Below are 144179 nucleotides of genomic sequence, written 5' to 3'. Positions count from 1 at the left end.
TTCCAACCCTGACTATTCTGTGATTATGTGATCTCCAGCTGTCATCTCAACACAATGCTGGGACTCCTGAATTTACAGTGGAAAGTTGTGGCAAAGTATAATCTACATCAGGGCTGCAGAAGTACCTCCTGGTTGTTTGCAATGTGCTTTTCCTTATGTGTTTTAGGGCCAGAGTTGAAGCTTCTCCTTACTGTCAGGGTCTCAGTGCAGGGATGGATAGATCTCCCAGGACACATCTGCTTGACAGCTCACACACTATCTCTGCAGCACAAACATTGCTCTTCACATATTTTTCTTTTTCCTGCTGAAGCACAGGAAATTGGACCCACAGAACCAGCCTGGAAATGTGCAAAGCCTTGAGGTCTCCTTGTTCTAGACTTGTTATTAGAAGAACTGATGTGTTTAACAATGAAACTGGAAATTTGAAATAGAAACCAGAAAATTTGTAATCTGCTGCTTGCTATTGTGTCACTGAATACAGACAGAGATTGACTTGAAAAATTTTCCCAAAAAGGGAAAAACTACATTTATTTGTATAATGTAATTTACACAGTTAGCTTCTGGAATGAACAAGATGTTAAGTCAGAACAAGGAAAATGGTGAAAAGCAGTATTACACATTAAATTGGTATGTAACCTCTGTAGTGCTCAGGGACATTGAACTGCATGCTTAGATGAAGCATTTGAGATACAAATCTCTCTCTTGCTAAATTGATAACCTTGTATTTAATCAAAATTTTATACACACAATAGTGGCATTTCCAATAAAATGTGAATTCTTGGCTTTGTAAGAATGTGCTAGCCATATTTTCATTTCTAGCACTTCTTTATTAATCTATCTACTGAATTGCAAAGCTACAATCTTTCTAAAAGTTCTTGGTTGGAAAAATATCCCACCTCATCTATTTATCTGTAAATCAGTTGATGTTATTTAGGCAGTAATCTCAAAAGGCTTCCTATTTATATGAGGAGGCATTAGGCCATCTCTCAGGGTGTTTATGACTGCAAATCAAGTTAGTATCAACCTATTATTATACTCACATGTGACACATAGTGGGCTGCTGTATTGACAAATGAGTTTAGCCAACTAAAGCAAACATGAAGTTGCCCCATCACTGTTTGCTATGAACATATGGAATGCTGATTTCCCAGGGTGGGAGAAAATCCACTTGCAGAGATTTTTTTTTTTTTTCTCTGTTTACCAGACCCAAAAATACTAAAAGTACTTTCCAGGACATGACAGATTCTGGTCTCTCTTAAAGAAACTTCCAGTCTAATTTTAGGTGAGCATTAATGAGTAAGAGCAGGAAATTGGTGGGGAAATGATGAGGAATGTAGAAACAATAAGCAGAGACATGGTAAGCTCCATGTCCATGCTTAGTTTCAGTGCTGGATTTAAGTCCAGAATTGTCAGATAAAATATGTCATACAAGGAATAGTACTTTGGGGTTGTCCTATGCCCTTCCATAACGTTACCTGTGGAATAAGGAACTAGCAGGAAGTATTGGGAGCTTTTGCCAAAGGAGCGTGGGGATATTGACTGGCAATAATGATAGCACCTTCCAGTCATTTTTCATAACTTCATTTTTTCAAAGCAGAGCCTCCCTGAAATATAATCCTCCTTTCATTACCAAGCATTCATGATCTTCCATATTCTGCCATGCAAACAGCACAGCCTTTTATGTCCTCCCACAAGCTTACCCTTCATCTTCACTTCCTCCCAGACCACTCTTTGTCTTCTGCAACCACCCCTGGCGTTATGTCTCCTTTTGTGCTGCCCTCTTTCTTTTACACTCTAAGGTGCCTGGTATTTGCTTTCCCTATCCAAGAAAACTGCCTGCTATCCAAGGGGCTCAAGTCATCATGTTCCACAGTAGTGTGCTGCTCCTCCAGGTTTCAGGAGTGTTGGTGCAGTCAGAGAGCTCTCAGCATCCAGTGTGGTGAGGCCATGCTGGGGGGTACCACAGTCCTTTTCATATCAGTCCCACTGATATAAACAATACTTAGTTTAACCATCAATAGAAACAAGGGACTAATTACTATTCCTACTACTCCTCATTTCCTCTCTATCTAATTTCAGAACCTATTCTGTTATTTTAATGCTTCAATCACCTTTCATACTTTCACAGAGGAAGAACAACACATTGCTCACCCCTTGGCTAGTGCTGCCTGTCATTTCCACTTTCAGGTACCTCTACTCTTCTACCTTTCAAAGCCTTCAGCCTGTTCTCTGAGACTCTACCTAGTGAAGGGAGGAAGCAGGATGTTAACTTTCTTACTTCCATAGCTGAGAGTATATGGGTGAGAAACAGAACCTGCTAAGTGCTTATATAATTAAATGAAAGGTATGTTTACCCATTCACTGTGAAACCACTGACACTTATTAAAAACAAGTTGAAAGCAGGAGATGGTTCATCCTGCCTAAAGACCATACAGGTTCTGGTACCTCAGAGAACCCTGGCTGCCTCAGACAGGTCCCCCCTTATTGCTCAGAGTCCTTTAGGGGCCATCTGCCATGTGTGTCTGACCCAGGACCAGAACAGCAATGAGATCCTGGGGATTATGTATCTCACCAATGCAGGAGCAGGTTCTGACTGGTTTGGCTGGAAAGGACTCTTGAACCAAGTCAGTATGGACAGCCAGGTTATTATTTAGCTGGGTGGTATCGTGGAGCTGTGGGTGTGGGTGTGAGTTTGTGTTTGTCAGAGGGAGGTGAGAGTCGCCAGTGTACTCTGTGAAGGATTATATATAAAATACAGCCCATGCAGTCATGCTGCACATGCTGTACACATCACTGGCAGGAGTGGACGACCTAGAACACTGTGTCATAGCACAAATGCCTCTTCTAACAGGGTGTAAATAGCAGTCTTGCTTCCACAGATTTCCATGGATGCCAAGGACAGGGGTGTCCTTTGAGTGAACTCACAGATCGTGCACTCTCCTCTATCCAAGGCAAGCAAATATCCTCTGGGGAGAAAGAGAAGATCCAGAAACCCACTATGGCTTGGGCTATGTGGAAGAAGGCAAAAAATTAAGCCCTGGGTTTGAGTGTGAGAGGCCAGAGCAGAAGAGCAGGAGTTGGCTTTACCAAAGCAGACTGAAACGCCTCCAGCCTAGATCCAGGGAGCTTCCTCAGCATGAGGTTTGCATAGTCTCCTAGAACAACCTGTTCTGGTTCCAGCACTCCGGCTTCTGGTGCAGCACCACGTTCACACAAGCTGTGCACAGCCACAAGGCCTTGTCCCTGCTCTGCTGCTCTGGGATGCCTCCTGTATGGGCATTTCCTCTGGGACCGCTTGAGTCTCCTGTGTATTTTTAAAAGGCCAAAGATCATAGGATCTGGAGCACCAAAATGCATAAACAGCACTCAGTTCTTTAAACATTCAAAGCACTATATAAACATTAGTGAAGCCTCATAAGATGAGGTAGGTAAGCATTATCTCCCTCTCAAGGTGTGGTAAAGCAACTTGGCTGAGGCCAGAGGCTGAGTCACTGGCAGAGCAAGGTTTACCATCCACATCTTTTTGAAACGGTGTCTCCTGGGCTGGCTGGAGAGAGCAGCATGTGGTCAGGCAGTGCAGGCAGCCTGGCACCACCAGCAACCAGCATCCCCACTGCCACCATGGGGAAGCCAACTGTGCAGTTACCATAATCCCCACCCCAAGGTTACAGGGCGTGAGGACCTTGCAGTTCACCCCAACAACACAGCTCGGAAACCCTTGTGAATTGGATTTCATCGCTAGCCTGTCAAAGTTCAGGGTGTCCTCCCTCCCTGCTGGCTGTCCAACACCTCTGAACATCAGAACCTTCTTCAGGTTTTTCAATTCCGGCTTCTTAGTACTAACTTTCTGAAACCAAGGTCAGGAACATTCAGGAGCAGAAAGTGACCTCCTGAAAGGTCTGGTGTTCCCCAGTGGTGGCTCCTCAAGGCACCTGAGGAAACAGCAGCAGTGGGATACTGGGGGGAAACAGGGCAAACACAGTCACTCATGCACAGCAGGTGGTTTCTCGTGTCATTTACAAAAAACTCCCTGAAACTACACTCAACACAATCAATCTGACACTGAACATTCCAGATCAGAAACGGGTACATGTGCTACCCTTCAAGAGCGCTGAACACCACATAGCAACGCTACCAGCTCACTCAGGGATATCAGAGGGCTTTTATAAGTTCCCTTCCCGTCTCAGAGAGTATTTGCCGGTGGGGAAGGAGGAGAAAGCCGGCTCGAACGGCGCGGAGGGCAGGCAGGAGTGCGGACCTCAGGCCGGCGGGCAGCGGCCACGCTCGCCCGGCGCGACGCCGCAAGCACGGATCCCGGGCCGGGCCGGGCGGCGAAACCCCCCGCAGAACGTGACGTGCCGGTTTGAGGCTTTTTTTGTTTTGTTTTGTTGTTTTGTTTTTCAGGGCTGCCAGCCAGGCGAGGGGGGCCGGCAAGGGTGCGAGGGCAGGCGGCCCGTCAGCGGCAGCGCCTGTCGGGAGGGCGCAGGGTGGAGTCTCTTACTCACCCCCGGAGCCACCTCCAGCTTCGGCGAAACCTGTCGAGCAGTTTCCCCCGGTGGCAGGGCGGAGGGCAGGAGGGCGGCGGGAGGAGAGAGGGAGGGAGGAAACGCGCCGCCTCGGAACAGGTTTGTCCTTCTCTACCTGCTGACGTTCGGCCGCCCCAGATGATGGCTGGAAACAAAACCGCCCCGTCAGTGCGAAGGCAGCCTGGAAAAACTGGTCGTGTGAGGGGCGAGGGCAGCATTCCTGGCTGCCGCGCAGGGGACGGCTCATCACCGCGAGGTACCGCGCGGCTATAAAAGGGCCCCGCGCGGCCAGGCGCGGCAGAGGGGCGGCCGCGGCGCACGGCTGGCGCGGAGCGGCGGGGCGCCCGGCCCGGGCTGCCGCCGAGCTGCGGCCCCTCGGGAGAATGGCTGGTTTTGTTTAGTTCGTTCTTTTTAAACTTTTTTTTTTTTTTTGGTTGGTTGTTTTGGGGTTTTTGTTGTTGTTGTTGTTGTTTTTCTTTCCACTTTGTAACGAGAGCGTGTTGCCGTCCAGCTCTCCCAGCCGCAGCGCAAGGCCGGGGATGCTCGCGGGACGGTGGCCAGCAGTAAGTGGCGGCGCTGAGCGAGGAGTGCGGGCGGGCGTGCGGGGCCGGGCCGGGCCGGGCCGGGCGCTGTCGCCGCCCGCCCGCCAGCCCCGTGTGTTCTGTCTCGTCCCCAGGTCCGCCGCGGCGAAAGGAAGAGCCAAGCCCGGGGCAGGAGCGGGCGGGGAGCGCGCCCCCGCCCCGCTGCGCTCCCCGCGGACCCTCAGCCTCCTTGGTGCAGTGGTTCTTAACAGTTCAACAGTTCTCTAGCATAATTGTGAAATGTTTAGGACCACTTGACCAGCGAGGCCCGGGCATCGGCCGGCAGCGGCGGAGACCTGCAGCGCCCGCGGCGGAGCGAGCCGGAGCGGGGGAGCCGCGGGGCCGGCCCCGGGAGGAGGAGCCGGAGCCGGGGCCGGAGCCAGAACCGGAGCCGGGGGAACGGCCCGGCCCGGCCCGGCCCCGCAGCCCCTGGGACGGGTCCAGCCAGGGCCGGGCCCAGCGCCGCCGCCGGCCGCGGGTCCCGCTCCGGGGATGGCGGAATGAGCAAAGACAGGGCAAGTGCTTAAAAAAAAAAATTAATGTTATTGCATGTCCTGTGGGAACTGAGGAGTTTAATAACTTGAAGGGAGCAGGTAGGATAAATACTGCTGCTGCAGCTGCTGTGCTAGAGGCAGGCTGATACACTTACTGCATAACCATCTGTTCTTTATCTGCACCATACACTCAGATGCGGAGATTAAAAAAAAAAAATCAGATTGACTCTCTAGGCTGCATTCTCCAGAGGCTTCCCACCTTTCCACTTGTAATTAAATGCAAGATGTATTCAGTGATAGCACTTCTTTTGTCTTTGAGTGCCTTTTACTTAGGGCAGTGTGTAGCCTTTCTCTTGTGCTGTTAATCCTGTATTTTGCGTATATACACTTACTGCAGGCTGGACTTTCTGTCCTACCTTGGTTGAATTACTTCAGAGGATGTCTGCTTTTAGAACTGTAGCAGCAATGGTCTGGATTGAAGGTCTATGGACTTAATCAAATTGACCTAAGCGAAAATCCTGGATCTTTCAAGATACAGCTGAAGAATTTTGATTTTTTTAAAAGAGGTGGGGGAAAAAAGTCTGAAAACTGCAATTCTTCCAATAATTTATTTTTCTTACAGAAGTGTAGCTGTGTAAATGAGAGGTTCTTTTTACCTTGTGCTCATTCTTCTCACCCATACCCCAAGTATCAAATTGAAACTAGAAATGTAATAGGTTTCTTCTTATTTTTCTTAACTTGGATTTAAATAAAAAGGGCAATAGACTAATTCATAAAATGGAATTTTACTGCTTTAAATTTGACCAAGCAAACTTAGTGTCCTGCCTATGTGTATGTTTTAAACCTTTAAACCTAACAATTTGTATACACATATTCTCGCTGTCGCTTCTGTGGAATTCCCATGTCCACCAAAAATATGCATCTGGCGTGAACATGAGGTGCATTCTGCCCTCACTGAAGTCAAGAAGAGCTCTGATGTCTGCAGTTCAGCTGTGATCTTCAGGAGAAGAGCTTCCAAGAGTAGCTGGAAATACTTGAAGAGTAGGCAAGTCTGATACGCAAAAATGCTTCTTGGGTACAGCCTAGTAAAAGCGTGATTTTTACCTGCTGCTGTAGCTCAGAACAAGTTAGGCAAGGTTAATTACAGCATAATAGGGTTTAATTTAGCTGGGAATAAGGGTATGGTGGCTGCTAGCAGTGTTTCTCAAACTGCAAGGCTGGCCTCCTTAGGCAAGCTTACACAAGCCCAAGGCAAATGGAAAAACACACTTTGGGACTTGGCAAACGTAGAACCCCCGCATCTATTAATGATGAATCCTCATTTGCCAAGGTAAAATTTGAAATGCTCTCCCCAAAAAAAAGATTAATGACCTGTCCCACTTAAGGGTCTGATGATTCAATACCATTCTGTCTGGGTTCTAATATATGGTGCTCATTATCGCAGTGTCTGAGCACCTCCCAAATAGTTAAAAAGTAATACTAGTGTTCTGCACACACAGTTCTCATTAATTTCAGTGGGTGTTGTGGATATTTAAACAGAGCAGAGCCCTGAAGAGTTGAAAATGGACTTGCAAAACACTGTGAGATCCACAGCTGGCTTGAATCGGCACAGCCCTCTTAACTTCCATGGAGTTACACTGATTTACCCTAGCTGGGATTTGACCCAGAGTTTTTTCTCTCCTGCCTATCTGCAGTTGAAAAGTCTGATCCTTGCAGCTGGCTGTATCCAAGTTGTCCACTGGCTTCAGCAGGAATACTAGCTGTACAAAGTAGAATTTCTTGTTTTGAAGGAATCCTCTTCGCTCTTCTTAGTACAGTGCAACATGATTCAATTTTTTTCCTGTCTCTGAATGCAATGTGCCCCGAAAAAGTTTGGAAGAACTTGTTTGATGAAGGAAAGAGTTGTGTTTTTTTAAGGATGTTGTTAATCATGCAAACCTGTGGGGGAGGTTGTGCTTACACAAAGACAAGATCTCAGTGTCTTGTTCTGGGTTGTCCATGTCAAGACAAACCTCTCCTGATTGCTTGCACAAACCAATGTTTCATTGTAATCCATTGCTGAAATTGGGGAGTGCCACAACATTACTGAAATGTCTCTTCTACGTGTGTGTTACTCTGTGACATTTTTTAAGGTATGGTAGGTATCAGGTTGGCTTCTAACCATTGTTTTTCCTCTCTCAGACTGGGTGAACTCCTGATGACAGGTTTGTAGTTTTCATAATCTGGCAGTAAACCATGTGGATGAACAAACAAACAAACAAAAATGCCCAACAAATTCGCAATGAAAACCTCTGGGCAAGCAGCCCTTCCTTGTGATATTGTCTAAGCTAAGCAGAAGCCTGAGGGGATGAAGGGAGGAGACTTTTCTGCCAAACTTAGTAAAATGTTGCCCTGCAGTTGCAGAGCGTGCTCTTAGCTCTTACTATTAAAGTCCCAGACAATATTTCTGTTGCTTATCACTGAAATCTTGGCCTTTGGATAATAGCATTTAATTTTTTCACTCCCTTTTAAAATGAATAGCAAAGATATTATGACCAGACTGGAAGGATAGGTGGATTAAACCTTCTGGTTTTGGACTAACCTCTGGACTAAGGAGGTCATTCTTACTGTCTGCTCTACCCAAGAAGAGGAAGTAGAAGCACATTCCTCCCTCCCCACCCTTTTCTGTAGGCTGCTTAATGCTTTGGCAGCATCCAGGAGTTTCAGTGCACACACAGATACATTGGGTGGGATGCTGATTGGTCAGAGATTCAGGTAGCAACACCGAGTAAAGTATGCATTCAAATCAAATGCATATTTGAATTAAGAAAGAGCAACCCAGAACACACCTTTCTTGGTAATCTACTGAATAATGCCCTTCTGCACAGAAGCAATCTGACTGCTGGTGCTACTAGCTATTGAATAATGGAGCAATCAGAGCATCCTAGCACCATACTTAGGCATCATACCTGCATTCTTTAACAAGAAAAGTTGCATCTCTGAGCAAGGTAGTTGTATTCTTAGAACTCTTTAAAAGTAACAGTAAAGGTTTTACAACAGAAAAAGTTTTTACAACAGTAGAAGTTGTTTTATGAAAAACTAATTGCAAATAAACAGACTATATTTAGATATCAGTAGTAAGCATTCGGGGGCGAGGTCTGCTTAACTTCTGGGATTGGACTTGCAGTGTTGTTCACACGATAATTTTCATGCTGAGAGACCACACATCTACCACTTTCAAGTATAAAAAATTCTTAGGATTGATCTCACAATTTGCTTTATTGACCTGGAGGACACACTGGAAGCTTCCAATCCTCTAGGCATGAGTTAATGACCATTCTTTCAGCATGTATTAATAGGTGTATGATTTTCTATTTCTGTTTAGCTGTAACAGCTTGCCCCAACTCAGGTGCAAGTCTTGAAATTATTTCTCCCTGTGAGTAATTTTCTGCTCAAAACTGATGATGGAAAATGAAGATAATTTTTGAAAAATGTATTTTTGAAATACAGTTAATTGCCCATATCAACAGTAATAGCATTCCCATAAGATAAATGGGGTGACAAAGTCTGTGCTTGGTAACAATGAAGGCTTGAATTCTTTGTTAACTGGTTTGGTTTTGGTTCTTTTCTTTAACTAAAAACTGAAAACCTGTGATTGAGAATTTGCATTATGTCCACTTTAAGGGTATTTATGGTATCCAGCAATTTCTGAGAATAAAATTATTCAGTTGCTACAGTGTTTGTGAGAGTCCAGGGTGAGACAGGTTCTGCTGGGTTGGACACAGTTGGACTTAATGGCCTCGAAGTCTTTTCCAACCTGAACTATCCTGTGATGTTGTGAGGGCTGGTGATCATCTCACTAACAGAGACCAGTGATTTACATCTCCCTTTAGCTTACATGGCTTTGTGTCAGGTATTTTTTTTTCTTTTGGGTCTTAAATAGATTCAGCTCACAGACATGTTTTGTTGTTTTTTTTTTGTTTTTTTTGTTTTTTTTTTTTTTTTTTGGTTTTTGTGTTTTTTTTTTTTTTAATGGTATTTGGAAATACCTGTAAAGGAAATGGCTTTGGAGAACACTAATTTCTGCCAAGCATATTGGCAAGGTGTAATATCTACTGTTTGAGTTTGTTTTCTTCCCCTCCTTTTTTGGTGACATTTGAGTCCCGTGAGGTGGAGGTGTAGCTATTTGTAGCTGGAGTAGTGTTCTGCCAATTTACCTTTTATTGGACACTTGAATAATACTCACCTGGGAAAAAAAAAAAGTGAATAAAATTTCTAGTTGCCCAAACAAATTATTTAGTTGGTGCAGACAAATGGTTATTCTCAGGTGTGATTCAACTCATCATCTTAAGCTGGGTGACTAAACTAAGGGAGTCTCATTCTGCCCTGAAAGTACCTGTTTCTCTTTGTTTTCCAGAAATTGGGGCAGCATCATTAAATCAGTTACAAGACTGACATATTGGGGTCCATGGCAACTTAAACCCCCTGAGAATCTCTCCTCTGCCTTAGTCCAATATGAGCCCTGTAGGTGCTCTGCTCCATCAGTTATGTCCATCTAGATCCTCAGCTGCCTAGGTTTATGTGAATCACCTTTTTTCTTGCTTCTTGGAGTGCAGCGGGAAGCAATTTTTAGAACAACGGGCACTAAAATTAGAAATAATTCAGTGACACTTTTATAGTAGCCACATGCAGGAGTACTTGTTCCACAGTAGTTTAACCTTCACAGTATCATAAAACAGCTGTAGAGCTGGCTTTGGTGTCAAGATGAAATAAATTTATAATAATGTTTAGTTACCACATTTTGAGAGCCTTACACAGAGCTATTCCTGCCAGTAGCTTTTTTCCTGACTCCATAAGATAGCTGGACTGAGAAAGCTGGCATAAAAACAAAGCCCCAACTATTTTTTTTTTTTTTGTTTGGAGTGGGTTTTGTTTAATATTCTTTTTTTCCCTAGGTACTTTGTCCATAGTTGATCTGGCTTAATATCCAAAATGTAGTACGTTGGCTCTTTTTTCACTTCAGGCATTTTAAATCTGTTCTAGCAAATGTCATCTTTTCTGGGTTTTGCAGCACAGCCAACCTTATGAACCTGTTCAGTGTTGATGGTTCATTAATTGTTCTGATATTTTCATCCCAACTACCTTCTTAGCTTGTTGTGTTGGACGTTTTTCCCCAAAGGCTGAAGCTTCAGGATTTGTGTGATTTAAAGACAATGAAAATCTTTATTTAAGACAGTTCCTAGCTCCCATTGTGGCAGAAGAGTCTGAAATAGTAATCTGACGACACAGAAATGCTCAGAAACTGGTAAACAAATGGAATTAAAGCCATTTTTACTCTCGTGATTTTTGTTGAAGGGTGGGGATGAATGATTCATTATGTCCTTTTCTTTTCTTTCATTTTCCTAACACTTGGAATCGCCAATATTGCATTGTAATAAGCCTCTAAAGATGTTCTCTATTAATATTATGACATCCAAACAGAAAGCCAAATCTTTTCTCTTTCACATGGGCTTAAACCCAGAAAAAAAACAGTTATTTGTATACACTGATGGAACAGAATAAACGGAAAGAAGGTGCTAAAACTGCTACAGTAATCTGTGGATTTATCATGTCAGACAAAACCAGGGTTTCCCAATCCCAAATTTTGTCTTGCCCAGTCTGTGTTTTGCTGCTCTGTTACCAGGTCAGAAGACTTGTGGAGCTCAACTGGCACATGGAAAAATTAATTTTGGTGAGCAATTGAGAAGGACAGTTTAAATTCTAGCAGCAAGAGATATAAAAAGAGGTTCTCTTGATGACTCTGTTGCCTGAGGACAGAATTCGTAAGTACCTGGCTCCAGACAAAGGTGGATTTGTAGCAGGAATAAGTGTCTCTGTGCACCACAACATTTTTCTTTCCAATGTTTAGAGCTTCCTTCTGGATTTTTCTTCCCTGAAGATTAGCTTCCTCAGGAATATGATGAGTTTTGTGGAGCATGTTCCCTTTAATCTCCCCAATAAGATCCAAAAAGCGATTTAAAATTAGGAGGAGGTCAGACAGGATTTTTGTTTTAGTTTGATCCTTCTCCCCTCACTGCACCTGTATGTAAACTTGCCCCATTGGGCCATACTCTACTGTGCCACATTCACATGGCTTGGTGTGGACTCAGCAGAACTGTGCAGGTTTCTTTGGAACCTTTTTTGGCTTTGTACCTGAGCAGCACAGTGCCAAGTACTAAAGGCCAAAGTGGTGGCATGCCAGGCTCCCTCTAACCAGATTCAGATGCACAATCGTAAAAGGCTGTTTTGTGCTCATGTCAAATTAAAGAATAGTGTTTTATTGTTTTCATAGACTCAAAGTTTAAAAGGCCAGAAGAGGATAGTCACATGACACCAATTTTAGATGACATGTGTGAGAGGTCTATCTTCCCAGAAATCCCCAAAGGGAGGACAGAATCTCTTCTGTCATGAAGGGAGTGTAGAAGATCTGCTTATATCAAATGCATGTCAGGAGGCAGTGTGAATGCTTTCCATTGGGATAATCTAGTTCCTTCTCTTTCATAACACTGCTAATAGGATGCCCTTGGAATATTTACGGTTTAGGGTGGAACACATCTTTAACAAGGACATGTGGTCCAATTGAAAAAATGAGGCAATTTCCAGAGTCTCTAAAATAAACAGGAGATTCATCACATATAATAATGTTCACGTCTTTCCTCTCTATTTTTCTTTCCCTAGTAAATACAAACATATTTTTCCTGGCTCTTCTTATGCATTCCATTTGGTAATGAGGGTTTAAAGAAAAAAAACAGACTGACCACACTACTTTGAAGAGGACTGGATTTTAATGTTTGTGCAGACTGTGTATTAAGGACCTAATATTCCAGGAGAGACCAGCCTTCTGCAAAGTCATGCCTTTCCAGACTCCAAGACTAAACTAAGCTCCAAAATGAATATTTAGACTTAATTTTAAGTGGTCTAGAAAGCCAACATGGAAGAAACTGCATCTTTCAGCCTCCAGGAGCTGATGTCAGCATCCAGGAGCACAGGCATGTCCAGTGTTCATGGGCTGTCCAGTACCCATCACATCTGGGCTAGAGTCAGTCTGAACCATACAACTGTGACTTTAGATGCTATTTAGTGATGCTATAGTGATCAGAGGAAAGTGTTTCTATCACACAGCCTGTGGACATGGCTCCATCAACTTATTTATGATTACTACTTATTATTTATTGATCAGTAGAAACAAATCCAGAATGTTATCATAAAAATGTAAATTTTTTTAACAGAGAGAACTAGCCTGGTTTCAGGTGCTTTCTACTGAGACCACCTATCAGTAATCTTCTATGTACCACAAGGTCCAGAAAGAGCAAAGAGATTATAGTCAGATTTTTTATATAATGTCTCTTGAGAAACTTTCTAAATATAATGGTAATAATAATAAGTTGCTGCCCATCTTCCTTTAAGAGCTGACTTTTCAGCATTGTGAAAGAGATACCTTATGCTGCTGGTAGCAACTGCCCTGTCGTGGGACAGAAGTTCACTCAGAGAGAAGGGGAGACACCTGTGGGCTCTGTGTCCCTGTAGCTGCTTTGCCACATTCAGCTGTACCAGCAGTCATATAACTGAGGCAGTTAAGGGAAAAAAAAACAGACTATGAGCTGACCTAATTATAATGGTAAACCATCCACTCCTGTGGCTCTCCTTCTCATATGTGGGTTTTTAGTTAAATAAAAGGAAGTAGCAAAGGGCCGTTTGGTGGTGGCATGTGCTGTGTCACCCTATTTGTTCAAGCTGGAGAGAAGATGGACCCATTGAAGTCCCAGTGTTGTAGGCTCTAATCTGGATGCCTGAGATCTTTCATTTGAGTGCTTTCAATCATGACTTTTGGGTCACTGATGTTGATAAAATGGAAACTATCATCATATTTGCCAAGATAAATAAGCAGCATAACCAAAGACTTTACTGTTGTCACTATCCTGATATGTGTGAATGACTCCTGAATGTTTGGGAGTCTGGGGAGAGTATGTGCAACCTTGTGTAAACTGGGGTTGTTCCTGACTGTGTGCTGGAAATTGAGCAAGATCTATTAAGGAGCTGAAAATAATAGGTTACTGTGGGGCCAGGAGAGCTGCTGTGTTGCCAGAGCAGCTGAAAGCTCTTGCTGTTTGTGGAGCAGATAAATGGTGGCCTGCAGTGGGTGGGTGGGTCTCTTGCTGCAGGATTGGTGTGGGGAGGTGCTGGCCTAGCAAAGTAGCCAGGCAATGTCTTTGTTGTGCTGAACTCAGCTCGTGCTTGATAAGAGAGGTGAAAGGAAGGCAAGAAGGGGATGGATGCCCTGGTATGGGATTTAGGATGAATCTGTTAGGAAAGGAGTAGAAAAGAAAGTGTCTGTCTTAGGTATTCATTTATTTTGGCATCTTTTCCAACAAAGGTTTATCTCTCTGCCTCAGTGAGGCATCTTCCTCTGTGTGGGAATGCTAACTTTTTGCCCTTTGTCTTTGCTTGCTTTCTGTTTCTGTCTCTTTTCCCTCTTGTCTCCTTTCATCTTCATGCCTCTTCTTCCTGTGACTGCATTCCCCAAATCCTGTTCCACTCTAACCTCTTCCTCCATTCCCACCTGCCAGAAGGGTCACCAGAGGAGAAGGCAACCTTTGGTGCTCACATCTCTTGCTAGATTTTCCAAGTTAGACCCAGTTATGGTTTAGTTAGCAGAATCAGTGAACCAGGGAGATTGCCTCTCCCAGTTATTGTTTTAGTCTTTTGGAGATGTGTCTGAATTCTGTCCTTCCCCACTGGAAACAAACTTTTCCTTTGTTTGAATGATCAATTTGCATCTGTTATGTGATGGACTGTTTTGTCTCGATGTGTTTAGCAGAGCTGGCTGAAAGCTTCTCAGCTACGCAGCAAAAAAGAAAAAACAAAACAAAAAAAAAAATTGACACACTGCCCTATAAATAAGGATATTGGCCAGGTGTCTTCTGCAATAGGAAATACTGGGGAGGAGATTCTGCTTTGGTGTCTCTACAGTTTTGGTGGAAATGTGCCTGTATGAGGGCCAAAAAGATCTTCCCTTTTTCCACAGGAGGCTCCTTACCTTCTGGCCTGGTTTTCTACAGCTTTGGCAAAGGGAATAGAGGAGTGGAGCTCATGGTCATTTGGCCATGTCCAGTTGCCTGCTGCTCTAGAAAACTGCTTGCTTTGCCAGTGGCTGTAGCTGGTCCAGCTCTTCTTTTCCCCCATGTAGGTTGACTCTTAGCTAAGATGGCCCAGAGATAGATTGGTAAGGCTGTAGGAGCCTCATGTGTCAGTAGAGTATTTGTAGCCTGAAAATGTCTGGGTCAGAATGGGTACAGAGGGAGTGCTTTTCCAGTTTAGGGAACCATTTGTAGTTTGAACTGTCATATTTTGCAAGAACCTGTCATCACTTTTTGTGTCATAGGCTCTCCAGCAATGTTTTCCATGTGCAAGACTGGTTCTCTCACACCCCCCTTTCTGCCTTGTTTCACAGAAAACTGCATCGATTCTCCTTTTCTTTCTCAGGCTGTCAGCACCCTGACAGTGATTCAGGTCTTCACCCTTTCTATCCTAGGACAGAGAAAAGGCAATATACAGCAAAAAATTCAGTGACAAATATTAGTAACTAGAAAAAGAAGGTTTTTCTGAAGAAGATCAATCAATTGGTTAATTAATTAATCTGGCCACTTGATTTTAAAACTTGCTTTGTAAAGCATCTGCACACAGGAAGGGGTGGGGTGCGGTGGGGAGAGAAAGAACTATTGATGGTGTGCTGTTTATTTATTGTGCCATTGTGGATTGACAACTGGCTGAATGGCAGGTCCCAGAGAATTGTGATCAGTGGCACAGCATGTGCTGCTGTGTCCACTTCTGGATTCCTCAGTACGGGGGAGCCATGGAGCTCCTGGAGTGAATCCAATGGAGGGCAGTGGCAATGTTTAAAGGACTGGAGCATCTCGCTTATGAGGAAAGGCTGAGGGAGCTGGGCTTGTTTAGCTTCAAGAAGGAATGACTGAGAGAGGACCTCACCAGTGTATGTAAAGATCTGAAGGGAGGTATCAAGAAGATGTACCCAGGTTCTTTTTGGAACTGCTGAGCTATAGGATGAGGTGCAGTGGACAGAAATTGGAATGCAGGAATTCCCACCTGAACTTGAGAAATAACTTATTTACTGTGCGAGTGACTGAGCACTGGAACAGGTTTCTGAGAAAGGTCGTGGAATCTCCCTCACTGGAAATACTCAAAAGCTGTCTGGACACAATCCTGAGTTACCTGCTCCAAGGAACCCTGCCTGATCAGGGAGGTTGGACCAGCTGGCCTCCAGTGGCCGCTTCCAAGCCAAACCGTTCTGTGATTCTGCGAAATGTGCTTTTTGTGGGGACCTGTTCTAACTGCGTTCTCGCAGTGCCGCGCCGGCATTCCCGGGAGCCCCGGAGCGGCCGCGCCCCGCTCGGAGCGGCCCGGCCCGTTCCTGGCGGGGCAGCGCCACCTGCCGGCAGCGCCCCGCGCCGGCCGCGGGGACGGACGGACGGAGGGACGGATGGACGGAGGGATGGATGGAGGGACGGATGGATGGAGGGAGGGACGGATGGATGGATGGATGGACGGAGGGATGGATGGAGGGACGGATGGAGAGATGGATGGATGGACAGATGGATGGATGGACGAATGGAGGGATGGAGGGACAAATGGAGGGATGGATGGATGGACGGACAGATGGACGGAGGGATGGATGGACGGATGGATGGAGGGAGGGACAGATGGACGGAGGGACGGAGGGATGGAGGGACGGAGGGATGGAGGGACAGATGGATGGATGGACGAATGGAGGGATGGACAGAGGGATGGAGGGACAAATGGAGGGATGGATGGATGGACGGATGGGTGGACGGACAGATGGACGGAGGGATGGAGGGAGGGACGGAGGGACGGAGGGACGGAGGGATGGAGGGACAGATGGATGGATGGACGAATGGAGGGATGGATGGAGGGATGGATGGATGAATGGAGGGATGGACGGAGGGATGGATGGACGGATGGAGGGATGGATGGATGGATACTCGCTGGCATGTGTCTTTCCCCAGGGTTGGGAATCCAGCGCCTCCAGTGTAGTTCCCATTATCTTTCAATCCAAAACTTCCTGCCTGCAGCAAGTGGTATCTGCTCTGAGGAGCCACTCGGTTGATGAAATATAATCACCTGCCACGTTCTGCACCTCTCACTGGTAAACCAGCCTCTTTTTGGCTGAGAGATACAATTCTCTTTTCAAATAAATATATTTTAAAATCTGATTTGGGAAATCGAGTCTCTCTGCTTGATTAAAGGATTAATAAGGTGATTTGCTTTGGTTGGGGCCGTTAGAAAACTCAAGACTTGATGTGGTGTAGGAAATAAAACCAGCAATTTTCCAGTAAGTAAGCTCCATTAATGTGACCTCAGAAGAGATACAAGATGGGGCCACACCGAGCTCTCTGTAGCACATTTTTTGATTTTGTTGCTTCGGATATAATCTTCATTGAGAAGATAAAGGAGGAGAGGAAGTTTCACTTCCAGTCGATGCATGGCCAGCAAAGCTGAATCTTTCTGCTGCAGCTCCTTGGATATTCTCATGTTTGTTGTGATGCTGTTTTACCTTTGATGGAAATGTGGTTGTGTAGACGCTCGCTTCTAATGAGAGTCTTTTGTCACAAAGCAGACTGTCCCTGGGAATGCCTCTGTGCCCTGCTGAAGAGATGGGGATATATATGATTAAGGCCAAAAGTCAGCGCTGGTTTGTTCCCTTTTTCTTTGCCCTCCCCCTTGCATAAAGTGTCTCCTAGTTCCCATTTGCTCCCCAGGATTCTCACAGCTCCACGGGAGAGTTTCCCGGCCATCCAGAGTCACTCTGCTAATGTGAGGAGGAGGAAGAGGAGGACACTTGGTCAATACCAGTTCATGCCCCTTCAGCAAAGCCGTGGCACCCTGGAGTTGGGCAGCGCGGGGCCGCTTCCTTGTTTAAAGAACAGGTGATTTTCCTTGCTTCTCTCGCTGTTTGTGCGGACTGGGTAATGCAAACCTGTCACGGGACTGAGCAGAACAATCCTCTGAGCCCCACTTCTGCGGGAGCGTCGGTCACCACCAATCCCTCGCAGCCCACGCGATCCCTCTGCCAAAGCCACAAGGACACTGAGCCATAGCGCCCAGCTGCTGTCAAAAACTCTTTTTTCTTTGACATCTGTCCCTCGCCGAGGCGGAGTCGTGCGGGCATCTCCTCGGCTCCGCCGCAGGGCCGGAACGGGGCCGCTCTCCAGGGTGCTGAACCCCGCCCGCCGCCGCTCCGGCCCCGGGAGGCGCCGCGGGCTTCTCGTCCCGCTGGCAGCGCGGAAAGGGGACCAGCCTTTGTGCTCACCCCCTGTACTGCACAGCCCTGCCGGGGACTCCCCGGGAGCGTGTCCCGCACGGGGGCAAAAGCGGTTCTAAAGTGGCAGGCAGAGTACGGAAAAAGTAATCCTCACTCCTACCCTCTCCTTTAAAAACCACCCAACCAGACATTGAAAAGGAGGCAGCTGTGGGCTTTGGGATTTTTCGTTTTGTTTGTTTTTTGTTTGTTTCTTTGTTTCCACTCTTCCTACGTGCTGTGGCTGCTCAAACGGGTCGCCCTGATTCTTAAGATTTTCTAAAGCCTTCTGAGTTTACATTCTGTTAGAAAACTTTCTCACACAATTTTCTATAAACAACATATCATTTTGCATTCTTTCATAAGGGTGGAGAAACTTGATGTACTAGTGGTTTGTCCAATGTCTTTGGAGAGGTAGCCCATTCACTCTCCAATCCACTGTCACCTTTGGAAAAGTATAAAAGTTAGAGTCAGAGAATAAACCTTCTTCTTTACCTTACAAATAGGAGTAGCTCATGTTGTGCTTTCACATGTCCTATAACAACACAAATGCATCTGGGCAGAAGTCATTGGAATAGTATTAAAACCCCAAACCCCAAATCTACAGTGCAAGTAGGACACTACTAATGTGCCTGGGCAGGCTGTTTCACAGAGGAGATGGTAGCTAGGGCTGAGCATAACAAACACGTAGGCAAGCAAGTGAGGGTTAAACTGGCATGATTATGGTAACAAGAAATTAAACATGAGACCGTGGACAGTGTACTGTCTCTCTTTATGACTTGCAAATTAGAATGGAAATTAAAAAGCTTGAACACAGAGATATCCACACCTCCCAGACACGGACAACTGAGCAAAAAATTGTCTGTAACTGTCTTTCATTAAGTGGTGTCAGGCTTTCCTTCCCCTGACCTTCACCAGTTGTTTACAGGAGAGTTTTCCTTCTCCCATTGGAGAGCAGGGTCACGAAGAGGCAAGAGACCAAGGCAGAGCAGACCCGAGATCAGCTCTGAGCTGCCAAGCCCAGGCCAGGACAGTAGAGCCCTTACAGCAAGTTCTTTACCCTCCCTACAATGCAGGTTGTGACCTGGGGCTTACTAAAGGCCCTGCTTTGCTCCAGACTTGTGAGATCCACGTTGTGGCCTGCATTGCCCTAAATGCAGGTGGGACATAGTCCTGTCATGGCAGGGAGCTCCTTACTGTGGTGGGAACAGAAACAGGGTTCTGTAGGCTGGGCTGGGCCCTGCAGGACAACAGGTGTGGTGAGGAAGCTCTGTAAGGGTGAGCAGAGAGAGAGCAGAATTCCACAAAGAGGCACCCAAGCGCAGAGTTGGAAGGACAGCTAGGATGTAGCTGGCTAGCCCGACTCACCTCAGGGACAGAGAGGAAATCAGCCTCTGGGGGTGAATTTAACCACTCTTTGCCATATGTTCCCCCCTGCCCCTTCTGGTGCAGACATATCCCGCCTGCGGAGTCACTGCTGAGCTATTGCAGATCACCCCGGAGGTGGTACTGGTATCCTCCTAGCTGGTGACCGGGAGAGGCCCAGGGGCTTCTCCAAACCCCCTCCTCCCGGGCCCCAGGGGTGTCCCAGGCAGGGTCCGCCGGGCATCCCCAGCTCCTCCGGGCTAGCCGCGTCCCCACCTGCGTGCGAACACGCGCGGGGGAAGGCGGGGGGCTGTGTCTGCCTTTCACGCCGGTTTCACCGATACCATCCTTATTTTCTCCGCAGCCTGCAAGGGCTGAAGTTTCCCTTGATGGTCTCGGCTGCCCGCCCCGCAGATCAATTAAACCCAGAGCCGGCCTGATCAACATAAAGGGGAGGCCACACAGCAAACAAACACACCAACCCAAAACAAACGAGCGCCCCCGCGGCTCCCAGGGCTCCCCCGAGCAGCCCGCGGTGCAGAGCGGCCGGGAACGCCCCGAAACCTGCAGCGCCCCGGGGGAAGCAGCTCCCCTTTACCCGCAGGGAGCGGGGCCGGGCACCCCGGAGCCCCCCGGGGCTCCCCGAGAGGGACGGGGCCGGGGCAAGCCGCCTCCGGGCCGGCGGGGAACGGGTCCCGAGGGGTCCTGCTGCCCCCTGGAAATTCCGGGCTCCGCTTGGTTTGCCTCGAGGCCGGCTTTGAATCGGGCTGTGCCCGCCTCCCCGGCCACCCTCCCAGCCCGCTTCGCCATCGCTGTCTTTAAAGAACCACTCATTTTTCGTGTGTTCCTAATTATGTTTTATTTAGCTATTCATGAGTTATTTGGTGTTACACTGACTAGGGTTATTCCTGCTCTGCTCTCCTTTCTCTCCCTCCTCCTCTTCCCTTGCTTTGATGTACTCTTGCATATTATACAAACAAGATCAAAAGCTACTTTTACCACCTCCGCCCACCTCATACAATATTTGTTACGGGAGAAAGTGTGTTTCGGGTCAAAACGCTGGCTTGTTAGAGAGAGGTACTACCCAGCTGAAACCGGGGGGAGGGAGGGAGGGGAGAACGGGAAGGAGTGTGGGGGGCACAACATCAAGTACATGAACTTTAAAGTGAGCCCTATTACCACGTTATTTAAAGGTCTGATCGTGTCAGGTATAATACTGAAGAAAAATGTTATGTTGGACAAAATGCTTATATTTTCCTGCTGTATTAATGAGAAGCTTGCCCTAGGCTATTTCCCCATCTCAGAGGGCAGCAGATGCAGGAAGTCCTTGGGGAGTAGATCTTTGAAATTTCATCAGCATTCATGGGTGACCTAGCCTTTTCAAGCACAATGATAGACATGATAAATCATCTTTGCAACGAATTCTAATTATCCTTTATATGGCCAGGTTGCCTCTCAAAAAGCAGATATCTAACATTTTTCCATATTGCTTCCAGATTTCAGTGAGGGTGTCAAAAGTCTTGTGCCATCCTTCTTCCCTGCTGCTGACCATGTTATGTGACATCAGCCCTAAACCCCAGAGTGTGCTGAAGTCAAACTACTCTATTAAGTTACACGCTTGCTGTATTGAACTAAATTTAATTCCTTTCCTCTCTTAGCCAATGAAATTATGTGGTGCAGTGTAAGATAGGATTAGAAGTATATCATTATAGCAATTAATACTATAATGCCTCCATGATTAGTGTGCTACATTGAATTTCATGGATTTTTGCTCACTCTTGCCTAGATTTCCCTTGGGTCCTCTAGCCCAAACCATTGTATTCTTAGTAAATTAAATGTGAAATCACAGCAATATACTTAATAAATCCACTATCACCTGTATGGTGTATTAATAAAGGGCTCCAGTGCAACCTGTACAGCATCACCTTGCAGCCTGGGATGCACACACTGGGAAGGCTGTTTCCCTCAAGGTGGGAGCTGCCTGCCACGTCCTTCCTCTCCTACCCAACTTTCTCTCTGCTTGCAGAGCAGGCCCAGGGGAGCAGAACTGTGGGAGCCCAGCACTGCTTACCCCAAAGCAGGGCACAAGGGGGATGGATTTAGGCTTGTGGTTGGCAGGCAGAATGCCTTGCTCCATGGTTATTTGTGGAAGGGAATGCATTGCAATGCAGTAACCCCACACCGTGCTTGGGGACTCGGATGAAATCCCCCACCCAGGGAGGTTCAAGCCTGTTCCCACCTCCCCTGGGGGAAGAGGTGGGGGTCTTTAAAGGGAAGCCTGTTTGAAGTGGCCCTGATGGTAATGGGGTTATTTCAGAGGTACAGTAATGGCTGTCTGGTTATCTGCAGCCAGGGCTCTGTGGCAGGGAGATAAGATATTTATTAAGAGACCCGTTTTAATGCTCAGGGATCGCTTTCAGAGGGCCCAAGAAAAATGGTCTTTATCTAGTATATTATTATGTACAGTCACCCTGTTGATGTTTTACTTTAGTTTAGACACCATGAATACAAGGTAATAACTTTCCCTTCAGCTTGTTTATCGACAAGACACCTGAGGGCAGTGAGGTGGGGAGATATTTGCTTTAATAGGGGTGATTAAATGGAGACTCTCCAAGATTAGGGGAGAGGTAGGGGTTGCCTGACATTCAGGGTATATTTTAGACCCAGATCTTCCTAGGAACTTTGCCAAGAGTCAGGGAAGAGGGATTAACTGTGTTGGGGAAGGAAGTTACGGTGGGCTGTAGGTGGCATGAGGACAGGGAAGGCCTGGGCTGTCTTTGAGCATGGTGTGAGTGCTTAAATATGGTTGGTCTGAAAATGTGGGGGATGGAGACAGATGCCTCAGGTCTTCTCCAGAGCAGGCAACAAGCCTTTCTCACTTGGCTGAGTTTTTCTCTGCTGTTCAATGTTTCCAAGCCAAGGTGGGAAAGACTCCAGTGACTGGGAAATGACATTTCATGGTTCTGCCACATGCTGAACACTTAAACTGAGTGCCTGGGTGGAGACACTTTTTACATCCATACAACCATTTTGCTTGAATAGTTTTTTCTTCTGCACTCTTCTTCACCCACTTATTTGTACTCCCTTGTTCATGTGAGACCTTCCAAGCATGGGGATCTTCTGTGGCTGGGGAGCATCCCACTTGTGCAGGGGAGGGTGGTGGAAAACTTTGAATGCATAGTGGTGCACAGCAAGACAGGAGGCTGGGAAAGGGTTGGTGGAGGTTGAGAGGGTGAGTCTGGGCAAGGTGGCCCAGGGATTGGAGCCCCTGCAGACACCATTCCCAGATGGATTCAGGGACCAGCTAACACACTGGCATGTCTGTGCTCTGATAGCTGGACATCAGGAAGGAATGCAGTGAGGAGCCAAACAAATCCTTGTGCCTTTGCTGTAAGCATCTCACCACTCCCACCATCCTCTTCTCCCTGCCAGCACTGCTTTAGTGCCTGCCTGTTACATCTGTACACCCCCATCCTACAGAGACATCCATTAACCCACTTTCATCATCTAACACACAGAATCATCATGTGCTGGGAAGTGCAGAACAGACAACTGGGTAAATTCAGAATGAACTACGATGTTCTTTCATGGCCATAGAGACGTGACTTCTATCTTTTGTCTCTTCTCTCCCTCCCTCCCTCAATTCCTCCCCCATTCTTCATTTCTATCCCTACTTCCCTCCTTCCCCCCGATCCCCAGCAGCCGCCACTGTCCCGTAGCTCCCTCCCGACGTGTAGGGCTCGGCCGGGGCCAGGTTGCGGGGCAGGACCTCAGTCCTGCCCGGCCGCAGCCGCGGTGGGAGCAGCGGGCCCGGCCGCCCCACCCCCGCCCAGCAGCAGCCGGCGTCCGGGCGGGGCGGGCGGCGCGGATAAATAGATTATTCAACTCCGTTTCACTGCAGGCTAGATGGGATAATGCTTTTGTCAGGGGGGGATTATTTGTTTAGCGGCAAAATACGCGGGAAGGGATTAGCGTTTTGCCCGGAGCCCCCTCGCCGCTTCCATCCATCCCGCCCGCCCCGACGGGATGGGCCGCGCCTCGGCGGGGACCCCGAGCCCTGCCCGGCCCCCGGGCTGGCACACGCGGCGGAGGCGCGGCCGGACGGGCAGCGCAGGAGGGCTGCCCGATCCGGGAGCAGCCACCGGGCACCTGTGTCTCGGCCCCTCGATGAGGAGGAGCTCGCTCCCTCCTGCCGTCCGCACCCACTCCAAATACAATTAAGCGGTGGGGAGCAAAGAGAGAGACGCTTTTTGGAGGAGTGAAAGACCGCGTCCCTTCCGGAAAGTGCTTTACTCTGCTCCCTCAGGCTTTCCTTTTATTTTACCTTCCCCTATTTTTTTTTTCCCTTTATTTTCGTGCGTGTCTTTCTTCCCTCCTAAACTGACTTTCACTGGCAGGTTTTCCCTCCTTGCGCTCACCCCGGAGGAGGAGGAGAAGGAGGAGGGAAAAAACAACCCACCAACCCAGCCACACTAAACCCACCCAGCAGTGGATGGGGGGAGGCAGGAGGCTCGTAGTGCGGGTTCCTGGCCAGCGGGCGGTGGGAGCCCCCTCGCTCGGCGAGCTGATGGCCGGCGGAGGGGGAGCAGGGCGCTGCCGGCCCCGCGCACCCAGCGCAGCCGCGGCCCCGGCCGCGGCCCCGGCGCCTGCGGGGCGCTGAGGGCTCCGCGCCCGCGCTCGCTCGTCAGGCAAGGTGCGCTGAGAGGGGGATAAAACGGGAGGAGGGAGAGCGGCGGAGAGCAGCAGAGAGAGGCAGGGAGACTGGCGGGTCTGCCCGGCTGCTGGCTACCTCACCCCGGCGGCGCATCCTGGCATATGACGGAGTAACTCACCCGCGCCTGGCTTTTTTTTTCTTCTTCTTCTTTTTTTTTTTTTTTTTTTTTTTTTAAGGGGTGGGAGGTGTTTGCTATTTTATCCTTTTTTTTTCCCCCTCTGTGTGTGTATACAAATACATCGCCTCCGCTCAGGGAGCAGGATATTTCAAACCCCAAACTATGGCTTTTCAAAAATCGTCCGATGCCTCCAACACCACGAGGAAAAATCCCAGCCTCTTGGAGATAGGAGCCTTGTGCTTGGACTCGGAGATCATCTTCGGCTTCACCAGCCACCTCCTGCGGAGGAAAGCCAGGGTAAGGGGATCTTGAGGCGCTCCGGGGCTGCTGGGGCCCGGAAGGGGGTCGAGGGCCGGCTCACGGGAAGCGGGTGTCAAACTTGGCGGTGCGAAGTTGCGGGTGGAGGTGTCGGGCAGGTTTCAGCACCACGAACAGTCCTGGCGGCTCCGCGGAGCGGTGCGGAGGGGCGCGGGGAAACCGCGCTGCCGGACCCCTCCTGGGGCTTCCCCGTGAGAACCGCGGCACCTTATGTGACCCCGGTTTCAGATGGCGAGTGGTGGTACCGCGCCCCGCTATTTCTAGGGGGGGTTTGTACTTACTAAGAAAAGGAAATTGCTCAGCTCCGTGGCGCGGCTCATCCCAGCGTCGGCCGGGGAGCCCACCCCTTTACCCCCCGCCCCATCCAACCCGAACCTTGTAGCCTCGGGAGGGTTTTGCGGACGTTGTCTGGGCACAGGAAATTTCGGAGCAACTTCCCGGAGAGCAGCATTACCCCGAGCAGGCGGGAGAAGGGAGCAGGGGCGCGGTGCCCTGGTGCGTGTGTCTGTGCCAGTCCCGGTTTCTCACCAGCCCCGAGAGGGGCACATGGCAGCCCCCGGGTACCCGCCCGTGTCACCGCTTTACTCTCGCACCCCAACTTTTCCCGGGCTGCGGGCGGTCCGGGCAGGCGATCACAGTGCAGGGGAGCTTTCTCTGCCCGCGGTGCGGGGCGCGCCTCAAGGCTGTGCTTATCGCCCACGGCCCCAGCCCTGCCCCAGGACATGCACCCTTAGGGGTGGGGCCGGTAGGGCGCTTCACACACGTGCCGGGAGAGCCAGAAAAGTTAAAGAGGCGGCGTAAAGGTGCCTCATGGGGCGGGATTATCTTCTCCCCCCGTATGTATGTGTTTCCCCACTCTTTGTGCTCGGCGATGCCCACCTCACCACACACCTTAGGACCTTACCCCAGGCGCCACCAGCGCCCACTCGCGCGGTGGCGGGAAGGGGCCCAGGAGCGGCGTTGGCATCTCCGGGGCATTGGCATCTCCGGAGCGGCGTTGGCATCTCCGGGGCATTGGCATCTCCGGAGCGGCGTTGGCATCTCCGGCCCCGGCCCGGCTGCTCCGTCCCGGGCGGGACCGCGGGCGCGGCGGCGCCGGCAGGGGGCGCTCTGGTCACAGGGACGGCGGCGGCGCCGGGCCCGGGCGCGTCCCGGCCCCGTGACTGACAGCGGCGCGCTCCGCTCTCGGGAGGTGCGGAGAAACTAAAAAAAGGAGAGAACTGCTAAATATACGAGCCGGAGCGGCAGCCAAGTAGACAATTAGCTGCGAACGATAATTTCTCCATCTGTCAGGTCAATTTTCGCGTGTAGGAGCATCCCGTCGCGCCCGCCGAGCGGCGGTAGAGTCGGCCCCGCGGGGCCTGTGTCCCGCGGCCCCGCGGAGCGGGGGCGCCGTATCCCAGCCCGGGCAGGAGAGCGGCAGCCGCGGGCGGAGCGAGGGGAGCGGACCCCGGCCGGACCCTTGACCCCCGCTGGCAGCTGGTCCGCAGCGCCAGCGCCGCTTTTCTGTCCCCGCGCCCTGCCCTTTTCTCCGACTCCCGAGGAACTTAGAGTGTGAAGGGATCAGCGACTCACACTGATTTTGGCACTGTCCCGTAGTGTCACTATGAAATGGCATCTTTTTCCCCCCACCGGTATCCCAAACCTAAACCCGAACCCCAGCCCGCCCCGGCCGCGGCTCCCCCGCCCCACTTACCCCACCCCGCCCAGCCCAGCCCAACCCAGTCCAGTCCCTCCTCCCCTGGCCTCAGAGCACTTTTCCAGCTTTTTTTGCCGACGTGCTCCGGTGCTCTGGGTCCTTCCCTGTGCTGTCGTGGAGAGCTCACTCCTCCCTCTCCCATCCCAAACTTCGTTCCCGTCTCAGTATGGGAGGCAGCATCACCTAGAGCGGCAGTCCGGGCGGCGGGGACCCGGCGCGATCACTGTTGGCACCCCGACCCCCGCCCCGCTATGTGCGCCCCGGGCCGGCCGCGCCGCCGGGCACCGCGCCGCCCGCACTGACGGAGCGGGGCGCGGGGCTGGGGAGCATCCCCCGCTAGCATGATCGCGGCCGCCGGCAGGAAGGCTCTGGGACCTGATTCCCGGTCGCCGGGGGTAAGTTCCTACAACACTCATCTCCTCCCCGCGGCTGAGCTTTTCCTTGTTTTTTTCCCTTTTTTTTTGTTTTTTTTTTTTTTTTTTTTTTTTTCAATCTTCCTCACTTTTTTTTTTTTTTTTTTTTTTTTTTTTCCCCCTCGCGAGGAGGGTGGGAGCAGCGTTGCCTCCGCGTCCCGCGTTGCTGAGCTGTGCTGTCTCCGCAGGTGGCGGAGGGGAGCGGGGTGCGGGAGCTCTCCCCGCGGAAGAGGCCGCCGGCCGCCGCCGAGGAGGAGCGCTGCGCCAGCCGCCCGCCGCCCGAGGGAGCGGGAGCCGCCGCGGGGACCGAGCCGCGGCCGCTGGAGCGGGCGGCGGCCGGGGGCTGGTGCCGGAGCTGCCAGGCGCAGCTGGCCGAGCTGAGGAGGCAGGCGGCCCGGCTGGCTGCCGGCGGCTGCCCGCCCAACGCCCCGCCGGTAAGTGCAGCGCCAGCACCGCCGGGGGTCGCGGGGGGTGCGGGGCCGGAGCCTGGCCCCGGCCCGCGCGGGGTCACAGGTACATCCCCAAAGGATTTGGGAGGGGAGCGTGACGGCAAAGCCGGAGATTTCCAACCCGGGAGGGTTCTTCAAAAGTTCAAGGATTTCCCGTCCCGGGCTTTTATCGAAAAGCGAAACTGTGCGGCTGGACGCTCACCCGTTGCTACAGCCACCGGCTGCCAGAAACAGTTAAAAATGAACCGGGGGTTTGGCAGCAGGAGCGGAAGAGCCGGGAAGCGGCCGTGCAGGTGCCGTGCAGAGCCCGGGTGCTGGGGGCGCTCCCGTGTGCCCCCGCAGGACCGGGGCCGCCCAGCCCCGCTGACACCGCCCCGGGGATGCCGGCTCGGTGTCGCGACTGGGATCCAGCTTCGCTAAGAGAAGCTGCCGGTGACAGGCGTTCAGCTCCTCCTTCCGAGAAGCCGATAAAGTGCAGCTGAGAATCAAACACTTGTGTCTGTGGCGCTGGAGGAAACTTTGAGTGGGATGGATGATTTTGGAGTGGGCTGTGCTTTTGCCCTCTGGGTGCTTGAACGTGCCTGGCTGATGGGCTCACTCCTGTCCTTAATGTCCCTCGGGCAAGCACTGGCTGTGTCATTTTCCTCCAGTTTGTGCGGCACGGTGGCACTTAATACCTGGTAGGGAATGGAGAAAGTGCATGAGGATGCCAAGAGCTTCCCTCTTACACAGGTGCAGCTTTATTGGCATGTATTGTAGTTGTCTACACAGTTTTTTCCTTTCCATGTTTGTGGTTTTTTTTCCTATCAAAGGCTTTATTATCCTTGTTGCTTTTCCTTTGTCAGAGCAGGTAGAGCAAAGATTTTGAAAGGTGAAAAAATACGTTATTGATACAGAGTCTTGCCTAGACATCTGAAGAGATCCTGAGAATTAGCTGATAGGGCAAAATGCAACAGAAGACCCTGAGATTCTGTTTCAGGGCACACAAAACCTGTGCTGGGGTTTTGATAACATTTGGAAGTAATGTATTGTTTTCTAAACAATGCTTATCTGGATGTTTGCAAGAATGGGGGGGAGGGTCTGAAGAGGAAGCCAAACCCTACTGACCTTCGTTTTCATTCAAAGAGTTCCTGTATGATCTACAGAATTCCCATTGAATCTAAATATAGTTTTGTTTGGAAGTGCATTGTGGAGCAGTGTCCGAATGCACAGTGAGGTTTGCATTTTCAAGCCAGATCCAAAGCCTTTTGAAATCGACAGGAGTCTCTCTTTTGGCTTGCTGGGCTAGGAGTAGGCTCTTATTTCTGTGGTGTAAAAGGTCACATATCTTATCTCACTGGATTCAGGACTGTTGGACCTTTTGTTTTCTGGATTGCTGCAAATGGTGGAAATTTCCCTTGTGAAGTGCCTGAGGTAGGCTGCTTCAATGAGAAGCACAGAGACCCCTGTTCCCGTGTTGAGGTGGGCCTCTGCCATAAAGAATTGGGTCCTATCTGTGAACGGATCTCTGCCATGGGAAAAAAAATCCCAGTGTAGGAGAGTCAGGGGCCTCAGCCAGGTGTTCAGGTGAGGAGACCTGTGAGCAAAGGCCTGTTTGTGTGGTCTCCTTCCTGCGAGTCTCGGGGGACTTCCTTGATAAGCACTTGATGATGGGTAAATTAATCCCCCTTTTCTGCAGGGTTTCAAAGCGTGCCTAGGAACATAACAAAATAGGAGTCATCACAGTGTCAGAGCCTCGGCAGAGCTGAGCACCGAGTAACAGATACCTGGAGTTCACTCACTGTGCAGCATGCAGGAAGGCTTGATGGTTGAAATCTCTTGAAAACTGCATTCTCTGACACTTGTGAGACCTGGAGCCGAATTGCAAACTGAGATTCCCTCTAATCCTGGTGTGGTGAGCAGCTCCTCGGGAAGGAAGATGCAATAAACAACTGTCCTTACTGACTTGTGAGCGTGAAGTAGGTTAGTGGGAGATTATAGCAGGGGTTCGGCTACTCAGCTGCTGTGAATTGGCTTTGCAGTGGGAATCTGATGCAATATGCTGGCAGGGTGAGCAGTGTGTAATGTTTGTGCCAAAAAGGCAGCTTGCTCGATTCTCCCCCACTTCCCCCCCTCTTGTATAATTATATAACAAGACATCTGAAAAAGCAGCTCCTCTCTGTAAGGATTTCATGCCCATACAATGCAAGTCCAAAGTTTCCTACAAGCTCTTCTAATGCTCTGTCAAACTAAGCAACTACTGGATGAGTAAATACCAGAAGGCTACTGCTTGGAGCATGCTGCTCTCAAAGGATTTACCTCCTTTGCCATAATAATTAAGAGATCTTTCAGCACAGATTCAGAAAGGTTTCCACACCTGGTTGAAAACCCTTTGGAAAGGTGGGTGGGTGCCTCAGAGATGAAAGAAGGGCTAGTTTCCTGCTGTTGATATCTTTCCTGATGAAAGAGTGGAGGTGTATTATCATGCGTGGGGCAGCTGACAAGGGATTGAATTCACATTAGAATAGAAAACCGACGTACTGTTTGCAGGGATAACAAATCTAATTACTTGAGAGGGCTATGATTCATACAGTTTGTGTTGCTATCCTTTCAATTAGACCTATTTAAAATATATAAATAATTTAAAGTTTCAGTGCTCAGATGATGTGCATTGATTACAGAATACTGTTAGTTGTTTGTGTCTCTTCAAAGTCCTCCAAATCTCTGTGGACAGCTGATAAAAAATACACCTCCTTGCTTATGTTTAAACTCTTTAAACAGTCTCCCAAGATCAAGATTTACTGCATCCTACACTCTCAATTCCCTTCAGTTTACTGCTGCTGCCTTTACAGTTTTCTACCACAGTGAGGCTTGTGTGTGAATCAAAATGTGATTTTCATTAAGTGTGGATGGAGCCAAGTAAAGTTTAATCTGAAATTATCCCAGATTAACATTTTGGTATTGCAGTGTTGGCATCAGTTACTGGGTCATGTACTGAACTAATGTAGGAGGGAAAAACAAGGTATCTTGGTTTATCCCTAATTTAAAGTTTTGCAGGCTGTGTCTTTGGAGAATTGGTAATGGGATACAACATCTCCTACTGCCAGAGTTCTGGCTGCAGTGGAGAGCAGGTTGTTCTGCCTGGAAGTTGTTGCTGTTGGCAGCTGTGGGACAATCCATGGGAAATGAGTTGGTGGTCTGTGTTTCACTCCCAATTGGCAAATAGCCTTGTCACAAACCACAATTACCACTAATTGGCATCATTGTTGGCAGTTTCAGGAAGACACTGAGGACTGAATGTGATGTAGATTAAATTAGTAATAATATTTCTTAGCACCTAAATATTTAATTGTGTTTCACAAATGCTAATTAATCAATTTGTGTGATTGCCCCTGTTAGGTGAAACCCAAATATGCTGTCATTTCTGTAGAGGTGTATGTCAGACTGAGGTGTGTAACTCCACAAGGAAGTGGAGAGGCAGGGACTGTTCAATATGAGAGATGTGCTCCTGTAGCTGCATTTCTGGAGGTAAACTCTGTGCTGCCTCTGGCACAGGCAATACTCTTAAGGATCTAAAGCTACTGCAAAATGGTTTTAGCTAATCCCTTATGAGCAGAGGAAAAAAGCTTTCCTGGTGTTAGGAATACACACACACATCCACAGAAGGGATTTATACTGGTGTAAGTATTTTGGTTGTAGAAAAGTAATGTTTGTGCCCAGGTATACTGTGTGAGAAGAATTTTTTTATCTGTACTGAAAGGAGGCTAAGACCAGCAGAAGTTCACTTTGGAAGTGATTAGCTCTGATGATCATGTTTCTCCAGCCCAGGGATTAAGACACCACATTTCACTTGTCCCCATCCACCCTCACCCCAGACACCCCCAGTCTGAGCAGTTTATGCTGTCCCTGCTGCCAGTGCAGGCAGGTGCTAGAGGCAATTAAACAGGGAAGAAACATTAATTTTGTGTTATAGCTTGAGTTCAGGAAGTTCTTGCTGTCTTAGTTTTTAGGAGCTTCTTTTCTTCCCTGTTCTGTTGTTTTGTTTTGAATTTTTACCCCTGTTGCATTATCTGCACTGTGTGTTACACGGGCACACCACTGAATGGCTTCCAAGGGCCTGAAGGACAAAGAAGAGAGAATGTGGCTCTTTTGCTGGTGGAGTTGGCAATTTTTTGTTCCTCAATACCTAAAAAGTCCTGTATTCCCAGCTGCCCAGGTAAACTGCAGTTGGGCACAAAGGATCATGCTGCCAGTTCAGTGACCAGGACAAGGTTATGCCTTTGTTGCTGATGAACCATGAATCATTTGAGAGAGCTAAGCAAGCCCTAGCCTGCTGTGTCCTTGTCAGGGCTCAGTGTTACACCAGCCAGAGTTGGAGGAAGAGCTTTTCTGAGTGCTGGTGCTCTTGGAAAAAAGGGAAGATGACAGTGGCTTTAGACGTGCTGTTTACATGGATGTGTCTTAGCTGTGCAAATGCCAGGCAGTGCTGCTGGACTGAGCTCCCATCACTCCTCCTTCTGCTCAAAGTGATGGTCTCTTGGTGGCACACCTGTGTGTGCTACTGATTGCATCACCTGAAGGAGAGATACAGAACAGAGTTTTGGGATGGGCAGGCTCTTTCCCATGGGCTTCTCCTGTGTGCTAAATAACCCTCCCATGTTCCCACCAGCAGCAGAACTAGGGAAGGAGGGTCTGGTAGGATGGATGTTGAACTGTATTTGTTCTCTCCTCGTCCCAGATGACTTCATAAGAGGCAGCATCTTCTCTATAGCTGCACACACTGTTTGGATTACAGTAAGCTAGGGCTTGGACTTCTGGCTTCTGCCAAGCAATTAATAACATGTGGATACTGCCCAATTTCTCCCATAGTTTGTGGAAGTTGTAGGAACTTGTTCTGAGCCTTCCACCTTAATTTTAGATTATTTGACAGGTTCAAAAGCTGTTTAGAAGGGCTTGTAGTAAGGATAGAGAGAAGGACCATGCAGTAGTTCTTAGTGCTTTGGAAAACCAGGCTGAGAGGACAGGCATGGGATTGAGGTCTGTGGTCTTGATGTGTGAGAGTCAGGGATGCTTTGTAATTCCCCCCATGGTCACTGATGGCCTGGTATCAGCAGGAATTGAGGCAAGGAGAGCTCATGTGATCCCTGCTGCCCGTACCTGTCTCCTCACTGTGCACTGGTGGGTGCTCCAGGAGCCAGTGTAGGACCCTGGGAGAGGGCTCTGTGTCCTCAGTGTTTGCCTGCAGGGTCGTGCTTCCCTGAAAGAACAAGGATTCAGAGCATATGGGGGCTTCCTGCAACACTTGAGGTGCATGTGGAATTGATGTAAGCTTTTAGGAGCAGTTCCTGCCCATTGTTTTCTGTTAGTGTGTCAACCCTTAATTCTGGGGTAGCCCTTACTGTCTGGAATTTGGCTGTCACAATGGTGACACAGCTGAGTCTTGGCTAAGTTTGGGCTCCTCTGTTACTTAGGGGCTCTTTTATTTTGGGGGGAGGTCTCTGCATCTGGGTTAATATGGATAAGGGGAATTGAGTGGGAGAGATGTCTTTTAAAGATTGCTCTCTAGAGGAATCCAATTTTCATGGCTCTTCACAAGCATTAAGGCTCTTCTAAATGCACCTTAAAATGTTCTATACTTAACATTTCAAAAATGTGTAAGTGGAAAAGTAATGTCTTTGTTAATATATATGAAACTACGGGGCATTTTTTTAAAGATGCACATTTAATATTTAATTTTGTGAGAGGGACTCTTGCAGACACTTGGCTGTGGAGTGCTCCAGGCAGTGAGCTCAGATGTGGGTTTCAGGTACGTGTGCAGTCTAATGACAGGGTTAGTGGCAGCACTGTGTCAAATGTGTTGACACGAGCAGTCCCCTCCGTGGACTCGGCGCAGTCGTTCCCGGTGTGACAGGATGGGCTGCAGAAACTGATAGTTGTGACTTTGCTTTAGACACTTAGGATTTTCAACCATGCTCTTTTAAAATACAGGTGAGAGGGATTATCTTGCAGTTTGGATGCTGGAGGCAAGAGACCTTCTCTCTGGGGGATCTGAAGTGGGGAGTGGGGATTGCACAATTAGCTGGAGGTGCTGTGGTCTCCTGGGTAGCTGAGTGTAATTAGTGTTTCTCTGGCTCTCTCCCTGGCTAATTCCTTCAGCACCCTGCCCTATTAGGGGAAAGGGAGGAAACACATAAACCATTTCAAAATCCCAGGGGGTGGAAAAGAGCATCTGCTCCTAACATCTGAGGTTACTTTGAACCTGTTGAAATATGTAGTAGCTGCTTTATTGTTTTTGCCAAGAGTTTCCACCTACAGTGATCCCAGTCTCTGACTTGTTAACAGTGAGGTTGTTGAAGGCAGTAGTCATCCTCCTCCTCATCCCTGGCTGCTGCTGTGACCTGGCACTGCAGGGTATAGGAGTGGGGATGACTGCAACGACCAGGATTTTCTTTCTCTTTTTTTTTTCCCCTCCTCCATGACCAGGATTACCCACAACGTTCACAGTTGTTGCACGTGTCTCCTGCTGCTCGGGTACCCCAAAATAGCTGCACTCTTTGGGCCTGAGTTGTTCTTGCCACAGTGAAGATACTGATGTAGGAAAGAGCCAGTTATTCCCTGGGTTTTCAGCTGGCAGATTAATATTTTGTCACGAAAAGTGAGCAGAGATTTTGCTTCACCCTGGTTAGACAAGGAGAACCTCTCTGAAAGCGTCTACATGTCTTATGAAATATTTTTTCATGCCAATCTGTTGCCTTTCTCAACATTGGATTACCTTCAGGAACTAGTTCTATTTGGATATTGGTCACACTGAATAGGGCAGGCAGCTGTCCAGTTGGAAGTACTGTATCTGCTCTTTATTATTTACTGGAAATCAGTGGAATTCAACTTGTCTGGATTTGTCTCCTTCTCTGACTGCAGACCTGCAGCACTGGAATAACAATTTTGTATTTATGTGTCCAGTATTTCCCCAAGTGAAAGGCATCATTGGTAAGGTGGGAATCTTGTCTATTGCTGGCTGTGCTTGTGATTGGGACCTGTCTGGTCTTCTTTTCAAAGTGGCTACTAATCTTGTATAGTGACTTATGGGAGAAAACTTGGGCCTTACTTGAAGGAGAATCATACCTCCTGCTCTGTTAACAGGAATTGTCCCACTGCAGGGATGCAAAATCTGAATTAATCCCTGGATCTGTCACTGAGTTTGTGAATTTGGGCAAGCAGATTAATACCCATGGGCTTAATTTCTCCTTTGCTCAGCAAAGAGAAAATGCTTCCATCTTTTGTTCATTTGCAGTAAAAACTTTTTTTTGTGGTGGGGACTCTCTCTTGCTTTTATGGTATTAAGTATCATCAACTGCTGTAAGTAGAGCTGTTTCTCCTGTAATGTGCATAATCAGAATATATAGCACAGGGACACAGAAAATAGTGGACTCTGTGACTTCCAGCTGAATTTTCAGGTCAGGTGTTGGGGAGGGATTTCTGGAACTGCAACAGCAGAAAGAGCTAAAAAATCTGGAGACTTCAGGTAAAGTGTAAAGGTAGTAACAGGTAGCCCTGAAAATTTGCTAGCTCACCAGGAGAGGAGTGGTGAGGCTGTGGAAGAAGTCTGAAGGTCTGTGGTGTGTGTTCAGTTGGAGTTTCAGTAAGCAGCAGGTGTCAGATCAGCTCAGGGAGCAGGGGTTAGAGCTGTGCTGGTAGTACCTATAAAAGTTTTATCTGCATACTGCACGATGCCTCCCTGGATGGAACTGGAAAGCTGCCTTGTGGAAATGTGATGTGGCTTTGTTAACTGGGGGCTCTCAGTGGCTTCAGTCTCTCCTACTGCTGCTGAAGTTTTATGCCAAGGTGTACCAATTATTAGTTTTTCATTAAAATGTTTTAAATGGAAAGAAAGCTGAATTTTATAGATGAACTAAAGAGCAAAGCTTCAAATTATTATTGCTATCATTTGGAATATGCTGGGAATATGTCACTTAGCAGGAGTAATCTATTCTTTTCTAGGATATGCTAAAAGGGATGTAAATCTTTGGCATGTAGTTCTTTGGGCTGACTTTGCTTTGAAGCTGCTTGAGCTTTTAAGACATAGCTGGCAGATGTTCATTTTCATGTTGGACAAAAAATATTTAGTATAAATATATCCACCTATTTTAGGCAGCATAATGCCATTGTTGCATGATTGTTTTATCACCAAGAGTCTGACTGCTGTATAGTGAATCAGAGAAATCTCAGCTCTTGCTCACAAAAAGAGGCTTAGGTGAGTACTACCTCCTTCTTTGAGTCAAGTTTGAAAATTGTCCTTGATCAGCTTTCCTGGAATTTGCAAGCTGCTCAGAGTTTTGGCTGGGGCTGGGCTGCTATTGCCAAACATCAGTACCTGTGCAGGATTGACTGAAACACTGGACAGCTGTGGGAAGATGATCAATTTTTGTTTTGCTCTTAGCAAATCTTCCCCTGATGTTGCTGAGGGATTTTACACTGCTGGGTGAATGGGATGGGGGCCTTCTGTACAAAACTGAAATGTGATACTTCTGGCCAGGCTGGGCACTGACTTGGCTTTCAGCATGAACGGGGAAAGAGAACATTAGTCCTGGTTCTCACAGCATTCAAAAGGTTATGTTTAAATGTGTTTCCTGTTTTATTGCAACATACCATTTGTAACAATGTGGTTTGTGTTGCTGTCTGTGTGTATAAATTTATCAGTGCTGATTATACTGTAAGTGGTCAGTGTTTTGAACTCATTTGGGATGTTAAATATACCCAGTTTGTATTGTAGTCTGTATTTATTGCCTTTTGTTGTTCTCACTGTATTGTATGTTGTAGCATGTATTTACTCCTTTTGGCATTGCTGCTTTTCTCCTAGATCTCAGACTACAGCAGTTTCCTACAGCTTGCATATGGCTTTATCAAGTAAAAATTTATTTTTAGGGGTTGTCTGGTGCTTTTGCATGGCTTTTATGTGGCTCCTGAGGAATTCAGGAATGGTGTCTATGCCCAGGGTACCTCCCATGGCCTTCAGCAGAGTGGTGCTGCTGCTGAGTGTTTTGCAGGGGTGAGACTGCTGAAGTGGTTGAGATCAATGGCACAATGCCAGCCAGTCTCCAGAGACTCTGTGTAATGTGACAATCTTTACAATTGTCAGAAACCTGAGGAGCAACAAGTGGCTTGTATGATCAGGAAATCTGGCCATCCTTGTTTCAATTGCTGTACTCCTTTTGGGTCACCCATGGTGTTCTGTACTGCTGTGTGGCCCTGGGAAACCTGGTTCCAAGAGAACACTCATTAATGATGAGAGACAAATTTGCTCTTCAAAATTTGGCCTTCGAAGGATGGAAGTGAAGGACAAATATCTTTGCCACTGTCATTTCTGGGCAATACTTGGTGCTGTTTCTCTGGTCAGTGAGCAGAAGATGGAAGGGCTAATTTTTCCCAAATACCCTTTCTAGCAGATGTGCCTTAGACCTAGTATGACCTACAGGTACTGAAGAGCTTTTGTAAGACACCTTGAAAACTATGCTGTGGGTGAAACATGGGGCAGGATTTGGCCTATAACTATTTTGCCTGTAGCTTGAAATTCAAGGTTAAACCCAGAATCTGCAGTTAAAATGTTCAGGTGTTAGTTTAAAGTTACACAAGTTACACTGTGAGCTATTTGTCTTTCTCTGAAGATTTTGTTGCAAAGGCAGGCAAATACATTTGACATTCCTCCAACAAGCTCTCACAAGGGTAATTTTGTGTGGATGATTGAGTGGCATGGAAACACTGTAGGATACCATCCTTTTGTGGATTTTGTAAAGAGGAGATACAGTTGAAATAATTCATAATATGCACAGAATCTTAGCAGACTGCTGAGAAAGCTTCTTTCGGCAATTACCTGCAAGAATAAAGTAAAAAGCATTTATTATTGAAACTCACTTTTTAACATATTAAGAAATATTTCTTCTGATACTTCCAATTTTTTATTTGTGTGCTCCAAATGAGTGTAGAGTAAGACAAATGTGTTCAAGGAAGAAAAATATATGAGTTAATACATTAAGTTTACATATTTTTCGTTTGATGGATTTATGGTTTTTAATTACATCTTCATGTCTTGCATTGGGATCCCTGGGGGCCCTTTCTGAATTTCATGCTTGTACTCTTGTACACATGAGATGCTTTAACCTGCCACCTCGTGCAGCCTTACTGCTGCTTCACTGACCTCTGCTGAAGTTACTGGTTAGTCAAGTTTAAAATCTGAGACATCCACGAAGAGCCAGATGATTAGAAGAATATTTGTGTGATTGAGAGAGTTGCTCATGCTGACATCTTGTGAAACACAGACTATGAATGGGTTTCTCTGATTTTTGTGTGGAAGGTGGAGTTTGTGCTCAGCATTTGCTCAGTTGATCACGAGGAGCAGCACCTTGGCTGAGCCTTACTGGCTCCCTGAGGGCAGTCTGGCAGTGGGAAGCAGTCATGTCTTTGGTAAGAACCCTTTGGGGAGCCATAGCTGCTTTTAGGGAAGAGTATTTTCAGCAATACATCATCCTGAATGTACATCTCCCTGCTTCAGTCTCTGGTTACATGCGACACTGGATTTTAATTTCATAGCAGTTTGCATTGTGGTTCTTTTATTGACAGTGGAATCAATAACCTGTGTTAACAGGTGGAAAATGAAGCCTGTTTGCTTTGTGCAGTTTCAGTTGATTTACATGGGTGAATTGCAGAGGAAGCCAGACTGCAGAACTGGTCAATGTCTGTGTTCCAAATCCATCTCTCTCTGTTGGTATCATTACCTCCATCTGCTTTTCTCCAGCACGTCCTCTTCATTTTTCTGTTCAGTGGGAACATAATTACCTGTTTATGTGTATGTGTGTGGAAGTGCTGCCAGGATCTATTTGTTATAACTATGATGTAGCTTATTGAAGAGGCAAAAAAACCCTGGCTGACAATATTCAGGCTTTCCAAAAGAAACCTTGCTTTTGGGACTGACAGGGAGTGTGAATATTCAGGCACAACTTGAGCTCCTGTTCTCAGCTTTGTGCTGTGTGTTCTTTTATTATTCTGGTCATGGCTGCTCATAAGCACATGCAGCTCAAAAGCAAAGTAGCTCTGTTTGTGCTGTAAGAATTTAGTTGGGTTTCTGCTTCTTATTGCCAAGTCTTTTGGTGACACAGAAGATGTGTTATATGCAGGGTTGGCTTTCCTGACTCACCCTGAGCTCTTCACTGAGTGTTTTATTCCTGTGGGAGGGTTTGGTTCTTGGAAGATTGGGTGCAGTGAGAAGTGTTAAAGAACTAAAATGCAGAACACATAACCCTAGGAAGTGAACACAAGTGAGAACCTAAAGACATTGTCCTCTGAGGTGATTAATTGGAAGTCTCTACTTTTTTGTTTTATTTTTATGATTTTTATTTTAATTTCTCTTGCTAGAATCATAGAATATCCTGAGTTGGAAGGGACCCACAAGTCTAACTCCTGGCCTTGGACAGGACCACTCTAAGAACCACACCACACTGGTCCAGGCTCAGTCTGATTTTCCTTCTTTTGACTGGATCAACAGTCCTGTTTGCTAGTGTTAGAAAATTGTCCATGGCATTCTGTCCTTCCAAGAGGCTGTACTTGTGCTTTCTTTGGGAAAACTGTGTCACTAAGCATAATGGTAAGAAATGGTCCACCTGCTGCTAAAGGAGTGAGCTGAAAAATGTCTGGTTATTCAACAAGAAAAAACATAGAATCACTGTGTGAAAAACGAACTTCTTTCTGTACCTGAACAGGATTTCTGAAGTCTGTGCAAGAACTGAGTTAAGGTAATCCTGATTTTACAGAGTGAGTTAACCCAAGAGTGATGCTTGGAGTGGTCTGTGCAGTGAGTTAACCCGAGAGTTTTGTAGCTCAGCTGAGTACAGTGCAGGAGTGACATCAGTGGGGGATTAGAATAAGCTTTGTTATCTTCAAAGGCTGTTTACTTAGTGGCTGGAGGATCGCTGTTTGTAGGCAGAGGTAGGAAATGTCCTGGGGCAGGTGGGAGCTGACAGCGTTGCAGAGAGCCTGTGGTGTTTCTCCTCATGCATCCCTGCATTGCCCCCCCATCCTGCTGGCTGCCACTGCTTTTGTGTACTCCACCCATACACAGGTCTTTAACAGAGTGCCAAAGTTATTTTGGGTGCTAAACACTGAACCCGAGCAGTATCCTTATTTTCTACGAATCCTGGAACAGTGTAACTTGTATTTTTCTTACATGTACATATGTAAGAAAAATATCTGTAAGCTTTCCTTAAAATATTGGTTATAGGTATCTTAAAAACCTCGGAGCTGAGTTCTGAGGATAGTTACCTGCCCTTGGGTATTTCAGCTATTGCTTGTTATCACATGAAAGACAATTTAGATTTGGGTTTTTGGAGGATTCTTGTGCAGCTCCTGGGTCTTTTCTGCAGAATTCCTTTTGACAGCAGTTAAGTTACATCTGATCTCCAGAAAGAGGACAACCTGATTCACAGATTTATGTATAAAAACTGTTCTAAACTAATTTGGAGCCCACTGGGATACATGTCCCACATGCAAGTATTCAGTTTTTTTCTCAGGAAAACATCCCTGTAAAAGTGCTCTTGAAAGCGAATTTTCGCCTCATTGGCATTTTTCAAAAGACAAAACACAGATGCAGTGTTCCAGGCAGATATATTTTTGTTCCCAGCTGTTTTGAATGCTCATTTGATGTTAAGTCTTTGTTCAATCCAGTCCTATGTCATTAATGACTCTGGAGTAAGTAGGTGCACAGAGCTGGAGGAAATCCTGTTTCATGCGTTCCTATTCTAGGAGAGCCTCAGAAAGACTAACAATAATGCAGCTCAGTGAGCTAATGGGTAAACACAGTAAGAAATAAAACGTGCTTGTTCCTTACTGAAGCAGAAAAATAGCTTATGAAGCATAATGTCTTTGATAAGTGTAGATAATGTGACCTGCTTCAATCTGTGGATTAAGACATTAACTGGCAAAGGTAAAACAGCTTCTCGTAAAGAACCTGTCCCTCTGGTTGTAAAGGAGGTGTCAGCAAATATTAAGGAGAATTAAGGAGGAATAGAAGCCCAGTCATAACCCAGTGGAGTCACAAGAAAGGTGAACTCCCATCCAAGGTCAGGGGTTGTGTTGTGCAGCTCAGCCTTGCCCTGACTCCCAGGTGGGCACTTGCTTCCAGCCAAGGGGTGGGTAGTGCAAAGCAAAGGTCTGGTGGAGCTGGGTCTGTGGGTGTCCTCTTTATGGTCCTCCCAAGATGCTGTGGGAAGGAGAAAACGGGAGCATCCTCCACCTTTTCCTTCCCTCTGCTGAGTAAGGTTTAGAAGTGTTAGTTTTCAAGAGAAACCAGGGTTCTTGTAGGAATTTCTTCATGGAGTTGTTGAGGAAGTTAAGTCTGGATTTAGAGCTTTTGATCCTGGTCAGTGGATAGATAGCAGGTAAAAAAGAAAACAGGATAAAATTTTGTGGACTTTTTTTTTTTTTTTTTTTTTTTTTTTTTTTTTGAGAAAACAATGTGAAATAGTGAGGGTTTTCCATCATCTAGCTTCTACAGCAGCCTGTGTCAATACAGCAAAACATGAGAGCTCCAGCCCACTCACACTGTGCTGCAGGCCTCCCTAGGGGCCCGGGGCAATTCAGCTAGTAGTGCATTTTTAGATAAGCTTACCCCATTTAGCACATGCATTTTGATCAGCCTGCGGTTACAGACGAGTGACTTGCATGCATATGTACCTGAGCCCTGGTGTTGGTGTTCCTCAGACATACACTGGTTTTATGAGCATTAATCTGATGTGTGCACTTGAAGCCTGTTTCCAGTCCTTCTCTACCTTTGTCTTTTTTGGCTGCAAAACAGCAGAGATCCCTTTTCTTTGAGAGTAGGCAGAACTGTACTTGTGACATATCTTAAGACTGCTTAGAAGATATAACCTTATTTAAGTGCTTGTGATTTATCTGGTTTTGCTCTATTTGATTCCTTAAATGTCAGCCACTGTGAACAGTTCTAGGATTTTCCTCCTTTATTTGGGAAGTGTCAGTTGATGAGAAGGCAGCTGATGTGCTGAAAGCATCACTCCCTTAGGAATTTGGTGTGTGAAGTGTTTAGCTGGGAAGAAAGCCTTTTGTTTTTGTTTTCTTTGCTTCCCCCCCCCCCCCCCCCCCAACCCCCAAAAAGCTTCGGTTTTGCCCTGCTGGTTTAATGGTTAAAGAATGCTGCAGCTCAGCTGTGCAATGCCTTTCAGGTAGTGAGAGGTATCTGAGGAATGAGGGGGATCCCATGGGAATGACCTGAGCTGACAGGTGTGTACACAGCCCCAGCTCCTGCCAGGAGAGCATCAGTGCAGCAGCACCTTCTGGTGCCTGGGCACCTGCCTCCCTACCTGTCTCCAGCACTTCTGCTCTCCTGTGCTCCTGGAGAAGGCAGCCCCTTCAGGAGACCTTGGCCTCGGTGGAAGGAGCTGGTGGAGCCCCGATGGCGGGAGGGAACTGGGACACCGAGTGCATCTTCTGCAGAGGAGCAGCTGCTCTGGCTCCTGATGCACACAGTGATTCTTGGTGCAGGGTTTAGGGGAAGGGAGGGAAGGGCTGGAAATGCATTTGGCATCGCAAGCTTGTAAATGCCAGGTGGAAAGTGCAAGGCGGGAGGTGGCTTGAAGCATCTCCCTCTCCTAGACCCTGCCAGCTGTGTTAACCCCGAGAGGGGCTCCAGGAAGGATGGAAACCATCCAATTGCCACTGCTTTCCAGAAACACTTGAGATCAGAGTCTTACACATATGTATCACCTCTCGTGTATCTTGTTTGTTTCAGGTTATGTTGTGATGGCAGTCCTGATCATTATCTCTTTTTAATTTTCAAGAGCATGATGTATGTGGCTACACCTACTGCGCTCAGAGATTTCACTGCAAGATTAGAGACGTGTTTAGGAAATTAGTAATGAGAGAAAAACACGTAATTAAAAATGATATCAGTTTGGAAGCTCATCCATCTTCAGCCAGCTTGCTGGAAGAGAAGGGAGTCTTACACAATACCTAGTGGTGGGAAAATGCATTTGGCTCTCCACATTTTAAACAGGAAGGAACTATTTAAATGACAGACTTACAATAGTAATTGGGGCATTTACTTGTGAACACTGGATAACATATTGTAGTTGAATAATATTGCAGTAATTCTGTATAAAGTTAAGGCAGATCTTGTTATATTTGTTTACTTTGGATAATGCCTTCACACATTTTTTTTAAAACTTACTTGGAGCCTTTCTAAAACAATAGCATTCATATTTTGAGATAGTCATACTTACATATGCCAAATATTGTCTACAACATTATGAGGATGCACACTTAACAATTAATTTGTTTTCTGAGATGCAATTTTATGTGAAATGTCTTAAATTCAAAATCTGCAACAGAATTCTACCTCTTCATCCCCCACGACCATTATAAAGTTGCCATATGTCTTATAATGTGCTCAGCACAATATGCAATTGCTCAGACTGTGAATTTCCTCTCATTTTATGATGAAATCCTTAGTTTAGAATAATTTTATTCTTTAGTAGGAGAAACACCATTTGGTCATATATGGTTCATTATAAAATGTGGTAATTTTTAAGCATTTCAAACACTACATGTGCTTCATTTGAGTTTTTATGCCATTTTTCATGAACAATTAGCAGTACCTTGTTGTCATTTTTGTCATGAAATGCCCATAAACTCAATTATCTTCCTGTTTGGTCCCACTTACAAACACACAGAAAACCCAAGCAGATGTCAGAGCAATAACCAGGTGTATGTTGTAGTACTTTGCAAACTTTTAATTGCTGCAGGGATGTTTGCTAGTTAATGGCTGTGTTTATTAAGTGTTCCTATCTGTTGTGCCTTGTTCAGGAGTGCACCTTACATGTGGGATGCTCAGGCTGGTTTATCCAGTGGCAGCCTGGGAGTAACCTTGCAGAGGGATGTGATTTTTCAGTTAAGTTGTTTGTAGTGTAGTTAGCAAAACTACTGAAGTGCTCGTGGTGTAGGGTCCCGTGTAATCAAGTATTCTCTGATCTTTGGCTGGGTGCTACTGGTGGCTGTTGACTGTCCACCTCTGGAGAGGTGGTGGGTGTTGTTATCTGGGAGGATGGACAACAGATGAGGATGGTGTGGCCAAAATGCTCCCCAAAGTTCAGCAGTTCTTGATGGTGCTTGGAGCAGCCCTTAGTTGGTGGCTGAGGGACCCTTGGTGTCTCAGAGCTGGAGGTCAGCAACTGTGGTGGAGAGCGTGGACAGCTCCTTGGCATTCCCTGCTGTGCTTAGCCAGGGAGAACTGGCTGTCCTGGAGGAGTGTGAGGAGAAGCACAGTCTTTCTTTACAGCCTCCTTGGGGTCTGTGCTCTTGTGCATGAAGGGGGAGATAGAGATATGGACCGAGGATATCTCCAGATGCTCTGTGTTCCCTGCCCAGAAGCAATGGCAGTGCAGGAAAAGGAGATCCTTGATTCATGACCCTGTGCAGTCCTGCAGATTTGTACTCAGACCAGGCCAGAGTGCCAGGATTGGTTCTCAGATATGTGTTGATGAAACAATGACAGAGATCATCTTTTCCCAGGAATTAAATAATTGCTTCCTGGATGAAAGGACCTAACATCTGGCTCTTGGGTTTCATGTATTTTATCATGTAGATGTAACTGTTTGCTTTGTTCCTGCAGTAATGTTAACCTACTAATGTATGAAGCTGTTTCAAGTCAGTGAAAACCTGCATATAAATCTTTATTACATGTACTTGATTGTCTTTAACTCTTTATAAGATATAATTAGCACCCAGTAATCATATTGTGGTGCTGTTTCTGTGATTACCCTAGCAGTTAGTGTGCAGTGCAATCCTGGTTTTATAGACTGGAGCTAACATTAATTTGATTGGAATAAAGGACAAACAGCAGCATGGGTTGTTGGCCATGTAATTTTCTCACCTTTCTGCTGCCCAGTTCTATTGCCTCCTGCAGTTATGAGAGGTGGCTTGTGATTCAAAAGCTGTGATCTTCAAAATGTGTTCCTTCAAGTTGAAGTGGGGCCACTTTCAGGGATGGTGTCTGTGGTGGGAGGGAAGAGGAGGATTGTGGCAGCTCTTCAAGGCTGGTAACTCGGTGAAGCACTAGTGCCTAGAAATGTTTTGATCCTATTGTAATGAATAGCTGCTAGTTCCTGTTGTTGTTTCTGTTTTGATTGAGTGCCCAGCTGGTGTGTGGTGCAGATAGGATGTTGGGGCAGGGAAAGGAAGTAACTGTCAAAAGTGCATCTCCCTCAGGAAAGCAAGAATGTGGAGGCATGGTGGAATTGGGGTTTAAATAGCACTTATTTTTCCTTGGTTTTCATAGTGCACTGACCATATGCAATTTTCCACATGCTGGGTAATGGAAAATTGGCCCCAGAGGAAGTCACTTTGTAAGTCAAGTTTGGGATTATAAAATCAATCACTCTTGGGTCACTAATTGATGTGGAAGATAGGAATTTCCTATACAGTATGATAAGTTCATTGGTTTTCTGGCAGGGTGTGTACAATGCAATGTTTAGCCAATGATATTCTTTCCTGATTCTGTTGTTAACTCAGGAAAAGCATCAGGTCATTTACAGCTACACCCAAACTGTGGGTTTGTTTCTGAGTTGTAAGGGGAGGGTGGAGGAAGTTTCTCATGTAGTATCTACATGTGCTTTATGAAGTTTGTTTTCATCTCTTTGTGGCATAAAAGCAAAACTTGGCAGCCGTGTGGGAACCATCAAGATTGATTGCTCTTGTGTTAAGCATCTTGTATCTCTGAGTTTATATCAACACTACACTTCTTCCAGCAGCAGCATCTGGCTCATTGGCAAGCTCTGTGGACAGTTGTTTTGACCACTCTGGAGATGCCTCTGGCTGTCATGTGGCTGCTACTTGGCCGTGCTGCTGTTATTCTAGCTGGCCCCATTTTCATTTATTTCGTTTTTGGCTTACCTTTGTTTCTGATAAATTGCTCCAGAGACTGTAGTCTTGAATAGATCTTGCCTAACACTCTCATGCAGGAACTTCTATGAGATGCTGATGTTAATTTATTTCAGTGACTGTTTGCTGATGGAACCTGGAGCAGTAACATCCCAGCCTGTGCCTTCTGTGCAGGTTTTCCCCATGAATCACAGCATCAGCCCTATGGAGTAAAACACACATCTTTGAGCATATCCTGCATAATGGCTTTCTCTTAGACTGGAGCTGCAAGCATACATCAAATATTAGCAGTGCACAGTCAGTGTCTGGAATGGTGCTGAAGGTCCTGGAATCAGCCACTTGGATTTTACAAGATGACCATTGGGAGCAGGGTTTCTGGCCTTGCTGATATAAACTGTCACAAGAGCAAAGAGTAGTGTGTGTCAGTTCTGGATTTATATCCTCAATTGCTGTCCCTGCCTGCTTGATTGTGGTTTTTATTCATATACCATGTACTTTAAAAATGTTATTTTTTTTAGAAGTACTGGGGGTCTGGAAGACACATGAGCTTAAATAAAAGTGAGGGTTTCTTAAAATATTAAAACATCTATTTTCATTAAAGAAGCCTGCCAGGTTCACTACTTCTTATGGTTAAAATTAGGAGAGCTGTGATGTGCAGGAGGTGGGACAAGGTACTTATCTTCACTGCCCTTTAACTCTGATGATCTCTAGAACTGCTTCAGTGCTGTCCACAATGGGGGCTAAATGACAAACTAAGGTTTTATAAGGATGTTAGCAAGGATTACACACCTGGTTTAAAATGTGTATTTGCATCTGTAATGATAATACTAAGGCAACTTGGATGTCAGGGTTTTTTTTTTTTAATGATTCACTGCAAATTTGACACATAATGCCAGAAAACCTTGTTTAAAAAAGAATGGGGAAGTTTTCACACCAAGATGTAACTTAAGTCATCACCCAGCAACTGCACATATGCATTTCATGGGCATTTTATGAAATGGAGAGGCAGGTTGGTGAAAGAGTTCATTGCTAATTTGAAATTAGGAACAGGGATATTTCAATTTAGAGGGAGATATTATGACTTTGCATTCAGTATGAATGTTGCCATGGATTTCTTAATGGCCCAGGTCTCACTCTGGGGCTATAATTTCTATTCTTAAAAGAACCCTTTCTTCCTCTCTGTACTTGGCCTTTTCCAGCAGGTGATGAGGTAGCTTCTTTTCCAAGGTCCCAGAACAAAAATTAAAATAAAAACATCCTTTTATGTAGTGCCTTCAACTGAATGGAAACATAAATGTATCCTATGATGTTAGGCATTGTCTACAGTTGTGGAATTTCTACAGAGGTAATGTAAGATAAAGTCAATGTTTAAGAGCCTTGTTAAATGTGACTGGTAGGAGAGCTAGTGCCTTTCATCTCTTAGCTGCTGGTTTTAATAGGATCTGGCTTGAAGGGTTTTGAAAGCTGTTGCCAGGTATTTGATTGCTTCTGTGTCTCAGGAGACAAGGCTTGTTTTGTGTGTGTGTGAGGAGCCTGAAAGAGTTTGCAGAGGTATTTTTGCCAATCATCTGTGGGCATGTCTACGTGTGCATGTGTTATAGGCAGACATAAGCTCACTTTGCCCATGGGTTTAATATGTTTACATCCTGTGCCTTAGCAGAGTTTATAAACCCTATTAACATGGCTTTTGAGGTGCTTTGAGCATGGGCAGAGTGGGTTTTTGTCTGCCTGCGGGCATAGCCCCACGGATTTATGTTTGTAGAATACAGACCTTGGGCAAAGGGAGCTGCTCCTCTTTGATTACACCAGTCCTTTGAATGGTGAGATGTTGCACATCTTGCAGTTTTCACAGGACCACTGCAGGGCTTCCTAACAAGAGGATTACAGGTGGATATTCATCACCAGACTGTTGTCATTCCATTCACATGAGTGTGGTTTGTCGGTTTGATAAAGGCAATTCTTACCTAAGCCCTTCTTCTGAGAGCTGCTCCCACTCTGTTCATTCCCATCCTGGATTGGTACTGGGGCTTGTCCTGACCCAGGTGCAGCACCAGCATTTGGTCTTGTTAAATCTTATGAGATTCCCATCAAATGGAATTGTCCAGCTCTCTCTGGATGGCACCCTGTCCTTCAGGTGTGGATGGTACCCTGTCCTTCAGGTGTGTCAGCTGCACCACTCAGCTTGGTGTCACCTGCAAATCTGCTGAGGCTGCCCTTGATCAGCCTTAATGAAGATGTTAAATAACACCAGTCCCAATATGGACCCTGAGGGACACCACTTGTACCTGATGTCCACTGAGATGGACAGATAGGATTAGCTGGACTTGCACCTTCTAATTTAGGCATCTCATTTGGAGTCCTAAAACTGGTCCCTAAAGATGTAGGGAACAAAATGTAGCAATATTTTGAAATGGAAGAAATATAGTTTCTATACTTTGTAAATGAAAATTGAAAGTGGGATATAAAATGTAGCATAATTAATGATAAAAGAAAGTTTTGAGTGTGGTGATGATGGGTTGTATTTGATAGAAGAATTTTTCAAAGTGTATAGAGGGTCACAACTAGGAGAAGAGGTATGAAATGAATACAGGAATGATGCAAGTTGGAAATCTTGCTGTGAGCAAGATAGTGTAGGTTACTAATAGTAACTAACAGTCATCTAAGTAGAGCAATATTTTGAAGTCTGTGGCCCTTGGACCCAAGCAGACTCTGTGCACAGATAAGTTACCCATCTTCCCAAAACTAGTATCATAGGGCTGGGGAACAAACTTCAGATCTTTAAAAAGTTAGTCCAGCTTTCTCCTCTGGAATGGGGTCATCTATCTCTTGATCACGTCCCACAGATGTTTTTCACCTGCTCTTTAGAAATTTTCAAAAGAACAAGATTTCTCAACAACATTGTGTAGCAATTGCCTGTGCTCACTCACCTTTGATAGTTTTTATTGAGTTTTCTTTGCTTAAAAGTAGAATGATTTCATATTTTCCTTACCCAAGTGGATCTAGAAAGCAATTTGTCACCAGTCTCTTTGTAACCACTTTTTGTACTGGAGGACTCTGATTACTTTTCACTCTTCTAAACTAAATAAACCAAACTCCTTTAACTTCCCACAACATTCTTGTTTTTTAAACTGCTATTTGTCCTGTAGACATGCCTCAAATGGTCTGTCTCCAGCTGTGTTTTATCTGGCTGGGATCATACTTCACCCTAATGAGATTCTATAGGAGGATCACTCAATTCTTTGGGCAATGTCCTCCACCTGCAGAAATCCCTTGGGATCTGAATATTTATTTTTAGTTTTTAAGCTGGGGTGAGCAGTGAGATAAATTGCTTCTATGCCCTGGCATCTTATGTGAAACTGAGAAACACCAATGGACCTTACTTCCATCCTAGTCCAGAGATATTGAAGGCACAGGACCACAAGGTGGCTGTCAGCAGATTTGTGAATTTCCTTGCTGAAGTTGTGCCGCTGAAGAGTGGTATTAAAAAAAGCCGTCCAAGAATCCACTTTAAAGAGCTCCTGGATGAGCAGTTTGGAGAGGGAGGTGGTGTCTCATACATGCCACCTAGTAAGCAAAGGAGCTGAAGCAGACTCTTCAGGCAGAGTGTGGCCAGCTTGTGGTTGAGGAGTTACAGATGCTCTTCATTGTTCCTTGACTATTCATCCCTGTTAGGTTTTTTCCCATTTTTTTTTTTTTCTTTTTCTTTCCCTGAAGTCCAAGCAGGGAGAAAAACTTAAAACTCAACTCCACTACAGTTCTCCCTAAATTCAGATGTAAACCCAAAATTTTTCAGCCAACAATTTTTTTTTTTTTTTTTTGTGAAGCAGTCAAACTGATGCAGTGGAACTTAATTAAAATGAAGAATAAGTGCAATCCACTTTTGTAATAATAAAAACTGCATGGTGTGCTAACTGTGCAGTGGATACAATAATTTGTTGCTTGCAAGTGAGTGCATAATGGGCAGCCTTTTGGTTGTGAAGGCTAAATCGTTTCTGTATGGTCTTCAAATATTCATTTACCAAATAATTGATAAAATGAGCAAGTGAATGAGACACTAAGAGAGTGTGATCCAATGCCAAGTGCTGGTTTCCATAGTTGATTTTAAATCTACATTATGCTAATGATGTTCATTTGGAAAATGTGTCCACTCCCTAACTTCTGCTGCTCAGTGTTCTGTTAATTGGATTCAGATGGTTGGACTGAAGCAGTGGTAGGGTTTGTATATAGAGGAGTGTTCCAAGCAATTTTTTTTTTTTCCTATGCAGGCTTTCTAAGTTAGAGTTGCTTTCACTGTGGCTGGTGTCCAGCTGTTCTTGAACTCCCTCATCAGAGGTCTGTCTGATACAAACGGGCACAGTTCTACAGGGACAAATGAAGTTCTGATCACTTAAACATGCTGAAGATCTCATCTGGGGCGTGACTCCTCTCCCAGTCCATTGGGCTGGCTGGGCTGGGCTGGGCTGCTGGGCAGAGTTCATCAGTGAGGGAGTCCTTTTCCCCAGGCTCACAGTGCAATTTGTAATTCTGGAAACACAGGCTGTTGACTGAATTCTAATAGTAGGAGCAGCCTTTTGTTTCCCATAAAATGCTATTAAGAATTGGTGTTTCCAAGGCATTTTGACAAGGCAGCATGTTTCTGTGTAGTGGTGCTGTGCTCTGATTTTCATCCCTGTGCTGAAATTCAGAGCTGTTCTGTTACCTGGATAGCCTCACAGAACTCAGACTGTGTGTGGAGTTGGTGGCATTCAGTGTGATGACATCAGATAGCATCGTTTTCCCAAGGAGCTGTTCTAACCCATGCACACTTGGTTGGCTTTGAAGAGGAAAGAGAAGTTGTGACATTTTATGCAGTTGTAACTGTAATAGGCAGAGTTTTTATAATCTGATTTACTGTGTTCATAGGATAACCAAGTTTTTTACCCTGGTTTCAAAGAAAAAATAATTAGGCATGGAAAGCTCTTCATCTTTTAAACAAAAAAGTCTAATTTCTGCAAGAGGATTTTGTCTGAATTTCTGAAAGTCAGCTTTGTCCAAGTGGCTATTTCTGAAAGTAGAATCAAACAAAGGCTTTTCAGACACCAAGTATTGTGTGGTGATAAATATGCAACAATTTCTTTCTGCTGCTTCTGAAGGTTTATAAAAGAAATAAGAGGGAAATTAAAAAAGACACAATATGCGTTGGAAGATGGTGTTTTCACATGAACAAAATCAGTACTGAATTTACATTGTGAAGTTATAGTAAGCCTCACAGCCAAGAGGGAAAATTAAAAGATTACTTAAAACCAACAATAAACATGCAAATTAAAAGTCATAAATTTTAAATGAAGTCATACACTATTAAAAATAAGCATAAAATTGCATACTAGTTTGGATGTGTAGTTTATAGAACACACCAAATGTTAAAATTGGATTAAATTAAGAAAAACATTTTGCAAAGGCAAGTAAAATATCTGTTTAATTAGATTGTAAAGAAAGAAGATTAAAAGTAATATTTTGTGAAACAGTAATTACTGTTTTTCAGAAGTAGTCAGGTTCCTATGTGTTGATCTAAATTTACCGGTGATAGCAGATCTCTTTGGGGTCTTTTGTTTTGTTTGTGTCTTTTAATTATTTTAAATGGCAACCACTACCTTTATTTTGTTTTCTTTGCACTGAACACACTGCATGGCTGTTTGCTCCAGTACTCTGCCAGCTCATGAAAGCAAATCTGGGAGATCAGCTCATCCCCTCTGGTTCTGAGAGGTTAAAAGCCAACTCATTGCAGGGGACTATACAGCAAGATAACAGGAAAGGCAGCTGAAGCCATTGGGAGGTGGGCTGAGGTGCTGATGGGAGCCTGAGATGTAAATAAACCAGATTGCTCTCATTTCCTCTTTCCACTGTATTATGCATTCCAATAGCACTATTCATCTTTATGACAGACACCTATTGCTGTAACTTTACTGCAGGCCACTGAAGTACATTAAAGTGGGCAGGAAATGGAAATAAATAGAGTTCAGTGGAGCTGCCGAATAACTAAACACGGCGCAGTCATTTTTAGTGCGGGGTCGCGCGGTTTTGAGCGGCTTTATCGTATTGCTGGGCTTTTGTCAGAAAGATGGGCCCTGTTTAAAAGAGATACTGTGTAATTTTTTTATATAAGTAAGAAAATGTGCTTGCGGTTTTTTTTTTTTTTTTCCCCAAACTCTTTGGGATGTCAGAGATGAAAAGAAATTGGGTTGAGTCTCAGCTGGGCCGAGTCAGGGGGATATGTCTGTGTGCACTACCTCAGGTTGTGGCTGGAAACAGAATAATGGGATTGGAGATGTGAAGAAATCCTGCTAGGAGATAGAACGGGAGGAGGGCCACAGTCTGCTGGCTTAAATTAACCTTCCACGTAAAGGTAGTGAGACTTTACTGTAAGGAGGCTGAATAGAATTCAGCCCTACTTTTTTCCTAATGCCTGTACATTTGGCTCACTTTGGAAATGTGGATTGCTTTCCTGCTTGTTCAGGGGAATGCTTTCAAGGACAGTAAAGCTACATTGTAGGTTCCAGATACCCTTAACCCGCAAGAGATGGGACTTCAGGTGAATTCTGTTTTTGTGTTTGTTTTTCCTTGATTGTTTATATTCTGATAAGATTAGGTCAGTGACTGAATGAATTCACAACAAGGGTTACTTGAAGACTTAAAGCTCATATTTTCACTCCCTTGAGATTAGTCAGATAGTTGGAAACTTCTCTTAAAAAAAATCATTAGCATTGTTTTTTTTTCCCTTGATTGCATTGAACACTCTTTGGGTTTTCTGAATATAGTGCTTACTTTTTTTGTTTGTTTGTTTTCACAATGACTACTATGTAGTTGAAAGCATGCATCAACCTTCAAGGTATTTGTCAATATAGAAGATAACTAGGGAATATTTCACAATGTCATGTAAGATAAAAACTAATTTGTAAGCAGCACAGCAGAGATTTGGAAGGACAATTAAGACAAAAAGTCATTAACATTGATTCTTGTGCACTGGGATAGTATATTCCTTTCTCCAAAAGCATCCTTTAAAAATGTTGTTCACCTCAGTCTGTATTTAATTATATATTTCAGTGTGACATTCAATGATTCTTCTTTCTTTTAAATTCTATTTATGTCAAGACTTTAATTCAATTCAGAATACTGCTCCGGATACACTCACACTGCAGAAGCCAGTGCCAGGCAAAATTGTGGGTAATTACTGAGGATGGTTGTTGGCAGTTTGACTTTTCATCGTTTGTTCGTCATCGTTTGTTCGCACTCTGTGCAGAGTTCCTCGCTGAAAGGATTAGGTTACAGATGGGTGGGTATTACTTCAGGGACTTCTTAAGTGAGAATCCAGATGCTGCGCTGCCTCCTCTTCTCTTGCTTAGTTTGGGAGTTAGAAGTCAGTAGCTGCAGGTAAGATTCAAAGCTTGTATCTTTGTTTCTCTTTTTCAGTGGAAAAAACCCTCTCTATTCTTTCTTGTTAGCTGAACAGAAAATCTAACTGCAAACTCTAAGTAGATGAGAAATATAGATTGAGCTGTACTTTCAAAATAATTTAATTTAAGTGCAGTTATCACTGACAAACTGCTTCAAGTTCTCAGAATAGTTCAGGTCCAGGAAGATAATTTGGTGTTTCATGCTTTGAAAACCTGGCTGTGACTTTGGTGTCTAAGCTGTAGCAGGGATTTTTTGGTGATATTGACCTTTGGGCTCATCCCAGTTACTTTGAATTATGTCTGTAGTTTCAAGGGCAGTGGTCTGGGGATGTAGTATTTTACAGCTGTGAAATGTGGGTTTTGTTTGTGTGCCCCACATGCAGCACGTGGTGTTGGTCCTCACTTGCTTTCATGTGAGGCAGCAGAGCTGAGCTCTCACACCAGAGAGGGAAACCTCAGTTAGAGACTGTTTCCTTCTTGCTGTTGCAAGTAGCAACTTTTGATGTGCTTTCAAATCTGTGCTCCTTTTCCCTACTCCTGCTTTCAGAGGTAAAGCCTGAAGGCAGGCTTTGGGCTAAATGCTCTAATGCTGAAGGAAATTAGTGTTTTGCTGTGTGTTCTAGTGGGAACACAATCCTGGTTTTCCAAGTTTACCATCCAGCCCAGCTGAACTTGCAGACCATTTCTGTGAGCTCCTCTCATGTGGGCAGTTTGCATGTTTGTGTCTAATCTCCCAGCAGCAGTTGGCAAGCTGGCTTGTGTCTGTAAGAACTGCTTGCTGAAAAGCAGTGGCAAATTCAAGCATTCAGGAAATTTGTCCTCATATAAGAACATGTAATTATCTCATGCCCTGACCTTGCTGGGGGCTGCTGGGCTCCTCAGTTCCTAGTGGGACCATTTATTTTACAATTCTAACAGTCTGTGATGTTTGAATATATAAAATTTGTTAATTTGCAAAAGTTAACAAGCTGAGTCTGAAATTAGGGTTTTGGTTTTTGCAGTGGGAGGGGAAGCTGTGAATGTTACAGCATCACAGTATTCTGCTTATCCTGCTTGTTCAGGAGGAAAGAAGAGCATTTGGAAAGTAGGTGTGACAAAGACAGCATAGTTTATTTATGCAATAGAGGAACAAAAGAGTCATGTTCTTTGTAGCACAGCAGACTAAAGAGGTTTTGGAGCACTGTTTGGAACTTGTGTGTTGTATGTTTAATTTTTGTGCCATTCCCCTAAGCGATTTGCACACCCCCTTTGTGTGGCTCGCCTGGCTGCTGGTGGAGCTGTAGCAAGGATGGCTTTGGCTGCTTCACTTCTCCCATGTGTGTGTCACACATTTGGTCACTCAACTTTTATTTCTTCCCCCTTTTAAACATGAGAGTGTAACTCCCACCCCAGCCTCCTTAGGGTGTGAGCTGCTGAAGCAGGAGCTCCCCAGGACCAGGCATTGTCACAGGGCAGGAAAACCTCTTTAATGGGGCTGGCTAAACTTTTAAGTTATAGTTAATGTTTTTAACAGTAACTTGTGTTTCCTCTGGCCTTCACGCCCAACCATTAGCCAGGTGTTTTTGTCTCTCAGAGTGGAAAAATAAAAGTAATTTAACTATCCAGCTGGGCCCTCACTGAGGTGCTGGAGAAGGTTGGCCACAATGCCAACTGGGGGTCACAGAGGCTGGATGTGTGGGTTAAGAGGCTCCTTGTAAAGCTTGGCAAAGTACAAGCATTGGAAATGAGATGCCTTTATCTTTCACTATAAATAAATTATGAGGTTTAAATTTGGCATGCTATGTGTCTAAGAGCTTTGGTCTGTGTAATTTTCTAAATATATATATTTTTAAAATTTATTTTTGTTCCCCCCTTTAATATGACATCGACTTGATTTCTTTGTAACTGCGAGACAGGCCTGACTCTGATCTGCCTTATGCTGTAAACTGTGTTTATGGAGCTAGAATTGGGGTCATTAATTTTCTTTACATCAAAAGAAGTAATTTCTTTTAAATGAGAAGCCTGTTTCACCTAGTAATTCGCTTTAATTGCTTATTTGAAACTTTTGACATCTGATAGCAATTTAAACATTGCCAGATGAGGCTCATGCAGTTGGGACGTGCAGGTGCTTCCTTGTGTGCCCAACTTGGATCAAAGGAGCGAGCCCAGGGATGTGCCTGGTGCAGACGGGGCACCCGGTGCTGGGAGCTGCTGTGTTTCGGGGCTCTTTGAATGGATGCTGTGTGTCAGCCTCTGCAAGTATTTGCTCAGAGGGCTCTCCCTTGGAGAAGTTTCTGAGGAGCACTGAGCACGGTGCTGTTTGTTTTTCTTGGGAGATAGACTGCATGGCCTTTGTTTTACCCGAGGCTAAATAGTGCTTGCAGCACTGAGTCTCTGTGCTTTTTTTAAAGTCTAACCACTAGCACTTTCTGCTGAAGGGATAGAAAAAAAATTTCTAAAATATTAATTGCTCTTTTTTTTCCTGACTAATATATCTTAATTTAGCATTGCCATCTTCTGGGAGGTTTGGTGGGAAAGAATTTTCTTCCTCATGAGGGTAAGCAAATGGTACAACTTCAAAGGCATTTTTAGCAGGAGCTAAGCCTCAATAAAAAGAAGAGACAAAAATGAAACAATGTCTCACTTCACTTTTTATACTGGTTCACTAATGTGAATCAATTTATTGTTCAGTTAGTGGCAGGAGAAACTTTTCTTAGCATGAGAAGTATTTTTTATTTTAAGTCAATAAACAATCATTTAGATTATTGCAGAAAGAGCAACTTTGGTTAATGGCTTTTGGCTGTGGAATAATGTGATGCTAGATATATTTACAATGGTTTCTATCAACAATGTACTGTGTCTCTTGAGAGATTAAACTGTTGCAGGAGTAGTCCAACAGCTGAACCTGAGATAAATTCTGTGCTGCTGCTGCAGAAGTTAAGCAGTATTTTAGTACTTTCTGAGTTCAAAGCAAAGCCAAAGTACCAATGCCAAGACTTCTTTAAAGAAGAGTTTTATTGATGTGCTTTGTAATTAAAACCAGAATGAGTTTTCTAATAGGACATTCATTTCCTAGAGAGCAATTGCAGCTTGGCATAAAGTAATACATTTTTAAAAACAAGTGCCAATCTGGGGATATCCCCAGCATATGTTGGAATGGCTGATTTACCAGCTATGTGTGTCCTACTTACTAACAAGAAAATTAAATATTTTCATTTAAAATAATTATACAAATAAACCTTTGGCTGTGCTGTGATTTCATTAAAACCTTAATTGTTTAGAGAGCTCTATGAGAGTGTGTGAAGTTGGGTCAGCTTTACTGCCTGGTGTTAGTCTTGATAGCAGATTTACGACAGGGCTGGATTTAATCTCTTGACTAATCTTTACAGTAGCAGGCCTGGGATGGGAGGGCGTTTGTGTGTTCAGGAGATAGGTAACTCTATCTCTGAAGTGGAAACACGGTGCTGGGTTTTAAAATGTCTCAGCAGCCTTAAAATGAACTAGCCAAGGGCTGGTGGGGAAATGCTCTGTGGTAACAAAATAGGTGTTGCTTTTAAATCAGTGTCTTAGTGTGCACATTGTCACACCTTCACACATGGCTGTAGGCTCAAATCTATTTCTCATTAAAGCAAGTGTAGCAGAAAAGAATATTGCAACATCTGGGTTGCAAAGATCAGAAATAACAATCCTGTGGGCAGCACCATGTAAACTGGCTTTTATGCCACTTGATTCATCATTTCTGAGGGTAAGGGCAGGAAGATTTTTACCAGGTCACGCATTAATTTTTCAAAATACTTTCAAGTCTAATTTTCCTTGGTTTCTGATGGTGGTATGCCTTTGAATCAAGTTACAGTAGGTTCAGCATCTCAACTAACGTTGTTCCTGAGCATGGGAAACACGCGTGCTGTAGATGTCTCCAAAGGAGAGTTAATTAGAAGAATGAGCAGTTATCAAGAACACTGTAGCTCCACTGTTTAATTCTGATTATAATTTTCATGCTGGGTCTAATACAAATGAATTCACTTCTGGTTTATTAATCCACTGTGGGCCTGTTAGGGTATAAAGCAAGAAAAATGCTGAGAGTTACCAGAACAGATTTAAAGCACTTCCGTGAGTGGAGAGCAAATCAGAGAACTTTTTTTCCCTCTCCTTTTTGTATTTCTGCACTGCTTAACTGACTATGTTTCCCCCCGCTTTCTTCACTTCTTTAGGACCCACGATTATCAGCTTTAATTTTTGACAAGCTTCAAGTGCCTGACTATTTACAGAAAAACAGGAATGAAGGAGAGAGCAGATGTGAAACTTGTGCCACTCACTTGAATCAGCTGAAGCAGGAAGCCATTCAGATGATGCACACCCTCAGCCAAGCCAGCTACCCGGAGATGCCCGACCTCCCGCCCGGCACCGGGGCTCTGACCAGCATGGTACCCAGGATGGTCACTGTCTCTTCCCAGAGGGACCTGCCCCTCATTGCTGGGCAGGTGGGCAGGCAGTCTGGAAAGTCGCCCAATCTCTTCTCTGCTGCAGAGAGGAAGAAAGGACTGGGATGGTCTCAAGGTGTGGGCAGCTTTCCCAACTCCAGCGTTCAAGTGACCGTGGCCCCCAGCGGTCTCAGTGGTGCCCTGAGCTCTGTCACCATCCAAGCTCAGCAGTACCTGGAGGGCATGTGGAGTATCTCCAGAGTGAACAGCTTCCTGCCTCAGGCTTGTCTAGTAAGTAGTGATAATTCAGCTGCTCGAGTTTTGTTTGCATGTGTGTGGACATACAGAGACAGATAAAATTTGTGTCTATACATAATTATCTTTGTGGGGATCAGCTAATGGTATTCAAAGCCGTGTTTCAAGAGCTGAAGAGTTAAAGAGCTTTGGAAGATGTTCTATCAGATGTCAGGAGGAATTTGCTTTCTTCTCTCACATGGTGAGATCCTTTCCTCAGATGTTTTTGCACCTATTTTAGCTTCATATATGCAGGTGATGTTATTTGTCTGTCACATACCTGGTAGCTCCTTTAGAAAAACACAAAAGGCCAAGTTTGTCACACATGAAGCTTTGGGAGCTTCGTGGTATTATATCAAAAGTGAACTTGACCCTCAAGTCTAATGCTGAGCTTCTAATGCTGTGTGCAGTTCAGCAGTTGCTGTTGTGATGCACAGCATTAATCTGCAGCTCAGATGTGTTGCAAAAGAGTTTGCTGCTGAGGAAGGGGCTCAGGAGGTTGCTTCAGAGCCACATGCTTGTAAATGTCACTGCGCTTGGATTTTCAGCCTTGATGTTGTTTTCCTGTATTGTGTGTATGTGGTGCAGGTTACTTTTAAAAGCAAATGCATTATGTGGCTATCTATGGAATTGTAGAAGGATACAGTACATGGCTGGTTTTGACTAAGATTTATTCCTGACCAGCTTTCAGATAGTGAATGAGGGAGTGTCTGTAATAATGAAATGTGTACAATTTGAAGTAATGGTTTTCATTTAAAGATGACATAGCAGATCTTGCAAGATCAGGTGTTTTGGTGCCAGCAGCTTTAAATTTAGCATAATGTCTTATGTGCTGTTGTATGTAAACACTACCTAATATTGCTTGGTAGCTTCAGCTGGTTGAGCTCCAAGATCATGAGAGATAAATATTTGAGTGCTGCTGTGTAACATTGCTTTTTCAGGCTGACTTGTGTTTCCTTCCAGAAAAGGCTTGGAGACTTGATTCCTCCCTTCCATACTTTTCTCTCTTAAGGAAATTTGTGAATTCACATAGATTCCACCTCTGAGGGGCTCCTATTTAAATCCAGTGAATCTCCACTGACATCAGGTCATTCACTGAGAAAACTGAAAATGGCCCGTTCAGCTCTTGGTAGTTTATAAGGAATTCTGCTATGAGAGCTTTTCTCTAAAATGTTGCTCCATGCATTAAGGATCAATTTGGCCATGTATGGTATACGATGTTACCTTTAAATTGCCTTCTAAGTTCTTTTTATATCACAGAAATAGAGAAGGAAAAATGGGAAAGCTGCTGGGCTAAGAAGCCTGCACTCTGAAAGCAGAAGTATTTCCATTTGTCTGCTCATTCTGTCTGCCCTTATTCTTGTCCTAAATAATTCAGTAACAGCCAGCTGTAGATTTCTTCCTGCTTAACTATGCTGACTGATAGATGTGGTCTTCCCTAACCACTACGCTATTCTGAGATAAAACTGTTGCCTCATTTAACCCCTGTGAAGGAAAATTGTGGATAATGCAGCAGAGCTTAAGTGTGATTTAGAAATGTGCAAAGAAACTCAGTAGCCTGGAAAACAGTGACCTTTAACGAAAGGACAAACACTGTGAGTGTTGGAGGCAGCTTGGATGTGATCCAGTCATCTGCAAGGATCGTTTAGATTTATAAGCAGTTTTTGGAGGCAAGCTAGTCTTCAGTTGTTTTATCTCTCCTCTCTCTATTTATTTTATTCATTTAAACCCAAATGTAGTTACTGAAGACTGTGAGTGCATCTCTTTCCAGATGGTGTTTCTTGTGTCTGTCGGAATTCTTCCACTGCCTTTTGTATTGTTAAGAGCCTTGTGTCTGATGAAGTTGTTTGGGTGGGTGAGGCAGAAAGTGCTTCCCCTATGTTCTTCCCCTGAGGAATCACAGGTGTTGAAGGAAAAAGGACTGGAGAGATTTCAGGAAACAGCCAGTCTAGCCCTTGTCTAGGATAGTATCCACTGCAGGACATTCTTGTCCAATGCTTATCTTACATAATTGTACAATTTTTCAAAGACTGGGATTTTCTGAGTTCTATTGATTCTCACATCTGGACTTCCTTCCCTATTAGAAAAGTTTATTTGATTTATTTACATCTTTTTTTTTTTTACTGGTTAGAGAAGTAATTTTGTCTTCTCTTTCCTGAAGTTAGAAACAGGGTTTAAGTTTCAGATTAACCCAGAAGAGAACTGTTCATTTACCTACTTTTAGTGATGTCTGTCTATAGTAATACTTCCTGTCTTGTGGTGCAAAGCTGGTCTGGCTAGAGGAATTCTGGAGCAAGAACCACTGCAGTAGAAAGAACAGCATTGAATGTACTATTTATTTAAGTGTGACTGGATTTTGAAGACTTCAGCCCCCATTTAGGCAACATACTGCACAAATACAGAAGGAAAAGATGGCTTTTTTCCCAGGGAGTTTCCACTCTTGGTTGTGACACCAGTTATTTTGACCACCCTGTAAATACTCCTGTTTCACTTTTTTCCTTACCAAAGGGTACTTGAAACAGGTGCTGAGCTCCCTGGTGGGAGCTGCCCTCCCACTGCTACATATGAAGTGGGCATGATTAATTTTACAAATTTGGGAAGACAAAAGTAAAGGCTGGGGTTCATCTCGAGTATTTTTAATTATCAAAACCCCAGGTATTTATTATAAGAATTACTGAGGCTTCCTTTGTGGCTGTAGAAGACCAACAGGCACTTCAAAGAGTTGCTTTGTCCTTCTCACCTTGGGTGTCTCTCTTGGCCTGCCTTGTCCACCAAGGGTGCTGGTAGAGCCCAGGCAGGTTGTGTGGAGCAAATCCTATTTTGGATGCAGCCTACTGTGTCCCCAGTGCCTTCTGGGTGTGAAAATATACCCCAGTGTACATCTGCCAAGCCTCATGAGACCTTGCAGCTGCACACATTTCTCCAGGATCTGTATTTTTTATTCATGGTTAGTTCTAATAGTAGCAGTAGTGGAATTGTCTGCGGAGAGATGGAGAGGAAAAAAAAATTTGATTTCTGCTGCTCTCATCTCCCTCCCCAAACTCGCATGCATTACCTTGTTATGTCACTTATGGTTGTGAAAACACTTCTGGGCTGAACGTTGGGGGTCAGAAGTGCAGGACATCGTAAATTTTTAATATGTGTTTGGAGTTCAAGTGTGAAAAATCCATTATATAGATTATAAATTTTTTGAACAGGAACGTGTGTTTGAAGTGTAGTGTGTGCACTGCTCAAATGAAAATAATAACCATGGGCTTTGGGAGCTGTAAAGAGGAACAGTAATTAAGGATCTGGAGGAAGGTTCAGGGAGGGGAAGACTAGGATTGCAACCAAGGTGCAAAAGGTGAAGATGTAATCAGCTGCTTTACCCAAGTGGCCTGTTGTGAAAAATTACAAAAAATAATCACCAGTAGCAGTGATAAGTTGTCTGAGCAGACAGTGAACACAGTGGAGGGGAGGGAGCTGGTATAACTCTGGGTAAAGCAGCTGAATTGTGCTGGATCCCTGACAACTGTAATTAATAAATAGTTTTATATTGATGTTTTCAGTTCTTGACCTGACAAGTGACTATAAGGTTACTACTCAAATGAAAAAAAAACCATTAGCAGTACTCAGCACTGCCACCCAGTTTAATACAAAAGGAGAGGACTGAGGGGCGTTTGGGCTTCTCAGATGTGTTGGAATCTGGCTGAGAGGCAGAACATTAAAACCACTGAAAGTTCCACTGAAAATTTCTAATGCCTATTAGAAATATCTGCATTTATTTTGTATTGTAGAAAGAAAGAGGTCTTACTGTATATTTTAAATTGTGTTAATATGCAGTGTTATGTACTGCATAAAAGTGCTAAAGTAGCCATGCCATGTGCTATAAAGACATCTCAGTGAAATAGAGCTTATTTGCAAATTGCTTTTTCTTTCATCTTACACCAAATGAAATCCTCGTCATACTGTATTTCTTACTTGACTATATACAGTTGGCACTGGTTATAAGGCAAAGCATTGTGGCTCCTTGAACGCTTACCAGTTTGTAAGTGGATTTAAAAATATATTAAAAATGAGCCATTAAGAAATTGAAAAAGTTGGAGCACTAAAAATTTGAAGTGCCTTAAGTAAAACTTTTAAAGCCTATATATACAAAATTGTAAAATTATCAAATGTATGTTCCTGAGAGTATTCACAAATTTAAATTTAGTATGAGCTTATTGTTTGGGTCTGTGAAGTTCAGGGAGGGAGGATTCACCCACAGGACAGCACATGTAAATGGTGCATAGACTCTAAATTTAAAGAAGTTACGTTTACTTGTCTTACATGAAAAACCTACGAGTTATTTTAGTCACAATTCAAGCTTTCCTGTAGTTTGAGTAAATCTTCTACTTACCCTAATCTAAACCAGATGGTTTTGTCTCAGAGTAATTCAGCCTCTGTTGACTTTCCTTAAAGCCTCTTTGTTTGTTTATAACAAGGGTGACTTACATTTTGTTTAAAAGATGCAAGAAAAAGCTGACTGTGGAAAACAGAACAATGACAAGATTTACTTTCCAGCATTTACTTTTTTACTTTGATAAATGTCATGCCAAATGGATTTTTAAATTAATTTTTAAAACCCTACTTGATAGCTTTCTCAGTGACCTTTTATTAATACAATGTGGGAAATATATTTTGTAATGAAACAATTAAAATACAGTGCATTGACCATAAATCTTGTCCGTGAGACATATGGATGTCTTTGATCTTTGGGACGTTTCTCAGACTCCACATATAACATCTTGATCCTCAAGAAGTCAATGTTGGACAGATGTTGAGGCAGGGACTGCACAGAGGCATTTGTGTTTCCTCTTCTGCTCCAGTAGTGTTGGTGTCACTGCTTTTGTAGAGGAAGTACATAAAGGAAAAGGGGGTGGCAAAAAATACTAATTTTGAAAGTTAGTGTTGGTCGCCCTCCATAACAAGTCTCGACAGCAGAAGGAAACATTTTGGTCCAGGTTCCTAAATGCTTTCTCATAGCAACCTAATTTATGCTTCCATGGAAAAGACCTTTGCTGTGACTGCTGCGTGTCAGCTGGGCAGTCATGCCTTGCTTGGAGCTTTGCTGCCTTGGCACACACAGAGGGAGCACAGCACTGCCACTGTCACCGAGACCCTGCCCCAGCAGCCAGGAGCAGACTGGCTTGGAAGGAGTGGGCTGGGAATTCAGCCTTAAATGTGCAGCTGGAAGCACAGCCCTGTGTGTATGGATGGGACCTTTGTGCTCTCTTATTCTAGAGCCTCCCCAGTGTAGGGTGATGATGGTGAAAATGGTTACTTTTTAACATATTTCCAGGTATCAGAGTGATACAGGAAAAATATTAAGAGTTAACAGAAAGGTTATTCACTACAAGATGGAAGTGAGCCTTTTCTTGGGTGAGGGTGTGATTGCATTTCTTTTTATTGTGTGTGACGCTTCCACCATAGTATTGGCTTTACAGCTGTGGGACAGGGTAACTATTTGAGGACTCAGACCTTCTTGTGGCTCAAATTACCACCTGAAACCAGTTCTTTTGATCTTTCACCCCTCCAGGCTAAGCAGTTGTTATTACAGCTCTCATGAGGAAACAAGTCCATACTTGCCTCTGTTGACAATTGAAGTCAACAGGCAATAATAAGGAATGTTTGCCCAGACTTCACCTGTAACTCATCAGAGATAGATTTAAGACAAGCAGATTTTAGAGATTATGTGGAAATGATAATCTACTGGATTTACCTTTGGCCCACAGTTCATTCTCTCATCTGGCAAGTGTATCATAAGCTACACTAAGTACCCCAAATACTTAAATTTTCTACTTTTGCCTTTCAACTTGTTCATTTGGCCTTTTCTGTTAACTTTGCTCTCTTCAGCTTCTTTTGCTTCCTGCTGGTCCATTTATACTCTGAATTTACTCCACTATAAATCCTCTGGTGAACTGGTAATCGGTGCATCCCATTCCACCCCAGCACTAGAAGTTGCCATACAGGGAAGGTTCATACTTTCTGGCTGAAGCTCAAAGCATCTTTTACAAGGCTACTGTTGCATGGGCTACATGGGTTAAGGGTGGGCTGCAGATGAGTAATGCACTTTGGCTTCAGAAGTTAATGCAGCAGAGAAAACAAATAAATTCAGGCTGAGCTCAGACCTCAGCCGTGTGCAGGTGAGTGGAGGGGAAAGTCTTGCAATAGTGTGTGTATACATGAAAGGAACTGATTTGTGGAGCTGAATGCAGGTAGGATTGCCCAGTTGTGTAGAATAGTATTTAACATAATCTTTTTTTTTTTTTTTAAAGTGCTTTGAATTTGACATTTTCTCAGCGGGCTGTTTACTCTGAATGAGGTTGTGGGCCCTCAGATGGTTGAGCTGTGCAGTGTGAGCATTGGTGAAAGCATCTCCTGTTTTGTGGCATGAGCAGCTGAGCATGGGACAAAAATTGGTGCTCTTTGTTACTTGCAGCTAGAGTCGCTGAAGTGCCCTGCCTGGTAGCTTCTGACAGGAGGTTTAAAAAGCATAAATAGAAAATAATGTATCTATTTTTGTGTTTCAGCACTTAGGAGAGAATTTATGATGTATGGATAGAGTTCATAGATATTTCAGGCATTTCATATGTGTGTGTTTAATGGAATGGATTGCCACTTTAGTGAACATAGCATCAAATCAGCTCTGTTAATTGAAAAAGATTTTTCACATTATTGCTAATGATGTGACACAGTTTTGTTAGAGATGGTGCATAAAATAGCACTACTTCAAGTGACATTAATGTATGCATTTAAATTCCTTTTTTCCCATTTACGTGCATTATTGATTTTATTTCATTGTTGAGCAGCTAATGGATTTGTAATTTGAATACAGTCACTGTAATCAATGATGGGATTACTAGACTTATAAATAGAACTTTAAAACTATGATGAGATAATTTCACAGTGACATTACAGAGTGGGCTGCCCAACCAGGAAGACTGAGTGGATGAGGTCCTCCAAAGGCAGATAAGAACAACCTCATGTTTAGAGTCCTGGTCCTCATGAGGGGCTTCAGCCACCCTGATACCAGCTGGAGGGACAACACAGCAGGGCATAAGCAATGTGGGATGTGTTAATGATAATTTTCTTCTCCAAATGACAGAAGAGCCAGTGAGAAGGGATACTATGCTAGACCTTGGTTGTGATCAGTGCTGCAGAGTCTGCTTGGAGCCCTGTGGCCAGTGGTGTTCCCCAGGGGTCTGTGCTGATTCCAGTTTGGTTCATTGTATTATTCATCAATGCCCTGGATGGAGGGATGGTGTGCAGCCTTGGGAAGTTTGCTGAGGAGGAATGGCTGGTACCACAATGTGCTGTGCCATCCAGCCAGACCTGGACAGGCTGGAGATGTGGATAGAGAGGAACATAATGAAATTCAACCAAAGCAACTGTCGGGTTCTGCAGCTGGAGAGGTTTAACCTCATGTACCAGTAGAGACTGGGGGCTGACCTACAGGAAAACACCTCTGGGACTCCTGGCAGACAGCAAGTTAACCACGAGCCAGCACTGCTCTTGTGAACAAGAAGGCCAATGGTATTCAAGGCTGCATTAGGAAGAGCATTGCCAGCAGGTCAAGGGAGCTGGTCCTGCACCTCTGCTCAGCCCTGGTTGAGACCAATCTGGAGTGCTATATCCAGTTCTGGGCTCCTCTGTTCAAGAAAGACACAGAGCTCCTGGTGAGGGTCCCGTGGAGGGGCTATGAAGATGATGAGGGAACTGGAGCATCTCTCTTATGAGAAAAGGCTGGGGGAGCTGGGCTTGTTTAGCCTGGAAAAGAGACAACTGAGTTAATTCTTCTGAATTTGCATGGCTGCGACTATTTCAAATCTGGATGAGTTTGTTCTTTTGTGATACTTTCTGCGAAGGAAGAATTTGAAAGGTGCTATAGGTATGAATCTGTTGCTGTGTTTTCAGTGTTGTTGGGCAAAGATAATGGAACTGCCATTCAGAACTGCCTCTGTGTACTTCTCAAAAAAGAAGGTGATGAAGTGCTGCAAGGTGATGAAGTTGTACAAGGCTGTTTTAGGGGTCAGGTGGCAGTGCAAGGTTAAGGAAGGGGAGAGTGGCCCTTGTGATGCCTGGCTTGGGAAGGGTCTGGATTAATGCAAGATAGCTGTGTGGACATCACCTTGAGTCCTGTGAGCCTCTCCCAATGACTCTGAAGTACTGATGGGGGATGCATGAATAGCACAACCTCCTGTTGCTAGTTACGCTGAGATTCTCTTGAAAAGATTGAATGGGAATGATAAGAACATTAGTAATATCCTGCTGAGTCTCAGCTGCAGCCTGTTTAGCCCAGGGCTGTCTCCAGCAGTGAAGCTGGAAATGGTATTTAGGGAGAGCTGTGGAGCCTGGCTGCTTTCTGCAGTCTGCTCATACTCCCCAGCATGCCCAGTTGGAGAATTCACAGGGACACATACCTGTCTGTTCCCTTTAGGATCTGTTTAGGGACCTGCTGTTCAGGAATTTATCCAACCCCTCTCTGACCCTGAAACACTCTCTAACTCCACAGCTTCTGTATGCCAGCAGGTTCCATGAGTTCACTACCCCAGTGCAAAGAAGTATTTGCTTTCATTCAATTTATTCAGTACCTCCATGACTTTGTAAACCTCAGTCAGGCTGTCCTCAATCTTCCCTTCTCCAAGCAGGAGAAGGCTCCCAGTCTCTTTTATCTCTCCTCCTGGAGCAGCTGCTTTGCACAGTCACACTTGGGAATTTCTTCTGGAATTCCTTATTAATGGCATTTTGTTACTTGAAAGAGCTTTGGGACATCTGCGGGCTTGCAGATTTCAGTCTAGTCATGGTGAATCATGTCTGGGTTACATGGCCCCAACACTGGGAGCAAACAGCGGGGTCAGCAGGAACACCCACAGGAAAAGGGTATCATCTGCACGTCTCTATCCCTAATTTGGGACCTTGGTTCCTTCAACAATGATACCAATGATCACAGCTGTCCTTGTCTTTACAAACTTAATGCTGCTTCATGAGCTTGCCTGTAACTGAACCTTGGTCTCTAAATATGGGTGTAATAAAGAGCCAGTTTTCCCTTCAGATAATGAGGGCTTGTACCTCTTCAAGTGGGTGCCTTCCATGTGGTAGCTGTCAGGCAAATTGATCCCAAGGGATGCTCTTTTTAAAGCAGTTACATCTAATATATAAGCAGTTCAAGTGTGATTGAGATAGAAATTAGGCATGACAATCTCCGTCCACCTTTGTTTTATTTGATGACATTGTATGTCAATCATTATAACAATACAGTGATTTTAATGAAATTGGGAACATGGTAATTTCTTTTGCTGAATAGAGACTAATCAAGATAAGGTGAGATTTCTGTTGAGTTGCCCAAATCATTGAGAAGTGTTGTTGTGGAGTCAGGAAGGTGAAACAAGTTCTCTTATTTCAAAGCTCTGCATGTCACCTTTGTTTAGTGCCTGTTAGAAACACATCTGACCCATGGAAGTCAGTCCTAATGGAAAAGCATTTGTCTTCTTGTAGGAAACCCAGTCCTGAAATGACAGAAATTTGCATTATTATGAACCTGCTAATGAATTCCTTTGCTTACTCTTATCAGCCTTTAACAAAAAGCAGGGATTTTTTTTTTATATATTTTGTCCATTTGAATAAATTCCCAGGGAAGTACACAGCTAGATTTTTTGGTTTTGGAGGCTGTAGCTATTGTAATAGAAGTCAACAGGGAGGGCTCTGGGCAGCACTTTCTGATGCTTGCCTAGAGGCATTGGAAGAAACAATTCCTCTAGCGAGGCTGTTTTAAATGCACTGCACATGAGTCTTGATTTGAAAGTGTTAATGTGCAGCAGGATCTGTGTCCTTGTTGGTAGCTCATTTCATGCCCTCTTGACTTTCCAGGGGGTGGGTTTGCATGTGCAGATAGGAGGGTGTTGTTCATGTGACTGGCGGTCAGATCGCTGCGAAGAAGGAAAGAAAAAAGAGCATTTCTCACCGTGTCTTTGGTATGGGTGTCCTGAATGGCTGAAATGTGAAGGAATTGGTCTGTCACTGTCTGCTGACATCTTTGCACAACCAGAGCCCTGTCTGCAGGGATTGTCCACATTCTCAATCTGAAGGAAGGAAAGAATGACATTTCATTTTGTAGACTGATGCCTGCTGAGAACCCTAATCCATTTTTTAAGGACCAAGTAGCATGGTTTAGGATAAACCTGGGTCAGATTGAAATCAAAGCCCTTAGAAGGGAGAAGCTGCTGATTCTCCATCCTGGCACTGCCAATGATGCCCATGCTGAATGTAGCTGGGTGTGTGCCCTGCCCAAAAGGTTGACGTCCTTTCTTCATGAAGCACAGACTGCTAATGATTTTTGGTGGTAAAGATCCAAACCTTAAACCTGCTTTAGAAATTCAGATATTATTTCAAACAGCAAGCACTCTGAGGTTGCCTTTGGATTGTCTATATCACTTTCCAGTCTGTGACAGCAGATGGGCCTCCTATTTTCTATTTAATTCTACTTCTCTATCATTTTTCTCCTTCTGCCTCATCTTCAGAGATTGATCATAAGCCAGGCATTAGCAACTCTTGTAGCTGAAAAACCTTCTTTGAGAGAAGGGATATTATGCTCTGCATTTGATTTACTTTGAACATGAGATGCATATAAAAGTCTGAAATGACAGGTTTAGGCATTCTTGTTACCACATCGCAGCTGCAGGTTATAAATGACTACAGTAGTGTATTGAAGTTATAAAATGCCCTGGTTATTTTATAACGAGCCCTGGCAGAAACAATGCCAAGTGGCAGTAAAAAGTTTATCCAGAACACGTTTCACTTCAGCCTGGCATATGCTGCCCTGTTAAGTTTATGTGGTGCTCGTCAGTCAGGAGGAGACGTTTCTCACAGGAGGTGCGTGCAGGACTTACCCAGCCCTATGGGAGAGAAGGGTTTACAGTGTGAGCCTTACCCAGCTCGAGATTTACGTCACATTTGTTCCACTCAGTGGTAGTAGGTCGTAAGAGTCTTTGCATGAATCATTTAGGTGGAAAATTATTGTTTTATCATATATAAACAGTAGGTTTAATATTTTGCAAAATCATTGCATCAAGCAGTTTTAACAGTTTAATTGACTGTGGCGTTCTAGTCAGAAAGGGGAAAACAGTAAATTAGAGCAAATTCTCAAAATCTTCTGTCTGCCTGCTAGTCCAAAAGGGGTAAAAAAAATTAGAAAAAATTAGTTAGGGGAAAAAATCACCAATACAGACTCAGGCTGTCCCAGAGCACTGTGTTTCACCTGCACTGCCCTGTTAAGTGCTTTCATTACGGGACCAATTTTTTGAAGTAAAATAAATTACATTGAATTGTGATTCTGATATAGAGATGTATGTCAGATTCATAGAGGCTCTTGTAATTTTCTTAATTTTCTCATTAGTGATTCTGTTCTCAATACTCTTTTGTAGCTCTATCCAACCTTCTGGGTTTCTTCTGCCATGACAGTATTATCCTGGGACTGATCTATTTTTCCATAGGTTTTTATAGTCCCGTGTTTTTCTTTCCTGTTGCCAGATACATATTTTACATGCATTTCAGAGACCAAGTGGCATGACCTCATTTGGCTTTTTTGGATTCCTGGACATTCTCTGGACAAAGGTCAATGTCCAGAGAGTGGAAATACTCAGAAAACTGGAAACATTATGGCTTAGTTTTTGGCTCTGCACTTCAAATGTGTAAAGAGAGTGTTAGAATTGTAATTGTCCTTGGATGTTAATGGCCCGACAGAGTCCTGTGGATCTGGAAGTTTCATCTAGGGCCAACTTCTTTATAGTATAATTTTGGACTAGTCTGACTTGCTTAAGCCTGGGCAGATGTTTCCTGCCATCTAGTCACAACAGTGAGCTCGTGTGTGGGAATCAGGGATAGGACAGGGGGTGCCCCTGTTCTGCCCAGACCACTTCCACCTCCATAGCCTGAGGATGTCAGGTCACCTCCATCTCATCCTGCCCTTTTCCCCAGCCTTTGGCCCTCTTAGCTGGGAACAACTGATGCTGTAACTGCTTGTTGTGGCCCTGCCAGCTTCACCTGTGTGTGTGGGTGCTGCCGGCTGGGAATGCAGTGTGGCTGACCTGCCCCATGTCCTCAGGATGGGTGCTGGGACCTGGTCCCAAAATTCTCCTGTCCATGGCACAGGCACTGATGTGGAGCACCAAGACATTGCTCATTCCTGCATGTGCAAAATGCTTGGTGTGACATTTTCAAATGTTATCCTTGCTGTGTTCTTACTGGTGCCAGTTTTCATGTAGTTTTGGAAAAAGTAGAGGAAAGGGGTCTTAGAGAACAGTTTTAGAAAACCTTCTTGTGAGGTTTAGCATCTTTCCAAAGGGTTTTCAGTTTTTTCCAATGGCTTTTGTCTAGCAAATATTTTCTTAGAAAATTGAAACAAACATTACTCTTTGGATGTGGACCCCTATGATATTTAAACATTCAGTACAGTCAGTAACACTTTATAGTGACAAAGTTGTGCTTTCTGCATTTGATCATTAATGATTTATGAAAATTCATTTAATAGAGAAGAGCCGTTCCCTCTCAGCTGCAGTCTGGAGCCTTTTCAAGACTTGAAAGCTTGGAAAAGTTAAAAGTTGCTCGAATTCCTCTAAAGAATTCTCTTTTCCACACACAGTCCTCAGAAAAATATTTGTTGAGGGAGGTGCATTTAGTTAAAAAAAATGCCCCTTGCTTTTTATGTGGTTTGGTAAACTGGAGTGTCCAGGCCCAGGAGGGTTCCATTACTTGCCTTTAGTTTTCTTGCCTCAGGGCAAATGACCTGGACCTGACAAATTTTCTCATACCTGAGCCTTCCTCATCACCTGGGAGATGTAGTTTCTCAGGGACAGCTGCATATGGCTGTGCTGGAAAATCCTGCCACCTTTGGATGGTGCAAACAGTCCTTGAAATGAATCCTAAACTTGGAAGAACTTTTGTTGTTTTTCAGCTTCTGTTGTGCACCAAAACTGATTTTACCTCTGTGTTTAATATTAACTGGGTAGTTGAAGACAATGAAAATGGTATGGATTGTCTTCTGTAGTAGTCTTCTGATTATTTTATCTTGTATATCTTCACTTTTTGTTCCTTTGGTGTGTCTTATTGGCTTCCCTTATCCTCTTTTTATGTTCACACAAAACTTACAGAATAAAGAGTAAAACTTACAGAAAAAGAAATTACAGTTTGAGTTTTCAAATGTATTTGATGTGGTAATAGCAATTTATGCAACATAGTATGTTGGTTTGGAAAGTATTTTAACCATCTGCCATCTGAAATACCAGGTTTGATTTGGGTATTTCAAGTTACATGCCTGATATGTCCACAATCATCAGTCTCTTAGAAATTTAGGCTTTTAACTTCTCATAGAAATAAAAAAGTGGTGTAAAATGAATGTGTGTTACATGTGGCTTATATATTTTTAAGTGTGAATAGCTTTTATAGGAATTGATCTATTAACAGATTCCAGTCAGTTCTAACAAGTCTGTTACACTTTGTTGTAAAATGTAATGAAGTTTTGTGCTAACTCTAAAGATTTCATATTTAGCTTTAGATCATGCCATCATTTCAATTATACATTAATTAGTGTGATTGGTTAGAAACATTTTGCTGTTCCTGTCTTTTTTTTAAAATGTTGCTTGAACACTATTTTCTTTGTGTGAAGGTCTTTTGTCTAGTATAACCCATGTTGAAAGTGAGTGAAAAAATATATGTCTTGGGAATTTGACTTGAGCCTGTAATTTTTAATCTGAGGCAGCAGCTTCAGTGGCAGAGGGTTATGGTTGTCTCCTGGACAGAACATGGGGGACTTTTCAGACACAGGTTGCAGGTTGGGTCATGTCCCTGCTGCTGAGCATGGCAGTCCCTGGTGTGCCACTCTGCAGGCTCCATGTGCTGGCTCCAGAGGCTGTGGTGTAGATTTTTTTAGTTTGTAAATTGCTGAATCCATATGAGCTGCACTTGCTGTCAGCGCTTTGTGTCAGTTCATGTAACTCTGAATTTCAGATGTCACACTGGATTTTACCCACCTACATGTTGTTCCACGTGCCATATTCTTTCTGTGACTGGTACAGGTCAAGAGCACACACTGGTTGCTTCAGTGCATTAATGATCAAATACCTGCTTTATCGACCCCCTCAAGGTTCATTACTCCATCACTTAGTTATAAGCAATTAACCACATGAGTGGATCTGATCCTTTTCCAAGCTTCTCTGTTCCTGGCTGTCACTGCCAGTAGATCATGGACAAACTCCCTTTTTAAAGTACTTTTTTCCTTCCACTCTGTTTCTTTGTGCCTGTCTTTATCTCAAGCAGTGCTTGGTCTTTCTGCTTTCATCACAGAGAAATCTGATCTCATAAGATTCCTGTATTACAAAGTGAAGGGTTTTGCAGAGGGTTGTTCAAAGTTTCCAGGTTGGCTTCTAGGATGAGTAACTTCATTTGGATTAAGTTAATTTGCATGAATGAATTTTGTCTCAGCCTTAGATCTCTTTGGTCAGCTCTATAAATGTACTTTTTTGTGTAGCACTCTATGCTAAAGCATTACTCAGCCACTCCATAATACTGATAATAATATTAATATTGAAAGAGCAGACCTTCAAAAGAGCTGGGTGCACGTTTTTCTTGTTGACTTTGTTGAGAACTGGGAATACAGCACTCAACCTATAGAAATGAGTCCAGATGAAACTTCATATAAGCTTTCATTCACCAGTTGAGCACTACTTGGTTGGCAAAGTTCTTTTCCTTGGTACCTAATAACTGGGTTGCCTCAGTTCTCATGAGAAAATCTCTATTTGTATTGTTAGTGTATGAGAAAATTGAGGGTGTGTATGCAACTGGGAGTGCCCTATTGCCATGTCTATATATCTGTAGTTGTAAAACATGATCTATGGCAGCTCAAAATTTAAAATTTGGTGGCATCCTAGGAAGTACCTAATTGTGCTTGTGCTTCATTATAAGGCTGTCTCCTTTCCTGGAATCTATTTTAGCTAATTAGTTGGAAATGTCAAAGTAGTATTTCAGATGACAGAAACATCATATATTATCATACATGAAGCAATTAACTCTTTTGACAAATATTTATTGTGGTGTCATCTTTAATTAAATCTTCAGGACTCCCAGACAGAGAGCAGGTTCTTCTGAAAAGGAGGCTTCCCAGCACTGTCAATGAGCATTTGACTGATGGATCTTAATTGAGCTTAGTACTTGAAAGAAATGGTCGCCTAAACATAAGGATATAGACCTGACACAATTTCACAATACAGATGTCTAAAATTTTGGCAAAATCTCAAAACAATTACCCACTTCTAAACTGTGTCTCAGACACTGCAAATGCTTTATGCTGGAGAAGATGCATCTCCAGTCTCTCCTGTTCTTCCTCTGGAATGGTTTGCAGGAGAAAAGTGTTGAACACTTTTGCTGATAAGAAAAATAATACTGAAAAACAGGGCTGTCTATATTTTTCTAAAAAAATCAATTTTCTTTTATTTAGTTCTTGGGGTTATTCATGTGGAAACATATTACAAGTGTGACTGTTAGGTTAGTTCCTCTTAAACAGATAGGTCTTGTAGGTGATGTGACACTGAGAAATAATTCTTGACAGTCATAACTGAACCAGATAAACAGTTCTGCTAGCTCCCAAATAACACTGTAAAACAAAAGGGTTCTGCTTATTGTTTTCCATTTCTTCATGCCTGTCAAACTATTTAACTGTGCATTACTCCTCACAAAGGTTCTCTGTGCTTTTCTGCTCCTCCCCTGGAGTCAAGGTTTTTGCTTTCTCTGTTGCTGAACCTGCTGTGGTACACTTGTCCGCCTGTACCACTCCTCACCTGCCGCTGATCTTCACCTTCACCCTCGCAAAGAGTCGCTTTGGAAGTGCTGTGTGAAATATTCCCCTGTCATGGCCGTGTATTAAAGACTACTAACCCGTATGTGTGTTTTTATTTTTATCAGGGGGAAGCAGTGCCAGAAAGTGGCCGAGATGTTCCCAGCGCTCAGACCAGCTCAGGGCAGCCCAGCTCCGACCCCGCGGGCAGCGCGGCAGCATCCCAGAGCGTGGTGGCCCCAGCCGGGGTCTCGGCAGGTCCCTCAGCTGCAGCTTCCTTCTTCATAAGGTAGTTTCTCTTCTTCTGTTTCCATAACTGCTCGTGGGTCTTCAGGCAGTTGGGAAATGTTATTCCATCTTTGCGAAGGTGCTGGTTGCTGAGGGGTGGGGTTGGTCACCTGGTCATGACTGTGGCTTTCTGCTGCTGCTGGAGAGCAGGGATGGGATGGGGACACCCCGATTCACTCTCTGGGGACCTGGAACCTCTGTTGACCAAAAACACAAGAAAACCTGTGTTGGTCTTTGTCTAGTCTTTAATGGCCATCTTCACCAAAAGTCTGCTATTTCTGTAGGTTTCCTTGGAGCAAAAGCTGAAGTTACAACGCTTTTTCTCTCAGATCTAGATTAAAAAAAGGTATTTTTTATTCAGTAGCATGGCCTATGTGTTCAAATAAAAGTTTTTCCATGGTTGGTAGAAACAGTTAAAACAGTCTGACATTCTTTTATCAATAGCCCACAACAATATTTCTTTTTCTTTTCTGGTGTCTTATAACAAAAACATGTTAGTTTTATTTGGATGTTTGTTGTAATTAGCAATGTTGATTAAATGTAATACACTGTCAAGCAGATGGTAGTTAAAACAAAAAAACTCAGGGCTTTGTACTTGCATTCCAACTCCTTTTTTAATTCTGAACTGAACATATTTTGAGACAATATTGAAAAGCGTATGTCTGTGAATGGCACTAAAGTAAAATTTATGCACGGAGAATCCCTTGCAGAATATAATCACAATGGTAATTGTATTGTTTCCTTTTCATTTGTCTTTAAGATGTTGTGTAGCATTAAATAAATGATGTTTACTGTAAGTTACAATCTGACCTCAGAAAGGGCTCGACTTTGCAAGTTCTGTTTTTTTAAAAGAATGTACAATGATTTGAAGTGTCGAATGCTTGCGTGTCACAGTCTGTACACAGGAGGCTGGGAAATGACTGCCCCAAGAATACTGTGTGTAAGTTAGTGGATTGTCTCTGTGCTGTGGGTTTGAAGTCAACACAGAGGAACTGTGGCCTGCAGAGGATGATTTGTTTTATTCAAAGATAGGTATCTGAAATAACCAGTTGGAACGGAGAAGAATGATAAAGGGAGAAGCTCAGACATCTCTTTTCTTGTTTAGTTACCTAAGCAAGGTCAGATGCATCCTTTCCAAAATATTTAGATGTGACTGCAGCACAGCTTTTTTTTTCTGTATTTCATATTGTGGGTATAGCTTAATCTACTTCAGATTTATTTCAGTGTTAATCTGTATGTCATAAGCAAATGCAAAGATTTTTGCCTTTCACTGAAGAAGCCAGAAAATAAAATACCTTCCCTGAAACTGAGAAAAAAGAAATCAGTACCTAATAGTATAACCTAAGACCCAAAATACTTTTTCAAAAGTGTTGCTTTTGTCACTGGTCAGCAAAACTCAGTTCTGTTTTTACTGTTGAGTGTCATTGACTTAATTCAAAGGTTCTTGAAGTCAGCAGCAAGACTGCAAATGACATCATTGTATGTTGGATCAGGCCCTAATTGCTTCTCATGAATCTGTCTTTGCCTTGAGTGAATCAGAATTTTATAGCTTTAGCAGCTCTGTGGTAGCTAAAACATTTTAAAACCCCATTAGTATGTTGCTTATTCCCTACCCATGTTTCCTATATTCAAAATTGGTTCTCTTGAATTTTTTAACTGATGGATAGAACTGATGGAAATTTTTGTGCACAAAGCACTTTTGTTTCTTATTCTGTTGTTGCTAAAATACAAGAAAAAAAAAATCTCACAATGATTCTGTGGGGGAGCGAGATCCATCACTGATCCCTGATACTTGTAAATAGGTAGAGCAGATTCTCAGTTGGGTACAAGGGCATGGCCAGGCTGCTCCCCCAACTTCAGCATTAGCCTCAGGAGAGGTTCCCATTGTTACTTCTCTTTTGACTCTTCTGCCATTGGGACCTCAATGGATCCAAGTTTCCATTCTGAGTCCTCCACCCTCAAGCCATGCAGTCCTTTCAGCAGGAGGAGAAAGGAAGAGGAGGAAATCCTCAAGGATGAGTGAGAGATGACACAGATACTAGCAGAAATGGCTTATCCAGGAACCACAGATACTGAGATATCACCAGTTTGGGGGTTTTGTTCAGTAAATGGGCTCTTGGGCTTATTTGTTTTTCAACCCTTCCACTCCTTGTTTCCTTTGCACCATCCAGCCTTGTTGAGGAAGAAGGTTCATCCCTGCCTTGACTCTTTTGCAGCAACATTCACTTGTCTCTCCATCTCTCTGTTCAGCTAATCCTCTCTCAGGAAGCACCTGGAGATGAAAGAAGACTCATGGCTGTACTGTCATGCTGTAGTCTCATTCATTGTATTTGCTGATTTTTTTTCATACTGAAACTTCTCAGCCACTTGAAATCTGAACTTCATAGCAAGGCCAGTGTGTTACTCACATTATGCAGAGCCTGGCAGATTTTGTTCTTGTTCTCTACTGCAATAAAAGCAGTTAATATATTGACAATCACATAAACACAGACACATTTATTTTTTTGCAAATCATTGGCCTCTCTTTGACTAAGTCTACTGAGGACCTTCAACTCTTTACATCCTCCTTTTGTAAGAGGAGCTGTGGTTGAAACTTTGGCTTGTTAAAAGGGCTGTTTTGCCTTAGGAATAAAGTTGCTAGGCAAAAATATGCATATATATTAATGTCCAGTGTATTTGGGTGCAGGGTTAGTTACTTTAGAAGACAAAGGATTCATGGGGTGCTTGTGGAAACTGCATCTGTGATTTCCTGAGCCACAGCAACACTAGATACAATTTTTTTTTTATCACACATGAATAAAGTATTCCAATCTTATTTTCAATGAAACAGCATTCACTATATTTGTAAAGGTCCTAGTACAATTAGCTTTTGGGTTGTGACATGGCTTCCTGGCCACATATAAATGCCTTTTTCACATTAAAACTGGAGTTTCTGTTTGCTGAAATAACACCCTTACTCTCTTGCTTTTGGACTGTTTTGTGCCTGGGAAGAAAGATCTGTGCTGGATTTTTTTGGTTAGTTGGTTTTTTTTCACTCCAGTTTGTTCCTTGATGAGAATCAGTTTTGTGTTTGCAAAGTCACAAACTCTGAAGACAGGATAGGATTCATGTCCTCACCTGGAAAATAATAGCTAAGAGATGCAACAAAAAGGATACCTGGTCATAAGAGGTCCTCATGGTTAAAATGAGTGTCTTTAAGATATTCTTTGCAGGGAATGCACTGATTTTGTTAAGCATATGTGCAGCCTGAATCTACATATTCATCCAAAGTTCTTTCTCATTTGAATGTCACATTTAATTTCTTCAAGCTTAATTATGTTCATGCTTTTAAAAAAAATGTATTTTATTCATTACCAAGAAATGCAGAGAAGCGCTAAGTATTCGAAATCAAAGCCAAATATTAAAGACAGCAGACAGAAGCGTATTAAGAAATTAAATCAGTTTTAAGCTTTTTTCTTCACTGTGATCTGTCACAGAAGGAGGAAAGCTTTGATTAACATCTGACTGTGTCACGCAAGCAAATTGCCAGGCAATACTCAGTGGTTGTGTTACCAGAGGATTTAGCAGGAAATGGAACTTCTCAGTAGGTCACTGGCAGAATGAGGAAGCCAGGGCAAAAAGCACAGCTTAGGTTCATGGATGGCTGTGAAGAGACTCCCAGTTCACCCTTACATTTCAAGAGAAGTTTATTCTTGCATTCTTCAGATTTAAGAAGAATGCAGCTGGCTTTGTCCCTTGGTGTGGCATGAACTGTGCCTTGCCTAGTGCTCCACACTTTATACCTGTTTTCAGGTGGGTTTTTTTGTATAAGGAACCTGAATAAACTTTATGTTACTAAGGGAAAATATGTGAGATAGTTGTAGGACCCTTCTGTGGGCTATGCCTGCAGCTAAGTAAATATTGGCATATTTTGTCATAAAGCTGAAATAAGTTTTATAACAAAGTTGGGTTTTCTTGTCACGCGAACAGTGGGGGAAGAGAGGAAATGGTGTTTCCAAGAGCAGGCAGGAGAAGGGCAGCAAGGAGGAGAATGGGCATGCACTTGGGAAGAGGTTAATGGGCTCGCTGACAAAAAAGAAAATACCACTCCCTTAGGAGAAGAATGAAGACCCCCAATAAATGAAAGCTGACACCATTAACGTGCCATTTCCACCTGTTGGTGGCTGGTGACAGTGGTGGCAGCAGTGGCTGTGCAGCTGGGTGAGGTGTGGTGTTTGGAGAACAGGGATACCTGCCCTCAGTGCACAAACTGGAAGGAAGGTTTGAGCAGTGACAGGGCAGCAAGGAGGAATCAAAACTCTTTAGAAGAAAATACGTATCTAAGCAAGCAACCCTGAGCAGCACTGAGCAGAAAACCAACTGCATTAAGTCCCTCTTCTAAAATTCTCACCTTGTTTGATGTTGATCTTTTCAAACTGGTTTGCTGACAGGGTTGCATTTGCTGCTGTGGGTCTGGTGCCTTTGAAGTGGGGAAATAACTGTATAGTGCAACTCCTTTCCCTTGTATTCCCCTGCTTTTGTTTGAAACATTAGTCTTCCAAACATAACACTCACTAGTTTTCAGGTTTCTAAATTATTTGTGATGTTGCTGGGCTTTGCTAGATTAAAACCATTTAAGAGAATAAATCCAGAGAATTGCAGTGGTGAATCACACCTGTTATTTTTCTTCTCTCGTCATCCTCCTGCATGTTTGGGAAAGCTGTGTCAATTTAGGCATGATATAAAACATTGAACATGATATGCTTTTGGAAAGCAGATTTTCTTTACAAAATATACAGTCTCTGAGTAATGTAATTGAACATGTGAAGAGGTAAAATAAGCGTAGTTGTCTTTTACTGGAGTCAGGATATTCCATCATATTTTAATGCCTGTGAATTTGGATTAAAGAATCTAATTATTCACTAATGAGCAGTAATGGTACATATAAACTAAGGGTCACTATCCTATTACAGGCACCTGATGGTTCACTGATAAGCATTTGGTCATTAGATTGACCATAAAATACAGTCAATAATTGAGGTTACTCATAGAGCAGACACCTTATCAGCTTTAGGCATGGTGGGACAGCTTGTCAGTACTCTGTGTCCTGATTGTGCTGTGACTGAGCATATGATTAGGGTATTGAAGCAGTTTGTATCTAATGAAACTCCAGGAAAGGCATAGCAATATTAGCACAACCACTAAATGACTAATGTGTTTTTGTTCCAAGCCTTAGACACTTCAATTAGTTCCAATAAACTCTGATCTAGTGTAGTGGTAGGCAGAGAATTCAGATGTTTTTTGTACAAGCTTTCATTATTCTAGTCAAAATTTGTAACATTTAGGGGACAGATGAAATCTGTGTGGCTTTGAATAAGAAATGGTGGAAATAATAAAGCTTGTGATTACTGCTTTTACTTCATTTTTTTCAGTTTTATTTTTGCATCTTTTAAATGTAGAATACTGAGACAATGCCTCGGTGCCTGATTTAAAAGATGAAGCTGCTGACAGCAAATTAGATGTCCACATTTTGCTTTAAAGTCCATTCATGCAATTCAGTTAGGCTTGTGCATGTAGATCCAAACTTAGAATGTGTTCTTTAGCATTTTGTACCATATGGAACATTAGTCAAATAATCTAATCTTGAAAGCTTTTGTAGAGATATTGATTTTGCTGTGCTTCAAACTGTTGCAAATAAAATAACCTCAGAGCCTATTCTTTTATGATTTTTTTTCCTTGAGGATGCCTTAACTTTCATAAATTATTTAATATGGTGAAGGATGCAAAATGCCTTTTGTCTTTCTGAACTGTTGTTCAGGCTTCTCTGATGCGACCTTGGAAAGTAACCATAGAAACATGTTAAAAGCATCAACTGGAAATCAGTAGTTCAGTTTGACAGTGATGCAAATTCTGTGAAAGAAGATTATGATGTATTAGGAACACTTGAAGCATATATTACTGCTAACCTGTTAAACCTGATTATTCCATGACTATCAGTACTTTCAGAATTTAATGCAGGGGAAAAAAGCAAAAAAAAAAGACGAACACATTTTTTTTAATAAGTTGCCATGTTTAAGATGTTTCTAGGTAAATCACTTCAGCCTGTCATTCTCTATCCTGTTAAAAGCGAGAATTACATTTCTGCTAAGCTCATAATGTAGTTCACAGTTCCCTGTATTTAATAGCTCTAAACTTCTGTTCAGTACCCTGCTGGGTTGAACAGGTATCCTGGCTTTGTGCAGAGCTGGCAAAAATTAAATCTCTTTGACAGATAATATGAATAACTGGGTTATGAATAAGTAGCAGTTCATCAAAAGGTGAAGAAAATATGTGATTCATTGCATCCTGAGTTACAGATTTTTGTGCTGACCTGTGGTAGTTAAGCTAGTCTGCGAGGCTGAAACAGAAATCCCTGCTGTAGTTGCAGGTAACCACAGTAAATTCTTGATGAATCATGGGTCAAGAGAAGAAGCAGAGACACTTGTTAAAGCTTCCTCAGTAAGCATAACCCCCGCCCAAGAAATCCTGTGTTGATGTGATGTTGGAAAATTTAATTTGAACTAGTTACCTCAGAGAGTGGGGTACAAGCCCTTCCTGATAGGGCTGCTTTGCTGGCAGATGCACCAAACCCCTGCATGGTTTGTCCCTGTTTCACAGTGCCACAGCAGTGTGGTAGGAGCTGAAGGGCTCCTCAGGATGTGATGGATTGCTGGCATTAGTGCAGCCCAGCAGCCCCTCAGTGCACCATCCCTTTGTTAAAAGCCCCAAAAGCCCCATGTTCTCTTGCTGCCATTTGGTCACTGGCTGAGAAGTTTGTAGCTTGAGGGAGAGCCGTGGATGTGCAGATGAAGTTAAGCACCCAGCTATATCAGGGGCAGCCAGATACATAATTAATGTTTCCTCCTTAATGAGTCCCTACTCTGGATTTAGAGTAGAGGCCTGGAGCAGCCTGATCCTTGCAGGGGGATGCGTGGGGCTGGAGAGGGGATGACCTCCTGTCCCCCTTTTCCTCTCTGCATGGAGCCAGGGCGAGCAAGGCAGCCCTCGTGCAGATGTGCCAATGGACAGGGAGCGGGGGGCACCAGGGGCTGGCCTCGTGTCGCCTGTGCCGTGCCACGCTGCTGGAATGTGGCTGCTCCCTGTCCCCAGAGAGCAAACGTGACCTGCACATCTCACAGTGCCGTGGGGGACAGGGATGGGGCACGGTGTGAGGCTTTGTGCAGTATCTTGTATCACTTAGGGCAGCTTAAGCTTTCCTAGTTGCTGTGGCAGCATAATACTGCCTATAATTAAGGACAAACAAAGAGTGAAAGCTTTAGGTATATCCCATTTCACGTTAGGCCGTGAGGAGGATAAATTAGAAGATAAGCCTGAATTTATTAGGCTTTGTTCTTGGAAGCACAAATGACTCTCAGGACAGCGTGTTTAACAGCAGAACATCATTACTGGTATCACTGCTAATGCAGCATCATGCATTTACACACTGCATTATTGGTGTGTGGTGAGCCAGGCTCCCTGCTAGGAACAGCTCATCTGTGAGGCTGGCGGGGCAGAGATGAGACACTGAGTTGTGCTTCAGCAAAGAGAGACGTGAGGAAACTGGAGTAGCCGAGAGAAGAGGGAAAGCAGAGTTTGAAAATGAATAGTGCTGAGGTAGTATGCTGCGCAAAGTGTGAAAAAGTCCCAAAGGCCAACAGATCTGTGGTCAGGGTATGGCTGTTGATTTAGAGGGGCTGATCACTGAATGATCAGCCAAGGTGGAGAGCCCATGGTGAGGGTTTGACAGAGTCTCAGGGGAAACTGAGACTGGTGACTAGGTGAAGCAGGAGTGGGCATCTGTGAGGTATTGCCTTGGAAGATGAACCTCCTGTATGTAGTGTTAGGGGTCCTGGTATGGGAGAGATCATGCGAGACAGCAGTGTCAGGGAGATGTTTTGAAGGAGGAGCCTCTGTTGGATAGCACAGGCTCGAGGCTTGTGTGGGAGCAGGTTGGACTGTGCAGGAGGTGGCAGAATGAAACAAGGAGGGAACCTGGTGCCAACCAGATTGGTAAGCAATATGAGAATAAAGAGACAGAAAAGAGGCAGAAAATGGATCTAGTAATGTGGGGACCAGATGATGAGGTCAGCATTTTGGAGAGGATGTTCTAGGTCTTAAATCCAGTTTGAGAGCAGAAGCAGAATTAGAGCACAACAAAGAACTTCCAGTGTTTTCTGCTGACCAAATACCTTAAAGATCTTTATTAATTTGAGGCCACACCTGAGAAAGCCTGGTTTTTGTCAGCCCTGAGTGCCTTGATGAATGATAATACAAGAGGTTCTGGAGCAGCAGAGACAGCCCTCCCAGGAGATGTGGTGACTTTTTGAGCTGCTGTAGGTGATTCAGTGCAGACAGTGGTTGCAGTGGTTGGGTCTTGGATTAGCTCTATATATACTGAGGCATTCTTGATGCCCATAAGGAAGAGAAAAGAAGAATAATTTAAAACAGATGTGCCCACAAGTAGGGGAGAATCTATGCCTTGAGAGCTACCAAGGTTTGCATTTATTTATGGGCATAAATGATGGTCAGTGGATTTTAAACTAGGAAAAGATCTGAAATACTCGACTGCAGTCATGCAGATATTTTCTTCTTACTTTGTCCTCTCCTGGATCTTCTCCTCACCTCCTCACCCAGACTTAATATTTTCCTGGATCTTCTCCTCACCTCCTCACCCAGACTTAATATTTTCTCCCTTAATTTTAGTTTTTTTTTTTTTTTCTTTTCCTTTTTTTTTTTTTTTCTCTCTATGATCCTTTCTTTATTTTCTCCCTCCCTAGCTAAATGCACTTGATTATTCTGTTGTCCTGAGTGTGTGGAATCTCACTGCTGCCTAGCTACCAGAGTCTCTCTTTCCCCTTGGATTTTTTCCTTTCTTTCTGCCCTTCCTAGCTTGTCAAGAGGAGCACTTCTCCTGGCTCCCCCTCAGCCCAGCCCTCCCAGTCTGCCTGCTTTTTTGGTTCCTGGACTCCTGAACTCCAGCACTTGCTCTGACTCCGTTATTTGGGGCTCCTCAGCTTGGCAGCAGTGGCAGCTGCACTGGTGGTTTTTCTGCAGTGGGAACGGAGCATTCCATAGGTAAAATGATAATGGTGACTTTCTTCTGGGGATGTAATTTGACAGTTTGCACCTGTTTTTACAACTTTATTAGAGACATTCAGACTCTTCCATAACATATTTAACTATTTTAATACCATTGTTAAGACCAACAGACTTAGCAGGTGAAATGGTTTTAAATCAGATTGATAGTTAATTGAATATTTCATTTTTGTGGCTAACTTGGAGTCGCACTAACATTCAGTTTGTGGTGTGCAGGATGTGGTTTGCAGGACAGATGGACTTTGAAGTGGCACTGTCTCTTTTCAGAGCTAAACTGCTTTGCTTGCTTTTGCTTGTCACAAAACAAGACATCCCACATTATCATTTATTACAAAAATAAAATGTCAAGCCAAACAATGCACCAGTACTAGAACTGCAGTGCTTGATCATCTGCAGGATTACTCTGATTCTACTTTTTAATTCTCTATGCAATATTGAATTTTGGCTTTCTAAAACTTCCTTCATCCTTCCTGCTGGAGTATGGAAGATGTTTCTTTTGGCAGGACATTTCAAAAAAGCTTAGCCAGTATCTCACCCATCGTTAGTGCTGATGTTTGGTTTGCTTTCTGCTTTGTTTGGCATTTTGTGTCCTCAGTGTTGGAGCTCACTTACTAAGAAGCACTTGCCCTCTAGAGGAAAGGACTCAATGGATGTTTATCAGCATATAATAAATCTAATCTAAATGTTATTAGTGAAACTTTCTGGGCTTCAGGGCAAACTTTAGAATATCATTTGATAATGTATCTCAAGCAGGTCTTCAGGAGTTGCTCATTTTTCCTGAAATTTAAAGTTACCATCATTGGGTCAGAAATAGTCATATCTCTCTGTCTGCAATGATGGAAAAACATGGATCTCAAATTTTCCTGCTAAGTGCTATTTTAAAGGGCGCTGCAGTGTGAGCCTGTTGTACCTCTGAGGAGTATCACTTCAGAGCTGATGTCAGTTAAATAAATCATAGTAACCCTGGGTTTAGAAGCCCATGTGTCCCTCCTCTGTTTAAAATACTCATTGTGTAGACATACCACTTCTGTACTGGGATGATTTCCACTGCATCATTTAGTGCTGTCAGTGACTATTTAACTCACTAACAGTAGGAATAAGTAAATGCCCCCCTGAGAAGTTATTTGCTTGGCAGTATAGGTGTCAAGCCTTTGACTAAGCATCTGAAATAAAACCCAGCTGAAGTGGGAATGGATCCTCTGTGGATTTTTTAGATGTGCAATAAAATATGGAACTGAGGGATCTGGAATTGATGAGAAAGATATATCTATGGGGATGGTGTGTTGGGTCAAAGGAAGGTAACAGGAAAATGTAACTCACCTCAGATCTTTTATTGTAAAGAAGCCATTGTATTCATAGATACTAACTTGTATTCAAACTGCTATATGCAATCAGGAGCATGGAAATACTGAATTTTCCCCTCTTTTTGTACTTATCTTTCCTGTCAGATACTTGTCTGAATCTGGAGTTTCAGATGAGCCCTTGTTAGCCATGTCATGTATTTTATCTCTCATCTTTTCAACTTGCAAATACATCTACCTTTTCCCTGGAGCAGTGTGAATGAGCAGAATAAATTTTGTACACCAGGAGCTGATAGTGCAAAACAAAATTTTAAGTAATCGATTTCAGTGTTACTTCAATGGTGAAGGGCTAGTTGGCACCATTGTTTCAGTTGCATTACTTTGTAGTTTTAAAAATATCTTTCTTACTTTTTCTTGACAGAATACAAATAAGACTAGAATTATCTTTTGCTCAACCTGACTATTTCATGCATCTGTGTCTTGCTAGCAAATAAGTCCAACTTATTTTTTGCCTAAGGAGTGAGCTTAGATTGATGTGGCTCTGCCTTCTTTAGCTCAGTTAGCTCATGAAACAGAGTGGGGAAATATTGCTGACATTCAGGTAGTTGTATTTTCACATAGTACACTGCTATCGATGCAGTGTGCAGCCCAGGAACTGACATATTTCTGTATTAAGTGTTGACAGTCTTGCTTACTTAAAGATTAACCTACGCAGTTTTTCAGCAGTTTGTCATATGGTACAGTTGTAAACAGCGAGTGTGGAAGTGCAGCAATATGTTCATCTGCTCTGGCTTTGTTTAACATCCTCAGTGAGCAGAGCTGGAAATGGTATGTGGCAGGCAGGCTGCTGTGACTAGCTGTTATTCTGATATATTTATATATATATATAGATATATATATATCTGTCAGTTCCTGAACGCTGATTCTGGCTGCTGAAGCAAATGTCTTAAATCTACAAGCTGAAGAGAACGTGGAAGGGACAATTTTGTAGCAGCAACCTCAGAAGCTGCTGGTTTGGGAGAGCAGAAAAAATGGTTGGAGTGCAATTGTCAGTGCTTATGAGTATCTGCCCTTTGGAGTTTCTTATACTTGGGGAAAAATTACAGAGAAATGTGGTGAAAATTTCTTATTGGATACCTATATTCAAATTGCTTGAAGATGGGCTAGACTGGTTGCTTCTGTTAAGTTAATAAAGAGCTGAGTGGAGGGACCACCTCTAGGGTCTCTACAGCATGAGGGAGCTCTTGTGATATCAGAATACCTTGCTAATTTGTTTTAGCTTCTCATTTTCTGGAGATTGTTTTGAGTTTCTCCCAAAGTGGCTTTGCCTGGTCTGTACTGTGTCTGAATTCAGGTGAGTCTTGATTATTGCTCATGGATTCACAAAGACTTTATTCCATACCTTATGAAGTTGTAAATAGAGCTGGGGGCAAGCAACAAGGATGGTCAGAAATTGAGGAAACCTGACCTGTGAGGAGAGGTTGGAAGGATTGGGACTTCTTAATTTGAAAAGAGAAGACTGACTACAGTGTGGTAGTGGTTTTCATCCAGGTAACAGCTGCTGCAGGAAATGGAAGTAAGCTCCTCTACATGCCTACTGGTGAGGTGGGGGAAGAAATAAGGAATGGGAGGCATGAGATGTGAATTTTCTAGGAGTAAGAGTAGTTAAAAACTGTCTAGTAAAAAACTGTAAGATGATGATGTTCCTAATATGTCAACACTGCTGATTTTTATTTCTGCCTTGCTGATTTTAATAAGAGATAGTAAGAGAAAATTACAAGGTCAAAGTGAGAGGCTGAAATTCAAGTTTGAATTGCAAGATTATGCTATGTGCATGAGGCAAGGCATGAACTTTATCTCAAATTGGAGATACTTGCTCTCACAGTGTTGGTGAGGTAACATACTTGAAATATTAAATGTGGTTTGACATTTTGGAATGTTTCAGAATAATGGGTTTCTATTGAAACTTTATTACCCTCACTCATTATAAAAATGCCATTGTTTGAGGCTGTGCATTGTGATCCAGATGAACTAACTATTTATTGAGGAAGTCAAAACACAGAAATAAGGAACATTAATTGTTTGTTCTTCCTGGCTTCTCAGCAACATTGCTGGGACAGCTAAGCAAACAAAGATTTGGTGTAGAACTTGTGTAATGGTATGAAGTGGGGAAAGTGTTATGTCCTTCAGAAGCTGAACATCCATCACAAGAACCTAGTAAGCTTGGGGGAGGAAGAGACCATACCCTCAAAGTTTATCATATGCTTTATAAGTGGCTCCTTGGACAAAATTTACTCTAGAAATACAGATGATGCCTGACCAGGTCATGATGTATTTAGACATTCCTGGTTTTCTCTTTAAAAATGTGTTTTTTAAATCACATTATGTTTTCCAAGGTGAATGCTGTTAGTGGAAACAGATACCTTGTTGGTTTTTAATTTTGCTTGTGGTTTTGGGTAGCAACTGCATTTTTTTTTCATTGTGCTACCTTCCTAATTTTTGAACTTGAAATCAAACAGCAATAACAATAATAAAAATAATAATGCCAACCAAGTTTGTCCTGTGAGTTGTGGAAGACTTGGGACAGGGTGCTGGCTGATGTATTGTAGGACATCCGTCCTTTTGTTGCTTGTTTTGATGAGTGATTAAGGAAACAATAACTGGAACTGCAGATAGGATGACAGGCTGTGACTTTCCCACTGCTTCCTTTGGAACTGGTTGGTAGCAGGAAAAGGTTGGGATATTGGGTGTGAGGGGGGGTTTATGCCTTGTTGAGCTGAGAACTGGGAAAGTTTGGGAAAGCTTTGCTTTAAAGTCAACTGGTTCTCATGTAAGCCTGCATCCATAATTTTCCAAACTTAGGAGGTGGCTCAGAATCAGGATAAAAATCACTTCCGTGATGTCTGTCAAGGTCAAACCAAAAGTCTTGAGTAAGCATACTCTTGTGTAAAGTCCAGAGTTCAGGATATTTAAGGCTTGGACTGTACACTTGTTTGGCCTTGACCCTTTCAGTGAAGCCCTTCAGCATTTTCACAATGTGAATAATGATAGTGATCTCTGAGAGATAAGGCTGGCCAAGAACACTAAAACTGTTAATATTTAATGAGTCATGTTGAAATGAATGTGCAGAAGTTTTCTTTTATTATTCTTGTCAGTGGAACTTAATAATGGGAAGCAAGACTCCCAGTTCTATTTCTGACTTGTGGCAGTTTGTCCAGAAATGTACTGCATCCATTAAGTCCTCTGCCTTTATCTCAGTTGACTCATTTATAGTATGTGTCCCAGAGTATATTTCATAGCTCTCTTCCTTCTGAAGGTTAATAAAATTCACAAAGTTTTAAGGAAAAAAATTATAACTTTGCATAGTTATTGAAGTTTCAAATCTAATTTTCTTTAGTTGTGGAGAAATTATGCTCAGAAAGAGTGCATTAGGGATTTAAATTGTGCTGTTTACTTTCACAGCTATAATGTGCAGAATGTGTGCAGGGAGTGTAAGCTTGAAGCAGCTTGCTGTACATCAGAATATCTGAAATGTCATGCTAACAACATAGGCAGAATTTCAAATTAAAAATGGCATGGCTTTTCCAACGAGCAGGCTTTATAGCTACTGTTGTTGCAGAGTCTTGTTCCCTAGGTGCTGAGCATTATGTAATTGATCTGGCCGTGGTTTTCCTCACTGGTCTCATCCATGCATGGCAGAAAACCCAGTAATCTGTAAATCGTGTGGGGGAAAGAGCAGGTTAGAGACTGTCCCTTGTCATTTGATATTTGAGTGCCCCTGCATGTGCCATATATTAGTTTTATTTTCTACCGTGACGCCTAGCTATGAGGAAAGAACTCTCCAGAGCGTCTTAAAAGACATCTTCTATTAAAGAGGGAAGAGTTAAGCAAAATGCAGACAGTAGATCTCACAGCTGGAGATAAAAGCAATATCTGTGGATGTCTCTCATGCTTTAATTGGAAGAGAAGCAGAAGGGTGTGGGGCTTAGTTTCCCTTGTAAGAGTGTTTTGTAGAAGAGGGTTGTGAAGGCTGAATAAGGAAAGACAAGGTAGATGGAAAGTGTAAAACTCTATCAGAGCTATGAGAAATGTTTGGTACATGTCCCGAGAAACAAATAAATTTACTGCTTACATTTTGTGTAGAATTCCCTGAAGGTTGTAATTTTCCCTGTGAGGAAACAGGAGTTGATACTGAACAAGGTCAGATGGCCCATTGTGGTGCTGAAAGTGTGTGTGAGGGCCTCCTGTGCAAGATTAAATTTGAGAAATAGAAGCAGGTCAGGCAATGGACATGGCACCAAATTAGGCTCCCTATAGAAAGTGATGTGGTATGAGCTTGAGTTCTTTCTTTCTGGTGCTAGACAGAAAGGGCCCAGTGTAGGAGATCTTTTCCAATCCTGTCTCCATGGAACAAATTCCCCTTGAGAAAAGGAATTCTGGAGAAAAGATACAACTGAAAACTTAAGTGTAAATTCAGAAATGCATTGTTGGGTAAGGACTACAGAAAGTCTGGCACTCTGGAGTGTCGCAGGACTGGCTTCATGTAAATGCATCCTCTCATGAATTTTTCTGAAGTAAAGGGGTTTCTGAAGTCAAATTCTGCTTGATTTATTTGGGCCCATGTCCAGACCAGCTTGGCCTATATTTTGGCCTAATGAGTAGGTAACTGGCATGCCACCAAATGTATTGTTTGTTCTGCAAGAAGCACATAGGGATTGATGAGTGTTTCTGTTGTGCTCTTTGCCTGGACCTGTCCAGGAGCCCAAGCAGAGCATGAGAAAGGGGCTGCCCAACTGGCTTTCTGTTAAAGAACTGACTGTGCTTTTTATAGGAGCTGAGGATGACAATTACTTGAATTCATATTCAGAGTCTACAGTTTGATAGTTTGATGTTTTGTTTTGCCTGAATTGCCCTATGCTTTCAATTAGATCCTTACCCTTTCCCTTTCAGAAAAAAAACAAAAACAAAAAACAACAAAACAACAAACAAATTCAAATCCTGCAAGCTGTTTGATACTGCTTTTGCAAGTTGTCTGTGGTGTTCCAGCTCCAGAAATAACCTTGTTTTAGTGTCAGGCAAAGCCATTCTTACATTCAAACACAGAGAGGCTGTAATGAAGCTTTGTCTACTTTTACCTGACAAGAGATGCTTTTTAAGTGTGAACCACACACATCATTATTAGTGCAGTTGGCTGGTTGCCCATCAAAACACTGACTGTTTTCTACAACAGCTACTCCAGTTCCTCTGCTTTCAGTTTCCTGTTATCTCACATGGACATCAACAGTCCCTTTGCCAAATTTCTTAGTAAAATCATCGCCTTCCAGACTCACAGGAAGAGGATTTATCAGCACTACAGCAGTTAATTGCTTTAGGTAGCACATGCCACTGTCCTTTGAACAGTGGAGGTGCAGGAGAGTTACAGATATTGTCAAAGTGACCCAGTTTGAATGTGGTTCTGTCCTAGTGCAGAAGTTAAGGCAGTTAGTAACAGATTCAGTATCTTGGATCTGCTTATCAAAATGTCCCACAAATGTGGTACTGAGGTATTTTGAGAAATGCTGTACTTGTATAAAGTGGCATTTTGTGTTCATTTTTTATATGCATTGCTTAGCTTGGCCTTTTGGGGTGCAGTTATGCATTGAGTGTGGTGCTTAGTTAGCTGCTTGAACACACAATTCCCGAGTAAATTTGTCCTTTGTATCTCATTCTCTTTCATGTATGTTTCCCAGAGGAGCTCCTTCAGCCAAATCTGTTGCAGGAGTAATTATTTCATCAGGATTTAATGTATATCTTGATTGCACTTTGAAGGCATTCTCTTGAGGAGTTTTTATAATTTCAACAAGGGATCATAGCATGTAAACAAGAAAATAAACATTATCTTTCATATTAATCAACAAGACAATTAAATAATAAGCAGGATTGTTAATTGGTACTTGGAGATAGATGCTAATGACTGTCTTGAGTTTCACAATGACAGTACCAACAGGTAGGGACTCTTTTCTGCACAGTAAAGCTGCATATAATTTAGGAGGCATTATGGTTTTAATGTGCAGCTGCAACCCCAGTGAAGCTGTGCAACTCTGTTCCTGGTGTCCTATTTCATCATATGTTTTCCTACTGAATGAAGTATTAGCAAGGGGATTTGAGATTTAGGCAGTTAAATCAGTTCTCATTGCCACCAAACTCTTGAGGTTCTGTATAAAGCCATGCTTGTGGTATTTTGCTTCACCATGGGATGCAGTTCCTGCTGGTTTCAGGATGCAGTAGGAGTCAAAAGCTGCTTCTTTCCTCAAAGGCAAAAGTCCAACTTGTTCCTCAAAAGACAGTGGCTTTAGGCTCCCTCTGAGTTTGGAACTAGAGCCTCATTTTTTCATCACATGAATCTTTGTATTTTTCTAAATACTGTAGTGTTTATAGAGGGAGAAGGAAGCCTGTAGGGGGTCTGCATCTTTAGAAGTTGAGGTAAAAAGGTTCAGGAGGTTAACACACACATAGTTTGGAATATAGAGAAAAGGACTGGGAATTTTGGAGATCTGTATTGAGTCCTGCTGTTGTACTAACTAGCTGTCTAATTTTAACTCAAGTGTCCAGTTTTGCTCCTCAGACACAGCCAGTTCTTTGTACTGTTGCTCATTTGAAGCCAATAGTGCAGCTGGAAGAAGCTGTGCAGCGCTTCTGCTCTTGATGTTAATTTTTTTCTCACCTACAATGAACATAAGCAAAGGAGCAGTTTCCCTCTCTGATCAGCTCACTAAGGTGACTAAGCCTGAGGCTGCCTGACAATAATGATAAGATGCATGGCAAGGCTGGGGTTCTAGATTTATCCTTAATTCATTATGACAGCAAAACACTGTCTTGGTTTCTCCATGGGTCTGTTTGCTTATAATACTTCACAGATGCTAGTGCCAGTTTGATTTCACTGAAAAGTATTTGGTGATCTTGGGCTGAAAGGCATGATGAAAATATGAAGTAGTAATTAAAAAAAGATACTAATTTGTTCAAAGTGACAAGCCCTTATATTGCAAGCATGGAGCAGAATAGTGGTTTGTCCCTAAAGGACCTGCTGGCATCAGTAGTGTGGTCTCAACATGTCCCTAGATGCTGGCAGGGGGACACCTTGTGCTTTGCTGCCCTAACAGTCATTCAAAGTAATGCTAGAAGGTAACAATTTGGGTGCTTTTATGATATTTATCTGTGGAGGGACTGCTGACAATCACAGGGTTGGATCATACGTGTCTTTTTCAGGTGGTAAAGCTGTCCTTGACTTTGAGAGAACTGAGATTTTACCCTCATTGCCATGCCCAGTTGCCCAGCATGTGCTTGCTAACATAAATATTTTATTTTGCTTAAAATAATCACTCTGCAGGGTGAATTTTATTTTCTCATGTGGATTTTGATGTAGGGAAGAGTTTCTGTTTTGGTTTCTTATTTGGTGCTGCTGATGGGGAATAGTAGATTTTCTACTATTCCCCATCAGCAGCACCAAACAAGAAACCAAACCAGATTATGTTCCTATTTTTATTCACAAGGAAGAATGTTACAATTTTAATTGTGTGTTCTAATTTTTGCTTCTTCTTCATCTTTTATGTTTTGAAATTCTACATTTCAAAAGCAGGATCATTATCATTCAGCACATTAAAGTGTGTCTTTTTAATAGCTTTCCATTTTAATGCAAAAGAATGGAATCGGGGAGGCAAAACCAATCTGTCTTGAAGGAAATTTCCTGTTATCCAAGGATTTTCTGTGCAGCCAACAGGAGAGGATCTTGAGCCTGGCTGACTTGGAGTGCTATCCTCTGCCTTGAGTAACTTGTAGAGTACAAAGAACCACTTTCATAATGTTATCACCAGCAAAGTCCATCTGGTTCTGCCAGTGACAAGGGGATTATTTCAACTTTTTACTACATCAATGAGATGTTCATTTTTTAGGGTCCAGATATTAGGCTGTTGGGGGAAAGAAGGGCAAGTTTGATTATAATTGAAATTTTGTTGGTGGAGGAATTAACTGAATATTTTGCCAGTAATTTTTCTACCCATATTTCCTTTATTCATGTCCTGATAGCTTGTCCTTATGAAATCAGATTAGAATGCAATGACTTGATTTGTTAAGCAGGCAGTGATGACAATGAGCATCTGTTTGTCTGGTTCAGTTTCCTATTAACACCTAAGTAACATTGTCCTTTCTTGCTTTTTTATACAGAGCAGCACAGAAGCTTAACCTCTCTTCGAAGAGAAAGAAATACCATCCGCCCCTGCCACACACACACGACTTCTCTATTTATGCTACTAACTTTAGTGGCATCCTGCAGCTCTGTCCTCCCCCAGCACCACCATGCCTTCTGAGAGCTGTGTCCAAAATCAAGGACAACCCTGGCATTGGAAAGGTAACTTTGGATTTCAATATTTTAAAATATTTCTCTACACAAATTTTAACTGGGCTAGAAACTTCCAGTCTAGAAAAGGCTGGATTGACTCAAGAAAAGGGTTTTGGGATAGAGAGAGCCACAACCACTTGAATGTGCCTGAGTCCTGTTACCTCCTGTGGACTTTGCAAAGAGTAAGAGACAAAATTTCCTTTCGCATCCAAACCCACTGGTCCAAACCCAGTGCTCATGCAGCTGTGGAAGAAGTTGTCTCTGTGTTGCCAGCAGGACTCAGGCACTGGTGCTGTCTCTGCTGAGGTTAAGGAGATATGCTGAGGGGGCTTTGTTTCCCTCTGCTTCACGTGTCATTGTAAGAGTATGGAAATGGAGAAGCAGTCTTGCCAACTTAGGAAATGCAGCACCTTTGAAATGGAAAAATTCGGGCTAAGTTTATCTAGAATTAATTAAAATACAACCCAATTACTTGGAGCTTTATTCATATTTATAGCTGCTTAATCATCCACACAACAGAGTCTGAATACTTATTTACATAGGGTACAAGAGATTAGTGTTTGAAGATAGAATTGAAGTATGTAGTGTGCACCGGAGAGCTAAAATATGCACCTAGAGTAGCTATACAAATCAGCATTAACATAAAGAGTTTTGTCAGCCTAAATACCTGGAGCTGACACTTGCTCACAAAGAATACTCTGTATTTCCTAACTGAGTTTGTACTTAATGAAAAATAAAGGAGAAATTTGGGCTATTTTAAGAAGGTGAAAAGTCACAGAGGAAAATGGATTGTTTTTGTTCTCCTGCTTTTCCAGTGTCTTAGAAAAGAGGATGTAATGATGGAATACAGGAAACGTGGCACAGTAATTTAGACATGCCCAGGTAGAGGAGGGAATGTCCTTTCTATGTGTGAGCTTTAACAAAACCCATTTTTTGTGCCTGTTTTTTTTTTTTTTTTTTTTTTCTGTGTGACTCAGTACTTGGCTGTGGCACCAGGAGCATTGCCATTTCTGAGGCACTTTGCCCTAGGAAGACCTTTAAAGTATGATTGTATACCTTTGTGCCTACAGCTCAGTAAAACTGTGTCTGCATTTGTGTTCTGCAGCTGTGTGAAGCCAAGAGACTACAGCCTTTTTTACAGCCTCAAAATCTGTGCTTTGAGGGCGGCTGGTGGAACTTCCCTGCATGACTTGTACCTCATGGAAAGCACTGGTTTATCTGGTGTCTTCAAAGAGATTAACAAAGTCTGTGATCAAGTGCATGATTTCAGAGGGCAGGAGATGACATGCTCCACCTACTATGATGTGCTCTATCTACTCTTTTCATTAGCGAGTAGAGTGGAGAACTTCTCCAGGGAAAAGCTCCACCAAAATTCCAAGGATATGGCAGGACCCTGATCAGCTCAGCTGCGGGAGCTTTTCCAGCATGGGATATGTCTGTCTCTTGACTCTCAAAATACCTGTTATTTAGCTCTCAGCTAAAAACAGTAAAAGCATAGAATCACAGAATATCCTGAGTTGGAAGGACCTGCAAGGATCATAGAGTATTGAAGATTCTGTTTGTTATGATTCTTGGGGATGGTTCCCTGCAGGGCCAGGAGTTGGACTCAGTGATCCTCGTGGGTCCCTTCCAGCTCAGTGTATTCTGAGAATCTGTGAGGATTCCAGCTGTGTCCTTCTCACCAAACTACTTGTTGACCACAATTTGGAAGAATCCTATGCTTTTCTGGAGAGGGCAAGAGATCTCTGTTAATTGAATCATCCTTTTTTTTCTTGACTTGAGATTTAGAGCATCCAAATAGTGACGGGGTAGGCTAGTTACCAGTTTTAATGCTCCTCAAAACCCAAAATAGCCATCTCCAAAACACAGTGTAAGATCTGCAGTATGTATTAAATTTTTCTTAACCCATTTCTCTTTTGCAACTTTATAAATATCAATGTTTGCCTTAAAAAAACCTCAATCAATACAGCTTTTTCTAAAAATTATGAGCCAGCACAAATGAAATTTCATGTGTCTGAATTCTTAGAACTTGTGATCCAAGGAGAAGTATCACTCTTAGGTGTTCTTTAGTGCAAAAAATTCATAGTTTCACCTTTTCTGAGCAATGCCAAACAGCTTTTGGTAGCATTTAGCTCACTATGCATTAACACTCTCCATTATTTCCCACTCATCAGCTTCTGCTGATGAAGATTTACTCAGCTGGTGTCTCATGATGAGGGTGATGGGAACAAAGTAGTTACTTTTCCTCCTCACTGCTTTAAGTATTACAGCAATGGACAGAGCAGTCAGTAAACACTGGCAGTTGTGCAGTGGTCCTCTGTTAACATCAGTCTCTCTTCTAACATCTTTTTACTTTACATTGCTCCTGTCATTTTCCTTGCCTTGTTTTGCAGCCTGTCCAATAATGAATATAAGATACACATATGGAACAGAATCAGTGGTGAATTCTGGAATCACTTTTTCCTAGCACAGCATCTGTGGCTGTGGTTGGTACTCTGTTGTGGTTTGGGTGATCATTCCCACGTCAGCAGTGTCCCTCACTATTCTGTGTGTTTACAGTGAGTTGAACAGCTGGTGGAGCAGCCTTTTCCTCCCTCATCTCTGAGGAGAAGTTGTTCTGCAAGAATAAAAAATAGAAGTGACAAACTGAAAACCCTTGCAGTGTCCAGGATGCTTCAATGAGAGGAATGTGCCTCCCTTTATGAAAAAATGAGGAGATGAATGATATGCCAACTGTGCCAAAATACTATTTATTCTACGTGAGCAGTGCCTGAATACTACAGTGACTAATTATTGTTTGTACTGACACATTCTGTGCAGTCCCATTTCTCATAAATCCACTGGAAGCTTAGAGTAAAATACATGTTGAAGCATTTACAATGGCAAATATGACTGGCTTTCTGTGTTGTCTCTGCAATGGTAATTCTTATCATTCTTTCCATCCACTGATACTCAAGGTTGGTTCAATACATTGTAAGATACACAGAAGCAGTGTTGAAAATGTGATATAATTTTTGAGGCTAACAGAGAAATAAAAGTGTTTCTGAACTGTGTGATGGAACAGTTGAATCTAAAGAACTGATTGAAAGTAGCATGTGGACTATCTTGTGTTCTGTGGCATCTAGAACTGATCAGGTCCTGCCAATGGTCTTGAACATTTGAGCACACATGTGGGGAAAAGAAGGGGCTTGAGTTCTTGCTTTTCATAAGCTGCATGGCTGCAGCAGGTACAGTTACTTTGCATTGTGAGCACTGCTGGGCGAGGCAGGAATGTGGAGAGATTGTGATGGCCAGTTCTTGCATTTGCACTCAGTTTTTGATTATTTGAGCCCAAGATCTAAATTTAGTCCTAATTTCACATCATTATCTCCATGTGTATCATCCAGTTCTTCTGTGGTGAAATTGTTGTGTGGCTTTTGTGGTTGAATACATTTGTTATTTGAGACTTACTGCAGCAGAGAGCCCTTACATATCTTTTGCAATTTGTATTTATAATTTCTAAGTGTTTCAAGTATTCTTCTGGAAGGTGGAAAATAAATGTCTTAATAATCTCTTTTACATTTCAGAAATACCTTTTTTCTGCATATAATAATTTCAGAAGAAGTGTGTGGACTTGTCCTGTGATATAAATCTTTAATTACGCCTTTTGCTTAATTTCCTTTAGTAATATTGCAAAATGTTATACACTCTCACAGGTGCTTGCTGGGGTTGTCAACATGCAGGAATACCAAGCAGAGAAAAGTTGAAAAAAAAGCAGCAATTTAGAACAGCAGGTCTGCCTTGGACCTGTGTTTCATATAATCAACAGTAATCAACTCATGCACAAAGGAAGATCCCACTATCAATTCAAACTGGATACTGAAAGGAATTTTACACACTAGCTGATAAATGTTACGTAGCAAAATTCATACCTTTCTCTTGAATGTGCCAAAAGCATCAGAGTCCAAACCATTTAGTTGAATCCTACTTAAAAGGCAATGATCCAGTGCAGTATGATTCTTGTAACTGAATCATTTTTGTGGTCTCTCTGGGTGTTATTAAATTTAATGTCAGAATAGTAGGAAAGACATCTGAAAGCCATTTAATATTGTCACTGGAAAGAAGTTAGATTATACTCAATTTCTGACATTAATGTGCTACTTAAGATAATTTATCATATTGTGGTATTAAGAAAGACATCCTTTTTACAGTGGCTGCTGTATAGCATCCTAATGGGCTATTTTTCTTTAGCATGGTAGGAAGCCTTTTTCATGCAAAATGTTATGTTCTGGGGTTCTATTCAGCTCATTCTTTATAATACTGCATCACTTACAGCAGCAACTTTAAGTGCTTGTCTCTTCCAAGGATTCTGTCAATTGTTTTAATGTTAGAATGACAGAATGCTCCTATATGAGACAATTGAAGTGGAGCATTTAAAGAGAGCCTGAATTGTCAGACATGTTTCTTGGGCAGGTATATACATACTACTCTCCATTTATGAGTTTTAGACATTTACTTCCATTTATGCTTTACTAAGCCATAGCTAAGGTACTGCTAATATGATTTACTGATCATGGAGGGTTGTCTTAAGTGTGCTGTGTGTCCCATTCACTGGTTCTTATGGTGGTTTGATGACGGATAACAAATAGGTTCTTAATTTTGTCATCTTTACTGCTCCTTGCTCCCTAATGGCTGAAGCGTTATTTCTGATATAAGTCATGTATCAGAGTAAGCACTTGCCTATCAATGTATCATCACTGTATCATCCAAGGTACTTGCATCCCTACCAAAACACCTTGAACTGCTTAAACAAAAATGTGGAAAAGTGAGATAAAAATACATAAGATCTTGTACTTTGTTTTTCACCTTGAAAAAATGAAATAGTTTTTCATCATGTTTTCTGAGAATCAATTGTTTTTTAGCAGAGTACTATATATAAGTGTTTTTTTTTTTTTTCTTTCTGTTTTAGGTTCTCCCAGGGGAGCTAGATGGTCTATGCTAGTGTGGCAATTTCGCATATAAATTTGCCATCCATTGGTAGTGGCAGTATATGAAAGGCTTGTAAGAACCACCCACGGTAAAACAATTTAGCAAGGGTTATATATCTGTCAGTTACAATTAAATCCATGAAAAATATTGGCTCTGAACTAGGACTTTTGTAATTTGATTTACACTGTAGTTGAAAAATAAGTGATTTTATTGGAAAATGGTCTTTATTCAATGGAATCTGAATTCCTTGTAATTTCTTGGTAAGAAATCTTAATTCAGAATGGTGGGTGTCTTAGCGTAGTTATTTAATTAACCTGCTGTTATGCGCCATTTTGTGAACATTGGACAAAATTAACTTCCTGGCTGCACAATGCCTGTCAAGGATACGTGTTTCTAGGGAATATTTAGTGTCCATTCAAATTTGTTATAATGACATTTATTGCTAAAGACCAAATTGCTTGTTCATTTAGGGATTATGATACTGCTGTAATGCACAATATGACCAGTATTTTTAAAATGGATTCCAGTGTAGTGCCAGCACCTTCCCAAAAAATAGACAGAGTTCATTTTAGTAAAAAAGTCTTGAACACGTGTATTTGAAAATCTTACATGCTTTTTAATCCACTCCTTTTCATTTTTTCCTTCTCATTATGTCTAATATGAAACTTGACAACTATATGAGCATCAGATGCTAACAAAGCATCACTACAGAAACATAAACACTGCACATCCATTGATTTCAAAGGAGGTACCATATGTTACAGTTATGCCTGTGCTAACATACTTGGCTGGGTCAGGACCCTAATTTCCTCAACATTCAAAATGCCATGGAATCTAGTCATTACCTAAGTGAATTAGTGGAGTCTTCTCTGTCTACATGTCTGTCCCTAATTAAACTGTGCAGAGTGTTGGGCACCCTCCACTGAAAGATGAATGACCAATTTTCTATGATATATATATATATATATATTTTTTATTTGTTGCCTAAAATATGTAGTAGAAATCCATTATAGTCTTAGGAATTGGATTAAAATCATCTGGTTCTTTAAGTGTGAGATGATCCTTCCCCTTTCTCTGATCTCAGAGTTTAAAGCCTTTCCACCTCTCTTGATTACGGGATAATAATCTATGAGAACCTGTTTGTCAATCTCCTGTCTGTTTCTATCTAGAATTATGTAGGATTGTGTCATTCTCTCTGTTTATCAGTGGCTTTTTTCTCTGCAAATTCAGGCTTGGACCTGATTTCTTCTGGGACAATACATGCCTGACTGGTTTTGGAGTTTTGTATTCTTTGATGTGTGGCTTTACTATAGCTCCATTCAGTTCAGATCCAAATAATATGGGCCTTACTAGATAAAATTGTTAGTTTGCCTCTGACTATCCATCTCACCTTCAGCTGTCAGTTGCTTCAAAGTTTTGATTTCATAGGTTTTTGGTCTGTCTCTTCCTTTTTCCAGACTTCTTTCTGGCACTGACATACACTTGACGCTCTGCACTGTCGTGATGCATCCTGAACCCAGCCCATTGCTTTGGTTGGTGGGACTCCCGTGTGCTGTTCTCCTCCTCTCCAGCTGGTTCAGTGTGTTGGGGACATCTGGAAATCATGAGCACATACCAATGGGTCATGTGGCAGTGCTGGAGAAGGTCACAGCATGGGAGCAGTGACTCCACACAACAGTGGGGCAGAAGGTCTCTCCTTGTGACCCTTGTGTGAAATGGAATCTCAAATGAGGAGGAGTGCTGCAAGGGGAGGAAGGGCTGGTGCCCACCAGGATGTACATCCCTCAGTTTCTGAGATATTTTGATGTTCAGGTGAAAACTGTTAAATATCCATCTAGATTTGACTTTCATAAAGGTTAAAGATCTCAAGGTCTAGAGTTTTGCCTCCAGGCTCCAACTGATATTTGAGTGGATCTGTGATTCTCTTGTGATCTCATCAGATGTTTCTAAAACTTTATGGGGTTTTGCCCCAGAGTCCTCCACATAGCCTTGTCTTCCACACAGAGGACTTTTCTTTTTCCCCCTAATTATTTTTTTTAAAGAAATCTATCCTTTTGCAAATTTGTCTCCTTAAAATTCCATATGTTTGCATAAAACTGGTGTGATTTTTGTTTTTATGCTTCAGCATCCATCCCTTGCATAGCTGGAACAAATGAATTCTAGTGGCTGTTTTCTTTTATTGCCTTTCTTTGCCCTGACTTCTACAGTAGGCTGACAGATGAACTTAAAAAAAAAAAAAAATTCTTTGATTGCTTGGAAAATTTCTCTCACCCTTGCCAGTGAAGGGTTAAAATTGCATCCGTTATTGTGCTGGGTGAGGGGCCTCTGACCTTCTGCCACCCAGTTCTAGAGCTTTTCCAAATCAGATGCTTGTTTATTTATTTTTTTGAATTCTTTCTCTTGTAATGACATATTCAAAATATATTTACCATCTTCTTTTCCCAAACATTTTTGATTTTAATAGGATTTCCTTCAGCAATTCTGCTGACCTCCTGGTTTCTGCATATACACAAATTTGGAAAAGTTCAGTAATGGAGTGTGAACCCTCAGTGTACAAACCTCACCAGATTAGAGTCAGTTAATTAATGAGATACTTCAGTTGTTTCTGTGACTTAGGCTGTCTTCAGGCACTGAGAAAATATTAATAATGTGCAAATATTGTGATATTTGTGTTTTATTTTTATTTACATAAATTGAACTCAAATACAAATCTAGCCTCTTTTTCCATCAACACCCTCATTAAAATAGAGCCTCTATCCAGTATTCAATGCCTGCATGAAAAACTATATACAAAGTCTTATGTCCTTCATAATTATAAACTTTCACTTGTGATTTTTACTTTGTGGTGTTCTCTTTATTTTGCGTTGAAGAAGAAACAACAAAAGGGGAAGAAAGGTATTAATAATACCAACTTTTAGCAAAAAGGGTCATTCCCATCACAGGATGGATGTCTGTGTTAGCTCTCCTTAAGGAATATAAGAGTTGTGGAGTGCCCTGAGCCTGAGATGACTTTTCTGAAATCATCAAACTTGTATTTTCTTCTCATTTTTTGTGTTCTCTCTCTTTCCCCTCACCCCTAATCCTTTCAGCTCGCTTTAATTCCCACTCCCCAACCTGTTCTTTTTCCTTTAGACCTGTCATTCTTCCATTTCTTTATTCATTCTCCACTAAATTCCTTGTGTTTCCTTGCTTTGTACAAATGTAAGCATGTAAGCACTTGGAGTTGAGCCCAGAAACCTGGACATATTGTAAAATAATCACCCACAAAAGGTGTGATCTTGAGTGGGCCTGAAATTAATTGCACTTAATAATTCATTTTCATAAGCAAAGCATTAGAGTGCAGTCATTGCTGATTTGCTCCCTAGTTATGGGCCAGAGTTACTTTAATATTTACAGGCCCTGTATTATCCTGAATCCTCCCCTCGCTGCAAGCCCTTGTTTCTGGATGATTTCCTGCACCACATACTGCTGTCTCTACAGGTGAGCATGCCTTTTGTGTGAGAAGTAGATAAAGAGACACAGGAGAAGCTGCAGTTAAATTGATCCTTAAGGCAAGAGCCATGCTGGCTCTGTAGTACTCACACTGTACTGTTTTCCTGCAGTATTAACTCCAGAAGAATACTGGGATGAACTTCGGAGCTGAGACTATAAACCTGTCACTTAAGATTGGTCCTCAACCACAGGCATGCAGGAAGTGTGAGAAGAATAAACAGTATTACACCAAACCTTTCCTTTGTACACACAGAAGCATGTGCATGCACCTGGGATCTGCCTGCTCTTAGTTTTTGCTCTTGTGAAGGGATATGTTTGAGTAATCTATGTGCTTGATGGTACATCCATGAGCATTTCTGCTTTATTTCTGAGTGAAATCAGCCTGGCTTAGCATCATGAATGAGTGTGGCACATTATAACTCTAAAATTACTGACAGATATCACATACAGATATATTTAGTGGGCAGGGAAATGAAATGTGAAATCTATTTTTCTACTCTGCAAATCAGCTTTTATACACAAAACACTAAAAGAGGAAGTCCCTCAAGCTGCTTTTCTTTTCCCCCCGCTCACATTTGTCTTGAAAGCTCAGTTCCATTGTAAACATGAAGGTGACCCTTGAGTCCTGTTAAGTTTGGGGTCTGATCCATTGTGGGAAGCTATTTTTGTATCTTTCTGATTCAGAGAGGTGGTCTTAAAAAGCTAATTTGTTACACAAGGATTTCCTGTGGGTGAAGCCATCATTGTGTTTAGAGGGAGCAATGCTCTGATGGAGGTAACTTGCTGTTTTGGTCAGGAGCAAACCAATTTTTCTCTTATCCAAGCTCTGGCTGCTATAATCTAATAATAGATGGAAGAGAGAACAGAAAGGACTGTTTAAGTAAGTGCTTTGAAAACAGCATATATTTTAAAATTCATTTTAATCAAGTGACCCTGAAGTGGGCATTTATACTTATATATATTTATATATTTAGGTTTTGTTTCTTTTTTTTTTTTTTTTTACCCTGAGGGAGGTTATTTTTTATGAGCACCTTGGTAGCATGTCAAGGTTGAGCTAGCAGGCTAATACACAAAGCTGGCTTCATGCAGCTTTTATGGGGAAACAGCCTTGAGTGTGTCACCTCTGATGCACTTTGCTTTTCAGGCAGCTGTTTCATTTATTCTAAGGTTTGCTTGTTTTCTGGGGCTGTATTTTCATATTTTCTTTTGCCCTGTGAAAGGCGAAAGAAAATAAAGTGTTGAATCAGGGGGCAGCTTAGTCAATAGCTAGAAGAATTTGCTGCTGTGTTTGGTGGAGCCTCCTGCAGTGTTTATGGGAAGGGGTGGTTGTTTCTTAACCTCTTTGTTTACAGGAAGAAATGTTGGGGAAAAGCTTTTAGAGCTGCTTTGTGGAAAATATTTCCTTTGAGGGTGCTTGAGGAACTGTGTAGGGATGCCCGTGTGCAGCTTAGCCCCCATAGAGAGAGGGAGATGGAAGAATGGGACAGTTGAGAATGTAAATGTTCGAATTACCTGTCCTCGCCAGCTGGAGAGGGAAGGGACAGTTCAGCATGGTGCTTCCTGCTGCTCCCACATCTGCTGTGGATCATCCTGGCTTGGCCACTGCATTTCACTGCACACACTGGGTGCAGATGTGTCTGCTGTCACCGTTTCATCTTGTCTGGTATGAGTGTCCCTCAATCCCTGAGGGTGCCTCAGCCTGCTCCGGTCTCCGCTTGTTGCCTGTATTTCACATGCTGTGCTTGGCTGAAGTAGATTTTCATCTTTGGTTCTTCCTTTGCTTGTATCTCTGTGGACACAGAAGTGATGGGGAAGTGCTGACTGCAGTCCATTTTTTTAATAAAGACACAAAGAATGTGTTCATGAAGTAAGTGCACACCATTTTAATGGCATAATGTTCTTGAAACAAAGTAAGTAGGAGCCAAATTGTTCTGGCACATTTAAGGTTACATTTAGCTAAAATCTTACTGAAATAGAGAATCATTCTTTATCAGAGACAAATGCTTTTAAACCCAGCTTCTACATGCAATATCCAGCTCAGGGCTAAAAGTGAGCCTGGCTAATTGAACCATAGAGTTATCCAGGTTGGAAAGGATCTTCAAGATCAAGTCTAGCTGTTAACCCAGCACTGCCAGGCCCACCACTAAACCCAGGAGTGGGTGTTCCGTGGCTCAGTAGCTGTGTTGCAGAATAGGAAGGTGCTGATGAGTGCTGTGGACAGTGCATATGTAAATTATTTCAGCTGTGGTATATCGCAGCCATGGAGGCTCTCCAACTACCTGGTTAACTCTGGTGCTGTGAGAGTTGTGTGGTAGTTGAATAAGGAGATTGTGCTGTTGTTCAGCTTGTTACTGAAACATTTCATACACCATGGAAAAAGTAATTCTCACTGAACATTGCTTTTCTCTGAAGTCTGATCTGCAGGGCAGTTCAGAGTTGAAGTTGCACCTGTAATAGTAATTTACTTCAGTGCAAGCTGTATAAAACATGCTGGTTCTGACATGGGAGCATTTCATAAGGATAAATGGTTGTAAGTGGGTGTGAGGCAGTATTTCACAGGTTTTTAAAGTAAGAGTATGATTTCCAGGAAGCTTAAAAGAAGCAGGTGCGCAGCTGTTGCTGAATTTTCCTTAGACCTGGTCACTTGGCTTTCATAAGGTGCTTTGGAAATCACAGCCAACATGTCAGAGCTTTCTAAAGATGCTGTCTTAAAAACCCCTGTGTAGGATATCATCATTTGTAGTGCTGCAATAAAAATGTACCTTTGTGAGAGGGTTCTTTCCAAGCTTTTTGACCTCTTAGTGGTTTGTGGTTTGATTTATTTTCCCTTCTTTCCATTCCCCCCCCCCCCCCACCCCCCCCCCCCACCCCCGCCTCCCCCCATTAAATCTGCAGCTAAGCACTGAAGAGCCTAGCAATGACAGCATAAAGGCAACTGCCTGGGACAGTTGTAAGAAAGACACCTTTTTATTAGAATAATATGAATGAGAAATTGAAAGTTTCTAGACTTATTTCTAATGCAGTAGCTGTCTGAGCCTTGTGTTATTCAGACTGGTTTTCAAAGTGTCCCTTCGGTCACATTGAGTACTTGAAAGGCAGGAGACTAGAATTTTCTTTTCTTTGGCATCATGTTACACCTACAGTGGATCATATTTGCAGATCAGACATTTATAAATTGAATTGGTAAAACTGGAACAGTGTCAGCTGAAGAGACAAAGTGCACCTTTGAAACCTAATTAGTTCAGTGAAGACCCCAGGCTGGAAAATCTGGCTCCGTTTTTGTCCCACGGTTGTTCTGACACACCTAAACAAGATAAACAAACACATCATGGGAAAGGGAGTGGGTTTGGGAGGAATGCTTAGCATATGTTTATCTGTAGCTGGGAACTCAGGTTGTTGCTTTCTTCTGAATCCTTGCAGGTGAAAGTGATGGTAAGGATTTGTTCCTCTCAAGGGACACATGAAACGTCTGAATCCATGTCCTTCCTAAAGGTAGACCCACGAAAAAAGCAAATCACATTTTATGATCCAGCAGCAAATGGGCCTTCCAATGCAGGTCACAGAAGAGGTGTTGTTGCTGTCCCAAAGATGTTTGCCTTTGATGCAGTTTTCCCCCAGGACGCTTCACAGGTACTGGAGTCACTCACATAAACCTCTTGAGTCTTCTCTTGGCCACTGCATTTGATTGCCTGAGGAGTTTCTTCTGTTTCTGGGGAATTTTATTTGAATGAGTTGTCTTAATGCCTGGAAAAAACATGCTAATTAATAGACAAGTGGGTAAATTCTTACATCTTCTGTTCAGTTGAAATGTAAAATAAAGGAATAATAGCTGGGGAGATAGATTTGCTGATGAAATTGCCTTCTTGTGTATTTTCTTGTTAAAGAAAGGCACACAGCCAGCTTGAAATCCAGTTTTCCATCCAGCTAGGTTTTAACCCATTTGATGGGACTGAAACAAAGTCCTTCCCCAAAACTTTCAATGGGAAATAAACATGTGCTTAATGTTAAACTAAATGCTGTTAGGAGGAAAGATAAAGCTAACCCCTTGGGATTGTTTTACTGGAACAGGGAGCTTTTATATTATCTGCACCTTTTCCAGTTTGTTTTTACTGTGGTTTTGACTGATTATTTTATGTTGATGGTTGTGCTGATGGTAATGCATGTCTTTCTTTTGGCCTGCAAAAGGGAGCACTTATTCAGTAATAGCCTCAGACCTGAAATCTGCTACACAGACAGGATGGCTGGTCTTTGAGAGGATTGGGGTCTGCTGTATATTCAGTGAGGGTTGCACTCATGGACATCTGATAATTCCTTCTGTGAAAAATCTTTGGTTCAGAAAATAAAATCCTAGAACAGCTTTAAAAAGAACTAATTCAACAGCATTTGAAGGGCTACACCAAGTCTGAACGGCTGGAAAAAAAATTAGGGTGAAAAATATAGTGCAAAGTATCCAAGGTAAAAATAGTCTATTGATGTTGAGAAAATATGACAGGGTCTAGTTCATAATCCCCTCCTCAGATCTTCTCCTAGGCTTTTGTTTAATTTTTTGGGTCTTAGACTGTAGATAAGAAACTATCTATTGAGTCTAATTTCTAGACAAGCACTAAAAATGGAGAATAACTTCCCACACGCATCAGTGCCCAAAGCACAGGTGGCCACATCCAAAAGCTGTTTTTAGATCATGCCTAAGTTCAAACAGGGTCTTTGTGCAGAAGTATGCAACATGAGTCCAGAACTGGAAGTGAGGTTTTCTTACCTTGTGCTGTCAGCCTTGCTGGTCACAGCCTGTGTGTCTGCTGCTTTTGGCACCAGTCCTGCAGGGTGTTGACCCCTGGTTTGGGATGGCTTTTCAGTTCCTAGTAGCAGACTTGGGTGGCCTGTTGTGATGTTTTTGGGAGACGCTGGCCACTGCAGCCCCTTCTGTGGGGGTGTAATTGCTGCAGGCAAGCTTGCTGCCATGCATCTGCAAACAGAGCCTTATCATTTCACTGTAGTTACATATTTACAGCAGCCCCCTCCCCTACCCTCAGTTGCTGTACTTAATAGATCATCCTACTGTGTATTTGAAACCTTCCCTGATGTGGATAAACTGGTTTTAGCACAATCAAGTATTTTAGCAAGTTTTTTTTTTTATTAATGATGATGTTTCCACTGGAAGAGGAAAATGTGATACTATGAAATCTTATTCAGGGATCTTAATGCATTTTCTCCAGTATGGATGTCTTTTTAATTCCTGTGAGCACTCCTGAGTAGCTTAATTTCAGTGGAGTTGCTACTATTACTGAATATCTTTGGCTAAGCTATTATACCAGCAGGAAGCCTGGTTGGATAGCATTCAGTTTGCTACATTAGTCATAGAATCAATATTCCAAGAGAATAGGTTTAATAGAATTGAAAACTATTTTAGGCTGTAGTAGCATATTTTATTATTTTTTAAGATAGCATACTTACTAAAATAATAGGACTGATGCCATAAAAATGGGGAGAATATTGCACCTCAAAAATATTGAGTCGTTCATTTCATTACAGGAGAATAGTAAAAACCACAGCAGTATATGCTCTTTCACTTATTTGTCTCCAATTTTTCTTTCAGGCTGAGGTATGCTCTGGAACGGTAGCAGAAGTAATCCAGTCTGTTGTGAATGGTGCAGATGGTTGCATATTTTGCTTTGGTCATGTCAAGCTTGGTGAGCTCCCAAATTCGTTACAGTTAATTACTATGTCAGTCTGGTAATTACATGCTGTCAGCTCCTGGAACAATAAACCTGGAGTATATGAATAGATTAGAATTTCTTTTTAATTAGCTTTGCAAACTTATCATGGTTTATTTCTACACTGTGATTGTAAGTTTTAATTTGAAAAGGTAAAATGTAGCATCAGATTAGCTTATTCAAGAGCAAGTTTATGTAGGTGCATTGTGATGAGAATCAAAAGATCAGAGATGTTTTTAACGTTAATTTGCTGTGGGTCTGGCTTACAAAACTTGCAAACCTAATTGAATAAATAGTAATGATTATTAATTAAATACTTTGAATTTTTTAATCTGTTCTTTTCCTTATCTGTGCAGCACATGGCATTACATGTAATGCCATGATGATATCAAGTGGCAATATGAAGACACACTACCTTGTACAAGAAAGGTTAATTGTGTTTATGCTTGTCTTTTCATTCTAGGAAAATCTTTTACCATGATTGGGAAAGATAACTCCACACAAAGCCTTGGTATCATCCCCTGTGCAATTTCTTGGCTCTTCAAATTGATCAATGAACGTAAAGAAAAAACTGGAACTCGTTTCTCTATTAGAGTATCTGCTGTAGAGATCAGTGGCAAAGATGAAAACCTTAAGGATTTGTTAGCTGAAGTAGCCACTGGCAGCCTTCAGGATGGCCAGTCTCCTGGGGTTTATCTGAGAGAAGATCCAATATGTGGAACCCAGGTATAATGAGTATCACAACATAGATTTTTCTGAGCCTTTCTTCAACTTTTTATTTCCTTTTATCTGACAACAATTATGACAACTTTTAAGCCTGTAAAAAAAATGTATTGCTTTTAATTTATAAGCTCATCTCCCATGGTGTACATATTTGTTTCTCTTAGTGCCCTGGAGATTTATAGCATGTTCAGCAAAAAATAATAAAAAAATGCCCCTGTGCTAATTAGTCATTTTCTTGTCTATATTCAAGCTTCAAAACCAAAGTGAGCTAAGGGCCCCAACAGCAGAGAAAGCTGCCTTTTTCCTTGATGCTGCAATTGCTGCCAGAAGCACCAGCAAGCCTGAATGTGAGGAGGAAGATAGGAGGAATTCACACATGCTCTTTACTCTTCACATATACCAGTATCGCATGGAGAAGAGTGGCAAAGGAGGAAGTATGAATGCTCTTACCATATTGTTTATTTTTAAATGATGTGGTCTTCCATTAGTTTTAATAATAATTTGCAATTAACTTAAAAATGATCTCTCAAGCCAGTTGAGTCACCTTTAACTTTTGTAGCTGTGACTAATATCTAGTTTCCTTACAATTAAATATTAATGTGGTCATTATTCCATTCTGTATTCATTATTCTCCTCATTTGAATGCCTTCTGAATACCAAGTTTGGCTTGAGTCCATACAAGAACGTGATGTACAACTGTTTTTCCCCTTTTTGTTTTAGTGTCTGGAGGCCGCAGTCGTTTGCATCTCATTGATCTAGGGAGCTGTGAAAAAGTGCTGAGCAAGAGCCGAGATGGAGGAGGCTCTCTGTGTCTGTCTCTCTCTGCCCTGGGCAACGTAATTTTGGCCTTAATTAATGGTGCTAAGCATGTGCCATATAAGTAAGTGAATTCTAGTCTGCATTATCTTAAATTTGTGGCTGGTGTTACCTGAGAAATGGATTGCATCACCAATTTGCTGTTCACATAATATGAATTAAAAGAAATGCTGTCAGAGAGGAATCTGTCTTCTTTTAAAGTCACTCATACAGGTAGACATATCTGTTCATCTACTTGTCCATACTAACATACACACAGGTTTTCAAATATTCAAGTAATGTGAAATTCTTAGTTAGATGGCCAAAAATGGTATATTGGTAAGTACTGAATTTGGGTGAAGTGTTGGGGAGAGTTGAGAGGGAAAAATGGCTAAGATGTTTTCCTTCCTTCTCTCTCTTTGTTTCCTGGTTTTGGAATTTCTGGCTGATCTCAGCCAGCTAGACTTAGTGAATAATTGAACACAAATTTCATAGGATTTTCTCTTCTTTTTGAAAATGTAAAAATTGTACTGAAATTTTAGAAAATAATTGAGTATTGATCAAGTATGGTCATCAAAAGTTGTTATTTCTGTGTGTCTTTTTGGATGATACATCTTTTAAATGAAAAAAAAAAAGACCACCATTTTGCACATTAGTTTAGCAGAAGTGAATGTTTAGGTGTGTTCCTTTGTGGAGTGTCTGTGACAACAATTTTGTGTCAAACACACCTGTGGGGAGCCCAGCTTAAAGACAACAGCCACATTGTAAGCACCCTTACCAGAACTTGGCCTTCAGTCCTTAAATTTAATTGCTGCTTGTCTTAACAACAACACAAAGTTATAATGCATTATCAATCATGTCATTTCACATATTTATCTAGTGATGCATCTCAAACAGGTGTTTTTTTCCTTTCTGCATTAGGCAGAGAGATATTTTCCTCAGGCTACTTGCTAGGCTTGTGTATGGAGTAAAGGATGGATGGGTTAGAATAGGGAAGGGCAGATCCTCAGCTTGGTCACCTACTGTGGTTTAGTGGCCAGACATGACAGGAGTTCCCTCAGGCTGGATCTGCTCAGGGAGAAGGGAGCTTCCCACTCCATGGAGCCGTGGGGAAAGATGTCTTGGAGACCAGTGGAGGACAAAATATCACTTGTCTTGTCAGCTTTACTATCCACAGTGGAGGCTTCACATCACCAGGAAAGCCTTCAGAGATAAGTTCTGCTTCCCTTTTGCTATGTCAGAGCAGACCACAGGTGGCAGAATGGAAAGTAGATTAGCTGGGGGGACACTTGTATTTCTGATATCTAGCATCTGTTTAGAGATTTCTTACCATTTCCGTTGACTTATTTTATTTATTATTGTTAAAAGTGTTTGCATAGATCTCACAGAATGTAACTGCCCAGGTACTAAGTCTGTTCAGCTGAAAATACAGCACTCATGAGCTCTTTTGGGTAGTATGACCTAACCCTGAGAAAACTAGTTATCAGTCAATTGGTTTACAATTTTATAAGCAACAGAATGACTTACCATACTGTAAATACACAGGCAGATAAATTAAAATATTGGTACCTTTGTATGTGTACATTCAGACACATTTTAAGTGTGATCAATAACAGGAGCATACTTCTTATCTCCATGTACCATGCCTGCATGAGAGTAAAAGCACAGCTTGTGGTGTAAAATTCTGCAAAAAAAAGGTGGTGGTTTCTTTAAATAATCCTGGTGTTATAATTTTTTTGCACAGGGACAACAAGTTGACAATGTTGTTGAGGGAATCACTTGGGAACATCAACTGCAGGACTACTATGATTGCACACATTTCTGACTCCCCAGCCAATTATGCAGAGACTCTCACAACTGTTCAGCTTGCATCGCGAATACATCGCATGAGAAAGAAGAAATCCAAGGTTGGTTCACAATCTAGCAGAAATTAATTCATTTGAAAATGAGTTTTCCTAACCTCTCAGTAGGGGAACATGAGATTTCTCAATGGTAGGAAGTAATACAAAATACATAAAATCTCAGGAGAGGAACTGACAAATGACTTGGCACTGATCCATCATCCTGCCCCCAATCCTTAATCCTGAAATTCCCTTCTTTTTGTTTCAAGCACATATTCTTTCTTTGCTTACATGTGGAACTATCTGAAAAGCTTCTGTCAATATTAATTAAAAATCAATAGAGGAGGAACAGAAAACTATTGAGGAAAAAGACAACACATAGTATTTAATAGAAATTATCTGAAAAGGTGTGATTTTTATATTATTACTAATACAGTAAAATCTATGTAGCATATTATTTTAATTTACCCTTCCCTCTAATATTTTCCCACTAGATGCAGTATACACAAAGCACAGATTATGTTGCAACCTGACCTTTTAATCAGTTTCTGTACATGTATATACTTATTTATCAATTGATACTAATAAATTTACTGTTACTTGTCATTTGCAGTATGCATCCAGCTCCTCTGGAGGAGAGAGTTCGTGTGAAGAAGGACATGTCCGGAGACCGCCCCATTTGCGACCATTCCACCCACGAACTGTTGCCCTTGACCCTGACCTTCCTGTCCTGAATATATCCAGTGATCCTGATTATTCCTCCAGCAGTGAACAGTCTTGTGATACTGTCATCTATGTTGGTCCCAACGGTGCAGCTTTGTCTGACAGGGAATTGACAGATAATGAGGGGCCACCAGAGTTTGTTCCCATTATCCCGTCCCTAAATAAGAAGAGAAATAAAGACAATTCTGCTATTAGTAGGAGTTCCGACAAGGACCATTTCAAATGCAACACTTTTGCTGAACTGCAGGAAAGGTTAGAGTGCATTGATGGAAGTGAGGAACCCATGAAATTTGCTTGTGGAGAAATCTCTGTTGGGTCCAATTGTAGTTCTGTTCCTGGAAGTACAGAAAATGCACAGTCTAAGTCGATAAAGGAAAAAATATCCTCTCCTTCTGGAGGATTTAAGAAACTGATTCCGCAAGAAACTGCATCTCCCAAAAAAGGATATAACCTTCCTTTCCAGGCTGTTGCACCATGGGGTGGCAATGGCAACTGTCAAGAAAATAGCACACCTCACTTGAAAGCAGAGCTTTCCAAGCTGCAGAACAGAGCTGACAACAAAATAATAGACTCTGTCCTAGAGGGGGAGAGAGAGACAATCACTGATTCCCTGCAGACTTCAACGTGTAGCCCTTTGAGGAATCCAGAGCAGAATAAGGCCACAGCTGAATGTGTCACCAACGAAAAGTCCTTGTACATGAAGAGACCCTTGCCAAGCCCAGCACCTCCCCCTCCACAGCAGAGGGAACACTCCCCAAGCTCCAAAGCTGAGAATTTGGAGCTGGACAGTAGCAATGCAGTTCGGACTCCTCCTGTGGGAATGAGCAAACAGATGGGAAATAAACCTGATCAAAACCCTTTAGGAAGCACATTCCTTGTTGGTAGCAACACCCAGAGTCAGTCAGGTGCCATAGAGGTACACAGCTTCAGGTCAGCATTCAGAGGGAAGTGTTTCGATCGGGATATACTGACCACCACAGTGACTTTGCAGCAGCCTGTTGAGCTGAATGGAGAGGATGAGCTTGTTTTCACAGTGGTGGAAGAGCTCTCTATTAGTGGAATTATGGATAATGGGAGACCTTCCAGTATCATTAGCTTTAACAGTGACTGCTCCCTTCAGGCCCTTGCATCGGGTTCGAGGCCGGTCAGTATTATCAGCAGCATAAATGATGAGTTTGATGCTTATACCTCACAGGAGACTTCTACTGGTGTAAATATTGATATTGTTGTGCCCTTTGCTAAGGATCCGTTTACCAGCAGCAGACGTTCCTCCATCAGTTCATGGCTCAGTGAAGTCAGCATTTGTACAATTGAAAGTGATGGAGCCCAGTCTAGTGACAGTTTTATCGCACAGTCATCTTACAACTGTAATAAGTCCGAGGAACCCTTCAACTTGGACTCATCCCATTTATGTGTACCCCTGAAAAGTGCTCTCAATGACAGTGGATTTTGCTTCTCTGAGCTGGAGAGTGATAGCTTGAGTTCCAGCAAGCTTTCCTCAGGCATTGGTAAAAGCCCTCAAACCTCTGAAACTACCAAAGCATCTCAGATAAAAAGTGCTTTTTGTGTCACTGATCAGCCAGTAAAAATTAAATTTAGTAATTCTCGTGATGCGCCTGTGATAGAAACAATACATTCTAGTCTTCCTAGGAAAACAAAAACTACCTCTTCTCCAATCCACAATAATACTGTTCTCAGCTATAAAGAGCTGCAGAATCCACATGGTATATTTGAAGATCCTTGGCTGTTACGCACTGATTATCACTTGGAAGCAAAACCTGCAGAGTCGCTGCTGTCTCCAAAACCTTACACGTTTGGTACTGAGAAGCAGCCAGAAAAAGCTGCCCAGGGTTTTGGCACAGCATCCAAGCCAACAAAGTCACAGACTATGCTCGCCTGTTCGCAGAGGGTTGTGGATGGTTGTGAAATGGCCTGCAAATCCTCCAGTGGAGCTGCCAAGAAGTCAGAAATTGTGATGAAGATACCGCAGCTGAAGAGAGGAGCCACCACACTGGGAGTGATGCCAGTGTCACACACTAACAGTACTTTGCCAGAGTGTGTGACCCGAGGGAATTCGGATGCTCCCTTGGCCACTGGCAGCTTGAAATCGTCCCTGGGAAAGAAGAACACACCACAGAAATCAACCATGTTGCCCAGACCAGGTGGGCCGACACCTCCAACACCTCCTGTGCGCAAATCGAGCCTGGAGCAGAAACCTGTTGGTCTGGGTAATGGTGGGGGGAAAGCTTCTGGCCTGGACTTTGCCAGAGCTGCCACACCAAAGGCTGAAGACGAAGCTGATTTGCGGTTGAAAGCTGGCTCTTACTTTAGTGAAAGTGCCAGCTGCAAAATGAACTTGAAGGGTGACCACTCTTTGCCCAAGATGACATCCAGCTTAAAGGTGAAGGCGTCAAAGAGTGAAACTGTTCACCGATATGGGAGCCACATGTCTCTGGAGAGGTGTGACAGCCTGACATCAGTTGGATCCAAAGCAAGCATGGTGAGGGACAGTGGGAGCACTGGCAGCAGCCGGGCAGGACGCTCTGTCCCCAGGCTAGGGGTCCCTCCTGTTGCTTCCAGTATGGGTTTACCACTGCCCTTCACCGCCCCCGCACCTGGTAAAAACAACCAGGCAAAACCCACAGCTAACCAGAAGGTGCAAGCCAACGGGAATAAAAACCGGGGCCTCTCTGCCAGTGGGTCAAAGTCTCTCAGCTCCTCTGTGAAGTCCCTGGCACAGCCTGCAGGGAAGGGCTCTGGCATGGCCCCTGGTGGGAAGGCAGCCCCCCGTTCTGTGCAGCCGGTCAGCGGCAAACCCGGCCGTGGGACCATCATGGGCACCAAGCAGGCCATGAGGGCAGCCAACAGCCGCGTGAACGAGCTGGTGTCGGGCGGCTCTGCCAAGGCGGGACACTTCCGAGGCTCCACTGACTCTGACAGTGGCAATGACAGTGGCATCAACCTCAGCGACGAGAAGTCACAGGTGCCGGTGCTGCCGTCTCCCTACAGCAAGATAACGGCGCCGCGGCGGCCGCAGCGCTACAGCAGCGGGCACGGCAGTGACAACAGCAGCGTCCTGAGCGGAGAGCTGCCACCAGCCATGGGCAGGACGGCCCTGTTCTACCACAGTGGCGGCAGCAGCGGCTATGAGAGCATGATTCGGGACAGCGAGGCCACCGGCAGTGCCTCCTCAGCACACGACTCCATGAGCGAGAGCGGGATGTCGTCACCGGGTCGCATGAGGAGCCTGAAATCCCCCAAGAAACGGTCAACAGGTGAGACAGGAAGGGGCAGGTGGCCGGGTGTTCGCTGGTGCCCCACTGCATCCTGAGGATGGAGGCGTTTTGTGGCATCTCTGGCATGGAGGACAGGAGGCTTGGAGGGAGCTCAAAGCAGGGAGGTGGACTGACTGCACGCGCTTGTGTGTGCATGTGTATTGCTGTGACAGCAGCTACTTGTCATTTATTTTACTTCAAAGCTGCAGGTGTGACACAGCTGCTGTGGTGGAGAGGGCAAGAAAGGTGTGGGTGCCCCGGGGTGCCGGCAGTCTTCCTGCAAGGGAGGAGGCGGCAGGTGGCTGCTGGCAGCTGGGGGACATTCTTTCCTCCCTCAGCAGGGCCAGGACCAGGGTGGCCCAAACAGGAGGGTGTTATGGGTGGGCTGGGAAAAGTGAGGTGGTGGCTGAGTGCTGATGAGTTTTTGTGAGGTTTGAGTGAGTGATCCTGGAAGACTGGTGAGAGAAGGGCAGTGAGGAGAGGAGGAGCTCTGCTGCTGGGTGTCTGTGAGGGAATGCCAGAGAGAACTTCTGGGACTGTAGTTTAGAAACAAAGGAAAGGCTGGGAGGGGAGAAGAGTGTGAATTAATGAGGATTGCTAGATGTGCATCAGATTAGGCTTAGAGCAGTAGGGCGTGTGTGTAAGATGCAGTGACTCCTAGGTTAATGCTGCTAGCTGGTCGCAACATTATTGTATTGCACTCTAATAGTATTTATATTAAGAATAGTATTTATATTAAGAAATTTTGTGTATGTGGATAGTATACACAGTAGGAAACTGACTGGAAGAGTTGCTTGGAAGAGGCAACTCTGGCTCAGTGTGTCTGACCATGCCAAGAAAAAGTGGGCATATGGTGGTCAGGTCCCCTTTCCTTCCCTTTGGTGCCTTTTCTTACTGCTCTCACTGCTGGTGCTCATGTAAGTGCAGCTGCAGTCCAAGTGTATTTGTAATCTGGCTCATATGGTTGGTGTTACAGTGACATTTTCTCAGATCTAGGTTGAGATACTGTGGTATTGTAAAGAGCCAATGGCAACCAGTGCCATGTAGATCATGACCTGCAGCCTCCTTCAGCAACCTGGGCATCCTGACTGTTGGAAATAAGTAGGAACTATTATCAGCAATGTGCTGGGTCTGAACTTCTGGTTGGGAAGTAGCAATTACTGCAATCCCTGTAGATACCCACGATGCTCAGTTCTGGCAGTAAAACCAAATGAATGAAGTCGATCTCATGGGGCTTTCTGGTTAAGGAAACTGAGTTGCTTCAGCAAGTGATCAATCATTTTGGAAACTTAGCGTAATATTTGCTGCTCTTCTCTTTCCATAGCATATCTGCCTCTTAAACCTTTCCCACAAATCAATATCAACAGCTGTATAAGTAGCACACATATTGAGAAGGCATTACCCACTGATGGATTTGTATTTGTTTTTGCCCCAGGAAATACTTATACGGTCTTTAAAAATGACAAACTATTTCTTTTTCCAGTTGTAATTGCTCTATGTCTGTAAATTATGTATTACTTTTTTGGAGTGCTGTAGACTTTGAGAAAATAATGTGTTTTATGCATGAAATTCAGTTTACCAGGAAGTGCAACAAATATTTCTTATGAGAAATGTTTGGTTCAGTCCTGTTACTGTTCTAAAATAATTGTAATCTTTGCACATTATTAGATATTCTTTGACTAGATTATGTAACACCAGACTCTGTTGGAGTCTCTAGATTTAAGGACACATCTTACTCCCATGTATGTCACTGTAAAGCTGTCCCCTTATCCTGTAACGTCATTCACAGAGAAATGATGTTTGGTTCCCATTTCTTGGAGAAATGAAATTTGCCTGCTTATTGCATATGTTTGACCATATCTGTTTGGTGTCCTCCTCAGAGGGATCTCCTGTCAGCAGTTACAGGGTCAGGGTTACAGTGTGTGGCTTCATCCAACAGGACCTTAGTGGTGTTTCAGGCTGAATGGATTTGGGTTGTGAGAATGGTTTTGTAGAAGTAGAATCGAGCTTTCCTCTTTTGAAAACATTCTCATTTTGTTCTTGTTACTTAGAAATCAGCAAGGATGCAATTAAGAATGAGGGATGTTTTTCTTAAGAATATGTAAAGCAGGTAACTTTTGGAGTATCACCAGAGGTGTGCTGCTTTGGGGGTGCCTGCTGGGATTTTGTCTTCATTTCATGTTGGAGTTCATGACAGGGCTTATCTGACAGCCTTAACTTGTGCTTACATCTCCTGTAGAGGTCTCAGCCCAGAAGTTATTTTGGCAGCATGTCCTTTGAGCAGAGCTGCCTTGTCTGTTTGATGTGCTCCCTTTCGTAAGAGCAGAAGAAACAAGATTCTTCACCTCCGAGTTAGTTTTTAATAAGAAGAGGCAATTAAGTACTAAATTTATTGTCACCAGTCACCTAAAGCCAGCTTCCACTTAGTGCTACCTTGTGTCATTTCAGCTTGCTTCTGGTGGCCTTCAGCCCTTCTTTTCTTAAGGATTGGGCTGCAGGTTTTTTAATGTTGCTTGACCAGCTCTGTGCATGTACTCATGCTTGAGACATGTACTGTAAAGGTCAGATTTTCAGAGAATCACAAGAGACTTAATAATCACAAAAAACCTTCTGGGCACCAGAGTGCCAGCTCCTGCATTTCTGAAGGATATAAGTCGTTCTCTGCTTCATGAAACGTGAACCCTAGCAGAAGCATAGTGGAGCAGTATGATTTGCTTGGAAAATCTGGGAGCATTCTATTGAAGGCTCACAGAATTGTTGAGTTTTGTCATGCACTGAGCTTCTGGGTGCTGGTGCAAAGGTGTGAGATGTCTCAACATTAGAAGTGTTCAAGTTGCAGCTTCGTTGATGCCTTCTGAATGCCTCTCAATCCCACAAAATCACTGAAAACAGCTGGTATTTAGCACCCTAAAATAGCAGTTAGTAGTACTGGAGGGAGCTGTTTGAGCTTTGCAAAAATAGAGTGCAGTGACAGGGATCTTAGTCTGGCTTGGCTTTAACTGGGGGAGCAGAAGATTTCCAGATAAGAAAGTCATTATCAGTACTAGTTTCAGATTATTCACTTATCTCACTGCCTTTGCAAGGTAATGAAAAACATTGTAGTCCACCAAAGAAAAATCAGTCCAGGCAAAATATTTCTGCAAGGAGAGAATAAAGAACTGATGTTCAGACATCTGCTCTGGGAGAGGAACTGCTGTTGCCTCCATCTGGGAACCAAATGAAACCTACTTTGTCAAGGCAGTACCTCAATTAGCAGCCTGAGGGTATTTTACTAAAAGGAAAAGATCAAGAAAAGCATTTCTTCCTAAGTATACTGAGAACCTAGATCTTTCTTTAATTCACTGCAGTATGTTCTCTGCAGTGTGTTAGTCTTTTAGATCCTGAGGAATGTTTGTTTTTGTTTTAGGTCTCCAGCGTCGCAGACTGATTCCTGCACCATTGCCAGATGCTGCCTCCTTGGGAAGAAAACCCAGTGTCACTGGCCAATGGGTTGATCTACCACCTTTGCCAGGCACTTTGAAAGAGCCATTTGAAATTAAAGTTTATGAGATTGATGATGTGGAACGATTACAGCGACACAGACAAGAGGAAACTGAGGTCAGCACATATTTTACAACTGTAGACAACTTAAATTACAATATACAGACAAAGTCCTTGCTTGAATGCCAGAATGGTGTTCAGGAAATTGAGTGCAATTAAAGCACTATAATTATTAATTTTACAATTCATATGTTGGGGTACTCTTAACACAGAAAATGAAAATGATTACTGTCTAAAATTAATTGTGTCTAACATGACTGATGGTGTAAATGGAAGTTACCAATGAATACATTATAAGAAGACTTCATAATCCTAGGCTGGCTTGTGGAACCTTACAGCATCCCTCAACGATAGGGTCATTAACTCTTTATGTAAATGACAGGATTCTGTTAAACCAGGGATATACTGAGTTTAACTTACTTTGTAATTGGAAAACACTTCAGCTAATTCTGTTTTAGAGACCAGAATTCTATGTTCTACTGATGCCTTTTTCCCCTTTCTTTTGTAATAGCCTTTCCAGGATGTTGAGAAGGTAGGAATGCTTTTTAGAAAATAAGAATTCATGTTTTATTATTAACTGTAACTCTGACATTATCATTAAGCTGTGTTTATAATTTTCAGTACTGGAAAAAAAAGATATCTACAAACAGTAGTAATTTCAGAATGCATTAAGAGATGCTTGCTAATTCAGAGAAGTGCAACAAATGCTCAAGTGATGTAGCTTGCAGTTCCTCTAGATTAGAATCCCTAAATGCAAGCTTCAAATAAAAAGACCCCCCAAAAACCCATAAAAATCCCACCAACCCCACAACTAAATAAAACAACCCACCTGCTCACTCTTACAAGTAGTGAGCTGGGAGCAATTTTTGTCAGAGTATTATAGGCCAGCTCACAACAGGAAAATTCATGAAATGGTCTTTCTGTGTCTTAAAAGGGTCTGATGTATTTCCATACCAAGCTGAAGATACTAGAGAGGCGCCAGCAGCGAATCAGAGAAATAAAGGCAAAGCACGAACTTTTGAAGGAAGAGTTGGAAGAGACAAAGTGCAGGTTGATGATGGATCCAAATAAGTGGAAAGAAGACTGTAAGTATTTTGCAAAAACAGCAGTATGATCTAGATTTTCAGCATGTCAGCAGTCCCACTGAAAAACTTAATCACTTGCTAAGATATTTTGCTGAATTGACTTGTGACTCAATCTGTATTTCTGTAATATGCTATTTGAACAAAAAACCCATACAAACCAACCAGAAGAGGACATTAAAATTGTGCCATTAATACTAAATGTGATTTTATTAGTCTTTTATTATTATTCTTTGCAAAGAAGGAAAATATTGTTTCCATATCCATGTTATAACTGGGAAATTGAGGGATGAGATTTGTTCCCAGACTGAGTGTTGTGCATAACTGGAGCTTCAAGGTAGAGTTTTGTATCTGCTCAACAAAGCAGGGAAAAAAGTCTTAGTTCAAGAGAAAATAAATTTTACTCTACCATGTTGGCTGCTTTGTGATAGAATAATGTTTATGATAAGCTGTTTCTCTTACTCAGTGTTTTTTTGTCTGACAGTTGAAGTGGATCCTGATCTTGATAAGGAGTCACAGGAGTACCTGGAGGCACTGGAACAAGTGACAGAAGAACTGGAGCAGTGTGTAAATCTGTGCAAGTCACATATCATGATAGTGACGTGTTTCGACATCGGGATAAGCGATGTGCAGGATGGAGTGCGGGAGGTGGAGGTTTGAAGAGAGGTTTTTCCAGGGACTGAGGGAAGTGAAGCTGGGTCGTCCGACATGAAGAAATAAACGGATAAAGTAGCTGGGAAGTGAAGGAGGAAAGGTGAAGACTAAAAAGCAACACTGAATGTTGTAAGAGAAAGAAACAGCTGAGGAATGGGAATGTTCATAAATAATTTGGTGCCTCAACGTGGCCTGAGCTGTAAAAAGGTAAAAGTAGGATCAAATATTGCTTCTACCAGAGGGAAGCGAAGAAATTTAGTACAAACTCTGATGTTAACAAACATGAAATGCAAGTGCCTTTAAAGTTCATTTGATTTTCATTTTTGTATTTGGTGCTAGAATTAAAGCCAGCAAACCTAAGCAGACCACAAAATGTATTCCTACGAAATATTTTATACTGTATAGTGTATTTATGACTATATGTAAAAACAAACAACATTGTAGCAAAAGCAATAAGTAAATTATGTTTTCATACCTGAACTTGCCTTCTTGTTTCATAGAAAAGCTGTTTTATGTAGCAGAATTAAAATTGTATTATAATTGTTTTCTTGGTTAGGGTTCAAGATATTTTTATGAACATTTATCTATTGAGAAGGAGTATTATGGCATTTTGAGATGATTGTTTTACCTTCAGGTTTTGTATTATTACTTTTTCAGATCAAAATAAATGTTTGTTTTCCATTTTATATATACATATATAGATATATATTAACTGCTTACCTAATTCCTTGGTTACTAACCTCACTTTTCACAGACCTGGTCTTTTTTGGAGTCGTAAACTTTATGTGAGGAAATCTACAAAGGGCACTGTGGTTGGTTTTGGTTCTCTTTTTTCCTCTCTTGACTGCAGGAATTGAGAGTTATGTTTATTACCAAAACCATAAAACAAGCAAAAAAAAAAAAAAAAAAAAAAGGAGCAAAAAGTTTTTGTAAATGTTAAGTTAGGTCCATATTTTTATATAGTTTTGACTATAAATATAGCATTTGCATTTTGAACTTTTAAGACAAATAGTATATCTTTTTACAGTTTTTCTAAGGAAGGCAAACCCTCAGGATCAAGTTTATACATGCTGCATGAGATTTGTGCTTTTTTGAAGGAGGCCACTTAAGTGTGGAAACTATTGATATAAATTGTTGCCAAACAAATACTTTTGAAAAGGTTTAATAGTGTATGTAATACCACATTTCATAATGAATCATATTTTCTAATCATCTTCCTTTTTATGGTTTTTTCAAATCCTTTGTATAAATATGTATTATAACGGCTTGCTTCAGTTTTTATCTGTGAATAAAAGATACATCTATTGTTACGAGTGCTTTTTGCTGTGTATGTGATTTTAATATTCAGAACAGGGAGGGTGGTCTCTGGTACACTGTGTTAAATGTCACATTGCATTGTCTCCTTGCCCAAGAGGTGTATAATTGGGAACAGAGTTCTGACATTCGTCATCATAAACCAATCAGGAAAGAGAGACAAAACACCAAAGGGTGAAATAAATAGCAGTGATAATGCCTGTATTCTCTTAGCACTTGATAGTTTACAGAACAAAGACCTGTGGCTCACATACTTGTTTTCCCTGATGAGAAAAAGCAATTAAAAATGGGGCTGGAATCACAAGAAGAGTAGGGAGTGGAATCAAGCCCTGGGCCCCACAGGTCCATCATGACAACCTGCTCCGTTCATTCCTCTGTGACACTGCTGTGTTTGCTCCCTGGCTGGACAGCAGCTGTGCCTGGTCCTCAGCTCCTGATGCTGGCTGGAGCTTCCCAGACAGGGTTCATGTAAAGCTTGAGCTTCTAGTGACAGCAGCTCCAGTGTTTTCCAGCCATTTGGCCAAAAGGCAGATCTGTGGGAAGTTTTCCCCTCCCTCTTTTTCTCTCCTAACAGCATGGCATCCATGTACTGTTTTCTTACCCTCACAAGAAGCGTGTGAGGTGGGGTAAATTCCTTCCTCCTCATTCTGCAGCTGGAGAAGTGGGAGAATCAGAGCAAGAGTTTGATGCTTAAATAGCTTTTTGACTTTATGGGTTACAAAGAGTCCCCTTCTCTATCCCTCTCGTTTATCCCTGGAAAAGGGTGCACCATATTTACTGATACTTGGCACTGTGGCTGGTTGTATGCAAGGGAATATGGCATCTAGAATTTCTGGAGGATCCCTTTGCTGATACCCTCAAATACCAGCTATATTTACTAACTTGTGAATTCCATCTAAATTTACTTTCTGTGTGCAGAAAGTCACAGTTCTTCAGATATAGAATCAAAACCATGTAGTGATTCAATACATTGTGATTAAATACATTCAATTGCTTTTCAGAGCGAGGATTAGATAAATAAAAACAACAATTAAAAAAAAGCAGCATGCTGTGGAACAAATATTTATTAGCAAAAGGGAAGACCTCCACAAACATGATGGCAAAAGGAGAATGTATTAATGAGGAGCTCTGCACTTGGTGTTTGGTTCTGCACTGGTGCCATTGCCCTGTCCTCTGGAGATGCACATCTCAGGGGTGCTGTGGCAGGATGAGGTGACCTGTGGGACCTGTGAGCACTGGGCACAGCAAGGCTGGGCACACACTCTTCCTCAAGGCAGCCTCTAACACCATCTTGAATGAACCCAAGGGCTTTTGTTTCTTTTACTTATTTGCTGGCTACCTCATCCTTTCCTTGGATGTCTTCATTGTTTCTCCCCACCCTGGCAATACTGTCCTCTGAAATAAAAATCAAGCTGATAATAATTCATCCCAGTTTCCGTAAACCTGATAACTGGTTTAAATATTCCCCTGTATAGTGTTTGCTGATCAGAATTTCATCCTTTGATATTCTCTCTTTCGTTTCTGACTATAGTTATGTTTGCCACAAAGAAACAAATGAGACATTTCAGGGCTACTGAGTTCCTTGTCAACATGACAATAATCTGTATATTAAATGCATTTAGCCTCTGGCTAGGTGGCACAAAACAAGCCTGAGATGCAAAATAAGGTGAGGCACTGATGAATGAAATACAGAATTTTCCCTATGCAAATAGAGTTCTTCATAAGTAGTTGGGGGTAGTAAATTATCTTTCATATCTCAAGAGCTGAGATAATCTTTTAGCTTACTGTTTTAGCTGTTGCAATTCTGACTAGCTAATACTTATACAAATAAATACTTAGTTTATTATTTGAGTCTATTTTACAAAGACTTAATTATATCGGATTACACATAAAAATTTCAAAATTAAACTGAGTGCTTTATTTAATTCCTTGTCTATTTAAATTTAATGGTTTAAGATAACCATTAAATTGCACACTCAAACACCTTATTGTGTTGAGCTTGTTACTGCCTGAATAACTTTTGGCAGGGATAGTTCATACTGGAATTTTTTCTCCTTTGCTTGCAGTTCTTCCCATTAAATCCCTCACCTTCTCCTTGCTGGGGCAACACTTTCTCAGTCCCTTGATGGCCCAGTTTATCAAGCAGCTCACATCACACCTATTTCACAACAACAGGGAAAAAAAAGTATTGACAGCTGTTGGGTTTTTTGGAACAAGTGCAATGGTGATTCAAAGCTTAAAGATTAAATTTCAGGGACACAAATTCCCTTTTCCTCAAACTTCACATCTCACGAGGTTTCATGAGGAGGCCAGAGGTGAACTTGCCTGTGTGTGAGGGACAAGGAGAGGAGAGGTGCCCACATGGTCAAGCCTCTTTCAGGAGGAGATGAAGCATGGACTGGAACAGAAATCAAGTGAGAAGGCAGGACTCTCATCTGGTGACCAGGGACTGGAAAAAGTGAGGAAGAACTTGTGTTCTGGACCTGGCCTCCAAGCTTACTTTTGCCTTTTCCCATTCAATGATCGTGGTTCAATACATAAAACTACTCCTGGGAGATGGGATTTCAGCTGGGGACATTGCTTTGAGTGTTTGGAATTGCAGTTAGCACAAACATAGATTCCCTATAGAGAAATAAAATGCTCTGTAGACAAAAACTTGTTTAATGTATGTGTAAACCCTTTTCCCGTACAGTGCTTCTGGTCTAACCAGTTCCAGCTAAGGCAGTTCTAGGACACTGTAACTGCAAGATTGAAACATCAATACTAAAAGAGAATGCAGCTGAAATAAAAGATTGTGATTTTTCTCATTTTCTCAGCATGCAGAAAATGTTTCATTCATTTCTATTTCGAGGTACCCTTGTATTCTCTTTCTAGTTATAAACCCACGTTTTCCAGTCACTTGCATTTTATTTTTAAAGTTATGTGTGGAACATAACTCCACAGGCAGCTGTTCTATAGTGTGGCTATAGGCAGGGTTTAAGACAAAAATGTTAGCTATAAGATGACCTCTGTATCAGATGTCCAGGCTGGCAGAAGTGGACATAAATAAAAAATGCTTTCATATTTGGGACCCACTTCACTACAGCACTTAGGCACCTGTTTAAGCAAGCAAGTAAATCTGGTCTGTATCCAGCAAAACACTCCAATTTTGGCTTATGGCCCATTGACTTGTATTTTTTTTTTTTTTTTTTTTTTTTTTTTTTTTTTTTTTTTTTTTTTTGCTCCAGGGCTTCAGATGGTATAAATTCCTTTAGCAGAGGTTCAGCAGAGCTACCCTGACTTTCACCAGATGAAAATCCTACTAAAATAATTTTATTTATCAGTGGTATTTAGGAGAAAAGAAAGATACTGATGTGCAATGATATCACAAGTGCAAATTAGAATGCAGAAACTGCCTTCCAGGCTGCTCCTGTGTGTAGCATCTCACATCTTCATACAGAATTTGACTTCCAGAAATATGCTTGTGAAATACACAGAATAAGACATAACCCTTGACAGTGTAAATGCTCAGAGATTTATTACCAGACCTGAGGGGAACTGCTGGATGACAGGGTGTGTTTGGCATGACGGTGACCTTAGAGTAGCTTAGAGGGAAGCCAATGGCTTCACTCCTTGTTTCCCTCCCCAGGAGCCTCCCCAGAAGCAGAGGGTGGGTGGGACATCTGCAGCATGGAGCCAAGGGGAGGGGAATATTTTAGAGCAACCCACATAGGGGCTCCAGGTGATGCACTCTCTCAGCAGCCTGTCTTTAACCTTGTTTATATGTCTTTTGCTTCTGAATTTAGATTGAGACAGGTCATTCCTGGTTTTAGGATTTTCCTGGGACCCTTCTATGAGACGGAAGGGCAGGCATCACTAGACTGTGGGGTGGAGAATGAAGGGGTGTTTTTACAGCAGACAAATAACATTTCTGCCATCTCTCCACTGCATCAACACTTACTCAGTAGCATGCTGCACTTTTATAGCAATATTCCCTCTTGAGAATAGGACCTCTCAAATCTTGCTTTTAAGAAGGTCTCTCAGACATGTTTTGTTTGCTTTGTCTTCCAAGTGGACAGCCCAGGCCCTGGCATGAACCATTACGACTTCACTCTGACAAGGTCTTGCTTCATTTATTTATTTAATGTATTCATTTATTTGAGAGCTTCCTATCAGGTCTGGAAAAGGATGGCAGCAGCAGCAGCTCCTTTTCTGCTTGGGCTTTCTGGGACAGCTAAAAGAGCTTGCCCTGACTTTTGAAAGACTAGGTTTTGACGTTCTGCTGTTGACTTCAGCAGGAAAAGAACCAGGTGACTAGTTAACTCCTGGCATCTCTGGTGCTAAAGCAATATTAGATGACCAGAAGGATCAAAGCCTTCATTCCCAGGGCAGGGAAAAAGCAGGTCCTGCCTCCTTGTTATCTGGCTTTCCTACCCGAGGTCAGCAGATTGTCTCAGCCTCTGCCCTGCAGTGCGTCGGGGCTCTAACCCGGCTGTGGAGTTCTGCACATGGCTCACGTGACTCTATTTAAAGCACATTTTAATTGATCTGACCTTGTATAGGAAATACCTTTGGAGTCCTCGTGTGCTGCTCTCTGGGAGGCAGGCACAGTGCTTCAGGGCACAGGCAGTAGAGAAATAAGCAGACATTTTAGATTTTGGCCTTTGACTGGAAAAACTGACTTTTAAATATTGTCTCGCCGAGACCTTTCCCTTTGCCTGCAACCATGACCCTCCATTTGTCAGCACCCGGCAGAGACACACTTACAAATGCTGCTTGTTTTGAAGAGTGCCACTCATTTTGTTGTATATTACCATTTAAATGAGATACATTTGTACCTAAAGGCTTCAGTCTCATGGGGCTCAATGCTGTACAAACACAATTTTTTAGCCTAAATAGGGAATGAGAGAGGGAAGGACAAAGTGGACTACTGTGTTTGACTTCAAATTGAGCTCATAAAAGTTCTTAAAAATATGTCTCTTCCAATGTGCTTTGCTGAATACAGAGAAGAACATTCAGCTGTGGCAGCTGAAACCCTACAGACAGGCTCCAATGGGCTGCTGTTTTCAAACTGCTCACTTTTCAAAGTGAAGATAATGTTACTTATTTATGCAACAGGAAATGAGGGACAGCTTTGATTTGGCTTTTGGGGAGAGAAACAGGAGGAAGAAAATGTAATGGTGTGTACAAATACATCCATGGAAGAAAATGCCAGTATATGGACTGTGCACTTCTTTGCAAAGCTTCTCATTCTGGGCAAGCACAAGGAGTGAAGTGTGTTGCTCCCCTGTTTATGTGCTTGGTCAAATTTCAGCTCAGACTCCCACCAACCAAATAATTCACAAACTCCCTATGTATAGCTTTTGTTTAGAAATTTTCTAAAACACTTTTGCAAACAAAGGGTTTCCCTGTTTTCTCCTTTTCTCAGTTTTTAAGTGCTCAGTAGGACATTGTCAATTCTTGCTGTTTCCTCTTTGGATGATTCACTTGGTCTCTGATCTGCTCTTTAGTATCCAATCTCTCTCTCCCTTTTCTTCCTGCTCTTCTTTACTAATTATTCTATTGTAAATGCAGTCTACTATTAGTTGTGTAATGGTAATGAAGTTTCTTGATGGGGTTGTCCTTGATAGATGGGTGACCCAACACAAACCAAGATTTGAAACAGCATTAAAGCATTCAACTTCAATCATATGTCTCACTTATGTTTCCTCCAAAATGAGAACTAGGAAATCTATCCAGGTCTAGGTAAGGAAAGTCTTCCAATATTCTGAGAACACACTGACTAGCTTACTATAGCAACTAAAGATCCCTTTTCAGGTGTGTGAACTGTAAATATAGGATTGAACTTTTTTGTAAAATTAACCCTTCCACAGTTTGGATGCACTGTTTGAATCTCTGATATAAAATCCATTAATGTAGTAGATAGGGCTGTATATGTTGGGAATATGGCCAGGAATATTGGCTCTGTGTGCACCAGGCATGCAGCTCTACAGTCCTTGTCCTCCAAGGCCTCTCCCCATTAGCAATGTTAATAATCAGTCTGGAAAGGAGCACAGCAGTCTGACAGCACTGTGTGCAAACTAACTGGGACCCTTTGGAAATGCCGAGGCCCTGGCAAAAGCCTCTCTCTGCTCTTTGCATGGATGCAGCTGGTTAATACTTTTCCAGCTGATTATAACTGAGGGGCAAGGCTGCTGGCAGCACTTGAGGACCAGTGCAAGTTGTTGCATGCATTTCAAGTGGCTGCCACTCATGTTGCTGCTTACACTGAGCCCTGGATGCTTTTCAGGGGGTGATTTGCCTGCAACCTACCCCTGCAACATGCTGCAGTAGTTCTGTTGTTTGTATATAGGTTTAAAATGTGGCAATACTTCAACAAAGCCAGCATGGCTCTGTGTTTACAAAGGTGTTGCATAAGCCTTGCCTTTGCTGTGCTATCATCTTATCAGAGTGAATGAGTGATGAGTTTTGCCAGCCTGCAGCGCACTGGCATGAACTCTTCTAAGGAACCTGCTGCTCCTTTTCCTTTCTGAAGTGCACCCACGCAGGCTGGGGAGGGTCAGTGCATGACTGAGAAGCTCTACTGGTTGACAGAAATATCTGTGGCAAGCAGACGATAATTGAAGTTCTCCTGCTAATTTCCAGTCTTTGGGAAGTCCCAGGGCTAGTTTAGCAATGTCACAGATGTTCCTGCCAGCATGGCAGAACCCTGTAGGCCACCTGAAACCTGCCAGTTTTTGTCATTATTATGCTGCATTTGCCATTTTATAGGTTTTAAACCATTTAATGTCAAGATGGGAGTTTTGTTAGCATTTACATGCATCAGATGATGAGCACTCCCATTGCCCAGGGGGATGCAAGACTGATGAAGAAATAACAGATTTCCCTGTGCATTTGGAAAAAGGAGTGAAAAGGCTGTAGTCTTTATTTGCACGCAGAGAGGGGAGTGGTGACCATGTGGAAGGACTCAGCTTTGTACTGCAGCCAGCTAAAGTGACAACTTGACAGCCCTGGCAATGTGCTGGTGACTCACCACACCTATCAATCCAACAAGAGCTGGAGATTTGCTCTGTATAAAAAAAAACTGCTCTTTTTATTTGCTTTATGTTGGTTTTTGCCTCCTCTAGGATGGATGATGAACCAAAGACAGTGGTAAGATGTTTCATACCTTAGCAAACAGGCATCCATTTTGTCCAAACCTGAACTTGTCCAAAAGCCTTTGAATAGAAGCACAGTTTGTTTTTTATATTGGGTGTTTCAGACATGTTCTGACTGCATCATAAAATGACACTAGGAAAACTACAGAACACTAGAGCAGAAGAGAACCTGTGCCTATTAGTAACTCTCTCTGAGTTGATTGTTCTGCACTAGACCAGCACCATTCCCACACACCAGTAATATAATAATACTAAAACAAGAGAGCTTTGTCCCATGGCTTGCACTTCAGGCTGTGCATGGTATATGGCAGGGGGAGCAGAGTAGCACGGATTCTTATGGGCTTAAAACCCCTTCCCACTAAAGCTGATCTCCTGACATGCTCCCAGTGTCAGTCCCTGCAGACAAAAGGCAGCGTGTGCCTTGGCTAGTACAGAGCAAATTGTGCATGGGCTGCCTGACCAATTGCTGCCACAGGGATAGCGAGATGCCTGACTTGCCTCCCCTTGGTGGAGGAGTTAATTTCCTCCTCTATCTCACTGCCAGTTTTCATGAAACCCTGTGGGAATGTAATTATCACTGAGATTTCTGTCCTTGATCAGATTTGTTTGATGTTGGCCAACCCTTCTCCCAGTTACTGCGGAAAGGGGGAGAGTGGTGAGATGTAGAGTGCTATTGAATAATAGGGCTCAGCAGTTAGATGCATTCCAATGTGCAGTATTTGTCCAAATAATTTGCTTTCAGAGCTGAGAAGGATATTAGAAAAGAAAAATACACAATGAAGCTACACAGTCCTGAGTGATTCAGTGACTTCTTGTCCTAAACCTGAGGTCGTCTGCCTATAATGAGATCTGCCTATAATGAGATACATCTGGAATAGGGTTTTGCTATTCTCAGTAAATAACACCTTTCTCTGCTTTATTCCCAGGAATGAATTGTAGGTAGCTGAGAAGAGAGAATATCAGTGCAGCCAGTGGTTCTGTGCTCTGTGGGGTTAGAAAAGCTGAAAACAGCACTGTCCTGGCATTTGCTTATGAGGATTTCTGACAGCTCCAGATTCTGGTTACAGATTGCGCTGGCACAAGTTTACCTGAGAGTACACTCAGGTAAATGCAGTTTGTTTGAACTTACATCAGTACTGATGAAAAGAGGATTTGGTCCTCATTCCTTCATTCGGGAAATCACCTGTGTTTTAAAAAGGATGCTCACACACTCCTTAGCTCTCTGCCATGCTTCAGGAGGCACTTCTCTAATTTACAGGCTTCATGCACATTATTGAATGGCACCGAATTAACTGGAGGTGAAAACAATTCTAGCACATTTCTTCAGCTGCTGGCAATACATGTAACTCCATTGTCTTTAATAACAAGTGCTAATTTTACACCTGTTAAGGACTTGATAAAGAGCAGCTTGGCAGTGCTGTGCCTTCTGGGGTAGATAATGAGCCATTTTGTATCTCTCAGTCCTGGCTTTCTCACTTGCTTGTGCTGGCTAGAGTGCTATGAGGGTGAGATGTGGATTTTATTTGCTGCCAAGGCTCTTATATTATTATTCTTCCTCTCCCTTGTTGCTAGTAGCCATATGGGTGACTCTTCTGGGAATGTGCAGGCACTGTATTTTGACTTACAACCCTGTGTGAATGGTTTTCTTGACCTGTGTGATAAATCTTAATATGAGGAGAACATTTGAAAAAAGTCTCGACTTGTATGTACCTTTGCCTCAAAAAGTAAAGTGAGCTTTGGAGGAGTTCTAGTGAGATTTTTTTGAAGTCAGTAATTGTATGGACCATCTGCTGTGAGGGAGAGAGCTGAAAAATGGAAGGTATTGTCTTAAGTGTGCGTAATCCAATTTTTTTTGTGAATGCAGCCTTTAATCACTGCTCTTGCAAAGTGAGGCATCTGCTTCTGAATTTAAGTAGCCGAGACTAATCAGACTAATTCAAGTCTTTCTGCAATAGGCCTAATTGATCAACCTAATATATTTGAAAAAAAGTTGTTTATTTATGTTACTCTGTACAATAACAAAGATGAGTATTTTAATCACTTTGTGGGGGACTCTTGAAAGTTGATATAGAAATTTGTTTACAAAATACACCTGTTCTTATTTGTTGCTACTTCAAAGCCTGTGCTGTGCTTAAAGGGAGAAGAAAGTGCTGATGTGTGTACTTCCTACTGGAGTCCTCTTATTCTCGTCATAGAGCAAAAAGTTATGTTAGTTTGAAATATAACTTAGCCTGAAGTGTGTGTGGATTCTAATGCAAATTGCTAATTTGAGCTGAAGTATTTAGTCTGAGGAGAAGTTTTCAGTTAAGCCTTTTCTCATGTATGTCAAGACTTGTGACATGCATTCAGTATGTCTTGCAAATATTAAAGCAAGCTATTATTAGAAGAGTGCTATTGAGGGTAAACTGAGGAAAAGAAAAGGCACATGAGTTAGCAAGGCAAGTATGTCTTGGCTCCTTATTCCTCACTCTGGCTGTTGGAAGAAACATCACATTCAACAGCTTCCAGTCTAATATTGCCTGGACCTGCCCAAAAGATTTTGAATCAAATAGAGAAATGTTATTTACAGGACAAAAATGTGCTTCTGAGTAAAGGGTGCTTATCGCTATAACACTAAAAAATCTGAATTCTCCTCAACTTGCCTCAGGTAGGAATTCACTGATATTTTTACAATTGGATATTGTCACATTCCTGAAGAAAGCTGATGTGGACAAAATGATTAATTTTGTTATACGTACAGACACACATTCAGGCAGAAAATTGTGATAGCAACAACATTGCATTGCTCTGCTTTGTGATCTTGTTAAAATAAGGTGTTTTATTTGCTGGTGTTGAAAGCTAGCACAGACCACCCCTTTTAGCTTCAGACAAATCTTGCCATTTCACACAGACCTCAACCCTGGGCGGATCATTAACCCTTGAATGAAGTCTAATGCATAGACTTCAGTGTATTATTAGACTATAGTCTATATAGTATATTATTAGACTATAGTCTAATGCATGAAAGTTATTCATGTACCTAAGTCTTTATCTTGATTATTGTTTGCCTGCTGTATTAGGGAATGGCTTAATGTGCCAAGTGTAAAAAGCATTTCAATTCAGCAAGTGCCCATGGCACCAGAACTTCTTTTAAATGTAGAGAGAATAGCTTTCCTCCCACTGTCCTTGTGATGGTAGCACAAAAAGAGAGGAAACGATAGTATTGAACATGGCAATGAAATAGTTCCTATTGGTTTGTAAGGCTGTAGTGGAAAATAATCAAGGGAAATAGCACGAGTAAGCCAATGAGAGCTAACTTAGAAAAACCTGGTATTATACAATGTCAGAAACATATCAAAGCTTCCAGTTCACTTAGTTAATGTTTTGCAGAGTGTTCTCATGTGTGGTGCTGATCTGAACTAAGATCTAGTCCATGTAAGCCTTTCATAAGGTAAATAAACCAACATCCTCCAAAGAATATTTAAGCATAGATAATCATCTTGGCTCAATATGTCACGAACATTTGTTACAAATTTTCTCATACTTTCTCCTCCTATCCTTTACAAAAACAACCTAATAACATTTGTTATTGTTCAGATGTATCTGAAATGTTTCTTAACGCCTGGAAGTTGTAGCATAAATGTTTTTACTAAATGATGTTACTTGAACACTATTTTTGACTTCATCTTTTCTTTGATGTAGCCAGGAAGCACATTGCTGTCCCTGCCGTGGTAGGAAGGGATACTTTGGTCTCACAGGTGTTGCACGGCCCAAGATGTATTTCATAACTTTGAAAATTTAAGTCCTGGGACAGTCTTGGTCATAGTCACAGTGCTTTCATGTGGTTTGCTATTGTGTTGGTGGTGTTGTTGGAAGTCCATTACACTGTAATGCTGAAAGGAATTTTTACTCTCTAGTGTCTCATCTATTAGTTAGTAGTGATCCAGTTCTGTTTAACATCTTGTTGATGTTCAGGATGAGAGGACTGAGGGCACCCTCAGTCAGCTTGTTGATGACACCAAGTTGGGTGGGAGTGTTGGTCTGCTGGAGGGTAGGGAGGCTCTGCAGAGGGTTCTGGACAGGCTGGATTGATGGGCCCAAGTGCCAGGTCCTGTCCTTGGGTCACAACGACCTCTGCAGTGCTACAACCTGGGGACAGAGTGGCTGGAAAATGCACAGTGGCAAAGGATCTAGGGTGCTGTTGACATGAGCCAGCAGTGTGTGCAAGTGGCCAAAAGTTCTGTGTCCTGTTCTAGACCCCTTATTTCGGTGAAGACATTGAGGTGCTGGAACAAGTCCAGAGAAGGGCAGTGGAGCTGGACAAGGGTCTGGAGCTGGCGTTGTTTAGCCTGAAAAGGAGGCTCAGAAGGACCTTATCCTCCTCTAGAACTGCCTGAAAGGAGGGTGTAGCAAGGTGGCCTCTTCTCCCAGCAAACAGGTAATGGAATGAAAGGAAACTGCCACAAGTTATTCCAGGGAAGGTTTAGATTGGATATTAGGAAAAATTTCTTCATGGAAAAGGTTGTCAAGCACTGGAACAGGCTACTGAGGGAAATGGTGGAATAAGCACCCCTGGAGGTATTTAGAAGATGTGTGGATGTTGTGCTTAAGGACATGGCTTGGAAATGTTGGGTAATGGTTGGACTGAATGGCCTTAAAGGTCTTTTCCAACCTAAACGATTTTATGATCTAGAGAAATCTGTCAAATGAAATGTCTGTAGCATTGTTACCAGAGACTGCTTGGGCACTGGGCTGGAGCCAATCATAGTGATGTATCCCTTCCTGCTCAGCATATTCAATGATCCCAGGGGATGTTTAAACCAGGGGGCTCTTTATGAGCTGAGAGGCTCAGAGGGGCTTTTCTGAAAAACACAGGGCCTGGGCAGCCAGTGAGTTTTTCTTTCTTTTTCATATGCGGTGGCAGAAAGGTAAGGAAACTGTTTTGAATGGGAAGGAAACAGGAGAATTTGGAGAGATACAGTGAGAAAGGTGAACAGGCAGGACTGTACCAAAGCTTTTACTGTCAAGTAGTGGGGTTGCATAGATAGCAACTGATGGGAGCACTATCTGTCTTGCTATTTGGTTGCAGTCTCTACCATTATACAATTAAAAAAAAAAATTAACTGGAGTTTGGCTATGAACTAGATTCTTTAATATGTGAGAAGACTCTTCCCAGCCTCAGTCTGATGTTACCATCCTTTCTGAAGACAAGATCATTTTATTCTACTCATCTCAGCAGTCTGCAATAGCAGGAGGTAAGAAGGTGTTTTAACTCTGAATAAATAATGTGGTTTGAAAGTCAGCTCTGACTAAACTTACATTTTCCTATCTTCTAGTGTGCAGCCATTTCCTGCAAAGAAACAGCATTTGAGAGACAAAGGCTATGAGACTTCTTAGCAAGAACATGCAATATAGTCCTCTTCTACTTTAATACTTGTTTAATAATCTTTCAAGGTCTAGTTCCGAACTCTGACCCAGAACTGCCAAGATTGGAGTAATGCTGGTGTTTTGAGAATAGAAGCAGTTTTATACTTATAAGTCTTCTCCTCCAGGCCTTTTTACCATCTCACTTAAAATGATTTAAGGTTGCTATGTGTCTCTAGAATAAGTGATCTTCAATTTAAAATGAGGTTAAATTTTGATTTTTGTAAAATAAGTATGCTTGCATGGTTCATTCAGTCTTATTCATCTGCAAACACCTGAAGTGATATAACTATACAGGAAAAATTATATATTTACTCTGTATCCTGTGTTGTCAAGGGACGTGATTAATTTAAGGGTCTTTCTCTCCCTGGTTTAAACTCAGGTCTGCCTGAATAAAGCCTAACTGATTTGAAAGTAGCATTTCAAACCCTGCTCTACTAAATTCCTTTTTGAGGAAGCTCTAATCCGAGCATTGCTTCAGGTACTGTCTGTAAGAGTTCATGAGGTTCTTCTTGCGTATAATTTTGCTCCTGAATCATAAATTCAAACCCTGGCATTTAGGGTGTTGCAAACAAAACCTGCACACCTGTAGGTGGTGTGTGTAGTGGTTTAAAAGAGGCTGCATAATCCATTCACTTTTGTCCACATCTTGTAATTTTCCTTGCTGGTTAAGTCCATTCTCCATTCTAGTAGTTCAAATTTACAAAGGCTAGGGTAGTTCATGTGTGCTTAAAGCCAAGGTTGCTTCTTTCACATTCTATCCAGGTTAATCCTTTTCAGCCAAATTTGTTAGCTGAGGCTAGAATCCTTCCCTTATAGAGCACCATTTGATTCTGCAAATGTCTTTGTAGGGAGTCTGGCAGATGAGTATCTGGTTAAGGGATAAAAGGAGATCAAGATGTCCTTAAAATTGTTTTAGGTATTCTTTATGTAGGAATATTTTCGGTGCTGAAAAGTTTTGAGAGCATTAGACCAAATGGGGAAGAACTGGGATATGAGGACACACAATTATGGTTGCTTTGTTGGTTTGTGTTTTTTTTTTTTAACACGGACACTTTCTGAAATTTCTCATTATGGGAGAAATGTAGATGCTTAGGCTGTATCCAAGCAGTGTGGTTTTACTGAAGTTAGACTGATACTGCTTCTATATGAGTTGTCTTTAAAGTTGAAGTATTTTTCATCAGTTTGCAAAGCAAAACAAGTGTTCTTTCTTCTAAAAGACCTTGTGTTCTCTGTGGAGCTTCAGTGCTGAGCAAAGAGAATTCTTTCAATTTAAATAACTATAATTTATATTGATGATAATATGCTGAATTCTGTGGTCCCTTCCATCTCTCAGAAGGATCTTAATACATCCTTGAGTTTTGTGACACTTTTTTATCTGGATGTAGTAGATGGATGTAGATGTCATGGGGTCTTTAATTTTGACTCTTTAGAGTCATTCCCCTTCTTTCTGATTAATTTCTCTATGGGGTGTCTGCCTTTTACATCACAGCAAATGGAGTGCCGGGGGGAGGGAGATGTAATGTTTTATCAGCAGCTTCTGTTTAATGTAACTGTGCTAGTCCTGTGAACTAAATATGCTATCAAATGTAATTCCCCTGGGAAGAACAGACTTAGTGTTACTGGGGGAACTTATACAGGGAAGCTGGAAGAGCCAAATCTTTCCTGTACCTTTTTTCTAAATCAGATCCAGGGGTCTTTTCTGTTAATCTTTCTCATAGAGAAGGAAAGGTATTTCAATGTCTGGTATGTATTCAACAGGTGATTGAATGAAAAGGTTGAAGCTAATGTGTTATATATACTGCAGCAGCCTGGGAAGGTATCAAAGACAAGCTGAAACCAAAACAGTGCATTAGGAGCCCACATGCATGAGGTCAGTTCTCTATTTAGCAAGTTTTTTGAACAAGTCTATTGATAGCACAGAACTGAAGGAATTGTGGAATCAAAGCCAAGATCCCTTTGTTATGTCTCTGCTTTCACATCTTTAATTCAATAAGACTAAATAAAATCCATATTGCTGCTTCTGTAGATTCTTTCCCCCATTAATGTGAGGTGGGGTGGCAGCACTGCTGCTGAAGCACACAGGAATGAGCATTTATCCTAAAGCTTCTCCCTGCTGGAAGAGGTTAGCTGAGTCCCACCAGCATTTACAAGTCTTCCTGCAGAGCCTTCTGTGCATTTCCTTGTGTGTCCCAATGCCTCTGCTGCCAAGAAGCAGCTGCACACTCCCCAAGGGGTGTAGGACAGTCCAAATGGCACTGATAGGCACAAGCAGCAAGTCATGATGTGCAGTTGCAGTGCACTAGCACAAACTTGCCCACGTTCACAGAGCTCCCAAACTGCCTTGATGTGAAGTCATTTTCTACTTTGAAAGGATAGGTGGAATAAGGTGCTTTGTGTACCTGCACTGGGGGTGGTATGTAATCTCCTTGGATTAACCTGTGCTTTAGCTCCTTTTGTCTAGGACTAAGCAGTTGGCAATTAAAGGAGGAATTTTTTTCCCTTCTTACATGTGAAAAACAACATTACTGCACAAACAGTACTGGCTTGGCTGTGCGTGGCTGAGTTTCTTTGAGGCTTTCTATATCTAACTCCTGTTTAATTAGTTTCACCCACTTGTACTAAGGATGAACCTGGAGATATTTGGAAGCATGCCAGACACAAAACAAAAGGTGTATGGGAAAGAAGTGACTTCAGATCTCCCAAGTATCAATCTGGTGCTTAGCTATTAAACTGCCTTCTTTTTCTTTGCTATAAAGAACACTTTGAATCTGCCACAGACTATTTAAGGGATCTGAGGGCAAGACACTTGGTTTCTCAATCTCTGTTTACTTCTAGTACAGTAATAGTAACTGGAATATTATGAAGTTTGTGGTGATTCATAAGCATCCTTGAGAAACCCAGTTGCAATATAGCATAGCAATGATGTAATAATGGTATCTCTACTGATCAAAAGATGATAAATTTTAAAGTATTATAACTAGACTCTAATTTTTTGTAGCCAGTACCAGCAGAGTTCACTGCCCAGAAACTTTCCTGCTCTATAAGCCAACAGCTTGGATGCTGCAGTGAAAAGCTAAATTTATATTAACTAGACGTATAGTCAAGAACTTAACACATCCCTAGTTGTGTGTAAAGAAGTGTTTTTAAAGAAAGATAACATTCTATGAAGACCTAAGAGTTGTTCTAGTATCTCTTTTCCAGTTAGAAGAAGGGAAAAGTCATGCATACAACTACAATTTTCAATTGAAATTTTGAAATTTAGGTTCTGTATGTGATGTTGGAGCTAAGTAAGTGACCTTTTGATGCATACCTATCTCATGACACATATTCTAGTAAACACCCTACCCTGCCTCAATCAGTGATTTAGCACCATGGCTTCCACTGATCTCTGCTTTCCTGAACCACCTGCTCTGATGGTGTTGTGGTCAGTAGAGTTCTACCAAAAAAAGGCCTGACTCTCACATGGCATTTTTCTGGGATTGTTATGGCACTCTGCAGAAGAGCTACTGTCATGCAGAGGCATCTGTGGTCCCGACACTTCCACTCAGTTATTTGCACTGTATTGGGTTTTCATTCATGTAATATTTGTCTGCACTCACTGTCTCAGCCTTTAAAGCAAAAAGCCAGGAAAAGCCTGGGAAGAATTGTTCTTTTCTCTCACATACTGGGATTTCTTTCTCAGTGGATGGTGTTTCTTAGGCCCTCATAGATCCTCTCAAGTGTTCACAGAACCCACTTCTGCTTTATTGTTGATGTTCCTCTTGGAAAGGAAGAGGGGACTTCTGACGCTTGATTTCTCCTGGAACCAAATTTCTGCTTTGTTGTCTTGGGGGATAAATCACCTGCTCTTCTCAGTAGAAGCAAAAGGCTGGGCATAAATCTGGAGTCAAGTTTAGTAACCATGCTTTGCAATAGCACCTCCTGACACACTTTACACCAAGGGAGTGCTTGTTTCACATGGGAATGTACACCCAGTTTGGGGAATTTGGACCCACAAGATCATGCACTGCTTTTTTCCCCCCCTGTTGTGACAATGTAAGGCACACAAATCAGCAGGTTCATGCAGTGGGGATTTGCAGTGGTGACCTGTTTGAGTGGGTCATGAATTGTTCTGTGTTGGTGACCTCTGCTGCCATTCACCTCTGTGGCAGCTGAAAAAGTGGGCACTCACTGTGGGCCAAAACCCCAGCCACTTAATATGTGTGGTTTTCCTGTTCAGACACATTGAAACAAGAAGTATTTCTTAATGAAAGACAGATGGTGCCTCCTAGACCTTCTGTGCTACCTCACTGGGGTAATTTTGACTGAGAATAAGGCAGGTTGTGACTGGAGAGTGGACACAATACGTGCTTTATTTAAGAAAAAAATCAAACCACAAAGCAAAAAACCCCACTATGTTGTTTGTGTATACGGGTCCTTTTTCTCAATGCCCAAATTAGTGTTCAGAAATGTGTATAATTTAGTCAGAAATTAAACAAAATTCTCCTGACTTGTGAGGGTTTCTGATGACAGGCAGAAAGGTTAAAGCTGGTAAACTTTTTTTAAAAGCATGCTCCCAGATCACAAGCCTCTGAAAATAAGTGTTGGGTGCTTAGAGGAGCTTTATGAGCATGCTTTTGTTAAATAGCTGCTCTGATCTTGCTTATTCAGTCTTTAAATTAATGTGTAAAGGATGCCCATAAGCAACCAGCAGCTGAATTGAGTGTGATTAGATGGATTATTACTATTACTCAGCCCAACAAGTTGCTATATGTTTTGTGTACTCAACCAAATTTTGCTGTGCAGGCAAGTGGAATTATATGCACATGGGCTATCATAAAATCCCTCAAAATATACCAGGCTTAGACAAACAGATTTATGGAGTTGAAATAGAAAGGAATTGCCTGTGTTTCTAAATTAGCCTTTCTGGCATTTATGAACACAAATAGCTTCTATCTCAAAATACTTTCAAGCAAGCATCAAGTCAGATGCTCCTTTTTTCCCCCTGCTAGAAAATAAGAGTCAATTTATCAGAGCATCAAACTGATTAAAAAGACATTATCTGCTGTAGGGGCTCATTTAAAAGAGGTCTGGAGCTTCCACTGGGTTGCAGTGTTTGGTTGAATTCATTTCACACAGTAAAACTCCAATCTCTTAGCTTTAAAATTCTTTAACTCTTTCTTTTGGAGTGAAATAACTAAGAAGTTCTAAAGGTTTAGAAGCCATGCAAATTGTAGGGTGTTTTGTGGTGGTAAAGCAGCCCTTTATTATTATATGATGAGGAAAGAACTTGGCAATATATGGACTGTGAGCCAGGCCCCATAACCAGGAGCTTCTTCCTGTGGCTGGGTGATCCCAGGCTCTGAGATTCCCTTGGGAAGGACTGGGAGCTGTTGCTGATGGTCTGGGCTGGGGACCTGCCTGCTTTGGGCAGCCACTCAAGGGATGGTCATGGGGGAAAGGTGGCAAACCTTTCTTAGTTCTGTAATTCCTGGAGAGCTCTGGAGCTCTAGCTGAGGTAGGAGCTGAGCACTTTGAGAATGGCTTTGAAAAAACAGATGTGTGGGTTTGTCAGCTGAGATGCTGGGATAGCCTTGCCAAGCAGAGAATCAGAGGAGTAAGGCCAGGAACATACTGGGAGTGAAGGGAACTGGCAGGCCCTGTGGGCTTCATGTCCAGCTCCTTTCTAGACCTTGGGGCTGGAATGGAATGTCTAGATACAGAATATTCTTATATACAGAATGTGTTTTTAATAGCTGACTGGATTGTTTAGATACCAATTTATCATGTGTTTTCAAGGAGGAACTTGTTGCAAGATTGGAAATGGTCATTAAGACAAATTCTTATTTCATAATTTCCAGGTGTTTTTTGGGGAAGCTCCATATGGCAGGGAATTCAAGCCATGAGTCAAACATTTATAACACAAACAGTAGTATTCTGATCAAGGAAGCCTCTTCTGAAATAAACTATGAAAACAGAGGGGAACATTTTATTTCTTCTTTAAGCTGTTGTTCAGGAAAGCATTTATTAATTTTAAGGCTCAGTGACCACAATGTGTCTTACACATATGTTAACGTGTTTTCTTGACCAGAGGCATATTCCCAGTGGGAGGCAAGCACTCATGGACTGTGTGCCTTGCTCCACAGGCCTCCTATTTGGTCTGAATTTGTATTTGCTATTACAATACAGTTATTTTATACTTTTTTTGTTGGTCTGTTGGAACCTGATGGGCTGCTGCTCTGACTGCTGGTTTTGGGAAGAGAAGGAAATTATTGTAGCCTGCACTTTCCCTAACCTCTGTGAGGTCTGAGAGAATGTATTTGCTGATGGTATTTTGGGTAGGTGATAGCTGGGAATCAAGAAGGCATACATTTTGTGAGAACACAATAGCAATGCACTGAAATGCTGTGGGGTTTTTTTGTACAATTTTATAGCAAGGCTGGATCACATTGTCATTAAAGTAGCATCTGCTGAATCTGGAGGGGAGGGCACCAGTGTAATGGTGATTTTTGTCCTTTGCAGTGATTTCTGACCAACAGCTTACAGAGAAAATACTTTCTATGTATTTCTCTAGTCCTGCAAATCCCCTGCAGATTTGTTGTTTTCACATTGTGCTGCCCTTGGGAAGACCCTTGGGATCTGAGACCTCCCTGGTCATGAGGAACCCCAAAGAAGTGTTTATAATCAAAGTAGAGAAATGGTGGGAGATGAAAGACATGGGAAAAACAAATTCAGAAAGGCAAATAATCTCTAATTCTTCTTGCAGCACACACCTGATGCCTCCTGCACAAACTCTTTCCTGACTATTTTAAAAGCACATTCCACTGCATGATGCATAAATGTGAAACCAAAGTCTAGGCAAAGGCTTCTGACTTTTTGGCTCTGAAGAGAGTGTGTGGCAAGTTGAAAGGGGACTTTCTTGCCTGAAATTTTTATCCTTTAACATCCTATTGTGATTTGCCATGTTGATAAAGGTACAAAGGTGAAATAAAGTCAAGAAAGGGCAGTTTGTAGCCTGGAGAATATCCACTCAGTTGGTAAAACCTAGTTAAGTGGGTCCATTGTCTAAGTGAATCTTCAGTCATCTTTTTAAAGCTTGGAGATCAATGTGTTTTAATCATATTGCATGCTATCAGTCAAGTGTAAAAACAAACTTCCTTTTTAAAAGATTAATTTACTTAATTTGCAAGAAGCATACACTTAATGTTCAGGAATTTTGATTTTTTTTTAGAGCTCTTTGAATGTTAATTGAAGTAAGATTTCTATTTCTATATTTTCCATTTATATTTTATTAGAGTTGACAGAGGGGGGAAAATGAATAGCCATCTGCTAATCAGTTTATTTCCCATAATGAAAACAAATGTGCAGTTTCCCTAATCTGAAGGGCACAGAGCAGTAACTTTACAGGGAGCCAGTTACTTGCTGTCCAGGGAGGCTGCTTTCATCTTGCAGGAATAACTGTTTGTGCAGGACCTTGATTGTGAAATGCTGCTGCTAAAATCCCCATGACTCTTGTCTGAAGTCAGAAGAGGCCCTGGTAGATGTTGCAGTGTGCAAGGCCTGTAAGGCAGATGTCAGTGAGTATTGCTAGAGGCAGAAGGCTCTGGACCCATGTCTCAGTTGTTACTGAAACCAACCCAACAAGCCCTGCTGTGATGCCGTGTACAGCACACTACGGATGTGATAATGTGACTGTGGAGATTTTGAAGCTGTGGGCAGGCTCCAATAGCCTCAGTTTTTGCATCTATAATGAGAAAAAATGGAGCGTTGTAGCTCCCTCTTCTACTGCAGATGGTCTAATGCTACAAAATAGAAGCTGTATCTGCTGTGCCAGGTGATGGCTGAGTAGTAGGAGAGTAAGCTCTTGCAAATCCTCCTTTATTTCAAGTACAGTGTAAAGTGGAGGGTGCTTTTCTCTGATCTAGTGGCTGGTAGCATGTTAGCAGCAAAACTCAGAATGTTCTTGCTTCAAAATTGAGTTTGGGATTTGGATTAAGCAGGAAGAGTTAATCTGTACAGACAGGATGTGTCAGTGACAGACCCTGTACAAAATTAATCTCTCTGCACAAGCACAAAACAAAATCTAGCTATCTCCTAACCTCATGGTAGAACAGCTTATATACCTAAGAATCTGTCTCTATAAAGGTGATAGTGAGAGAGGTAAAGATTTATGTATTGAAAGTAATTCTTATTGATGTTTAATGCAGTCAATTAGAATGATATTGAAAGGTTTCAGTGTTACTGTCAGGCAAATAAAAAAAGGGCAGCTTTAGGATGCTTGTGGCCTGTATAAGTCTGGCCAGCATCCTGTTGTAGGCTCAATTTACAATATGAAAGTGCTGGTGTGAGAAGAGGGGAAAAAAAAAAAAAATTACTTGCCAGCATGTCGATAGAGGAAACAATTTTCCTTGCAAGCATTATGGAGCAAGGATTTTTTTTTGTTTTCTGTCTGTACTCACTCTTACAAAAACTATTTCAGCACATAAAAAGTGCAGGCTGAACAGTGGTAGTTGTGACCCTTTTTGGTGCTGCTGTTCTCCTCAAGCAGAATCAAGTGAGGACCTGGCAAGGTATTCTCAGATGAGTCAGTCCATGAGTTGTGGCTCAGGTGCTGAGAAGCAGCAGTAAAACTTGGTCTGCATGGAGCTGGTGCTCTTGAGAGCTGGGCTGGTCCAGGGTTGACTTCCAGGCTTGAGCAGATGGAAGGGAATGGAAGCCCAGGAGCCCACAGAGAGCTTGGAGAGGGCAGGAATGGAGCAGCTGGGAGGGAGGTAACATGAGACAACTCTTTCCATAAAATTTTAGGTGCAGGAGTTACATGCTGCTGTTGAATTGTATGTTGTGCTGCTTCCTGCTTTTGAATCTTCCTGCTATGGGAATAAATCAGCAATCCCAATTTTCTGTCAATTTAGCATGATGGCTGTGATTGTATCAAATAAATGCTTGAGTGATGAATACTGAGGAGTGAAAAATAAAACCCTTCCAAGCAGATTGGAGCCTTGTTATTTTTCCCCTGGCTGCTCTGGCAGAGAGGAAGTCTGTGGAACAGGGACAGTAACTCATATCAGACTTGGTAGCTTCGTGCATCAAGCCTGTGTGAGTTTAGCAGTGCCATTTGGACTGGCCTGCTGAGAGACTGGATGAGGCTTGTCTTTTGGCACAAATTGAGAAAAGAACCATCAAATTGGAATAGAAATATGAAAGCTCATTTCTGTGTTGAAAGCTTTTGGAAGCTGCAGCTTTGTGACATGCCTCCTTCACAGCTTTGTGCTGTGTTGGTGATGTTTCCTACATGGAGTCTGCAGTGAGGAAATGAGGAAACACATTTATCACTATGAGCACAGAGGTGTTCACAATCACTTGTTAAGGAAAATTTGTTGTTAAGTGGAGATCTGTGGGCTTGTGAAAATATTTTACAGACTATGGCTTTTGAGTGTTGAGCATCAAAGACACTCCTGAGTCCATGGGAGGATATGGCTTTATCAGAAATCTTTTAGAAAGATAGTAATAGTATATTTTCATATTTGACCTCTCCATATTAATGTGGAGATTGCCTGGACTGATCAACAATATGAAATTACCTTAAAATCATAGTGCTTGTATAGCTTTTGAAATGTTCGCTTCCATTTGTAGTAACTTCTCAGACACTTCAATTCCTCTAGAAAAAAAAAAAGTAACTTTTCATAGTTCACATTAGCTGCTTTAGTTTGAAAAGGTTTAGATGAATATTTGAAAGTGAATGTACATCATCATCTCAAACATGCCACGGTTTTTTCAGCCTTCCAAAATCAGTGTATTTTTTTATGAACTCTACTTTAAGTGCTACATAAGCAGAAAAATGTGCTTTGTGTCACTTCATATAGGAAGAAATCTGACCAGGACATTCTGAACTAAAGTAACGTGGCGTATCTGTACCATGGATTAATTCTTTAGCCTGCCTGGACTGGAGTGCTTTCTAGATTTTCCCCTTTGATACCTAATTTTAAGACTTCTCTTGTGGCTGTCCTGGTGTAACATGAATGCAACCATTCTTGTGATCCCTGTCAGCTCCCCAGGGGCTTCTCTCCCTTTCCTGTATTTTAGGAAAGTGCTGATGAAGGAGCTATCACAGAAGAGATTCCCTGTTGAGTACTTTTTTGGGAGAGATGCTAAATCAAATTGTCTCTACATAACTCTGACTTTTAGCGATAAATCTTGCAGAGAACCCAAAATGCATAGTTGTTTTCCCCAGAGTGAATGAACCAAGTGCTAAATTCATGTGCAGTCTAAATTTGCCTGTAGCTTTTGACTGGAACTACTCAGCTGATGCCCATTGCTGACATTTGATTTGCCTCTGGCCTGTAGCACACTGATATTTGGGTATCTGTGCTTCACCATAAAGCTCAAGGGCAAGGACACAGATGGATGCAGTAAACTTTCCACAGAGGGACAGACCAGCAGTTACTGGCTGAGAAGTGACCCGTGTAGGTTGTGTGCCCAGGCATGAATTCAAAGTTCTGCACACAATTCTGGCTCTAGCACATGCTCCATGTCCATGTGCTTAGTGTGAATATTTTTAAAGGTTGACTTTGGCCCAGGTTTATCAACTCTGTGTAGAACAAGCTAGTAGGTGAAGTTTTGGAGGTCTTTGAAATTGCAGCTCCAAGAGATTTCATTTTTACATCAATTAAGTTCTGGTAATATCTTTAGCTTGTAAAAAGGAACCTTGTAAGGAGAGGAGTGCATCAGTTTAATGTTCATATGGTAATTACCTATTTTGGGGTGACATTTAGTAGGCTGAAGTTCACTGCTCTTCATTTTATCCTTTTGTATGAGTATTGCTGGAAAAGAACGTGTACTTAACATTTTGGGATGTGACAAAGGAGGAGAAAATTATACCCCTTGGCTTTGCTCTTTTGATCTTGTATTTTTACCAAGGTGAAAATGTAGTGTGAGTCAGACACTAGCTACAAAGTACATCCAGGATATTTTTGGGTGGGACTTGCAGAGAAACTGGTCATTCAGATAGTAAAAGCATTTCTTTCATGGAGAAGAACTTTCTTCAGCACCTCTCTGTTCTTTGAACATTTGTGTTTATTCAGACTTTGCAGCTGCTTTGCAGCAGCCAGGAACTCAGTTAAGTTTGGTGAAATTGGAAACATCTATGTTATGTCTGATTCTACCTGAATGTCATTTTCATCTTCTCAGCAAAATAAAGGATCTGTGACTTGTTTTATCTTTTTCATATGAAAGCCACATCAACACATCCAGGACTTTTAAATGCAAATAATTAACATATGTCCAAAGAATTATAACAGGGGTACAAACCTCAGTTTCAACCAGTGAAAACTAAACCCAGTAGTATTTACCTTCATTTTTATCACTCTTCATTTTAGTATTTGAGAATGAGCAATTGGACATTTGAGAATTAGTGATTTTAATAACAATCACAACCCAAGTTAAGCTTTCTGGCATCCTGGGAGGATATGGTGTGTTTGAAAAAGACTAAATGTCTCTCAATGCTTCATGGGGGACTACCAGAACTACACCAGATGATCATAGCTGTTTCTT

General features: G+C 42.6%; 1 protein-coding gene across 1 annotated transcript; it reads left to right on the top strand.

The window, feature by feature from the left end:
- The first annotated feature begins 24270 nt into the window (after window positions 1-24270).
- Window positions 24271-120107, top strand: KIF26A (kinesin family member 26A). The gene is made up of 15 exons (XM_077783938.1): window positions 24271-24447; window positions 26769-27014; window positions 56566-57066; window positions 73042-73202; window positions 91816-91999; window positions 103871-104080; window positions 106044-106137; window positions 106625-106887; window positions 107135-107318; window positions 107605-107764; window positions 109424-109586; window positions 110134-113518; window positions 116925-117115; window positions 117993-118143; window positions 118625-120107. Exons 1-15 carry the CDS (start codon window positions 24313-24315, stop codon window positions 118798-118800), a joined length of 6204 nt encoding a protein of 2067 aa, XP_077640064.1. The 5' UTR covers window positions 24271-24312; the 3' UTR covers window positions 118801-120107.
- The last annotated feature ends 24072 nt before the right edge of the window (window positions 120108-144179 follow it).

This window comes from Lonchura striata, chromosome 6 (assembly GCF_046129695.1).
Source record: "Lonchura striata isolate bLonStr1 chromosome 6, bLonStr1.mat, whole genome shotgun sequence".
In the NCBI taxonomy this organism is placed as follows: Eukaryota; Metazoa; Chordata; class Aves; order Passeriformes; family Estrildidae; genus Lonchura; species Lonchura striata.
The sequence above is the reverse complement of the archived record's forward strand: the minus strand, read 5'-3'. Positions and strand labels throughout refer to the sequence as shown.

Excerpts from the sequence above, each read along its gene's own strand:
- KIF26A (XM_077783938.1), top strand. The coding sequence starts at position 24,313 with ATGGCTTTTCAAAAATCGTCCGATGCCTCCAACACCACGAGGAAAAAT. Across the intron at positions 92,000-103,870 it reads ACAACCCTGGCATTGGAAAG|GTGAAAGTGATGGTAAGGAT; the intron begins GTAACTTTGGAT and ends GAATCCTTGCAG. Across the intron at positions 117,116-117,992 it reads ACAGACAAGAGGAAACTGAG|GGTCTGATGTATTTCCATAC; the intron begins GTCAGCACATAT and ends GTGTCTTAAAAG.